At 39.3% G+C, this 127750-nt stretch overlaps 1 protein-coding gene and 1 pseudogene across 2 annotated transcripts; one reads left to right on the plus strand and one right to left on the minus strand.

Moving 5' to 3' along the window:
* Positions 1–3602: 3602 nt before the first annotated feature.
* Positions 3603–5302, minus strand: LOC116540525 (annotated as a pseudogene). Its single transcript, XR_004264480.1, has one exon. The product of XR_004264480.1 is annotated as a serine/threonine-protein kinase 24 pseudogene (transcript).
* Positions 5303–9597: 4295 nt separating this feature from the next.
* Positions 9598–121065, plus strand: ADGRG4 (adhesion G protein-coupled receptor G4). The gene is made up of 24 exons (XM_032264020.1): positions 9598–9859; positions 12445–12523; positions 26504–27118; positions 47809–53799; positions 55056–55150; positions 56931–56995; positions 59719–59758; positions 61297–61349; positions 62864–63027; positions 65011–65143; positions 67360–67478; positions 75233–75449; positions 76793–76955; positions 91654–91788; positions 96118–96237; positions 97533–97578; positions 99440–99543; positions 102097–102218; positions 104063–104331; positions 107780–107858; positions 110205–110485; positions 116965–117066; positions 118231–118398; positions 120512–121065. The coding sequence occupies exons 2-24, from the start codon at positions 12454–12456 to the stop codon at positions 120547–120549; spliced, it is 9189 nt and encodes a 3062-aa protein (XP_032119911.1). The 5' UTR covers positions 9598–9859; positions 12445–12453; the 3' UTR covers positions 120550–121065.
* Positions 121066–127750: the final 6685 nt, after the last annotated feature.

Consider the following 127750-nt stretch of genomic DNA (forward strand, 5'->3'; position numbering starts at 1 on the left):
AGGCCTCTGTCCTCCAGGAAGCCCTGCTAATCCTGTTTTGGCTCAAGGACTCCAGTCCTCCAGCCTTGGGGCTTCACCTGTGTTATGGGGCCAGGCTGTCGTGAATCAGAACTTTCTTGGGCTTCATGCCAACAGAACCAATCATCCTTGATGTATCAAGACAAAAAGAACCAACATTTTGGGAGGCCAAGTTTTTCTCTCCTAGGATTCCAGAACGGTGACTGAAGGAGAGGCAGTATGTTTCTATGATGGAATGTGTGATAACACAATGGCCTGAATAATAATTTCTACCTGGGGTGGGATGCAAATGGAGGGAATTGCTCAGGGAAGGCTTTACAAAGGAAGAAGAGGGTTGTGTTGAGTCATGAAGGATGAGATGGTCAAGGGGTCAGGGGCAGGCAAAAGGAGCATCATTTGCAAAGGCATAGAAGAATGAAACAGAATGGTACATTTTGGGAATTCTAAAATTGTTCACTACAGGCAAAATATAGGTTGTGAGGAAGAGGAGCAGCGGGGGAAGAAGGTGGAGCAGTCCGGGCTGGGTTTGGTGGCTCATACCTGTAATCCCAGCATTTGGGAGGCCAAGGTGGATGGATCACCTGAGGTCAGGAGTTAGAGACCAGCCTGGTCAACATGGCAAAACCCTCTCTCTACTTTGTGGTGAGTGCCTGTAATCCCAGCTATGCAGGAGGCTGAGGCAGGAGAATCTCTTGAACCTGAGAGGCGGAGGTTGCAGTGAGCTGAGATGGCACCACTGCATTCCAGCCTGGGTGACAGAGCAAGACTCCATCTCGGGGAAAAAAAAAAAAAAAAGAAGGTGGAGAAGTCCAAAAGGGACCAGCTCATAGAAGACCTTTTCTTGCAATGCCACAGGGTTTTAACTTTATAAGTGGTATCATCTGTCAAATAATTTTGACAGAAAAGGCACATGGTCAGATTTGCATTACAGAGAAAGAAATCTACTCTGTTAACACAGATATATCTTCCTGCTTTTTCCTTTGTCCTCTTACAGTCAATTTTTAGCATAGCAGCCTAAGTGATCTTTTTAAAACATGTCAGATCATGTTATTCTTCTGCTCAAAACTCTGGCTTTACTCAGATCTTGGTTTCTAGACATGATTTTCTTCTAAAAGGAACCAGATTCCTTAGAGAAATGGTGGATTCTAGGTATGAATCAAGGAAAAATGCAAGATTCTACATAGAACATCTTGTGAAAGAGTGTAAGAAAGTGCTCAGAAAATCACAGGTCTATATATGTCAAAAGGACACAGAAGCCAGGTTGAAAGGGCTCCCATTGGACAAACCTGGGACAAATTCAACATCAACATAATAGTAGTAATAGATTGTAACTCACTAATTAAAAGAGAAATACATAAGTCCATACTGGTAAAAATGAATGAATAAATATGAGAGAAGGAAAAACTCTCCCTTTCAGTAGAAAGCATACTCATACATGTAGAAAAATGAGAGAAATAGAAAACCACGATTTGGCAGGCAACCATCAGGCAAAAGTTAACAATGAATACTAAAACCATTGCTTAAGTTTTTTTTTTTTCCTTACAGAGTCTCACTGTCACTTAGGCAGAAGTGCAGTGGTGCAATCTTGGCTCACTGCAACTTCGACCTCCCAGCTCAAGCAATCCTCCCATCTCGCCTCCCAAGTAGCTGGGCCACAGGCTACTTGTGCCACCACACCTGGCTAATATTTTCTAAAGATGGAGTTTTGCAATGTTGCTTAGGCTGGTTTCAAACTCCTGAGCTCAAGCGATCCACCCATGTTAGTCTCCCAAAGTGCTGGGATTATAGGTTTGAGGCACTGTGCCCAGCAGGTTAAAGTTTTGAGGAGGAACAGGATACTTACAGAGGCTCAAAGCATTTCTGCACAAATCACTTATAAATCACTTGTAAGTTGCAAATGGGAAAATGATAACTCTGCAGCGGAGAAATGTGGTGAACATTACCTTAACCAAGTAATCAAAGTTAATATCCTCAATGATGGGGCAAAGTGACATCATGCATGTGCTGATGTGATGCACTGAGAAGGATGCACCATCACCTCTGTGCTGCAAAAAAAGTATAACCTGAATGATGAAGAAAGCTTAGAGAAACCCAAATTGAGGGATATTCTATATAATAGCCAGCCTGTGTGCTTCAAAAATGTCAGTGTTATTTAAGTCAAAGAAAGGCTAAGGAACATTTCCAGGTTAAAGGAGACTGGAAAACCGTGACAACTAAAAGCAGGATCTACATTAGATACTGGATCAGAGGGGATCATGCAATAAAGGACATTAATGAGACAGTTGCCTAAATATGAATGTGGGCTGTATATGAAGTAGCATTGCATTAATGTAAATTTCCTTATTTTGATAGTTATGTAAGAAACTACTCTTGTTCTCAGGAAAATGCCTGCTAAAGTATATGGAATGAGGGACAGGATGTCTCCAATTTACACTCAAATGCTTCAAAAATATATGTAAGGAAAGATAAGGCAAATGTGGCAAAATGTTAACAATTCGGAGAATCTGGACAAATGATAGATGAGAGTTCTTTGTACTATTCTTACACCACGTCTGTAAGTTTAATGCTATTTCAAAATACGTTTCTTAAAACCCTGCAGTGGCTCCCCATTCTCCAGAGTAAAACCAAAGGTCTTAAAACAGCCTGCAAGCCCCTGTGTGATTTGGCTTTTTATCACCTCTCTCACCTCTTCGCTCACCGTTTTCCCCTTAGCTTGCTCTGCTTCTGGCACATTGACCTCAATACTGCCCCTAGAAAGGCTCCAAGCAGCCTGCAGTGCTCAGGGTATATCCTCCTGCCCAGAACGCTCTTTCTTCCAGTATCCCCATGGCTTATTCCCTCACTTCCTTCAGGTCTCTGTTCAAACATCACTTTTCAGTGAGGACATCACAGATCCTCTATTTAAAATTGCATTCCCAGCTGGGCGCAGTGGCTCATGTCTGTAATCTCAGCACCTTGGGAGGCTGAGGTGGGAGATCACCTGACGTCAGGAGTTCGAGACCAGCCTGGCCAACATGGTGAAACCCCATCTCTACTAAAAATACAAAAATTAGCCAGGTATAGTGATGCATGCCTGTAATCCCAGTTACTCAGGAGGCTGAGGCAGGAAAATCACTTGAACCCAGGAGGCAGAGGTTTCAGTGAGCCGAGATCACTCCACTGCACTCCAGCTTGGGCTGTGGAGCAAAAATAAAAATAAAATCGCATTCCCCACCCTCCTTCCAAAAATCCTTATATCCCTTTTCCACTTCGCTTCCCTCTATGACTTTTTTCACCTTCTAATATGTTATATGCTTTACCTATTTTTCTTTTGTTTACTGTCTACTTCCATTAGAACATAACTTAAAAGAATTGTTAATTAATTTTAATTTTATGAACCAAAACTAAATAGAAACACAAAACAAAAACCCCAAAACTGTTAGAGCCTTTTCTTTTATTTTTTCTTTCTTTTTGGCCTGTCGAATGCTTACTCCACTGACATTATCTACAGGAGCACTTGGCCAGTTTGTACACAGTGATTCCTTATTCACCCCTAAAGGGTTTCCATGAAAATGATGCTATATACACATCTGTACACCCATCCATCCACCAGAGTGATTCTCCAGCTCCCAGAGGGAGTTATCAACTTAAAGCAGGACACCTGAGTTTTCATGTCTTTAGTTGCCTTATCATCATCCCAAATATACATTTCAGGGTTTGTTTTTGTTTTTAAATATACTTTCCTTGAATATGTGCACTGTGGTTAAAATTAAAAACAAAAGTAATATAATAAAATCATTGCTGAAAACAGCTGACCCTCCCATTCATCTGAGAGACTTCATCTGGCTGCAGCACAGTGAGGACTGTATGTGTCCCTGGACAGGCGCCCACGTTGGGGTGGTCTCCAGTGGCACATCTCTTCAGTGGAGTCAGTGAAGGCTCTCGTTGACTTTAAAAAAGGAGGAGGATGAAGAAGAAAAAGGCAAAACAAAACTCCAAATGCCAAAGGAATTTCAGTGGGATGAATTTCCTCCACCACTTAGTGAATATTTCTGGAGCCGCTGCACTAGCTGGGTCACTATGGTGTCTGTGATGCCGGGGCACACTTCCTCCACCAGGTAGATGGCCCCTCGCAGCTTTTCAATGGATCCCAAGTTCCCTCTGCACGCCTGGATCTTTTCCTTCAACTCTGCAAACAGAGGAGAAATAATTGTAGATAAACACTGAGAGAAAGGCCTCTTTGGGATGTCTTCTATCTTATTTCTGTCTAAGTCCGACTGCTGAAGAGCTCCATTCTCGAGATTCTTGGGATCTTTTTCTTGGATTGTGAAGATCCAGTTCCCAGAATCGCTGCTGCCTAAGGCTTGGCCATCTGTTTCTGCGTCGGAATCCTCAGAGCTCGAGTTTTCGTGGCTCTGCTCGGCCTTCCATCTCTTGTACCTGTCGATGAGCTCGGTCAAGTAGGAAGCTTTCTTTGCATTTCGTAGTATAAACTTGTGCATCAATAACTCCTTAGCAGTGGGTTTAAAGCTCATTTTCTTATTCAAATAGGCCTCCACAAACTCCTTGAGGGGTTTGTGTAATTTCCTCCCAACGCTGGTGGGCTGTTCTTTGGAATGAGGAATAAAACTTTCATGGGGTGCAGCTTGGAATGAGGTGGTTCCCCTTTTGCAAGTTCATTAGCTGTATGCCTAGAGACCAGATGTCTGCCTTCGAGTCGTAGGCCGACTGTTTGATGACCTTGGGTGCCATCCAGAACGGGGTGCCCACGGAGGTGTTCCTTTTGATCTGGATGTCCGTCTGCTGGCTGGCCACACCAAAGTCCACCAGCTTCACCTTGCCGTGCTCAGACAGCAGGACGTTGGCCACTTTAATCTGTGGATTTTCTTCTCCGAATGGAGATAATCAAGTCCTTTCAATATTTCTCTTAATATAGTACTGATCTGGGTTTCATCTAATGGGCCAGGTTCTAATAGATCTCGTGCCAAGCCTCCATCAAGATATTCCATTATTATCTATAATTTTGCATCCTTTAGATAGGATCCATAAGATTTGGTTACATATGGACTGTCACACTGACTCAGCACTGTGATTTCTTGTTGAATGTCCTCTATCTCATCTTCAGCTTCTTCCAGATCAATGATTTTTATGGCAACCACTTTCTGAGTCCAATTGTCAATGCCTTTGAACACCTCGCCTAAGGAGCCCTTCCCAATTTTCTCTACTTTTGTAAAAAGCTCTTCTGGATCTGCCTTTAGGTTCTGCATTCCGGGAGGTGAGACTGCACCGGGGAGTGAGTCTTGGTGCTCAGGAAGGCCAATTCCTGGAACGCGATGGCCTGGCTGTGTGCAGCCCTCGGGCGGCAGGGCCAGCCAGAGCCCGAGGCCATCCCAGCCCCAGCCGACCCGGCTCAGCAGCCGGTGCTGGCTACATCTCCATGCACCGCGTGGGGAAGGGGCTGCGGGGACCACGGGGGCTCGCGTGAACTGCCGCCGCCGCAGCCACTGCAGCTCAGCTGGAGCTGGGTGGACTGGGACCGCCTAGAGCCTTTTCTTTTTTATTTATTTTCTTACATTAAAAACATTATTTATTTTACCTTAGGTGCATATTATATCTGGCATTTCTCCCCATGTTATCCCTCCCCACCTCCCCGCTGTCTCTCCCCTACCCCCTCAACTGCCCCAGTGTGTGATGTTCCTCTCCCTGAGTCCATGTGTTCTCGCTGTTCAACACCCACCTATGAGTGATAACATGCGGTGTTTGATTTTCTGTTCTTGTGTCAGTTTGCTGAGAATGATGGTTTCCAGATTCATCCAAGTCCCTACAAAGAACACGAACTCATCGTTTTTGATGGCTGTGTAGTATTCCATTGTGTATCTGTGCCACATTTTCTTTGTCCAGCCTATCATTGATGGACATTTGGGTTGGTTCCAGGTCTTTGCTATTGTACACAGGGCTGCAATGAACATACTTGCACATGTGTCTTTATAGTAGAATGATTTATAGTTCTTTGGGTATATACCCAGTAATGGGATTGCTGGGTCAAATGGAATTTCTATTTCTAGGTCCTTGAGAAATCGCCACACTGTCTTCCACAATGGTCGAACTAATTTACACTCCCACCAACTGTGTAGAAGTGTTCCTATTTCCTTTTCTAACTCCCCCAGCTGCAACATTAAATGCAAATCTTTGCTTACTGGGCTCCTACCCATTAATTTGACCTGTTCCAACTTTAAAACAGAAACTTTTTGAGGGCAGGTAGAGTTACCTGTTTTGTTCACTGTGGAATCCCCAGCATCTCAGAATGCTGTCTGTACACAGGGGGCACTCAAATGATTGCGGACTAAATGAATACTGTTATGCTTGAAACATAAGTTGCAGAAGAATAGGTAATAATAGCTAATAATAAAGCATTTGTTATGGACCAGGCAGTGTTCTAAGTGTTTTACATATATTATCTCATGGATATTGTACAAATAATAGAGGTGGATACCATCATCATCATTAACTCATCATCATCATCATTTCCATGTTGCAGATGAGGAAGCTGAGGCAGTGAGACATTAGAAAAACCATAGTCTGGCTTCAGAGTCTGTTTTGTTAGCTACTACGATGTACTGCCTCTCTTGTGGTATGACACCTTTTATAGTATGTTTAAAAGCATGAGGCCGGTGCAGTGGCTCACACTTGTTATTTTATTTTATTTATTTATTTTTGTGCGTGTGTTCTTACAGTACTTGAAAATATTTAAGGAAAAGATGAAGCTCTGCAGTTTTTTCTATGTGGGATGATTACCTTTTAATTTTTTTATTATGCTTTAAGTTCTGGCACGTGTATACCTATATAACACACCTGTTCTTCTGGCACTTTGGGAGGCCAAGGTGAGAGGAATGCTTGAGACCAGGAATTTGAGACCATATGGACAATATAGCAAGAGTCTATCTCTACAAAAAATACAAAAATTAGCCAGCTAGTGTATGCCTGTGGTCCCAGCTACTCCGGAGGCTGAGGTGGGAAGCTGCCACTTATTCCAGCATGGGTGACAGGCAGACCAATGCTGGAATAGAAAGAAAAAGAAAGAAAAGAAAAGAAAAGAAAGAAGAAAGAAAGAAAGAGAGAGAGAGAGAGAGAAAGAAAGAGGAAGGAAGGAAGAAAAGAAGGAAGGAAGGAAGAAAGGCAGGCAGGCAGGCAAATCTATGTGATGTTAAAAACATGTAATACCACTATGCAAAATAATACTGCACACTGTTAAGGAATGCCCACATATGTGGTGAAAGTGTGAAGATATGCATGGGAATGACAATGAGCAGGTAGTGAGTTGGGTAGTAGTTTTTAAGTTGGAAATCAAATATAATTAAAATTATCCTTCAAAACCTCTTAAGAAGTTGTCAGCACAGATGACTTTTCCTCCAGCATTGGACCCTTTTGCTGTTTCTATGGCTGAGCCCCAAATTCAATAGTTGGCTTTCTATTTCATGTTGTATGGAAATCACCACCCTACCAATTGGCCTGCTGGGATGCTCACACTAGGAAAGGGGGAGGGAATGAAGACAGCTTGGACCTTCAACAGATTAAGGGTCTTTTCTAATGTTAGGAACAGGGACAGAGTTGCAGCAAGTTGCTCAGTTCAGCCCTCTCTGTGAAAGGACATGTAAATCAGCAGAGCCATATGGCTATCTAGGTCTTTCAGTTTTCAGGCATGGATGGCTCATATCCTGTGATAGCCTTTTCTGCTGCTTATCAATTCCTGTTGTCAACAATGACTTATTTATGTCTGACTCACATCTCCCACTGCAATTTCAGTCAATTTGCTACTTCTCTGTAGATACGGAGAGCAGATGGTCAACATTCTCCTTACAACCTTCCAGGGAATGGAAGATACCCACTGAAGCCCTCCCAGGTGGCAAATGTTTTCCTGACAAAAGAGTTCAAACCTCTTCTATTTTTTTTTTGGTACAAATTTAATTTTCTAGTTAATTCTTTCATTTGTGCTGTGTTGGATTTTTAACAAAATATACAGTGTTTTTCTTTGAAAAAAAAAACATGCGGAAGATTACAATTCTTACAGTACAAAAGCATGTTCAGTGAACACTGAGGTTCCCTTCCCCCCCAAACCCCCCAGTTTCCCTCTCTAGAAGCAACTCTTCTTACCAGGGTTCTTTTCCAGAGAAATTTGATGACATATTCAAGTATATATGAATAATTCTCCTCTAAATTATTGTCTTCATTTCAGCAAACATTAATTAAGCACCTACTATGTATCAGACACTGTGCTAACTCCTCGGGAAGGGCACAGAAAGAACAGAGATATGTTTCTCTGTCCTCAGGAAGCTTACACTCTAGTCGGGGAGAAAAGCATAGTTTATGAAGTATTGATTGAGCGTCTTCTATGTGCCAGGAAGCATGTGAACCACTGAAGAACATGGAGTTCCTGCCCTACCAGACTTAGTGTTGTGAGGGAGACAGATTAATGAGCAGGCATGGTATGAAATATAAACACATGCCAGGGAAGTGTCAAGATGTTTCTCGGTAATGGCTCCACATTATCTTGTAGGCTGTGTGGCCCCACGTGGGTGGGGGACAGGTCACAAAACCTAAGCCTTGTGCCTACTGGAAAGGAGAAGCGGTGGAGTCCTAGACAGGAGCAGTGGTACTGGAACCTGGTGCTGGGCTCTGGGCCAAACACTTTACATAGGTTGTGTTGTTTAATTTCACAGTATTATGAGGTGAGTTCCATGATCAGTGTTTTACAAATGAGGACACTAAGGGCTCCAGAAATGTTAAGGGACTGGTCATAAGTCACACAGGTGGGACTCAAACTCAAGCCTGTCTTTCTGCAAAGTCTAGGTTCTTATTCACTACTCTGATCACAGTTAGTGGGTTTTGTGGTGAATCATGGATGATTCCAATACACCTCCTCCTTCTCTGTTCCCCTGTGGAGAATCCTGGCCTTAAGCTGGGTTGATTCAGCCTCCTATGAGACTGAATTTTCTATTGAAGGTATGAGATGAAGAGGAAAATGCACTGGTCTGGTAGTCAGGACACCTTGGTTCTAGCTCCTGCTTTACCTTTCACAAGCTCTATGACTTTGGACGAGTCATTCTACCCTTGGGATCTCAGGGGCTTCACCTGTGAAGTGTAGAGGCTGACAGGGATCATCGCTGAATCCTCCATGGATTTGGCGATACTTCCGTCACCCCTAGGGGGCTGTAATGACACCTTCTGGGACAAAAACAACATCCCCTTCTTGAGATGAACACAAAGCCACTTCAGTAAATTTATTTACTTTTGAGGTGACTTGAAAAAGAAATATCCAGTGCAGGTAAATAGCTGGCTTCACCTTACTGATGGAGTGGATGTGAACATGTTCATGCCTCTTTGGCCTGTGATTTCTGCTCATAGTTCTGAACACCACCCCTCCTCCTCCCCACTTTCTCAATGAAGTGAAATGAGCCTTAGTCAAGTAAGCAAGTATCCATTTAATATATCCAATTTAATTAAAGCAATAATCAACTAGGAGCTGAAGATAATCCTTAGTGAAAACTGGGAGAGAGCCTTTCAAATTAATGGGTTATCGCAGGGTTGTAATAATCTGAGAACTTTGCCCATGCTGATTTTATGCTCAGGAGAGCAGCTCCATGACGTGCTGTAAGCCGCAAAAAGAGGATCTACCGGGATCAATAAACCCCATAAAGCTAAGAGCAGAGAGGTTGGTTTGATGCAGAAAAGGAGGTGACTGAGGCATGGCCAGCAGAAAATGAGTCTCCTGTTTTGTGCTCCTTTCATTTCACATCAAACATAGGAATTTAGAGACCAGATCTGGTCATTTGAGTGTGGGAAGTTAAAAGAGTCCAGTTTTCAGGTAAGTGTCTCTCTTCCTCCCTCTTTCCTTCCCTCACTCTTTCCTTTCCTTTCTTCTTTCCCTCCTTCCATCTCTCTCTCCCCTTCCTTCCTTTAATTTTTTTCTGAATCACAAAAGTAACAAATACTCATCATAAAATAACCAAATTGCTTGTAATTGTGTCGGGTATAAAACTCAAGTCTTTAATCCTCACCCTTTTTTTTCTCTTTTCCTCTTTCTTTACTTTTCCTTCTTCCTTCCTTTTATGTTTTTTCAAAATTGTGAAAGTAATGTATGCTTATTGTAAAGGCAAATAGTTCAGAATCATAGGAAGTAAAAAGGAAACATTTAATTCCCGTTCTTCCTTCCTCTTTCCTCCCCTTCCTTCCTGTCTTTCTTGCCTTCCTCTCTTTCTCCCTTTCTCCTTTCCTTTAATTTTTAAAATTACGTTACTAATTTATGATCTTCGTAAAAGAATCAAACAGTACAGAATGGTATGAAAAAGTCCTCAGCCCCACCCCCTTTCCTCAACCCACCTTTTCATGCCTTACATGTAGCCTTAACTTATCCCCTTTTTTTTTTTTTTTGGAGACAGAGTCTCACTCTGTCACCCAGGCTGGAGTGCAGTGGCATGAACACAGCTCACTGCAACGATTGCCTCCCAGGTTCAAGTGATTCTTGTACCTCAGCCTCTCGAGTAGCTGTGCCACCATGCCCAGCTAATTTTTGCATTTTTAGTAGAGATAGGTTTCACCATGTTGCCCAGGCTGTTCTCGAACTCCTAGCCTCAAGTGACCTGCCCGCCTCAGCCTCTGAAAGTGCTGTGAATACAGGTGTAAGCCACCATGCCGGCCCTTATTCCTTTTAATGGTTGCATAGTATTCTGTTGTGTAAATGTCCCATGATTTACTTTTTGGGCACTAGGTAAGTTCCTGAAACATACCTTGAAGTTGTTATAAAAGTTTAGAGGAAATGGAAGAAAAATATAAATTGGATTATTTGCTGCTGAAAATTCCATTTTATAGATAGCAATCATATCCATTTCTATAGCACTTTATGCTTTGAAAATTGCCTATGAAATATCATCTCATTTGATCCTCTTTGAGAGCAGCTCTGGGAAATAGGCAGATTATTATCTCCATTTTTACAGATAAGGAAACTGAGGCCCAGAGAAATTAAGGAACAGAAATATGTATGGCCTCACAGCCAGTTACTGATTCTCAGCCTACTTCTCTTATAGCACTATAAATTTAAGCTGCATTTCATTTTGCAAGTCATAAAAGATTTAGACACCCCCTTACTTCTAAGCTCATAGTTTAGAAAATCCATCCAACTCATACAAATTCCCTTATTATTCTAATGAGAATGGCAGTAGAATACTTGGTAAATATGAAGAGCCTGATTAATGGGTGGTGTTCATAGCAAGCCCAAGATTCATTTGACTTCCTAATTGGCTTCTGTTACATTAAATGTAAAGTGGGTCTATTCACTCCAAATCCCACTTGGAGATAGAAAGAAATACAATATGTTGCATTATCCTATAGGAAAGGAAATTTTTTAAATCAGCAGTAAATCATTCAGAAGTATTTTATTTAAAATCAGAAATGCTCATCAGCACCCTACTGCCAAGTTTCTGTAACATGTTTCAGTAGGATTTGCAGTTTTGTTTGGAGAAGAGGGTGTTTTCAGTGCATTTTCCACATAAGAAGCTTTAGTTACAATTAATTAAGGAGAGAAGCTGGGTGAACGTAATGAAATGGTGATTAGATTTCTCTAAACAGATCTGCTTTAAAAATACAAATGATTTGTCACCAAGGTCTTCTAAATACAAATGATATGTCATCAAGGTCTTCTTGGCTAACATTCCTTCAAGAAGTTTGGGATCATTACAACTACAAGTAATTGAACTGAAATTTGTGCATTAGGGTTGAATGTATCATATTTTTGTTTGTTTGTTTTTGAGACAGAATTTTGCGCTTGTTGCCCAGGCTGGAGTATTGTGGTGCAATCTCAACTCACTGCAACCTCCGCCTCCCAGGGCCAAGCAATTCTCCTGCCTCAGCCTCCAGAGTAGCTGGGATTACAGGTGCCCACCACTGCACCAGGGTATTTTTTTTTTTTTTGTATTTTTAGTAGAGATGGGGTTTCGCCATGTTAGCCAGGCTAGTCTTAAAGCCCTGACCTCAGGCAATCACCCTCTCCTTAGCCTCCCAAAGTACTGAGATTACAGGCATGAGCCACTGCTCCTGGCCTCACATTTTGTAATCATGCATTTAACTTCTGTCCTCCCAATAGAGCTAACCGTCCTATGATGGCAGATATCTGTGTCTTGTCTTCTCAGCGCTGTAGTCCCAGTGGGCAACACAGTGTCTGGCACATAGTAGCAATTCAATAAAATTTATTGAGCTAATGTACAGCTAAATCCATCAGTGAGGTTTCAGTCAGGCTGGATAACTCAGGTAAATGCCTATCATGTGGTTGGCTGACATGATTTTAAGCAATAGGAAAAAATGTTAGGTGGAATGCAAAGGAGAAGTGTGGTCACATACACTTAGAAATTGTCTTTTCTGAATCTGAGCTGGGCATATTTTTGACTTTTTAAACAGATTTAGACAATGAAAGAACGCATCATATATCAGAAGCTTTATGGATTGATTCTCATGTCAAGTTTTATCTTTCTCTCAGGTAAGAAAATATATTCTTTTTGTCTCTTTCAATGTCTCATGTATATAGAAGGCTATAGAAATAAACCGTTTGAAAAATACTACCAGTGGAGATTTGCTTGGCTGCCTGTCAATGGCCACCTTTTGGTCAATATGGCTACAGAAGAAGCTGAAGCTTCAATCAATGAATCAATTCATTCAGCATTCTGTACCACTGTTGGAGAACTGGCCTCAAGCAGGCAGTAGTTTGGACTGCTGCCTTTGACATTTCTTAAAGCAACTCTGAAATGCCATTGGTGGCTAATGCACACCTAATGTTTTGGGGCTATTTCCTCTCTTCCATAATGCTTTATTTAAAGCTCTCTGAAGCATTGTGATATCATCTTTCTGTTTCCATTATATGTACATGGCAAGAATCATAGAATAATGGGGAAACTGAGATGTGCAAACAGCTGGTAACAGATTCATAATGACAACGGTCATGTGCTCTGGAAGCACCCGGAGCGTCCCTAGACTCTATGACAGGAGTGAAGAGAATTTGTCTCTATTTTGCAGTGCATAGATAAATAAGATGGTTCATTGAAGTAGCTGATAATTTAGAGACTTCAGGAGAAGGTATTGGTAACTGCAATCTTTTCCATATTAAGTAAATTCTGTTGGTAACATTGCTCATTTAGCACATAAGTATTCACCTAAAAGGTAATGAATGCCAGTGAGTGACAAGGACTGATGAAATTGACCTGGTTTTTAATTTGAAGGGTCCTCAGGTATGAGAGCTAATCTGCAAAAATACCAAATCATCATCACCATTAACAGCAAACACTGGCTTCTTGCTGCATGCAGAGCCTGATGGGAAACCATATTTCTTATAATAGAGATTGAAATGGGACCTATGGGGTACAGTGGCAACTCTGTCACCTGGCTTGGCCTACCTGCTAAAGAAGTTGATTTATCTTCCCTCTGCCTGTTTTCTCAAGGGCAAGAAACTGTATTTTCCTCACTTCTTTATTCAATGCATTCAACACAGGCCTTGACACACAGTTTAGGCACTTGGTTCATATGCGCTGATTCAGTGAATTCATGCAATTTGAAATGATTAAAAACTTTCAACAGCTGTATGGTGTTGGGGTATATGACACAAACGCTATTGGGTTTTTGTGAAGCGCTATGGGGCATGGAATAGAGCAATCTAGAATGGAAGAATATGGGAATAGTCATGGAATAAAAAGTGAAGAGTATGTGGTACTGAAAAGTTTTCATGGGTTTGTGAGGAACATCACTGGTCAGTGAAAAACATTATTATTATTAGTAGTAGTATTAGTATTTTGAGACAGAGTCTCACTCTGTTGCCCAGGCTGGAGTGCAGTGGCATGATCTTGACTCACTGCAACCTCTGCCTCCCAGATTCAAGCAATTCTCCTGCCTGAGCCTCCTGAATAACTGGGATTATAGGTGCCTGCCACCACGCCTGGCTAAGTTTTTAATGGTCAGTGAAAATTATGTTAGATGTGTGCAGGTCTTCAACCTGCAGAGGTCACTTTAAAGCAATCACAAGGTTTTCCAGACTGTCTAAGTCTCAAATTCATGAGTCGAAATAAGTTTTATTTTCAGGTTATCAAACATTTAATTATAATTGTTGTTTGATTGCTGAGAAATTAATAACTTCCTTCTTGGGGAAAAAAAGACCCTGTCATTAGAAACAACAGCATAACTAAGGTTCAGTTCCCTTCAGGGTCCAGATGAATTACCAGCCTCCCAACTGTGATGGTCATTATGGGGGAGAGATTAAGGCCAGATTAAGCAGAGGTTGACTCAGAGATGCTCTCACTGGGAGGAGCCAGAGTGTGGAGGAAAACTGTCTCCATAGAAGAATATCAAGGGTTGAAAAGGAGAAACCAAATCTGTAGTAAAGTCTATGGGGTGAGAGCAGAACCAGAAAGAAGAGATGAAGACTGAGGTCAAGAGCTGAATAGTTGTAGAACAGAGCAGGAGGTGAAAAATAAGGCATACATGAGAGAAGAGGTCCTAGGACTTAGGCTGTAAGTGGGACTTGGTTTCCTAGTGCTCTGTCTTAGTCTGCTCAGGCTGCCATAACAAAATACCACAGATTGGATGGTTTAAACAACGGACATTTATTTCTCATGGTTCTAGACGCTGAGAGTTCAAGATCAAGGTGCCAGATGAGTCAATTCCTGGTGAGGGCCCTCTTCCTGGCTTGCAGACAGCTGCCTTCTCTCTGTGTCCGCATAAGGCTGAGAGAGAGAGCTCTGTTTTCTTCCTCTTCTATAAGGGGAAGAAATCCCATCATAAGAGCTCCACCTTCCTGCCCTCATGTAAACCTAATTACCTTTCAAAGGCCACACCTCCCAATACTAACTAACACATTAGAGGCTGGGGCTTCAGCATAGGATTTTAAGGGAGTGGGAAACAAACATTCAGTCCATAACATGATTTTCCTCTTACTGATGCTGGCTATTGGCTGTGTAATGGGTATGGGTAGGTTTGGGTTGAAGACATAGGGCTGGAGTAGTTGTCCCAAGGTCTTGCTCATAACATGTGCACACACACACACACACACACACACACACGCTGCAAATGGTGTATGACAGGCTTTGCTGTCTAAAAGAGTGTAATGTGTTCTGGAGCATTCTTGAGGTGGGAGGCTGGGGTTTTGTGACATTCTTGAGGTGTGAGGCTGGCTTTTTGAGGTAACTAGCTTCTACAGTCAGTACCTTTTGCTCCTATATTGGATAGTCAATTAGTCAATCTGGACTGGAATCAACTTTCTTGAGAAGTTCTCACATATTCAGAGACAACCTGACTAGGAATCCCTTTGACACAGGAGAACCCCAGAAAAGCCATGTTAGAAAGAGCCGTGTTAGAAAATCAGTCCTTATGCTATAGAGACAAACTAGGTCAGGGCAGTCAGGACACAGTAGGAGTGTAGAGGTAAAGAAGCTCTTCTACTAAAAGATATTTGCATAGCCATGGTTCAGGAAAAGCCCTATCTTTTATTTCTTTGAAAATTTTTATTTTTAAAATTTTACATAGAGACAGGATCTCGCTATGTTGCCTGGGCTGGTCTTGAACTCCTAGGCTCAAGTGATCCTCCCACCTCAGCCTCCCAAAGTGCTGGGATTATAGGCATGTGCAATCCTGCCTGGTCTATCTTTTCTTGAGAAACTAATTCCATGAGAAAGGAGAAGTGGAGGATAAACTTGAGTAGAAACTCTAAATTTCTGCATAAATTCAAGAGTTGAGCTGTCAAATATGATAATTACTTGCAACATGTGGCCAAGTTTTAATTAATTAAGATTAAATTAAATTAAAAATTCAGTTCTCAATAACGCAAGTGATGTTTTAAGTGCTCAATAGCTGCAGGTGGCTGGTTGCTACCATATTCGGCAGTGCAAGATACAGAACATTTCCATTATCACAGAAAGTTTTATTAGATAGCACTTTTAGAAGTTTGTAGAGACTGGCCCTTTGAGAAAAGACATTTGTTTTAAACCGCTTTATGGGGCTGGGTGTGGTGGCTCATGCCTGTAATCCCAGCACTTTGGGAGGTTGAGGCAGGTGGATCACTTGAGATCAGGAGTTTAAGACAGACTGGGCAGCGTGGCAAAACCCTGCCTCTACTAAAAATGCAAAAATGAGCCAGGCATGGTGGCATGCACCTGTAATCCCAGCTACTCAAGAGGCTGTGACATGAGAATCACTTGAACCCAGGAGGTGGAGGTTGCAGTGAGTCAAGATCTCATCATTGCACTCCAGCCTGGGCAATGGGAGTGAAACCCTTCTAAAAAAATAAAATAACAGCTTTATTGAAATATAATTTACAGACCATACAATGCACCCATTTAAAGTATACAATTCAATGATTTTCGGTATATTTACAGAGTTGCACAACCATCACTACTACCTAATTCCAGAACATTTTCATAAACCCCAAAAGAAATCCAATACTCTCCATTCCTCCCCAAGTACTCCAGGCCTTGGCAATCAGTGATCTGTTTTCTGGCTCTATGAATTTGCCTGTTCTGGATAGTTCAAATAAATGGAATCATACAATATGCAGCCTTTTGTGACTGGCTTCTTCCACTTTACACAATGTTTCCAAGGTTCATCCATGTGCAGCATGCATGAGCAGTTCATTTATTTTTATTGCTGAACAATATTCAATGGTATGGATATGCGTCATATTTTTTTCATTCACCATTTGATGGGCATTTGATTTGTTTTCTACGTTTCGGCTATATGAATAATGCTGTATGAACATTTGTGTACAAGTTTTTGTGTGGACATTCACTTTCATTTCTTTTGTGAATATACCTACGAGTGGAATTGCAGAGTCATATGTAACTTTATGATTAACATTTTGAGGAGCTGGCAGACCATTTTCCAAAGAGGCTGCATCATTTTATATCCCCACCAGCAGTGTATGAAGGTTCTGATTTCTCCACATCCTCACCAACACTTGTTATTGTCTGTCTTTTCGATCATAGCCATCCTATTGGAAATGAATTGATACTCCACTGTGGTTTTGATGTGCTTTTCCCTATGACTATTAACGTAAGCATCTTTTCATGTGTAAAAACAGACATTTTGTCTGACAATACTCAAAGCCTTTCAGCTGGGAAATTATGCCTTCTAGACTCTGAAGCATAAATTCTTTCTTTTTAATTTTTTCAGGTACATATTTCCTTGAGTTGGCACAGGTATATCACATTTGTCCAGCATAGGACAGATGAGAAAGGCTCATATAATAGCCTGTTTGAATTTGAACATGTCATTTAGGAGGGTGACTGACCATCATACTCTGTGTCAGGCTAGTAAGTTGTACAAATTTCCTTCATCAACAGAAAAATATTGATAGGGAATTGCACAGGCTGAAAAGTAGGTCTGAAATACTGTTTTCCCCATGTTCATCTCCCAAAGGTGGATGGGCTTCTAGGATCTTCGGCTTGGATTTTTGTTACCTAGGTACTTTTGAGTTGGTCTATGAAGATTGGGCTTATGGGAGCTATTAGCATCACAACATAGAGACCTTGGTAGGGAAGCAGAGGGGCTAGTAATTTCACTGCCAGATAATAATCAGCGGTCCTTCCTCTTCCGGAAATGGCTCCTCTGCACACCCCATTATGCAAATGTAGGGTCCATCTTTCATCTTTCCTTTCTGTCACCCTCCACATCTAATCCATTGAGTCTTGTTTGTGCCACCTCAAAAATACATCCCAAATCTGACCATTTTCTTTTCTCTTCTTTTTTTTTCTTCTTCTTCTCTCTGTCTCTTTTTTAACCATCTCAACTACCTCCGCCATGAGCTGAGCCACCATCGTTTTCTCTTAGATGACTTCAGTAGCCTCCTAATGGTCTCCCTGCTTTCACTCTTGCTCTGTAACAGTCTACTCCCCTCACAGCGGTCAGAGTGATCCTTTAATATATCAAGTCAGATCATACCACTCTTTTACTCAAAACTTGCCAGTAAGTTCCACTCAAAATTAAAATTTAATTCAAACTCTTTAATGAAACCTAAAAAGCACTACACGATCTGATCTCCCACTGCTTCTTGGGCTTCACTTATTACCATGCTTCCTCTTTCTCCCTCTGCTCCAGACACACTGGTTTCCTGCTATTGCATAAACATGCCCAGCACAGTCCCACCAAAAGGCCTTTGCACATACTGTTACCCATGTCTGGGTCACTCTTATTCCACATCTTTGTATCCTGGCTCTTTTTGCATCCCTTGGGACTAAGCTAAAATGACTCTTTCTCAGAGAGGCCTTTCTTAACTATCCTACATAATGTGGACATTTCTTTTCCCCTCATCTCTGCTTTTCCCATTACCTAACTCATCAACCTGTCAATTTCCTTCAGAGCACTATATGTAATTTGTGTTTTTTCCTTTACTTGTTTATTGACTGCATCTGTCTCTGGAATGTAAGCTGACGAGGTCAGGAAACTTGTGTGTTATGTCCACTCTATTACTGCACTCTAACACTGACACGTAGTCAATGCTCAGTGACTGTCACTGTTGACTAAATAAATTTTTCAGGGAGCTTCTGACTTTGCGAGTTAGGACATCTATTTTTTGGGGTGAGACACAGGCCTTGAATCCAAGATTTGAAGGAACAATCACATGACCTATGTGAGGATAATTCCTGTGCTTCCTATTCCAAGAAGAACTCTTGGCAGGCCACATATGGAGTCAGCAGCCTGGGTACTATAGGAAGGGATGTGTTGAACAACTCTGTGGCTGGTGATTGGTGACACAAATGAGGCTCAGGGTTGGATGCTTCTATAACTGGTAGGCTTTGTTTATCTAAGGATTAGCCTGGTTACAAGACCAGTGGAAAGTGTGGGCAGTGAGTGGCAGATAGTAACTCTGATTCTCTGTGGTGTTCACACTATGGCCATGGTGATGTGGGTAATAGAGATCCCCAGTATCAGGCGCCTATTGATTATATCTACTCAGACAGCCATGGGGCTGCTAGACCAGGGCCTGGCCTACAAAGTTTTTCAGTGCTCCAGAACATTGATTTGCAAGAATTGTGATTCTAAGACCTGGAAGACTCCCTGCTCAGGTGAATATCTTCTTGCCTGCCCTTTTATGAATGGATAGTGCCACTTCCCAGATGAGGCAGTCATGGTCACTCTCAGAGTGCCCAGATTCTTCAAAGTATAAATACAGTTGATGCCTCTGGTGGGCCCTTTTCCTCAAATCTGCTCTGCCTTTTCACCTTGCTCTGATAGGTATTACCAGGTGGTTAGCTGGGTTCTGAGTCTTACACAGTGTTGAGTCAAGTTGTATCTTCCCAGCATTCACATGCTGAAGTCCTAAAACTCAGTACCTTAGAATGTGATCTTCTTTGGAAATAGGGTCATTGAAAATGTAATTAGTTAAGATAAAGTCACACTGTAGTAGGGTAGACCCCTAATCCAATATGACTAGTATCTTTATAAGAATAAAAAGTGTGGACACAGACATGCACACAGGGAGATCACCATGTAAAGATGAAGGCAGATATTGGGGTCATGTGCTTACAGGCCAAAGAACACCAAATATTGCCAGCAAACCACCAGAAACTAGGAAAGAGGCATAGAATAGATTCTCTTTCACAGCTCTCAGAAGGAAACAACTCTGCTGACACCTTGACCTTGGACTTCTACTCTCCAAAACTGTGAGATGATACATGTCTGTTGTTTAAACCACCCAGTAAATGGTATGTTGTTATGGCAGCCCTAGCAAACTAATGATACAGACACTGATGCTCTGGCAGGCTCATTGGGTTAGAGTTAAAAAGAGGGAAGCAGTTTCTTCCCCTCATGGGGAAGAAACAGTGACCAGATCATACCCAGAGTGCCTGATAATGGAAGAACCTCATTTCTTCTCTTCCCTGAAGGTGATGCAGGACAGTGCACCTGGAATCACAGTCCCCCAAACTTTGAAACACTTGAACATTTTAAGGAGAAACTTTGCCTTCTAAGAAAGGGTAGAAAAACCTGTATAAGATATGTCTGATGTTACTTGATGCTGTAATCAGCAGAAATCAAAGGGATTTTGCTGGAAAAAACCATTCAGATTGTCTATCGCTTAGAGTTTCAATCCTTTTACTCACTGACTTTTTATTATATTTTATTTTATTTCTTTATTTTGAGACGAAGTTTTGTTCTTGTTGCCCAGGCTGGAGTGCAATTGTGCTGTATTGGCTTACTGCAATCTCCGCCTCCCAGTTCAAGCGATTCTCCTGCCTCAGCCTTCCAAGTAGCTGGGATTAAGACATCTACCACCATGCCCAGCTAATTTCTGCATTTTTAGTAGAGTTGGGGTTTCGCCATATTGCCCAGGCTGGTCTCAAACTCCTGACCTTAGGTGATCCATCCGCCTCGGCCTCCCAAAGTGCTGGGATTACAGGCGTGAGCCACCATGCCCAGCCTTACTCACTGACTTTTAAAATGAATGTATTTGTTACTTTTGGGGTCTGACAGGGGGAGAGAATTCTCCCTTGATCTTTTGCTAAATGTTCACTAAAACAGAGGGCAGAGCACAAGTTCAGTATACAGTTCAGAACTTCTTATTATGCCAGATGCTTTATCCCTGATACCTTTTCACGAGGGACAGCACTCCATCTGCCTACCCATTAGCCTCCAACTCTGTGCCCTAATACAGGACACAGCTATTTATTCATTAAACAGCTACAAAGGACCTACTCTGTGCCAATGAAGTTGGACCTCCCCATCTCACACTGTACATGAAAATTAACTCGAAATGGATGGAAGATTTAAATGTAAGAACTGAAACTATAACATTCATAGAGGAAAGCATAAGGGAGAATCTTCATGACCTTTGGTTTGGCAATAGATTCTTAGAAATGACACCAAAAGCATGAACAATAAGAAAAATTAGATAAAATAGATTTCATTAAAATCAAATACTTTTACACATCAAAAGACACTATCAAGAAAGTGAAAAGACAATACAGAATGGGAGAAAATATTTGCAGGTCATATGTCTGATAAAGTTCTAGTATCCAGAAAATACAAAGAATGCTTACAACTCAAGGACAAAAAGACAAGGCACCCAACAAAAAAAGGGCAAAAGACTTGAATGCATATTTCTCCAAAGGGTCTATGTAAATGGCAACAAACATATTTTTTTAAATGCTGTATGTCTTCAGTCATTAGGAAAATACAAATCGAAACCACAATGAAGTACTACTCCATATCTTTAGGATGGTAATAATAATAATAAGTGGAAAACAACAAGTGTTGGCTAAGATGTGGAGAAATTGGAGCCCTCATACATTGCTGGTAGGATTATAAAGTGGTACAGCTGCTGTGAAAAACTGTTTGGCTGTTACTCATAAGTAAAACATAGAGTTACTATATGGCCTAGAGATTCTTCTTTTACGTTTATACCCCAAAGAAATGAAAACATGAGTTCAAACAAAATGAATGACATGCATGTTCACAGCAGCACTATTCATAATAGCCAAAAGGTAGAAACAATCCAAATGTCCATTAACAGGTGAATCAATAAATAGAATGTAGGTGGGGCGTGGTGACTCATGCCTGTAATCCCAGCACTTTGAAAGGCCAAGGCGGGCGGATCACGAGGTCAGGAGTTTGAGACTAGCCTGGCCAATATGGTGAAACCCTATCTCTACTAAAAATACAAAAATGAGTCGTGGCGTGGTGGCACGCACCTGTAGTCCCAGCTACTTGGAAGACTAAGGCAGGAGAATCGATTGAACCCGGGAAGTGGAGGTTGCAGTGAGCTGAGATCTCACCACTGCACTCCAGCCTGGCGACAGAGCAAGACTCTGTCTCAAATAAATAAATTAACAGAATGGGATGTATCCATATAATGGAATCTTATTAAGCCATGGAAAAGGATGAAGTACTGATACATGGTACAACATAGATGAATATTATGCTAAATGAAAGAAGCCAGACGCAAAAGGACACATATTGTCTAACTCCCTTTATATAAAATGTCCAGAACAGACAAATCCAGAGACAAAAAGCAGATTAGTGGTTGCCAGGGCCTGGAGGGGAGGGGCAAATTGAGAGTGAGTGCTTAATGGGTACAGGGTTTCCTTTTTGGATGATGAAAATGATCTGGAATTAGATAATGGCGATAGTTGCACAACATTATGAATATGCTAAATACCACTGAACTGTAGACTTTAAAATGGTTAAAATGGTAAATTTTATGTTATATGAAATTTCCCAGTACAAATAAAATGGTGCTTGGCACTCCTAGGGCAGTAACAGTCATTTTAGTGAGATTTATGATGAGTTTTCCCTAACACGGAAAACACTTATGCTATGATGTTAAGTGAGAAAAGCAGGGGACCCCATTTTCCTTATAATATGATCTCAGCCTCACAAAAATAAGCAAAGCCTGTGCACAGAAGAAAAACTGAGGAAATATACCAAAATGTTAATGGTGATTATCTCTGGGTGGTGGGACTCTCTGGCTGGCTTTGTTTTCATCTTTTTACTTTCTAATACTTTTCAGTTTTTTCTTTAAGAAAACATGTACAGTATCACTTTTATAGTGGAAAAAAAACACCTCTTAAAAAAAAGTTAAGGAAGACAATAAATGCCATTTAAAGTAAAAGGAAACAGTGGATAGAGGCGAAGAGACACAGAGGAGCCAAATCAAGAGAGAACACGCTTCAGGGGAGCAATCATGCAATTTGGACTTGAAAATTGCCAGGGAACAGATGGCAGCATCTAAGCAGACATCTGCAGTGGATAGCGAAATCATATGCAAAGACACAAGTGGCCTTTGAAGCAGGCCCTTGAGAGGCCCGGCAGAGAATGCTGCTTGCCTGGCCAAAGAGAAGGGCAAAGCCCCTCTCTGCCTTGTCACAGTCTGGCCTCCTCAGAGCCCTGCTGGAGGCCCAGAGGCTGCAGTGGGGCTCAGCTCTGCTGGTCTTGCACGTGAGGGTGCAAAAGAGATCGTGGAGGAAGGAAGAGGCTTCTGATAGTGACCTTGGCAAACATCACAACTGACATTTACATGGGGTTTCATGGTTTATAAACATTCTCACACACATAACCTAAATGTTGGTTATGATTGCATCATCTTTAATCATGGCCCTGTAAAGTAGGCAGTTATTATTCCCATCTTACCATGGAAGAACAAGGCACAGAGAAGTGATATGAGCTATTTATTTAACTTTTATATAGTGCTCTCTGTGTGCCAGACACTGTGCTCAGCACATCTACTGCTTATGTTCACACAGCTAGTAAGGGCAGAACTGGACCCAAATTTGACTTTTTATACTGCACTGCACCACCCTTCTGCATATGTCTAAGCAGAATTTACCTGTATTTGCAGAATGTTAAGTAAGGCCACAGTGATTCTATCTATCTATCATCTATCTATCTGTCTGTCTGTCTGTCTGTCTATCTATCTATCTATCTATCTATCATCTATCTATCTATCTATCTACCTGCCTACCTATCCATTCATTCAACCATCTCTCCAGCCATTCATTCATTTATCCATCCATCCATTCATTTATCTTTATTTTTCTGATTATAAGTGTAATACATGATTGTGTAAAACACGCAAACACACTGAAATAAGTAACATAGAAAGTAACAAATCTCCCTAAATCTCACACCTAAAGCTAATAATTCTTAACTGTTTAATACATGTTCTTCCAGACTTTTTTCTATGGGCATACTACCTACATATTTTTCTTTTACTTTTTAATAGAATAATACTGCACCTGCACTTAATGTAAGTCCCATTTCACACAATAGTAAGCCTTGAAAATCTCTCCATGACTATAGAGGCCTATCTTGTTTGTTTTACTATTCCATTGTATAGAGGTAGCAATTTCCTAAATAGTCACTTATTGATAGATATCCAGGTTTTTCAATTGTTCTTGATTATAAACAATGCTGCAATAAATATCATTGTACTCTCATCTTTGTCTATTTGTATATTTGTTTAAAATGAATTGATAGAAGTGAAATTGCTGGGTCAAAAGTATGCACACAATTATATACAATTAAGAGTGTCATAGATAATGGCAAATTGCCCTTCAGAAAAATACTATTTAATTGGCACTCCCACTAGCAGTGTGTAAGAGTGACTCATTTCCCCAAAAGCTTGCCAACTCTGGATATTCTGTCTTCTAAAATTTTATCAACCAAGTAGGCAAAAATGGTGTCTCCTTGTTGTTTTAATTTGTGCTTAAAAATAGTAAGGTGGTATCTTTTTATATCATTGGCATTTATATTTCTGCTTTTGTAAATTGCTCGTTCTCATCTTTTGGCAACTGGTTTTAACTTAGTATACTGCAGGCTGGGCATGGTGTCTCACACTTGTAATCCCAGCACTTTGGGAGACCAAGGTGGGAGGATTGTTTGAGCCCAGGAGTTCGAGACCAGACCAACCTCGGCAACATAGTGAGTTCCCATCTCTAAAAGAATTTAAAACTTTTCCAGGCTTGGTGGCATGCACTTGTGGTTCTAGCTACTTGAAAGGCTGAGGTGGGAGGATTGCTTGAGCCTGGGAGGTCAAGGCTGCAGTGAACCATGTTCATGCCACTGCACTCCAGCCTGGGCAGCAGAGTGAGAACCCCCTCTGAAAACAAACAATCAAAAACTAAATTAGTATACTGCAGAGAGGAGAGGGCCTTGAAGACCATATGAGATTATGATACATTCTCTTTTAAGGTACAAGTAAGCCCTGGAGATTTATGCTCACCATAAAACCAGTTCTATTACTGGTTTTACTATTTTTTTTTTAAATGTATTTGACGTCATTTTGGAGGGCTGAACAGAAAACAGCTAATGAACAATAATTGAGACTTGAGTTTCATATTGCTTGTTGTCTTGTGGGATTAACTCTTGATTTATTAGCCACACAAAAGATGATAAAGTAATATAATCGCATAAGCCAGGGACAGAAATAAGCATTTGCTCATTCATCTATGGACAGTTCAGAAATAACTCCCTGGCAGGTGGATAGTATGAAATCCTGCACGTGGGAGTGTGTGATGCAGGTGGAATGTACGTGAGTGTGTGTGGGGGCAGGTATATGCATGTGTTTGTTTGCTTTTGGAGAATGTCCACTAGAGGAACAGAGGGAGAGAATACTACATGATCAGAGGATATCTGGAAGCTTTCATTTGGAGGCATCTCCCAGAAGCAGGGAAGTATTTACTTCCTGCTAGCCTCTGTAGTGTTCTGTTATGGCTGTCACTGTTTTAGAATGGTGGTCCCAACGTTACAACTCCAATTCAGGGAGTGGTTACAATTCCAATCTGCCACAAAGCTCTGTATCTCTGGCTTAGGCTGTACTGGCAATAAAATTAGGTTGATAATTAGATAATCCTCAGGTATTTACCTGGTAGCCTGGAGGTGTAAGGTTTGTAGTGGTGATAGGATCATCACTCATCTGTAGCTTCCTATGAGACAAAGGACATAGCCAATGTAAAGTTTCATAGATATTGCCAAATTACTTACCAAAAGACTGTACCTAATGGACATGTCCTTCAGCAGTGTTTGACAAGGTTTTGCATATATCATCTCACTTAATCTTCAGATAATCTTGTAAGGTCATTAGGGAGAGGCTATTGTCTGGCATAGACTATAATGTGAATGGTGGCCCTTAGAGTTAAGGGGGTATACAAAACTGTGGCCCCAAATCTCCATTTCACTGAAGCAGACCTTGAGTTATCAGGAGGTTAAGTTACTTGCTCAAAGTTCCACAGCTGATGAGTGTCAGGGCGTGGATTTCAACCCAGGTTGTCTGACTCCAAAGCCAATGGTAACTGGGGTCTATGGCCATCTAGAGCACTTTAAAACCACTGCAGCACCCTTGGTGAGGAGACAGAAGGAGGCATCAGGATGCACACAGGGCAGTGCCATGTCTTCCATTCCCAAGTACAAACAAGTCCCAGAGTTTCAGTATTGTCCAGCTGGTCATTCTTCAGGCCTTTGTCAGTGCTTTTCAGTGAGAAGCAGTCCCCAGAGACAGAATAAATCAGATCATTTGGCTCAGGGAAAGGCATTGGAGAAACAAATTGCTGTTGCACCATGAATATAATAAGGCAGTTAGGTGGGCGGAAATAGTTCTCTTTTGATTATATGAGTGAGGATTATGTGTAGCAAATTTGAATTCCAAGCTGCCTTTTCCTTGGCCTATTCCCCACCCCTTCACTAGCCACACACTTCTTACCGCCTCTCCAAGCTGTACAGCTGGTGTGTGCTCTGGGAACTCTAATCTAACTTTTCATATTAGTCCAGGCAAAATATAATTAGGAAGAAACTCTTCTGCCAAAACAAAAATCACATGCTAATGTCAAATAGAGATGATTTTTGTACATCTACTATTTTTGCTTATTTGCACCAGTATTGACTCATAATTATATTGTATAATTCGGATTTGACTATACTGCCAAATACAATAAAACAATTTTTAACAGAAATTTCATTTGTCTTCTCTTTCCCCTCCCCCAAATTTGGACAGATACACTTTCACTAAAAGGAAAAAAGCTGGATTTTTTGGGAAGAGGTGACACATATGTAAGCCTGATAGACACCATTCCTGAACTCAGCCGATTCACAGCATGTATTGATCTGGTATTCATGGATGACAACTCAAACTATTGGATGGCCTTCTCCTATATTACTAATAAAACCCTCCTGGGCAGAGAAGACATAGATCTTGGACTTGCAGGAGACCATCAGCGGCTAATACTATACAAACTGGGAAAGACCTTTTACATCCGTCACCACCTGGCTTCATTTCAATGGTATACAATATGCTTGATATGGGATGGTGTGAAAGGCAAATTAGAACTCTTCCTGAATAAAAAAAGGATACTTGTAGTGATGGATCAACCACATAACCTGACACCCCATGGGACTCTGTTTCTAGGGCACTTTCTCAGGAATGGGAGCAGCAAGGTTAAAAGCATGATGCCTAGCTTTCCAGGAAGCTTGTACTACTTTCAACTCTGGGACCACATCCTGGAAAATGAAGAGTTTATGAAGTGTTTAGATGGAAATGTAGTTAGCTGGGAAGAGGACGTTTGGCTTGTCAACAAGATCATCCCAACTGTTGACAGGACACTGCGCTGCTGTGAGTAACTTACGAACTTTTTTCCTTGCCAAGGGTAGTGATGTGGTACTCCTCTGCTCCCAGTGACCCAAAGTTGCTAGTTTTGTCATCATTTTTTAATGTGGAGCACATACTGTTTTCTTTTACCTTTATTTTGATATGATTTCAAACTTACAGAAAGATTGGAAGAATAGAAGAACTTATATACTCTTTACCCAGATTCACAAATGTTTAACACTTTACCATATGACCTATTCTCTCTATATAAATTTCTCTCCTTTCTCCCCCTCCTTACACACACACACACACACACACACACACACACACACACACACCACTTATTTGTTTCTAAGTCATTTGATAGTAAATTTAGGGCATAATTCTTTGTCACCCCTAAATATCTCAGTGTTTAGTTCCTGAGAATAAGGAATTTTCTTACTTAACCATGCTATAATGATCAAAATCAGAAAATTCAATGTTGATACAATGCTAATATCTAATTAACACTTCACATTCACATTTAACTTAAAATTGTAATAACTACAATTATCCCAGTAATTTCCTTTATAACTCTTTGTTGCTTGGCCCAGGATCCATCTCAGGATCACACATTACATTTCCTTGTCATGTCTCTTTAGACTAATCTGGAATAGATTCTCAATCTTTCCTTGTCTTTCATGACGTAGACATTTTCAGCATACAGTCCATTTATTTTGTCTCTCAATTTATATTTGTCTAATATTTCCTCATAGTTAGATTTAGGCTATGAATTTTTGGTAAGAATACCACAGAAATGATGTTAGATTCTTCTCAGTGCATCACATCAGTAGACAAACGGTGACAATTTGTCTCATTACTCATAATGATAACTTTGATCACTTGATTTTGGTGACATCTGTCATATTTCTCCACCATAGTTATTTTTTCCTTTGTAATTGTTGAGTAATTTCTGGGGAGATATTTGGAGGTTATGTAAATATCCTTTTTTACCATGCTTTCACCCACTAGGTTTTACATCTTTTCATGTTTCTTGCCCGATTCAGGAATCACTGTGATGTTTGCAAAATATTGATTTTTAAAATTCAATTTTTTTTACATTTATTAGTTGGCATTCTATTGTAAGAAAGAGCTTTTTCTTCTTCCATATTTATGTGTTTATTTATTTAAGACATGGGTTCTCACTCTGTTGCCAAGGCTAGATTGAAGTGGCATGATCATAGCTCACTGTAACCTCTAACTTCTGGGCTCAAGTGGTTTTCCTGCCTCAGTCTCCTAAAATTCTGGAATAACAGGTGTAAGCCACCATGCCCAACCTTATTTATGTGTTTATTTGTTTCAACATGAACTCCTGGATTCTCATTTTATTCAATGGGTTACAATCTGTTACTATCATTTATTTTGATGTTGGCCCAGGGTTGATCAGTGAGAGTACTTCAGTCTGGCTCCTGTGTCCTTTTGACACATTCTCCATCATTTTGGAGCATTTTCTTAATCTCTGGCACAACAAGATGTTCCAGGCTCTTCTTGTACTTTTTCTGCTCAGCCCAAGGAGCAGTCATTTTACTAAGGCGTCCCCATTCCTTTTAGTGGGGAATGGTATTTATAAACCAATTCATTTTTTCTTGTGAGGGCAATTATGACATTGGAGAACTGTTCGGAATGGAGTTCTTGTAAGGAAACTTGCTTCTTGGAACTGCACCTGTATTTCTCTTCTCTAGTTTTGAGAAGGAAGGATGACATTGATTTTCTCTGCATAATCCCACTTTGCTCTCAAATTCAATCCTCTCCGCTATCAGCAGCAGCAGTCTTCAGTATGGGTAGTCAGTGATAATAGCATCAAGACAAGATTTTTTCACATTTCCCGAAATACTTATTCTTGGAAGAGTATTATTGACTGTTCTTACGGGTTTTTTCTTTCCAGGAGGAAGCTGTTAGGAAAGGAGCAGGGGCTAGTTCCATGCCTAAAAGGACTCTCTCAGACTAAGGGGATATGTTTTCACCAACAGTCTGGATGCTGTTTGAGTTAACAGCAGAGGCATATTCCAGGGTATTTCTCTTTCTCTGAGATTACACCAACGCGAAGGAAAAGGAAAGCTATTCCTTTGTGCTACTACTCAAAGGTATTTGGGTTTTCTCCTTTCTGAGGCCTTAAAAATAAAAGAATATTCCTAGCTGGCTCTGATTACAAAACTGAGCTAGAGACTAGTAGATTAAGACTGAACAGCTCACCCAAAGCAGTTTATGGTAACTTTGTCTTTGATCTAAGGAACCGGAAGTATGGCCTTATTATATCCATGTGCTCAGCAGTGGTCTTTGAAAACCTAATCTTGCCAGCTAATGGCCATGCGTTTTCCTGCCTCTCTATGGGTAGATAGTTAAGTCTAACTGCTGTGTTAAAGTACTAGGCAATCTTATTTTATTCTGCTCTTTTATACGCTTTTTTTTTTTTCTTTTCTGAGACGGAGTCTCACTGCAACACCCAGGCTGGAGTGCAATGGCGCCATCTCGGCTCATTGTAACTTTTGCTTCCCGGGTTCAAGTGATTCTCCTACTTCAACCTCCCAAGTGGCTGGGACTACAGGCATGTGCCACCACACCCGGTTACGTTTTGTATTTTTAGTGGAGACGAGGTTTCACCATATTGGCCAGGCTGATCTTGAACTTCTAACCTCAAGTGATCTGCCTACCTCACCTTCCCAGAGTGTTGAGATTGCAGGCGGAGCCCCTGCACCTGGCCTCTTCTGTGCACTTTTTAATGGACAACAATCCTTTGGGTCTGATTGAATCCTGGTGGTCATGACGCACAATCTAACATAACAAACAAATTATCACCTCAAATGACAAACAAAAAAAGTTATAAATGTTCTCTCTACTATTCAGATCTCTTCAAGTGTTCTTTTCAAATCTTAGACCAGAAGTTCCTAATCTGAGGGCCAGAATGGACTTGAAGGAATGGACAAAGCCCCTGTAATTACAACACCCTAAAAATACAGGGCAGATATTTTTTTCTGAGGGTGCAGTCTATAGTTTCCATCACATGTTAAGGTATTATGGTAATTGGTGCCTTTCACTAAGTTTTTACCATGTGCCAGGCATTTTATAGAAAAGAAATAGGGGCTCACAGAGATTGGGTAAATGCCTAATGTCACCAATCAAATAAGTAGTGGAGCTGGGGTTTGAATAGATTGGTCTGGTTGTAAAGCCCGTGTTTTTCACCTTATACCATGCAGGACTATCTCAAATGAGTCTGTGACCCCCAAAATGTTATGTTATATGCCTATGTCTTAGAAGCTTCCTTTGAAGGTAATTACTGGTCTGATAATTCACCTGGGGAAATTAGGCTACCAGCTGCAGTCACTGCCTGCCTCACCGCTGAAGGATCTGTAAAATACCATAGAATTTCTGCTACTTTGATTTTGGCTGTATGACATCTGGGACAAAGGGGGCAATATATGAATAAATATGAGTGATTACAAATCTCTAGCTTCAGCTTTTGACTAATAAATTGATATTTATGGTCCATAGAAGGATTATGACCTTTAAAAAATAAATTTTAATAAGCACATTGCTAGGTTACAAATCTCAATAAATCTATTTGCACATAAATTGTATATATATATATATTCATATGAACAAGGCTTTTGGGGAAGATTGGCTGAAAAACATGAGCCCTACCTGGATTTAATAAAACAAGTATGCACTATAGTTGGAGATGTCTTGGAATGTTAAACAACATGGTGATAAATAATAACCTTAAAATTTCTAGTCATTAGAAATTTAGTTTTGAAGTAATTTTTAAGCATCTTTTCCTTATTTTTAAAAAGCACAAATGCAATACATGTGTTTGTGAATAAAATAGATTTAAACAATACAAAAGCGTATGAAATATGAAATAGCGCCTGCCCTTCACTATCCTCTTCACAGAGGTGTCTATTAAAAAATTTTTTTCCATGGGTTTATAATAAGTGTGCGCATATATATGCATGAGTGTGTACAGTTCAAAGAAACAAAAATAATATATACATACATGTTGTTCTGGAACTTGATTTATTTTAACTCAATACTATCATGGACAGACACATAAGTACATTTAGATCTGTTTTTAGGCTACATATATTCCAGGTAACATAATTTACATGTAACATAATTTGTTTAACTAACCCATCATTGATGGACATTTAAGCTGCTTTCAATATTTTGCAGTTACAAATAATGCTATAGTAAATTCCTCATACATACATCTTAGTACACTTAGGTTTGCAGTTTTATATGACACGTTCCTAAGTGTAGAATTTCTCAGTAAAAGTCTATAAGCTGTTACAGTTTAAATAGATTTATCATTTTTACTAGTTATTTTATTAATGTAACTATTCATTAAAAGTTGATCTCTTAAAATTACCAGATATATGCACTAAAAGATTTAAAAATACATAAAAGTATCAATCTAAAGTCTCAACCTTCTCACTTCAGTCTTTTACCCTAAGTGTCTCTTCCCAAAAGTAATGATTGTTAATGATTTCTTATATATCCTTGCAGAAAAAATGTAAAACTTGAATTTACATGTAACTTTTTTTCTTTTTTCACAGCTGGGTTCATCATTATATGCATTCTTTTCTGCATCTATTTAAAATTTAATAATATTTTTGGACATATTTTCATATCAGAAAATATAGAGCTATCTGGTTCTTTTTGGGGGAGGCTGCTGAATAGTGTGAAAGAAAAGGGATATGCTATAATTTATTCGACAAGTTCTGTTTGAAGGACTTTTAAGTTGTTTCTAGTTTCTAGCTATGACAAAAGTCTACAGGGTTTTTAAAAGTAATGGGTGGTGACAAAAATATCTTGAAGCAACCATAAAGATCTTATCACAAGCTAAAGTTCCTCTCAAGGTATGGTGAGCATAATTTCTTAATCTCAACTCAGACACAAGATCAAACAAAGGATTTTTTTTTTTGACCTGTGAATGTGTGAAGAGGAAGAGTCTTCCAAATACATGCAGATTAAATTCCTCTTAGTTCTACATTCGAGAAATCTCTTCTATTGAAAAGAATGAAATAACTTGAGTTGAGTTCATCCTGGGAAATCTACACTGTATCAAAGCATAGCATCCCTATATCTGTGGAGTCGTTGATTTGCTGAGGTTTATTAATTGGTCTAATGTTCCAGCTTCTTTGAATTAGTTTATGAATTGACTATTCTTAAAATATGCAGAGATGGATTATATGGTCTATGTCCTTTAAAAAGGCCTTTGTTTGGCTCACTATTAATTCCTCTATCCAATTATCAGCTCTGATAGGAAAGGTTCCATGGTAATGGGCTCTACTAGCTAAAAGGCAATTTGGTCTTGCCCTCCTACATCAATTCTCTGTGCTACCCTCGTTTCTCATCATGAAAGGTAAGCATGAGCTGTTTGTAGTTCACTCAAAGCCTTCTTATTTGTATTCTCCTTCACAGGATGACATTCTCCTATAGACTCAGAGACAGAAGCTCTAGCCTGTCTCTCTATCGCAGCATTCGTTTTTCATGCTTTTGCCTGGAAACTGAATGCAGACATCACTTTGAAAAAAAAAAGTTAGCTTTTCACCTTAAAGATACTCATTTCATATTTTTTATACCCCACAGGCAGATCTGTCTGTGGCAGTTTCTGGCCACCATTATCTCTCACAAATCTAATAAAATGCTGAACTATATTTATAGAAGTCCTGATTGAAAGAAAAACCAGATGCAATATGTGGGCTAGAACAACACATAGATTTAATATGAGGTGATATACCCAAATCACAACCAGAATTTGGTACCTTAGCAAATGTTCTACTTAACATTCTGTTGGCAGGTACATCTGCAACAAAAGGCCTCATAAATATTCAGCTACTCTATACCTCTGTTCTCGAGCTCCCAATGATTACAATAATACAATTTTGTGTAGAGTGAAAGAGCAAATGACAATTAAGCCCACAGACCCCTGTGAATTAACATGGATTATCTCCCCTTTAAAATACAGAGACAGCAAGGCTTATGCAAATTATTTGTGCAAGTGATCACTTGTTCACAAACAGGAACAAACTGAATATGGCAAATCATGTTTCTGAGTCCTCCAAAGATGGAGGCCTCACCTCACGGCTTCTGTCCAGTGTGAATGGATATTCAATCATTGCTCAAGCACAGTATGGGATTTTGCTATTTATTTATTTAAGTTCTTGCTCTGTCGCCCAGGATGTAGTGCAGTGGTGCGATCAGAGCTCACTGCAGCCTCGACCTCCTGGGCTCGAACCATCCTCTTGCTTCAGCCCCCTGAGTAGCTAGGACTACAGACATATACCACCATGCCTGGCTAATTTAAATTTTTTGTTTGAGACGGGGTCTTGCTGTGTTGCCTAGGCTAGGCATTTACTTTTTTTAACTGAATTTTTTTCAATGAGAAATAACTGTAGATTCACATGCAATTGGAAATTCTTCTACACTCTGTCTAGTTTCCTCCAATGGTAACATTTTGCAAAGCTACAGTGTAACAAACAACATTGACATTGACACAACCCACCAATCTTATTCAGATTTGTCTAGTTTTTCTTATACTTATTTCTGTGTATTAAGTTCTATACAATTTTACCACCTGGGTAAACTTGTGTATCTACCAGCATACTGATGCTGAGCAGTTCTAATACCACTAGGATCCCTCATGCTGACCTTTTATAACCACACCCACTTCCTTCCCACCCTTTCCCCCTACCCTGCTTCATACCTAACCCCTGACAACCACTAATCTATTCTCCATTTCTAAAATTGTATCCTTTCAACAATATTACATAAATGGAATCACACAGTATGTCAACATTTAGGATTGCCTTTTTTTTCTTAGCATAATTCTCTGAAGAGCCATCCAGGTTATTGAGTGTGTCAATAGTTTGCTCCTTTTCATTGCTGAGTAGTATTACATGGTATGGATATGTTGCAGTTTATTCAATCATTCACCTGTTGAAAGATATTTGAGCTGATTCCAATTTTCTGCTGTTACAAAAAAAAAAAAAAAAGGAACCCTGCTATGAACATCTGTGTACAGGTTTTTTTTGTGTGTGTGTGAACATAAGTTTTTATTTCTTTGGGAAAAATGCAACGGCTTGGCTATATGGTAGTTGCATGTTTTGTTTTTTCTTAATTCAAAAAAAATAAAATTTCTGTGGGTACATATTAGGTGTACAAATTTGTGTGGTATATGAGATGTTTTCATATACGCATGGAATGTGAAATAATCACATCATGGTACCCATCCCCTCAAGTATTTATCATTTGTGTTGTAAAAAACCCAATTATACTCTTTTAGTTATTTTTAAATGTACAATTAAGTTATTACTGACTATAGTCACCCTATTTTGCAATCAAATATTAAGTCTTATTCTTTCTAACTTGTTTTTGGTCCCATTAATCCACCCCCTTGCCCCCAGAGCCCCACTACCCTTCCCCCTTCTCAGCCTCTGGTAACCATCCTTCTACTCTCTATATCCATGAGTTCAATTGTTTTGATTTTTGTAGCCTAGAAATAAATGAGAACATGTGATGTTTGTTTTTCTGTGCCTGGCTTATTTCACTTAACATAATGACTCCCAGTTCCATTAATGTTGTTGCAAATGACTGGATGTCATTTTTTTGTGGCTGAATAGTACTCCGTTGTGTATATGTACCACATATTCTTTATCCATTCATCTGTTGATGGACACTTAGGTTGATTCCAAATCTTAGCTATTGTGAACAGTGCTGCAATAAATATGGGAGTGCAGATATCTCTTTGTTATTCTTATTTCCTTTCTTTTGGGTATAAACCCAGCAGTGGGATTGCTGGATCATATGGTAGCTCTATTTTTAGTTTTTTGAGGAACCTCCAAACTGTTTGCACATTTAGCTTTATAAGAAACTGTCAGACTATTTACAAATGTCAGACTGTTTTACCAAATTGTTTTATACTTTCACAAAGTGGCTGTATCACTTTATATTCCACCAGCAATGTATAAGGGATCCAGTTTCTCAGCATCCTTGCCAGCATTTGGTGTTGTCACTATTTTTCATTTTAGTCATTCTTATACATTTGTAGTGATATCTTATTGTGCTTTCAATTTGCATTTCCCTGATGCTTCATGATGTGGAACATCTTTTCCTGTGTTTATGTGCCATCTTCATGTCTTCATCAGTGAAATGTCCGTTCATGTCTTTTGCCCTTTTAAAAAAACTGATTGTTCATTTTACTGTTGAGTTTCGAAAGTTTAAAAATATATTCCTTCTAGGCCATACATTTTTAAAAATTTATTTTGTTTATATTTATTTATTTGAGACAGAGTCTTGCTCTGTCACCCAGGCTGGAGTGCAGTGGCATGATCTCAGCTCACTGCAACCTCCACCTCCCGGGTTCAAGGGATTCATGTGCCTCAGCCTCCTGAGTAGCTGGGACTACAGGCACGTGCCATCACGCCTGGCTAATTTTTGTATTTTTAGTAGAGATGAGATTCCTCTGTGTTGGCCAGGCCGGTCTCGATCTCCTGACCTCAAATGATCCACGCACCTTGGCCTCCCAAAGTGCTGGCATTGCAGCATGAACCACCACACTGGGCCTAAAAATCCTTTTTACATGGGCTTTCACAGAACAAAAGCTTTTAATTTTGTTAAAGTCTAGTTTATTAATTTTTTTTGAATCATGCTTTTGGTGTTCAAGTTTAAGAACTCTTTGCTTAGCCCTAGATCCCAAAGATTTTCTCCTATGTTTTTTCAAAATATTCCATAGTTTTGTACTTTACATGATCTGTGGTCCATTTTGAGTCAATTTTTATGTAAGTTGTGTGAGATGTAGGTTGAGGGTTTTATTTATTTATTTGGTCTATGGATGTCTGATTGCTTCAATATTATTTGTTGAAAAGCTTATCCTTGCTTTATTTAGTTGATTTTGTACCTTTGTCAAAAATCAGTTGAGTATATTTGTATGTGTCTATTTCTGAGTTTTCTATCTGTTCCAATCATCTATGTGTCTATCCCTCTGCCAGTACCACACTATCTTGATTGCTATAGCTTTACATCAAGCCTTAATAATGGGTAGAGTGATTCCTCTCACCTTATGCTTCTTTTCAAAAATTGGTTTAGTTATTCCAGGGCTTGTGCATTTCCATAAAAAATTTAGACTAAGCTTGTCTGTTTACATATAACCTTGATGGAATTTTGATAGGAATTGGATTATATCTGTATATCAATTTGAAGAGAACTGACATCTTTACTATGTTGAATCTTCCATTCCGTGACAGTGTGCCTCTCCATTTTTTAAGGTTTCCTTTGATTTCTTTCATTAGCAGTTTGTGATTATCAACATACACATGCTTTGTTAAATGTATACCTAAGTATTTCATTTTTCATTGGAGCAATTGTAAATAGCATTGTGCTTTTGATTTCAGTTTCTGCATGTTCATTTTTAGGACATAGACATGTGATTACTTTTTGTGTGTTGATTTTGTATTCTGAACTCATTTATAAGTTCTGGGAGATTTCTTTCTTGAAGTTTCCTTGAGATTTTCTATGTAGACTACTGCATAATCTGCAGTACCTTATTTTTTTTTTTTTTTTTTTTTGCCTTATTGGAGTGCCTCTAACTTCCAGTACCATGTTGAATCATAGTGGTAAGGGTGGATATCCTTGCTGCGTTCCTGATCTTAGCTGGAAAACATTCAATCTTTCACCATTACAGTTGATGTTAGGTGTAGGTTTCTTGATGATGCTTTTTATCATGTTGCTAAAAATCCTCTCTATTCTTAACTTGCTGAGAGATTGTGAAGGGATATGAGTTTTTGTCAAATGCCCTTTTTGAATGAGTTGATATGACCATATAATTTTTCTTCTTTATCTTGTTGATATTGTGGGTTATGTTGATAGATTTTCCAAAGGTTTCACCAGCTTTGCATATTTGGAATAGATAATATTTGGTCATGGTGTATAATTATTTTTATACATTGTTTCATTTAGTTTGCTCATATTTTGTTAAGGACTTTTGCATTTAAGTTCGGGAGAGATACTGGTCTGTAGTTTTCTATTCTTTTTTTTTTTTTTTACTGTCTCTGATGTCAATATCAGGATGACGCTGGCTTCATAAAATATGTTGGAAAGTGTTTGCTCCTCTTTTCCGGAAGAGATTCTATAAAATTGGTGCTAATTCTTCCTTGGAAGTAAACTCCAGCGAAATCATCTCGGCCTGGAGATTCTTTTGTGAAGGCTTTTAAATTACTAGTTCAATTTATTTAATAGCTGTAGGGCTATTCACATTGTCTATTTCCTCTTGATAGAGCTTTGGTAATTTATGGGTTTTGAGGGGTTGTCTATCTCTTCTAACTTATCAAATTTGTGAGCATAAACTTATCCATAACATTCTCTTATTATCTTTTAAATTGCTGCAGAATATGTAGTGATATTCTCTGTTTCATTCCTGTTATTGGTGACTTGTGTTTTTCTCTTTTTACTTTTATCAGTCTTGCTATAAGTTTGTCAATTTTATTGACTTTTAAAAATGAATCAGCTTTGCCCCATTGATTTTTCTCTATTGTTTTCTTATTTTTAATTTCATTGAGTTCCTTTGTGGTATGGATTATTTTTTCTACTGCCTGCTTTGGATTTATCTTGCTCTTTTTTTTAGGCTCTTGAGGTGGGAGCTGAGACTATTGTTTTGAGATCCTTCCTCTTTTTAAATGTATGCATTTAGTGCTATAATCTTCCCTCTCAGCATTGCTTTAGTTGCATCTCCCAAATTTTTAAAATTAAATTTAATTTTATTAAAAGAGTTAGTTTTACTTAATTCAATGTTTAAATTTTTTTTTCTCAAAATGTTTTCTTTTATTCATGGATTATGCAGAAGTGTGTTGTTTAGAACTTTTCCATGGTCTTCCTGTAATTGATTTCTAGTTTGATTCCATAATAATCAGAGGAAACAGTCTTATAAATTCAGTTCTTTTTAATGAGGTGTGTTTTATAGCCCAGTATATGGTCTATGTTGGTGAATATTCCATGTGTGCTTCAAAAAATACATATTTTGCCATTGTTGAGTGGAGTGCTCTGTGTCAACGAAAGTCTGTTGATTGTGTTGTTCAGAACTTCTATATACTTGCTGATTTTCTGTTTAGTAGTTTTACCACTTGTTGAGACAGGGGTGATAAAATTCCCAACTATAATTATGGATTTGCCTATTTTTCCTTTCAGCTCCATCAGTTTTGCTTCATGTATTTTGAGGCTCTATTGTTTGATGTGTATAAATTTAAGATCACTGTATCTCCCTGGTGGAGCAATGCTTTTATCATTATGTAGTGTCCTTTCTTGGGTCCAGTAATTTCCCGTGCTCTGTACTCTGCTTTAGTGAATATGATTATAGCCATTTTTACTTTCCTTATACTTACTGTTTACATGGTATAATTTTTCCATTTTCTACTTTCAACCTACCTATATGATGATATTTGAAGCACATTTTTAATAAACAGCAATCTATGGGTTACTTAAGCATACTTTAATATTCTATCTTGATTTATTTATGGGGTTTTGAGTTTCTCTTTATGCAGTTTTCTAGTGGTTGGTCTTTGTATTGCAATATGAAGATGTGACTTACCATAGCCTACTGTTGTCAATGTTTTACCAGTTTGAGTGAAATATGGAAACCTCACTTCCATTTTGGTCCTTTGACCTTCCTCACTTATTAGATACTTTTTTGAGAAGGGATCTCACTCTGTCATCCAGACTGGAGTGCAGTGGAGTGCAGTGGCATGATCATAGCTCACTGCAACCTTAAACTCCTGGGCTCGAGCAATCCTCCTGTCTCAGTCTCCCAAGTAGCTAGGACTATAGGCGTGTACCACCATGCCCAGCTATTTTTTAAAAAAATTTTGGTAGAGATAGGGTCTCACTTTGTTGCCCAGGCTGATCTTGAACTTCTGCCTTCAAGCAATTCTCCTGCTTTGACCTCCCAAAGTGCTGGGATTACAGGCATGAGCTGACATATCCAGCCACTTTTAAATTTTGTTGTCTTAAATATCAGATGATGTTACAATTTTTGTCTCAATCATCAAATATGATTTATAAAGCTCATGAGGAAAAGGATCATCTATTTTACGTACCTATATTTTTATTCTTTCCCTTGCTCCTTTTTTCTCTCTAATTCTCCAAGATTCTCTTTTCAAAAAATTAATTTCCTTTCTGTTTGAAGTAATTCCTTTAATCTTTTAAAGATAGGTCTGCTAGGGACAAGGTACTTTAGTTTTCCTTCATCTGAGAATATTTTCATTTCCATTTTATTCCTGTAAGATAGCTTTGCTGGATATAGAATTCATGGCTAACAATTCCTTTCTGTCAGCATTTGAAAAATATTATGACAGCGTCTTCTGGCCTCCTTGGTTCTGGATGAGAAATCTGTCATTTAAGTTGTTGCTTTTCTATAAGTAATGTTTTTTTTCTTTCTACTTTTAAAATTTTTTCTTTGTCTTTAATTTTCAAAATTTCAATTATGATGTGCCTTGCCACAGATTTCTTCAGCTTTTATCTTGCTTGGAATTTGTTTAATTTTTGAATCTTTAGGTTGGTGTTTTTTGTCAAATTTGGAACGCTGTTAGCCTTTATTTCTTTTTAACATACGGTCAGCCACATTGTCCTTCTCCTCTCTTTTAGGGCTATGGTAATATGAAGGTTGGATATTTTGTTATTGTCCCACAGGTCCTTGTGGCTATTTTTCTTTTCAGTCCATTTTTTCTGTATTGTTTAGATTAGGTGAATTATATTATTTTATCCTTAAGTTTACCTGTTCTAGCTGCTCTGGTAGAGCAGTCATCTCTGGTCTGCTATTAAGCCCATCCATCTGTTCTTAAAAATTTCCTTTTGTATTCTTTCATTCTATAATTCCCATTTGGTTCTTTTTTTTTTTTTTTTTTTTTCTCGATATGGTCTCATTCTGTCACACAAGCTGGAGTGTCACACAAGGACAAAGAGTCTTCCTGGATCAGGCTACTTGCTATTACTGGCTCCCTTTTTCATCTTATGCCTGTCTGCCTTGGTTTTTCTGAGTGGGCAAGGAGAAATTTGGGTTGGTAAAAGTGCAGTGATGCGATCTTGTCTCACTGACACCTCTGTTTCCGCAGTTCAAGGGATTCTCATGCCTAAGCCTCCTGAGTACCTGGCACCCACCACCACGTCTGGCTAATTTTTGTATTTTTAGTAAAGATGGGGTTTCATCATGTTGGCCAGGCTGCTCTCAAACTCCTGGCCTCAGATGATCTGCCCCTGTTTCCTCCCGAAGTACCAGGATTACAGGCATGAGTCACCATACCTGTTCCCATTTGGTTCTTTTTAAAAATAATTTTTAAAGTTTTAAGTTCAGGATGTGCAGATTTGTTACCCAGTAAATGTGTGCCATGGTGATTTGCTACACCTATGAACCCCATCATCTTGGTTCTTTCTTAATAATTTTAATATCTTTTCTGAGGTTCTATTTTTTTTCATTTCAAGAGAATTTGTAAGTTCTTGAAGAATTATTTATATGATGATTGCTTTAAAATCATTGTTAGATAATTCCAGTGTCTGATTCATCTTGGTTTTGGCATCAGTTGATTATCTTTTCTTATTCAAGTTGTGATTTTGTTGCTTCTAAGTATGACAGATAATTTAAAAAATTGTATCCTGGACATTTTGTCAATTATGTTAGGAAATTCTGGGCCTTATTCAAATCTTTTATTTTAGCAGTTAGTCACAGTCATCCTGTTTAGGCTTAGCACACAGGTCTTGGTCCATTTTTGTGGGGCGTGCTTCCAAATGCAACTTAATTTTTAGAGTCTTTGTGATGTTGTTTCATCTTGCTTGCTTTATCTGGTGCCTCTGAGGCTCCCATCTGTCTCTGCTGGTGCTGCTTGGGTTGGGGTCAGAAGACATCTCCTCAGGCCAGGCCTCCAGCTGTCTCTCAGTGGGGGATGGATGTGGGGGCATCTCCCTACCAATGCCTCTTGGCTTCCCCTAGTGTCTGGACAGGAAAGGAAAATCTCGGGCTAGTTTTCCTAGACTTGGCCACCTGCTGCTGGAGAGCCCCTTTTTCTTGTTTCTCCTGACTGCTTTGGTGTCTCTGGGTGAGGTAGAGGAATTCAGTACTACAAGGACAAAGAGACTTCCTGGATCAGGCCACTTGCTATTACTGGCTCCCTTTTTCCTCTTATGCCTGTCTGCCTTGGTTTTTCCAAGTGGGCAAGGAGAACTTTGGGTTGGTAAAAACAAATAGTCTTCCCAGATTGGATTCTGATCAGCCAGTGTTTTTTGGTGGACAGAGGAGACTCTGGCCTGGTAGGGAAGGAAAGTGCTTCTCCTGGTTGCTTATTGTTAGGAAGGTGCCCAGTCAATCCCCTTGCTGGAGTATTAGTCTTGCCTGAAGTTGTCACAGGGACTCCCATTTGATCCAGAAGGGGAATGAGCCTGCTCGGACTGACTTCTGTTGCTAGGTTGGAGACTGGGAAGCATAGGGCCTGGGCCACAATTTTATGTTTGGTTCGGTGAGAGGGAGAAGATGCTTGCCACTGTGTTGTCACTTTACTCTTGGGGTCCCAAACCAGTTTGTTCTATTCTTAGCACCTTTCGTAGTTCTCCTTTGGTTGTCTCTTGAACAATTTCAAGGAGTTATAGTTGTACCCTTTAGGGAGGGGCAGGGAAAAGTGGATTTATGCCATCTTGTTCAGTTGAGAAGTCGGCATTTGCTTTTAACATCAGTTTCTGGGCAGTAAAAGCTCTTCAGTGTGTGTGTATAGACAGATAGGGTGCAACAAAATGACAGAGATAATATCACTGGTATTGTAACTACCTTACTCACTTACAGCATTTTCTTTTCTGAGAAGGACAGGCATTAAATTCAATGGAGATAAGTGTGCCATTTAGGATAAAAATTCCCCACCACATATAGGGAAAAGAGAAAGATTGATGAGGCAGAAGTAAAGTGGAACTCACTCATTAGAAATGATAGGTGCACAGAAAGCCTGAATTACTGAATTTAAGAAAAACAAAAGTATGTACAGATTAAAACAATAAGGTCACCAATAAACAAGTGAAGTTATCAAAGAAATGTATATTCAATATTAGCCTACATTATACAAAATGATCTTGAATGTTCAAGAACATTTTCAATGCCAACCCATTGTAATTAATTTATAGACTTAAGGTTTATAGGAATCTTAATTCCAATGGATCCTGGTTCTCAAAAGCTACTAATCATTTGATTGAATTGTCTTTATCTAGAATATGAATGATTACTCAAGGCAGATATTATATCAGGAAATGTCCACAATTAGGGACCCCCAATTGAGTTTTGATTCCTGGGCCAGCAAATTCGCCTTGATGTTTTAGGTTAGCATTGCAATGCTGTCCTCTAAGGTTTGTCTTACTGTTTTGGTGGATTGCTGTTTCTTACACTGTTCAGCACTTGCAGAACTTGGCTTTTAGTATCTAACTTTGTTTCTCCTTGGTACCTTCTGATAGAGTCACTTTCTTTCTGTCTCCTGGGATAGGGGTGTTTCCTTGTAAATTGAGGGCATATATTTATGAGTGTTGGATAATTGAGGTATTGTTACATACTGTCTAATTTCTTCTCTAAACCTTTCATCTGTGAAAATCTCATCTCAACACTGCACTTCTCTGAGACTCATCTCTATATGAAAGGAATGAATATAATCTCCAAGTCCTGGCTCTAAAATTCTGAGATTTTAATGAATGAAGACTTTAGTCTTTATTAGCAAAGATATTAGGGGAAATTTTTGATACAGGAGTCCCTCTGGAAGAAACTTGCATCTGAAACGTTTAATGGAAGGTTTGCTGAAATATACAAATCCAGGTTTTAGGTTAAAATGGAGTAATGTAAGATGCATTATTCCTTGAGCTCTCTGGTACTTAAAGTGAACCTGCCTGGCAATTTAGCTCAACTCATTTGTTTTTATTTTTCTAAATTTTATGTTCTTTTTTGAGATGCTTACTGGAAGTGTTAATAACAAATGCTACATCTGTGGCTCAGCCTGCTGTGATAAAAATACCATGCCTAACTCCCATTCCTTGTCTTCTAAAAGAGTTTTCCATTACTTATGGATTACTCCAATAGTACTCTTTGAATGCTGCATCAGTGACAATAACTTAGACTTTTGTGGTATTTAGTGTTTTATTGTTTTTCCTAAAAAGGTGACCATCTGATCCTTGACAAACCTGACAAAAACAAGCAATGGGGAAAAGATTCCCTGTTTCATAAATGGTGTTGGGAAAACTGGCTAGCCCTGTGCAGAAAGCTGAAACTGGACCCCTTCCTTACACCTTACACTAAAATTAACTCCAGATGGATTGAAGATTTTTTTTCTTTTTTTCCACTATCAAATCAGTGGTATTGTAGGATTGAAGATTTAAACATAAGACCTAACACCGTAAAAACCCTAGAAGGAAACCTAAGCAATACCATTCAGGATGTAGGCATAGGCAAGGACTTCTTGATTAAAACACCAAAAGCAATGGCAACAAAAGCCAAAATAGACAAATGGGATCTAATTAAACTTAAGAGTTTCTTCACAGCAAAAGAAACAATCATTAGAGTGAATGGGAAACTAACATAATGGGAAAATTTTTTTGCAATCTACCTGTTTGACAAAGGGCTAATATCCAGAATCTACGAAGAACTAAAACAGATTTACAAGAAATAAACAAACAAATTCATTCAAAAGTGGGCTAAGGATATGAACAGACACTTTTCAAAAGAAGACATTTATGAGTCCAACAAACATGAAAAAATGCTCAATATCACTAGTCATTAGGGAAATGCAAATCAAAACCACATTGAGATACCACCTCATGCCAGTTAGAATGGCAATCATTAAAAAATCGGGAGATAACAGATGCTGGAGAGGATGTGGAGGAATAGGAACACTTTTACACTATTGGTGGAAGTGTAAATTAGTTCAACCATTGTGGAAGACAGTGTGGTGATTCCTCAAGGACCTAGAAATAGAAATTCCATTTGACCCAGCAATCCCATTCCTGGGTATATATCCAAATGATTATAAATCATTCTATTATAAAGACGCATGCACACGTATGTTCATTGTGGCACTGATTACAATAGCAAGGACCTGGAACCAACCCAAATGCCCATCAATGATAGACTGGATAAAGAAAATGTGGCACATATATACCATGGAATACTATGCAGCCATAAAAAGGATGAGTTCATGTCCTTTGTAGGGATGTGCATGAATCTGGAAACCATCATTCTTAGCAAACTGACACAGGAACAGAAAACCAAACACCACATGTTTTCACTCATAGGTGGGCGTTGAAAAATGAGAACACATAGACACGGGGAGGGGAACATCACACACTGGGGTCTGTCGGGGGGTAGGGGACTAGGGGATGGACAGTAGGAGGTGGAGAGGTTGGGGAGGAATGGCATTGGGAGAAACACCTGATGTAGGTGACTGGGTGATGGAGGCAGCAAACCACCATGGCATGTGTGTACCTATGCAACAATCCTGCAAGATCTGTACATGTACCCCAGAACTTGAAGTACGATAAAAAAATTTTTTAAAGGAAGAGAAAAAATAGTGAATGCAGTTCAATCATTAATCTTTTGTAAAGGAGAGGTAATTGTGAACTCTTCTCTCAACAATTAGTGCATTCATAGAGCGATTTCAGGCTCTGGGATTCCACACTCCTCAAATGTGCTAGAAGTGACACTTTCACAGATGTTTGCTAAGCCAATTGGCTGGTGTAAACCCATCCGCAAAATTGGAAACCAAGATCCCAACAATTCTCCTTTCATGTGAAGTTATGGACAAATTTGAAAGCATAAAGCTTGAAATATACATTTGGCTGCTGAAATATACCAGTTTTTGATAAGGCCTAAGATAATGTGGATCTTTAATAATTAGAAAAATGTCATAAAATTAAGTGAAAAAGTATTTTTTTATATAGCTTTGACTTTTCCCCCTATAAATGTGTGTACTTTTATCAATTCATCTGTATAGTCAATTGCAGGATTGTTACTCATTCTACTTGCTAATGGCCACAAAATCCTAAAGGACAGCCTACACACAGCTCAGAATTTCTGAATATGCAAATTATAAGTAATTTTAATGCTCAAGACAGTGAAACAAATCAGTATATTGTCTGCTACCACAGTTATTCCTACATCATACGTAATACGCTTCTCAGATGGACAAATACAAAATACTAATTTCCCCAAGGTAAATATGGATGATTTCATTTTGGGTGATTTGAATTGGAGAAAGATTATGACTCAGCTTTGAATTTTACTATGTACCATTTTCACTTGGATATTCACTATCATCTGAAATTCCACTTGTCCACGTCTGAACTGGGTGTTTTTCTTCTGAGTGAGGCTGCTTTCCTAATTTTCCTGTTCTTATGAATTTTACCACCATTTTCTATTTATCACTATTTTCTTCAAGAAAGAAGCAAACTTTGAATTGTCTGAGATTTCTATGTCTTCTTTATCTCTTAAACCTCTTTGTTACCATATCCTGCCAATTTTTCCTTTCTAGTAGATATAGGGTTAGGAATCTTCACACTGCACTCTCATCATTCCAAGCCATTCAGTTATTCAGTTAGCTTACAAATGGATACTACACATCTACCATGTGCCAGGCACTGGAATAGACACTAAAGATACAATGGTGGGCAACAAAAGATGAGGATTCTCAATGTGTTCTAGCAAGGAAGAGAGACATTAAAAATCACCTGCAAGCAAATGTAAAGCTCCAGCTATGACGCATTACATGAAGAAGGGGTATGAGGTGTCATAAGAGCCTAAGATAGATTGATGTGAGTTAGTCATGGAAGTCAGGGAAGGTAGGCTTCCCTGAAGAGGTGATGCATGAGCTGAAAACTGAAGAATTAGCAGAAGTTAATCAGATGAGGAAGGATGGGAAGAACCTTCTAAGTAGAGGCTATAGCACTTGCAATTGTCTTGTGGTAGGAAAGAGAATGCCAAGTATTAGAGAACTAAAAAGAGGAAAACTAAAAGAAAACAGAGGGGACTTAGCACAAATTGACACTGGAGAGACAGAGAGATAGAGAGGGACGAAATCATGCATAGCTTTATATGCTTTATTATGAAAAATTTTCTTTTTATCCTATGAGCAATAGAAAGCCACCAAAGAGAGCTGTGTGTGTGTGTGTGTGTGTGTGTGTGTGTGTGTGTGTGTGTGTGTTGGTGGGGGAGGGCAGAGAGGAGGGGATCAGATTGGCATTTAAAAAGATCATTTCTGTTGTATTATGGAACAGATTAGATGGGGCCCAAGAGTAGTGGCAAACAGTTCAGTTGAGAGGCTACCGCAGTATTCCAAGTGAAAGATCATGGTTACTGGTCAGAGTGGTAAGTGATGGAGACAGAGATAAACTGGGGGAGCCAAGAGATATTTAGGAGCTATGATCAATAGGACAAGATTATGGTTTGGCTATGGCAGGTGAGAGAGAATGAAGGAGACAGAGGGAGAGAGACAGGGTTTGCATAATTTAATGTATGATAGTGTAGGACCATTCACTGAAGGAATATCGGAAGAGGACCCAGTTTAGAGAGAAGTGAATGAGTTCAAGTTGGAGCATGTTGAGTTTGAGGTGTTAATGAGATATCCAAGAGATGATATCAAGTAAACAATTGGTTATAAAAATGTGGAGCTCAAAGTAGAGATCTGGTCATGAGATATAACTTTGAGATTTATCTGTGTCAAGAGATACAACTTTGAGATTTATCTGTGTATAGGTTGAAATCCTAGGTGTAGAGAAACTATATAGTGAAAAGAGAAGAGGTCCTGGGACAAAGCCTTGGTCAGGTAAAATAGGATGAGTCTAAAAATGAGTGGACAGAGCAGTAGGAGAGAATGCAGGACTGTGTTGTGTAGTGGAACGCAATGAAAAGAGTATTTTCAATTCACTACTACTAAATAAATGTTCATTTGGGGGTTCCTGATTAAAAAATTTCAACCTAGTGTTTAAATGAGTGATAGAAAGTTGGCCAAGTCAAAGTCAACTGTTTTTTGAGCACATACTCTGTATGAGAAGCTATGCTAAGTGTTTTACACACATTAACTCATATCTCCTAACAATTTTATAGGATAAGTGTTATTATGATCGTCATGTTATAGAGGAGGAAAATGAAGCACAGAGAGGTTAAGCAACTAGTCCATGGTTATGTAATGAGTGTGAAAGTGATGGAACCAGGATTTAAAACTAATCTATTTGAATCTAAGGTTGATTTTTCTTTTTTGGAATATTTTAAACTACACAGTTCCATTTCTTTAATAGATATAGGATTATTCAAGTTATCTACTTCTTCTTAACTGAGTTCTTATAGCTGTGTCTTTCAAGGAGTTGGATCATTTCCCAAAGCTAATCTTCTTAATCAATGCACTACTGTAGCATGCATCCCTTTTTTAGGAATGTTTATATATCTTATGAAGTTACTATGAAATGGATGTCCTCTTACCAGTTACTTAATCAGGGTGCTATGAGAGCCACATAGAGATTGTAGAAAGTAAAAAATTATCTTATGGAAAACCAAGTTATCACGTGATTTGATTATATCTGTGATAGTGTCTCACAAAAAAAAGAAATTATAGAGCCCTTTCTTAAAGAATTGTCTCTGGTTTCAAAAGCCGAATCTGAAATAACACATTCTTTCTGATTTTTTTTAGTTGTTCCTGAAAATACGACAATTCAAGAAAGAAGTACAACTCTTTCACAACAGATAGATATGACCACTCCACCTCAAATTACTGGACAAAAACCACAAAATACTGCACATTCCTCTACAGTGTTGTCTCAAAGCATACCTATATTTGCAACTGATTATACAACCATATCATATTCTAGTACAACATCTCCACCTCTGGAAACAATGACTGCACAAAAAATTTTAAAGACACTGGTAGCTGAGACAGCTACATTTGCAGTAGATGTTTTATCAACTTCAGCAGCCATCTCTATGCCTAACCAGAGTATATCTGTAGATACTACTACCGGTTCCATGAAAAATACAAAATCCCCATCTTCTGAAAACACAAACACAACAAAAATGGCTGAAGCCATGGCTACTGAAATCTTTCAACCACCTACATCTTCTAATTTCCTATCCACATCCAGATTTACCAAGAATTCGATTGTATCTACAACTTCAGCAATTAAATCTCAGTGGGCTGTTAGGAAGACAACATCTTTACTTCCAACTATTGAGTCAACATCTATGTCTACAACATCTTGTCTGAAACAAAAATCCACAAATATTGGGGCACTCTCTATCTCCACAGCTGGCCAGGAGTTTGCTGAATCTACAGCAGCCAAAACTGTACCTTGGTTGACAGTGGAAAAGACTTCACCTGCAGCTACTCACATTGGGACTGTATCAGCATTCCCACCTGAGTCTGTACTCATCTCCACAGCTGCTCCGGTAGATTCTGTATCTCCTAAAAACCAGACATCATCTCCATTGGCAACAACTGACAAGAAAATAGCATTTACAGCCCATTCATTAACTCTCCCAACTAGGCTTATTGAGACCACGCCTGCCCCGAAAATAGCTGAAACAGAATTGACATCTACAAATTTTCAGGATGTCTCTTTACCCAGAGTAGAAGATGGCATGTCTACATCCATGTCTAAAGAGACCTCCTCTAAGACTCTTTCTTTCTTCACATCCTTTTCATTTACTGGGACTGAGAATGTACAGACTGTTATTGATGCTGAAGCTACACGTACAGCCTTAACTCCTGAAATCACACTTGTACCTACAGTGGCTGAAACTATGCTTTCCTCCACAGTCACAGGACCAGTTTATACCCAGAATACACTTACAGCTGATGAACACATGCTTACTTTGATTTCCACTAGATCAGCCTCCGCATCCAAAGCACCTGGGTCAGTTCCCACATCCACAACTGATGAAGATGCCCATCTGTTCTTCACCAATGAGACCATTTGGACTTCCAGGCCAGAGCAGACCCTGCTGACATCTATGAACACAACCACCATACTCACATTTGTGCCTAATGAAAATTTCACATCAGCATTTCATGAGAGCACTACTCATGAAGAACATATATCCACAATTACTAATATTATCACCCCACTGAAAGCATCTCCAGAGAGTGAAGGTACCACTACCACTGATGCTACCACAGCCAGATATGCAACCGCTCTATCCAAATTGACATTCATGACCAGTCTGCCTGAGTTTAAACTTACCACCTTACTACTAAAAACAATCCCTATGTCTACAAAACATGCAAATGAACTTCCTTCAATATCAAGTGAGACTGTTGTTCCATCTGTAGATATAATATCTACTCTTGCTTACATTCAACCAAATTTTTCTACTGAGGAAAGTGCTTCTGAAACCACACAAACAGAAATAAGTGATGCAATTGTATTTGGAGATACAACAACTCCTGTACCAAGGTCAGCAACAACACAAAGCTTTAATGCCACTGTGACAAGAAAAGAAGCAACTTCCCATTATCTTATGGGAAAATCAACTATAGCAGCAGTAGCTGAGGTTTCTCCATTTTCAACAATGCTGGAAGTGACAGATGAATCAGCACAAATGGTGACAGCTTCTGTCACTGTTTCCTCTTCTCCTGATATAGAAAAGCTGACTACCCCATTGGATAATAAAACTGCACCAACTGAGGTGAGAGAAAGTTGGCTTTCAACAAAATTGGTGAAAACCACACCTAGGAGTTCATACAATGAAATGACAGAAATGTTTAATTCCAACCACACCTATGTAGCACACTGGACTTCAGAGACATCTGAGGCCATTTCAGCTGGATCCCCCACTTCTGGGAGCACACATATATTCAGTGAATTCCTGGGTGCTTCTACCACAAGGATATCAGGAACCAGTTTCCCCACTACCCCTACAGACAGGACAGTTACGTCTTTGTCTGATGATATCTTACCTCCACAGCCTACAGCTGCTCATTCCTCAGAAACCCATATGCCTGTTACTCATATGTTCTCACTGCCAGTTAATGGCAGTTCTGTGGTGTCTCAGGAAACTGAGGTTACCGTGTCTGAGCCGTCTACACTGGCCAGGGCTTTTTCTACATCTATGCTCTCAGATGTCTCAAATCTATCATCGGCTACAATGACCACAGCATTGGTACCACCATTGGATCAGACTGCTTCCACAACCAGTGATATTGTGCCTTCCCACAGAGACTCAATTCATACCACTTCAAAGGCCACAGTAATCTCTGTCAGGAAGACATCCATGGCAGTTCCTTCTCTAACAGAAACTCCATTTCCTTCACTGAGTCTCTCCACTCCTGTGATAGCTAAGGCTAAGACCACCCTTTCCTCCACCTCAGTTGATACAGTAACCCCATCTACGCACACTCTTCTCTGCTCAGAACCTCCCCCTGACAACATTCCTACTGCGTCCTCCACTCCTGTGATCTCAACTATGTCTACACTAGAAGTAACTCAACCCATATCTCAAGTAGAAGAGACTTCTACCTATGCTCTCAGCTTCCAGTATACTTTCAGTGGTGGTGGAGATGTTGCCAGCTTAACTACTGGCACTGCAGAGACCTCTGTTGTTGATGAGACCATGCTCTCACACACCTCTGCCAATAAGCTTACTACTTCAGTAGACAGTCACATTTCTCAGTCTGCCACATATCGTGTACACACACCAATGTCCCAATTGGTGACTAGCACCTCTACCTTATCTTCCAACAAAGACCAGATGACCATCTCCCTGGGAAAAAACCCTAGAACTGTGGAGATGACAGAAATGTCCTCATCAAATAAGTCTTTTATTTCATACTCCCAGGATACTCCATCTTTGGATACAGGATTTTCTGAGACCACAAAAATTTCCAGTTACCAAACACATTTGCCTTCAGAGATTCCACTTGGGGCTTCCTCTGATGGAAATTCGGCTTTATCTCCCACTTCTGTAAGCACACAGATTATACCTACCTTGACCTCAAGTAACACAGTAGATGTTCACATTCCAGAAATATCTACCAGTCTTGGGAAAACAGCTCTCCCATCACAAGCTCTGACAACCACCACTCTTTTGTCTCCTGAAAAAGAGAACACGAGTGCCCTTTCAGCATATACACCCAGGACAGTGGAAATGATGGCAAACTCCACCTATGTGACTCACTCTATCTCATATGGCCAGGATACTTCATTTGTAGATACCACAACTTTCAGCTCAGCCAGAATATCAGATGCTATGGATATCAATACAACTTTTTCACACCTGCCTTCACTTAGTACACAACCTGAGGTGACTTCAGTTGCCTCTTTCATTTCTGAAAGCACACAGACTTTCCCTGAGTCCTTGTCTCTTTCCACAACTGGATTATATAATGACAGTTTTACAGTTCTCTCCGACAGGATCACTACAGCCTTTTCTGTTCCAAATGTACCTATGACACTTCATAAAGAGGCCTCCATGGCAACGTCCACTCCTATTTACCAGATGTCCTCATTGCCAGTTAATGTAACTGCCTTCACCTCCACAAAAGTTTCTGACACTCCCACAATATTAATAACTAGGTCTTCTAAAACAATGCATCCAGGTTGTTTGAAAAGTCCCTGCACAGCCACTTCTGGGCCCATGTCTGAAATGTCCTTAATGCCGGTTAATAACTCTGCTTTCGCTCCTGCAACAGTCTCTTCTGACACTTCCACAACAGCTGGGTCATTCTCTACTTTATTGTCTTCAGTTACCCCCATGATTACTATGACCATGCAAACATTGGATGTCACACCTGTGACATATGCTTGGCCTTCTTCAAAAAACAAAAGGGCTTCTTCTGCTTTCACTACAGAAATAATAGGGGTACCTTCCAGGATCACACCTACAACCTTTTTCTCTCCAACAGAGCCAACATTGCCCTCTGTGAAAACCGTTCCAACCACTATTATGGCTGGGATAGTGACTCCATTTGTAGGCACCACTGCCTTCTCTCTACTCAGCTCTAAGAACACTGAAGCTATTTCCTCCATTCCAAAAACCACATTTTCACCATTTCTGTCAGCAAGTCAACAGTCATCACAAGCAGATGAGGCTACAACTTTCGAGATATTATCTGGGATTACTGACAGCTCCCTATCTATGGTAAACAGTGGTACAGGGGCAGCTCTCACAAATACTTATTCCAGAACCACTGTTCCTGAAAATATGATTTTACCTACTCATGCAGATAGTGTCCATACTTCCTTCAGTATTCAGGTTTCCCCATCTCTGACTAGCTTTAAGAGTACTTTTGGACCCACAAAAAGTGTTAAAACGACCGCCATTTACCTATCTTCTAATACTGGAAAGATGACTTCCTTGTCAGAAAAGACTTCCTTAACAAACCATGCCACATCTTTGAATACCCCTGTTTCATACCCTCCATGGACCCCATCCAGCACAATTCCACCCTCTTTGACATCATTTCTCTATTCACCTCATAGTACTGAAGCTGAGCTTTCTACTCCAAAGACCTCTCCTCCTCCCACATCCCACATGGTTGAATTTCCAGTTCTGGGAACAAGAATCACATCTAGTAATACCCAATCTCTGCTTATGACTTCCTGGAACATGCCCATAGCTGAAGGTTCTCAGTTTCCAATTTCCACCACTATTCATGTACCTACATCCAATCAGATGGAAACGGAGACTCTACACCTTGTTCCTGGGACTTTGTCAACATTCACTGCCTCTCAGACTGGTCTAGTATCTAAAGATGTCACGGCAATGTCATCTATTCCTACGTCAGGAATTCTTCCTACCTATGGGCTTTCTGAGAACCCTTCAATATCAACATCTTTAAGAGCTATCCCTACCACTTTGGCTGACATTAAGCACACAGTTGAGAAAATGACCACATCTGTAACTCCTGGGACCACACTCCCATCGAATCTTTCTGGTGCCACTTCAGGATCTGTAATTTCAAAGACTACTACTTTACCCGCTCTGACATGGCTCTTATCTACTCTCCCTTCTGGCTCCCCTTCATCAGCTGTATCTAATGTCCCTCATGTTATGACTTCCTCTACAGTAGAGGTGTCAAAATCAACATTTCTGACATCGGACATATCAGTGCATCCATTCACTAAATTGACAACACTACCCCCTGCTACTATAAGCACCATACTCACCCAGACCACTCCTGCATCTACACTGGGTGGTATCACTACTGGCTTCCAAACTTCTTTTCCTATGTCTATAAAAGTCACAGATGACATTGTGTACATTTACACACACCCTGAAGCATCCTCCAGAACCACAGTAACTGCCAACCCCAGGACTGTGCCTCATCCTTCATCCTTCAGTGGAAAGAGCATGTCACCTTCTACAACTGACCACACTGTATCTGCTGGTTCCATGCCTCTGCCTAGCTCTACAATAACATCTTCATGGAGCAGAATTCCAGCTGCATCATCACTCTCTACTTTAATTATTCCTAAGCCCACAGTGGACTCCCTCCTAAATATAATGACTACTACATCCACTGTTCCTGGAGCCTTATTTCCACTCATATCCACTGGGGTGACGCATCCTTCTATAGCAACTGTGTCTTCACCAATATTGTCCTTTTTTGAGACCACGAAGTTAGATGCCACACCTTCCTTTCTATCTACAGAAGCATCAACTTCGTCTATTGCCACCAAGTCCACAGGTACTGCTCCATAATGCATGCGGTGTAGCCCCAACAGAATTTATGTGCTATGGGTCATGTGTTCTCCAAAGTGGCCAGTTCTTGGAAGACAGAAAAGAGTGAAAGGTGCAGGTGTTTCTTATCTCCTTCAGACAGTGAGTGAATGCCTTGTCCAAATACAAAGTTCTCTAGCCATCTTTCTTGTCTTTGCTTTACTGAAATATAATGCAAATGTATCTTTTCACTCAGCATGGCAATTTTGAAGCCTGCTTTCCGCCTGTTTTGCTCTTGAAATTCTGACTCTGATTCTGCCAATGTGCACATGGACTAGGAACCTCACCACATGCTGACCACACACCAGAAAACACCAGAAAAAAAACATCAGAAGATACCCTATCCTGCCTTTTGGATTCCTTTTATGCAGGTCTCAGACTTCTCCAATCCCTACCTGCAGCTGGCTAAGAGAGCTTGTCCAAGGCCAGGGAATATTTGGCTTTCATATTGTTCACATTTTGAATGTTCCTGCACCTTTTTTTTTTTTTGAGATGGAGTCTCGCTCTGTCACCCAGGCTGGAGTGCGATCTCGGCTCACTGCAACCTCTGCCTCCTGGGTTCAAGTAATTCTCTGCTTCAGTCTCCCAAGTAGCTGGGACTATAGGTGCCTGCTACCATGCCCAGCTAATTTGTGTATTTTTAATAGAGACGGGATTTCACCATCTTGGCCAGGCTGGTCTTGAACTCCTGACCTCATGATCCACACACCTTGGCCTCCCAAAGAGCTGGGATTACAGGCACGAGCCACTGTGCCTGGCCTCCTGCAACTTTAACATTTTACAATAGAAATTTGAAAGGATACACAAGAGCAAGAGGGAAATAAGGAGAGGAAAACCTAAAGCAGAAAACAAAGTTCAGGAAGAAAAAAACAGTTATTTTCTCAGGGCAAATGATCTTCTGAGATAACGTTCAGCTTGGCCTTTGAGTGGACTGGAAATCTGTTGGCCAATGAGAGTAGAGAATTGGTGGGATTTGTGGAGTGTCTGGCAACTAGAAATCAAGGAAGTGCCCAAATAATGAGAGCAAAATTGGGATGGTAACATCCTTTTTGATATGAGTCAAAAATGTTGGTTTTTGACCTTGGAGTTAAATTAAGCTAAGTTTAGGCATGAGACGTTATTATTTGGTTTACTTTAAAACAGAGAACACTTTTCACCAAATTTACAGAAGTCAAATTTTTTGAACTAAATGAATAAAATTAACCTACTTATTTTTAATTACAGTTTCCTTCTACAATATTGAAATGAGCTTCTCTGTCTTTGTTGAAGAGCCAAGGATCCTTATTACCAGTGTTATAAATGAATTTACAGAAAATTGGGTAAAATAATCTTTTGCATATTTATGGTATATGTAAATATATATATATATATATATGACAGAGTATATTAAAACCAGGCTTTACTTTTTTCTACCAATAATCAATTTCACAGCTGAGTAGTTTTGATTTTGTTTTTTGCGCAAATCTGTCTATTCTGTAAGCAACACCATGAGAATGTATGCTATCTCTCTTTCATAGTGCCAGTGCTGAAAGCTTTTATGGAATGTTATTATTTTCATTTGTTGAGATCTGTACATTTCCCTCCACTGACACAAATTCTAAGTCTTGGTCAAATTTTCCTATTTGGGGAAAGTGGGAGAGCAGTAATAACAAAATATATGCCATTGTATTTAAGTATTATTGTTTTCTGTATTTTATTTTTTCTCTTTCCAACACGATGAATGTTTTACTTATTCTTATTTTTTTCTTGATATGACTAATACATACTCTCTATAAAAAAAATCAGACATTGACCTCTAAAGCCCAGAAAGTAAATGTCCTCTCTAATACTGCTGTATGCATTAATTCCTCTTAATAGTTTAAGATACATTCTTTTAGATTTTTTCTATGTGCATTATAACATTGATGCATGTGTGTTCTTTTAAAAAATAATTGTAATTGTACTAGTTGTGCTATTCTTCAACTTGTTCTATCTTCTCTGCACTTAACTATGTATCTTTGCATGTATTCATGCTGATAAATACATATCATACACTTTACCAGATGCACAGGATTTCATTGCATGGTTGTATTATAGTTTTTTTTTTAATCCATTGGTGGACATTTAAGTTGTTTCTATCTTTTTCTCTATTTAGAAACAATGCTGGGCTAGACAGTGTGGCTCATGCCTGTAATCCTAGTACTCTGAGAAGTTGAAGCAAAAGGATTGCTGGAGCCCAGGAGTTCTAGAGTAGCCTGGGCGACATGGCAAGATCTTGTCTTCTTTAAAAAATAAAATGTTTAAAAAAGAAACAATGCTGAAAACAATTCCCTAGAAATAAATTTTGGGACCCTTAAGCATTTTTATTGGATAAATTCCTAGAATTGGAATCAGTAGATGAAAGGATGTGAACCTTTCACATTTAAATAACTGTCACTAAATGGCCTCTCAGATAGGCGACACCAACTTGCACCATCTCCCAACAGCAAATAATCATATCTGTTTCCCCTCTTTTCCTGTCTGCACTTATTTTCAAGTGTCTATGACATGGTTATAAATATTTGAAAATGGATGGGTGTATTAGTCTACTCAGACTACCATAACAAGATATCATAGACTGGGTGGCTTAAACAACAGACATTCATTTTCTCAGTTCTGGAGGCTGGAAGTCTAAGATTAAGGTACTGGCAGAGTTAGTTTCTGGTGAGGCCTCTCTCCTTGGTTTGCAGATAGCCATCTTCTCACCTCTGTCATCACGTGATCTTTCTTTTGTGCACATGCATCCCTGGTCTCTCTTTTTCTTCTTATAAGGACACCAGTCTTATTGGATTAGGGCTCCACTTTCATGGTCTTATTTAACTTTAATTCTGTCCCGAAAGGCCTTATGTCTGAATATAACAACATTCAGGGTTAGGGCTTCAACATTTGAGTTTTGAAAAGACAGAATTCAGCCCATAACAGTAGGTAAAATGTAAATTGAAAAACTCTGTGGAGCAGATGGAAATGTTGAGCCAGCTGAAATAATGAGTGCAGCTTAATGATCACATCATCTCAGGTGACTTTGCTCGGTTAAACCAGAGGAGCAGAATACTAACATTGATTTCTCTTTGTCTTGTACAGTTGAATTCTATATTTCAGGACAGCGAATTTTCTCTTGCTAATCTGAAAACCCAAATTAAAAGCAGGTACGTGAATGACATTTACTGTGGGTCAAATGGCAATTTGAGGGCATTTTGGGTCTGTTCCTATCTGGAGGGGATTTCCTATGTTTATGTCTGAGATTTAGGGCTACCACATGTTTAGTTGCATCTTTTTTCCTGAGTAGCTTCCCTTTGGCATGAGGAAAAAATTATATTACTATTGTAGGGCATAAAATCAATGGGAGAATAAAACAAAAGAAAATCAATAGAAGTCGTGCAGTTAGAGTGAGTTACCTCTAATGCCACTTTCATCTCTAAGATTCTATGATTCTGTGACTTAGACAAAAATCATGCCTTGAAATGCTATGGATGGACAATGCATGAGGATTTATACAGCCTTTTAATTTAAAATGATTCACTTTCAGAAATGAGAAATTCCAAAGTCAACTTGAAATGTCTAAAGCAAGAATGTTGACTAGTCCAAGATTTGCTTGGGGCACAAATTTCGAAAAGTGATTGCCCTGAAATGGGCAGGCACTGAGTAGTATCATGGAAACTATGGCAAAGGCAATTGCTTACCTGGGAAATATTCCCTGTATTCTTTCCCTGCACATATACTAGTCATCTGTAAAGGGACACCTGGCAGAAGGTCTTTTAAAAATAGGCATGGCTCTGTTCAGCCATGGTAAACTGATTTTTAAAACATAAAATGCTACTGCCTGTCTCCTGTACACTGGGACTTTGGTTTCCCTTACATATTTGAGTATAAATTATTAATTATTAATCAAGTATTAATTCATACAAGTATTAATAGGTTCAAGAAGATTCATATAAATGAATGGAGGTAAATCTATGGTAGGTTATTGTCTTAATCAGTTTTGAGTTACTATAACAAAAATACTACAAACTAGATGGCTTAAACCACAGAAATTTATTGCTCACAGTTCCAGAGACTGGGAAGTCCAACATCAAGGATTGGAAGGTTCAGTGTCTGGTGATTGCCCTCTTCTTTTTGTGTCCTCAAGTGGCAGAGAGCAGAGAGAAAGAAAGCTCTCCTGTCTCTTCTTATAAGGGCACTGTTTCAGAAAAATTCAAAATTTTCTCTCCACCGTCATACCAACACAACAATCACCATAGGACACTTCTACGACCAAATGTGTGGGGATTTCCCCCCAACACACCAAGCAGCTGACACTAGTTGGTTGTCCTCTACTTCGATTCCATTCTGGTGCTATCCTCTTGAAGATGGCTTCAGATCTCACAGGTCCTCAAGACTGCCCCTCACCCCAGATGCCAATCAAAAGTCCAGGCCTCCGGAACTTCTGACTAACTGACTTCAACTGGGGTTCCCATGACACCCTCTTTGAATTTGATTAATTTGCTAGAGTGGCTCACAGAACTCAGGAAAACAGTTATGTTTATTGGTTTATTATAAAGAATACTGCAGAAGATACAAATGAAGAGATGTGTAAGGTCAGGTAAGGGACAAGGGGCACGGAGCTTCTGTGATCTCCCTGGGTGCACCACCCTCCAGGAACCTCCATGTGTTGAGCTATTGGGAAGTTCTCCAAACCCAGTCTTCTTGGGATTTTATGGAAACATCATTATGTTAGCATTCCTTTCCCGAGTCTCATATGAGGCAAGACTGTCTGGAGAGGGTCTTAAGACTCACCATCAGAAAGGTGAAGAAAGATTAGAGTTCTGCCTTGGGGCAGGTGAAAAGAGGGTGGGAGAAGATAAGAGAGATTCTGTTTGCTGAAGCCAGCTTCTGAGGCCTAGCACACCCAATATTATAACAAAAGACTGTAACAAAGGCTATGGGAGTTATGATCCAAGAACTGTGGATGAAAACATATGTGTACACACACACACACACACACACACACACACACACACCCCACCACCACCACCATCACCACCACAGGCACTGATCCCATTTATGAGAGCTCTACCTTCATGATCTAATTACACCTCCTAATATCATCACATTGGGGAATGGGCTTCAACGTCGAATTTTGGGCAGACACAAGCATTCAGTCCATAACTTACTAAAACAAAGCTAGAGATGTCTGCAGGTATACAACATTCTTTTTAAAAACTGTGTCTATTATTTTTCCTTATTATAAAAGTTATATGTGACCACTGTAAAATCTTAGAGCTTTACAGAAATATATATGTAACATGGATAGTAAAAATCTCTGAATACTTGCCTTCCCCCACCCCTCCAAGAACTCCCATTAATGGCTTATTTTATCCATTTCTCTAGATTTGTTTTCCTGTATTTACTAAGAGAATAAGATTTTCCTCCACATACTGTTGGACAACTTTCTTTTCATGCTTTATAATAAACATCATGTATGCCTTTTCAGGCCAATACATGCAGATATAGCTCATTTGTTTCAATGATAGTATAGAATTCTTTTATATATTATTTTATATGGTGTGCCATGATGTTCTCCTCCAATTATCTAATGATGGACAGTTGAGTAATTTCCACTTGTTTGTACATTTTATGCACTTTTGCTGTTACCATTATGGAGTAGATTCCTGGATGCAGGGTTACTAAGTCAAAGGTTTGCAACCATTTTGGTGTGCGTGTAATAAGCAAGCCCATTGGAAGTGTTCCTCTGGAGCCTCAGCATTATTTGAATTTCAAGCTGGGAGGAGTCTACTGTTCTGCCTCAGAGTTACCTTTCTCCTGATTTTGTGCTCTGTATACTTGGTACTATATTTCATTTTCCTATATTTTTGTAATGCTTTTGATACAGGGACATTTCAGAGGAAGAAATGGTCATGGATCAAGCTATTGTAAGTAATTTTTCAGAATGAATCTACTTGTGACCTATCCTATGCCTGATTAGATGTAAGTCAATAGCTCTTCCACCCAAGTGTATATTATCAGGCGAGGTTCTGTTGTGACAACCGGGGGTCAAATTACATTACTTCCTTTGGGACTTGCACAAAAAGCCATCAGGAAAACCATCTCCTGCTTTTCTGAACTATCCATTTGGCAGCTTTTTGAGGCACATTTTCTGGTCTACAGGAGTGTGGAATGACTCGGGGATTGTAAATGATAAATGAATTTCTTAGTTGTAGATGTCTTGTAAAAAAGCCTAGCTCTTCCAAGAGTGACACAATTGTTTGCAAGACTGGCATTCACACAACAAATCCACCCTCTATTTGTCCAGATTTGAAGCCAATGTGTGATAAAACTATCTCCCATCATCCTTGCCCCAATTCTCAGTTCTTGTTGCACTGCCTCAAAACTTTACAATAGCGCACTCTAAAATGAGTAGCAAGCACACAGCTTTCCAGATACTTAAGTATGACTTAAATATTTTGATGATACAGAATACAATCAAGCCCACAGTACAGGGGCCAGGTGCAATGACTCACACCTGTAATCCCAGAGATTTGGGAGGCCGAAGTGGGAGGATTTCTTGAGACCAGGAGTTCAAGATCAGTCTGAGCAACATAGAGAGACCCCCATCTCTACAAAAAGTAATTCTAAAATATTAGCTGGGCATGGTGATGCCTCCTGTAGTCCCAGCTACACAGGAGGCTGAGGTGTGAGGATCACATAAGCCCAGATTTCAAGGCTGCACTGAATTATGATTGCACCACTGCACTCCAGCCTTGGTGATAGAGCAAGACCCTGCCTCTTAAAAAACAAAAAGCCTGTAGTGCATTCCAAATTATCCATTGACATTAAAAATATTTTATGTAAATAGCTGAGTCAGAAATTTTGCTGTAACACATTATAAATAACATAACTAAAATTCCTATCAATAACAGGTGTAAAATCCTTTTGATGATAATGGGTCAAGCTGCCTGGGTTGGAACCCCTGCTTTCCCACTTCCTGCCTATGAGAACTTGGGCAACTTAATTAACTTCTCCATGCCAGAGTTTCCTCATCTGTAAGATGAGGGCTGTTGGAAGGATAAGATGAGATAATCTATGTTAAGTGTTTAGCACAGGGCTTAGAACATAGTAAATGTTTGATAGTGTTTACAATTGTCAACAGCATGTTAATATCTAGATACAGAAGGCTTAGATTCTGCTCCCAGTTCTGTGACTTGTCAGCTGTGTGGTACTGGGCAGACCATTTAACCTCTCTGTGACTCAGATTCCTCATGTAGAAAACAGGGTGACAGTCCCTGCATTGCCCACCCTGCAGGGTTGGTGTGAGGAGTAAATGCATTGATGTTTTTAAAGGTAGTTTGTAGATGGTCATGGGTTACATAAATGTAAAGCATAATTATATAATTGTTGTTAACAATAAGCCCTGTACTCTGTGACATTTGTTTAGAGATTTCAGTGACTATGAACTTTTCTTTTCCGTTAGCTGGAACAGAGAGAAGGACAAGGAATGGCTACTATTTCCTATGTACCATACAGGTAGGAACTGAGTTTATTAATAGCTGGTACATTTAGTTCTGATTTTCCTTCCATTTAATTCCGTATGTATGGCCAGATGGCCAAAGTTGTCAGAAGGAGATCAAAGTACCCAACGATTATTTCACAGATGCTGTAATTAGGCCCTTGCCTTCATGAAATCTGTTGTTTTCGTTGGTCACGGCACAGCCTAGCAGCCAGCCTGCTGTTGCTTTGCAATGAAGAGAAAATGGGGTGGTCATAATCTGGGTCGGGAGAGTGAAGTGTTTGCTGTGGTCAAAAAGGTCCACGAAATACTTGACAGAGAAGTTGGAAGCAACAACAACATGGAAAGTAGCTTCAGTTCTGTTCAGATTCGTGGTCCAGCTACTCCCAGAATGCTTCCTGATGTGTTTGATGCACATCAGGAAGAACATATAGCCAAAGAAGACCGATGAAGAGGTCTTTGAAATGGAGTAGAGGGTCTGTTGCAAGCAGGAGGGGACGTTTAAAATGAAGACTCCTCTGCGGACTGGAAAGATGAAAGCTGAGAAGAGATAGGCCCCAAAGGAAGGAGATAGGATGAGCAGGGACTTCACCAAATATGGGTCAGGGGAGGGGGAAACATCACTTAGAGTAGACGTAGAGAGAAGTTTTGAGCAAGTACAGACATGTCTAACTTGCAGCTGGCAGGACACTTAGTAAATATGTTCTTCAACAAGCTGTATCTACAAATGGAAATGGAAGAAAGATATAGGTAAGTTTTTAAAATCCAAAATGTGCATCTTAATGGAATATTAGAGGAATTCAGAATATTTGAGGATCTTGCTATAGAGGATAGAGGATGAAGTCAAGGACAGCCCTAACCTTTCATCAGTGATCTTTTAGTGGACATAAAAACTGAGTCTTTGTGACCATGGGAAACGTTATCTTCCTGAGGCTGAGTTCCATCGTCTGTATTATGGGAATGATAATAGCATTACCTCATACGGTTGTTGTGAGAATAAAGTGAATCAGAACATGCAGAGGAAGAGCTTCACAAATGTTAGCTACTATCACTATCATTATCATCATTATTACTTATTATAGAAGTGAGCCTTCTTCAGAACACTTCTTTATAGACTAATTGAGCATCATAGGCCTATTTGCCCTATTTTCTTAATGATGGGTAAATTGGAGACCAGGAGAATAAAAGGTTCTATCTGAAATAATAAATCCTGAGAACTCCATCTTCTCTTTTAATTATTACAAACTCAGAGAAATCTCAAGGCTAGCAATTTCAGCACAATGGATACATTAGTGACCATTCTTTTGAAAGTAGGTTTTGCATTGTCTGTTTAGGATAAGAGAAAATTTATCAGAACATTTCAGTATGCTGTCTTCCATCACTTCTTAGGATTGTCCACTTAATAGCTGTAAAATGTTTGACATTTATGAACTACCAATTAAATCAGCAGTACAGAATTTCAGCACTGCAGGCGAAGTTGCACTTCGTTGACATAACTCCAACAATCTTTCTTTTTTATTCTGCTTTGTAGCTGTGTTTGTCAGGTCATCATAAAAGCCAGCTCTTCCTTAGCATCCTCTGAATTGATTAGCAAAATCAAAAGTAAAATACATGGCAACTTCACGCATGGAAACTTCACACAGGATCAATTGACGTTATTAGTAAACTCTGAACACGTTGCAGTGAAAAAACTAGGTAATTTTTTTGGGGGGTGGCTATTGCAGTACGAATTTACTTCTTTTATTACAAAAGTCATAATGCATGCCTGGTTAAGGATTCTGAGTTCCGAAAGGAGAGAAGTCATCTTTATGTTCCTTTCTATATTCTTGGTACCCACTTGATCTGATGACCTTTCTACCTTTAAGAATTTATGGAAGAACAGAGTGCTGGAGGAGTTACTAAAGTCTCTGGTCATGGGTATTAGCAATGGTCAGTCCATCAATAGAATGGAAGAGTTTTCTCTCTTGCATAAATACCCAGAGACTTAAAGAGCTTCCTCATTAACACACAATAGATGCCCAATAGATACTTGCTAATTTATTGATTGATTCAGCCACATTATTCATCTTGGCAAGTGATCTGGATACTGTCCTAGATTTCTATCATGGGCATTCTCTGATTAGCAAAGCTTTACTGGTAAAAGTGAAAGGCTAAAAGGTCACTCCACCTCCTTCCCAGTGCAGCTTTGTTCCTTTTTCCCAATAGGCTGCTATAGAAATCATTAAACTCACATAGCTCTAATGCCAGATAACACACACAGGCATCAGAATGCACAGTCCTTGGCAATAGATTAAGTATCAGAGGGCAGCCTGTGATGGTGCAGGGGAGAGAGTGAAATGGAGGGCAGAAACGTGTGGAAGCCACAGGCAGAGCCCACCATGTACGTGACACTAACAAATGGATCCTAAGAGTGAGAGGAAGGCACCTTTCACCCTCACTCAGAATGGAGAGTGAGATGGCTGAGCAAAGCTGGCTGGGCCACTTCTCACACCACTCTCTTAACACTTAAGGGAAAGATTTCCAGAATCAGGGTCATGAAACCCAGCGAGTGCTCAGTAAAAACTGGGAACTTATCATATAGACTTAGCCCAGGTCACATTTCGCTTCATGTGACAGCCAAACCTTGCCTTAGCAGCTGTCTGTGGAAGCTTGCCCTGTCCCTCAGCACCAACATCAAAAACAGATCCCCAGGCTGCGTGCAGTGGCTTACGTCTATAATCTCAGCACTTAAGGAGGATCACTTAAGGTCAAGAGTTTGAGACCACCCCGGGCAACAAAGCAAGACTCTGTCTCTACAAAAATAAAAAATTAACTGGACTTGGTGATGCACACCTCTAGTGCCAGCTATTCAGGAGGCTGAGGCAGGAAGATCACTAGAGGCCAGGAGATTGAGGCTGCAGTGAGCCATGATCACACCACTGCACTCCAGCCTGAGTGGCACAGTGAAACCTCATATAACAAACAAACAAGCAAAACAGACCTACTCTGTCTATATTGATAATTTCAGATACACTGAGTTTACTAAAACAAAATCCATCCCAGAGTTGATTAAGAAGGGGGCCATTCCAGAGAGAGAAGTTGGCTTACAGTCTCATCTTCGGACATAAAACTGATAACAGTGTGTGTCTCAGAAGCAGGGAAATTGGTAGGTGGGGACTTTTGACTTTTGACTCTACACTCCAATATGTGGCTTGAATTTTTTCAATGCATATGTATTGTTTTAAAAACAAGACAAAACAATGTCAGGTGAGGTGGCTCACGCCTATAATCCCAGATCTTTGGGAGGCTGAGATGGGAGGGTTGCTTGAGGCCAGGAGGTTCAGACCAGCCTCTATAACATAGCAAGAAGCCGTCTCTACAAAAAATTTTAGAAAAACTTCTCTCATCAATTGGCTGTTTTAATAAAAAGGATTAAATATGTGGTTATATTGGGTGGTTTATTATTAAAAAAAAACACTCCATGTAATGATATTTTCAATAAGTCCTGATCCAAATGGCAAGGTAGAAAAAGTTTTCTTTTTAATTTGCTGCTCTTTACGTGCAGCATAATAATAACATTCATAATAATATATAATATATTACTATATTATATTGTTATATAGTAATATTAATAATGGATGTTCATAATACTTTTCAGTGACTCTTGCCCTTTAAAATGTGCATGCATTTTCTCTGTAGAGCCTGGAAAATGCAAAGCTGATGAAACAGTCTCTAAATACAAAGGGACATATAAGTGGCTATTAACCAACCCTACAGAGACAGCCCAAACTAGATGCATAAAAAATGAAGATGGAAACGCCACAAGAATCTGGTATGTACAGGCCAAGTTCTAATTGCTAATTTAGATACACAAAGATCTGCTTAATTGGGGACATGTTTCTATGTCATTTGTCTGAGCGTGCTCCCTTCCTCCATCTCTAGTGCCAATCTTTGTCTATTACCTTTTGGATCTGTTTAAACATACACGTGCAACATAATAAGAAAAATTTTCAAGGAGACAAAAGGTAAAAGTTACCCATCATCCCAGAAGATAATTCAAGAAAACAAAAGAGAAAAATTCACCCATACCCCCATTGCCTGAACAAAGCTGTTTTTAGGTTGGCATGTATTTTTTTCATCTAGCCTTTCTCTGTATGCCTTTAAATTTTATGTAGTGGTAATCACTGTCCTCATATCAATAATGCAATTTACCCTTCCATTCAGTGGTTTATTAAACATTTTCCATGTTTTACATTCATGATCTTAATGTTCGTTTCAAAAAAAAAAACGGCCTTGGAAACTATCTAGTTGATGGGCCGTAGTAATTTACTAAATCACTCTTCTATTGTTGACTTTATCATTTTCCTTTTTAAAATCATCAGCCCTCTTTTCTTACTCTCTGCTGTTCATGATTTATGCCATTAACTTAAGTGGGCAAGACTAGAGGGGCAGCAGATTTTGACAGAGTTAGCTAAAAAGCCCTCTTTTAGAAAGCAACTTCAAGGACTTTCCTTTTCCTCCTTGTGTCTAATCAGTTGGCAAGTCCTACAGCTTTGATGGTCCTAGTCAGAGCCCACATCTAGCCTTTCTTTTCCAACCCCACTGCCACTACTTTGGTGCAAGCCCTTATTGCCCACTCTTAGAGCAGTCTCCTTGCCATCTAACTGCACAGTACACCTTACCCGCTCCACCAACTGTATCCCACGCTGCTGCCAGCGTGATTTTCCTGAAGTATGGCTGCTATCATGCCACCGTCCTGCTCCAGTTTGACATTGCCTCAAGAATTAAATCCAAACCCCTCAATATAGTCCATCAGACCATGGGCTTCCTCTCCTGCTGTCTCACTCAGCATTCTCCCTCCCTTTACCATACACTCCAGTCAAAAAGGCCATTTGTTGTTCTGAGCTCAATGAGCGCTTCCTAGTGTCTCTTTGTCTGCTTGAGCTGTTTACTCTTCCTGGGGTTGGGGACAGAGGTTTTTCACTACCTCTATCGTTTCTACCTTGTCCTCCAAGCTCAAATGCTGAAAGTAACATCTCTTTCCATGGTGGTTTGGTAGATTCAGTTTTGTTTTTACAGCTTTTCATCTTATATTTGCCCTAAGTTCGAGTAGTTACATTTAGAGTTTTTTTTTTTTTGTTTGAGACGGAGTTTCACTCTTGTTACCCAGGCTGGAGTGCAATGGCGCGATCTCGGCTCACCGCAACCTCCGCCTCCTGGGTTCAGGCAATTCTCCTGCCTCAGCCTCCTGAGTAGCTGGGATTTCAGGCACGCGCCACCATGCCCAGCAGATTTTTTGTATTTTTAGTAGAGACGGGGTTTCACCATGTTGACCAGGATGGTCTCGATCTCTTGACCTCGTGATCCACCCGCCTCGGCCTCCCAAAGTGCTGGGATTACAGGCTTGAGCCACCGCGCCCGGCCACATTTAGAGTTTTAAACCCCCTAATTATAAGCGCCTTGAGGGACGGATGAAACCCTGCCCTGTTTGTCTGTGCTACCTATTAACATTTCTAGAACAGAGTGGGTGCTCAATAAATGTGTTAGCTGACTTGAAACGAACTGGTTTCAATTAGGTGAGGCATGGGGGAGGGTGGATGATGAAGGAAAATGGGCTGTAGAGGACTCTATACTAATTGTTTTGAGTGAGTTAATATGCTGAGATAGAGACCACATTCCAACAGGAATTTCCCCTTTAAAAAGGATAAGAAGGGATAGTGAGAGTAAAGAGTCATGTCTAGAGGGGCAGCATTTCTGCCTTGACTCTTGGTCAGCAGAACATTGCCATGCCCCATTCCCAGCTCCCTTGCCTGTTTATCCACCCCCCCTTCTCCCTTCCCACATGTTGATCCCAGATTCACTTGCTCCCTAATAGCAAAATTGCTTCATTTCACAAGATAATACTGGGCTCCCACCTTTGCTCTCTATGCCAGGAGGCTGGGTACAGGCGAGAAGGCATGCCAAGGATATACCTGTTCCGTTACCATTTGCTTTAAGACTATCCTTGCCTCATCCTCTGATGAGAAAGCTCTTTCCTCTCTTTTTCAGTTTAATCAGCATCAACACGGGCAAATCTCAGTGGGAAAAGCCAAAGTTTAAACAATGCAAATTGCTTCAAGAACTTCCTGACAAGATTGTGGATCTTGCTAATATTACCATAAGTGATGGTAAGATTGTTCTGTACATATAAGACAAATTATGGAACTTCGATTACTTTGCCTGCTTGACCTCAAACCAAAGACAGCATAGGCAAACCTCACTTAGGAAAATCTACCTTACGAAAATCCAGTTTCAGAACCAAGGTGATTAATGTTGGTGGAGGTGGTGATGGTGCATGAGATGTTAGGACTATCAGTGTTTTCAGTGATTTTTGTTTGTTTTTGTTTTATACATTTTTTTGAGACCGAGTTTCACTCTTGTTGCCCAGGCTGAAGTGCAATGGCATGATCTCGGCTCACTGCAACCTCTGCCTCCCAGGTCCAAGCAATTTTCCTGCCTCAGCCTCCCAAGTAACTGGGATTACAGGTGCCTGCCACCATGCCTGGCTAACTTTTTATATTTTTAGTAGAGGCGGGGTTTCACCATGTTGGTCAGGCTGGTCTCAAACTCCTGACCTTATGATCCGCCTGCCTTGGCCTCCCAAAGTGCTGGGATTACAGGCATGAGCCACCGCGCCTGGGCTTTTTTTACTTTTTTGGCTAATTATTGTTTTTATTTATTTTAATTAAAAAAATGTAATAGGTAATACTCCACCGAGTTCAATATTCAAAAAACAAAAAGAGTATATGTAAAACATCTCTCTCCCACTGCTGACCTCAGCCATTCAGTCACTATCCACAGAGACATTTTATGCATTCATAATGGCATGTATATGTATGTATACACATATACTCTCCCTCACTTTTTGTACACAAACTGGAGCATGCTATACACACTATTCTTCACCTTCCTTTTTTCTCTTAACAGTATATTGCAGAGATTATTACATATATATAAATTTATTGTATATAAATGTATATAATCTCAGTATATAAAGAGTTTCCTCATTCTTTTTTTCCCTCTCTGCATTCTATTATACCACAATAAATGTGCCGCAATTTAGTTATTTAACCTGTTTCATGTGGATGAGTATTTAGGTTGTTAGTAACATTTTTCTTTGAAAACATGACTGTACAACTATTTTTGTGTTTTTTTTTATTGTAGGGAAAATAGTATAACATACTTTAAAAAACTCACATTTTTGATGTTATATAAGAGCCTTAGAGACAGCATTGTCTAAGCAGCTAATATAGAAGGTTGCATTTCTTTCAAAAATACATTTGTAGACCATGTTAGCTTTTATTTTGGTTTGTGACACTGTTAGCATATTTCATATTAAGAGGTAAAGAGATTCAAAATAAAGAGTATCTCTTTAAAATAAAAGCCCCACTGCTTCAAAGAATATTACACATGTCACAATTTTGAGAAAGTAGGGTATACCTAAAGCATAAATCCTTGAACGTGGAATTGCTGGGTCAATCATACTTTTGATGGTGTCAAAATGCTCTCTGTAATAGTTACAACATTTTAGATTCCCATTTGCAAGGTATTAAAAGTGCCTTTTTTACAACTCCTTCATCAACACAGCATTTTGTTATCAGACTTCTGGATCTTTTTTCTGATTCGATAAGCAGAGATCGATATCTCAATATTGTTTAGATACTTTTTAATGGAGATGTTCACATATCATAAAATTCACTCATTTAATGTGTACAATTTAGTGGGTTTTTAAAAGCATATTCACTAGATTGTGCAACCACCATCACTAATTCCAGAATATTTCTCCACCCCAAAAAGAAACCCTGTACTCATTAGCAGTCTCTCCATTTCTCCCTGACCCCAGCTCTGGGCAACCACTAATCTACTTTTTGTCTCTATGAATTGTGCCTATTTGGGGCATTTCATGTTTCTAAGGTTCATCTAATGTTGTAGCATGTATCATTGCTTCATTCATTTTTATGGCTACATTATATTACATTATATAGATATACCACATTTTGCTTATTAACTCATCAGTTGATGGACATTTCTTTTGCACCTTTTGGCTATTATTAAAAATCTGGCTATGCACATTTATGTGCAGATTTTGTGTAGACATACATTTTCAATTTTCTTGGGTATACATTGAAGAGTAGAATTGCTAGGTCATATGGTAACCCTATGATTAGCTTTTTGAGGAACTTCAAAACTGTTTTCCACAGCAGTTTGCCATTCTACATCTTTGCCAACTCTGTATGAAGGTTCCAATTTCTTCACATCCTTGTAAACACTTATTATTATCTGTGTTTTAGATTATGGCTGGTAGTAATGCCCCCCCAGAACACCTTTATTCCTGAGTTTAGTAATTTGTGTGTTCACTTTTTTCATCTTGGTCAGTCTAGCTAAAAGTTTTTTAAAAATTTTGTTAATTTTTGTAGACTTTGTTTTTTAGAGCAGTTTTAGAATCACAGCAAAACTGAGCAGAAAGTACAGAGCTCCAGCATATACCCTCCCCCAACCACATGCACAGACTCCCCCACCATCAATATTCCCCACCAGAGTGGTACATTTGTTACAACTGAATCTACACTGACACATTGTTATCACCAATAGTTCATAGTTTTAGTGTTCAGTCTTGCTGTTGTACATTGTGTGGGTTTGGACAAATGTATAATTACATGAATCCACCATTACAGTGTCATATGGGATATTTTCACTGTTCTAAAAGTCCTCTATCGTCCACTTATTCATCCCTCCTTCATCCCAACCCCTGGAAATCACAGGTCTTTTTACCATCTCTGTGTTTTTGTTTTTTCCAGAAGGCCATATAATTGGAATCTTACAATATGCAGTCTTTTCAGATTGGCTTTTTTCACTTAGTTATGTGCATTTAAATTTCTTCCATGTCTTTTCATGGCTTGGCAGTGCATTTCTTTTTGGCACTGAATAATATTCCATTGTCTGGATGTACCACAGTTTATTTACTCATTCACCTACTGAAGGACGTCTTGGTTGCTTCCAAGTTCTGTTAACTATGAATACGGCTACTATAAACATCTGTGTGCAGGTTTTTGTATGGATGTTAAGTGTTCAACTCATTTGGGTAAAGAACAAAAGGTGTCGTTGTTGGATTGTATGATAAGAGTATGTTTAGTCTCATAAGAAGCTGCCAAATTGCCTTCCAAAGTGCTGTACCATTTTGCATTCTCATCAGCAATGGGAGTTCCTATTGTTTCACATCCTTTCCAGCATTTAGTGTTGTCAGTGTTTTAGATTTTGGCTATTCTAATAGGTATGCAGTGGTATCTGATTGTTGCTTAAATTTGCAATTCCTTAATGACATATGTTGTTGAATAGCTTTTCATATGCACATTTGCCATCTTTATATCTCCTTTGGTGAGGCATATACTATAGGCTGAATGTGTGTGTGCCTCAAAAATTCATACGTTGAGATTCTAACCCCAATGTGATGGCATTTGGAGATGAAGCCTTTAGGAGGTGATTAGGTCATGAGGGCGGAGCCTTCATGAGTGAGATTAGTGCCCTAATAAAAGAAGCCCCAGAGAGCTTCTTTGCCCCTTTCACCATGTGAGGTTACAGTGAAAAAAATGGAGGTCTATGAGCCAGGAAATGAGCTCTCACCAGACATTGAATCTGTTCCTCATAGACAACTTGCTAGACATGACTCTGTTACATAAAATGGGTCCCTCCCATAGTGAAATGTCAGAAATTGAGGAACAGGCACTCCAGTACCTCGCAGAAGGGCCAGGGAATTGGCCTTGAGGCAGTGAACTTCTCAGACCTGTTTTCCTTACAGAAGTTGCAAGTTTGAGATCCTTGCTGAGGACTATCTGGAAGAATTAGAAAAGCAAACACAGCTCTGATGATTTCTAGATCAGAAACCAAGAGTCAGGGCAATAGGAAATGTTTCAGCTTGAAGGGAGTGGGCGGAAAGACAGAGGGTTTGTGTTTCATGCTGACCTCCCTCCTTCTGAGTGACACATTTTCTTTAGACATGGTAATAGAATTTTTTCTTGTGGAAGAAAAAGTTAAGAAACAGTCATAACAACAACAGAATTGTTGTTGGGATTTTTAGAAAATTGACTGTGAGAAGTCATTTTATATATAGAAAACTATCGTGGAGTTAAAGAACAGTTGGATGATGATTGTAATGTATATAACTGAAAAGTAAATTATTGAGTTTATTATCTTTGGAAGAATCCTTCTATTCTACTTGTAAATTAGGGGCTTAATGAACAATGAATACAATATAAAAGAAAGAAAAATGTATTCACATTGAAACAATTTATTTTCTTTTGCTTTCAATCTTGCTGACAAGCATTAGATATCTTGGTTGAAGAAAAACTCTTCAGCTCTCTCACTTAAATGCTCATTTTTCTTAATTCTTTAACATCACAGAGTTAGAAAAGGTACTGCTATTTCAAAGTTTTTTGGGTTCTCTTCTGTGGCCAATGTTTGTTACCTCCATGATAGTAAAGATGCATCAGGCTCTAGCGACGTTAACTAGAACTTTTCACAAAACTCTCTCCTGAGGACTATCTAGAAGAATTAGAAAAGCAAACACATTCCACCATCAGGGCAGGATAGTGAGTACTTAAGAAAAAGCAGTGGAATTCCCAGGAGGTCAGGTAGGAAGACTGCAAAGCACAGCTGTTCCAACCCCCAACATGGTGGAGAAAAGGGCCAAAGGCAAAGGTGCTATAAAAAGTGATATTGAAGAGCTCAAGCTTTGGAGTCAGCACTAGGTTAGAATATTTCAATATTTTATAACTTCTTAATCTATATAAAAGGGATAATGTGAGTACTTTCATGACTAATATGAAGTTTACTGTGATAAATAGATGAGAAAATTTAAGTATAATGCCTTGCTGTTGTATCCTGTCTCCAAAATGCCCACCAACTCATTTCCTCCTTGTCAATTGGGAGTTGAATCAGAGCTGGCTTGTGACTGCTTAGCCCAGTAGAATTTGGAAGAAATGGCTTTGCCAATGATGGGACTAACTTTTAAGGGGGCTGGAAGTTTCTGCATCCTTTATCTTGATACACTCTCATTTGAGATGCTTCCTCAGAGCCAGCCACCATGCTGTAAGAAGTTCAAACAGTGGTGTGCTGAAAAATATTTAACAACAAGCTCTACTCAAGGAAGGTATTAATTTGTAGCTTTTGCCAGTTTTCATGATATAATACCGTCTCCTCCATGGCTGAATACAAACTACAATGTAATGTATAGTCACTGAACTATAAAGTTGGTAAGAGATGTATGCACAGATACAGTAGATATGTAAATAATCACAACAGCATAGATTAGTAAAATGTAGCAAAATAATTGGGAAATGAAGTGTTTTGAATATCATCATTTTAAAGTATAATTTATGCAATTGTAGGTTTATATAATTTAATTTTTAATAATGGCCATGTTTAACAACTAGCTCACAAAATTCCTGAAAATTTAACAATTGGTTCTCACCAGCTGGTACAAGCTGGCTCCAGTATATCACAAGCCAGACCCAGCACACTGCTGAGCCCACACCACTGGGGGAGGCCATGTGTAGGGAGTACAGCCAACAGGCCAACTGACCAGTCAGCATCAATTGCTAGACACGTGAGTTAGCCCTCTTGGACATCCAGCCCAGATTAGCCTTCTGATGTGTTCAGCCTCAGCTGCTATCTGACTTCAACTGTATGAGACACTCCAAGTGAGTATGCTCAACTGAGCCTAGTTAACACACAGAATCATGAAGGATAATAATAAATTGTTACTTTAAGCCATTAAGTTTTAGAGTGATTTGTTATGCCGCAATAGATAACCTGGAACACTGGCTCATAGAAATTGCTCAGTAAATAGCAGATATTATTATTTGAAATGTTGCAATTACTGGCAGATTAACTGTAACAGTATTTCAAGGAATGAGGATCAATTTATTCTGCAACAAATAAAGGAGGGGTCCCTTTATTGCTTTTGCTTGGGGACCAGGAATTTTTATACGATGAGTGTAATTTAGCTTGAATTTTCCTTAAAAACTGTATAACTCCAGAGAAAAAGTCTATAATCACTTTTCACAGTATAGTTAGTCTCCCATTGGCCTGCTGTTTACTTTCATTCTGCCACAGCAGGGACTATGTGAAAGTGAAATTGCACCACTGAAGCCCAAAATCATAACTAGGCAGCTCTTGCTATTTCATTTTCAACAGTCTGAGCAATTTAATAAGAGCAGTAGAAAGTTCTGTGAATGAGCTCACTATCTTTTTCTATCATCCCTAGTCTTAATATTTTCTCAGTTTCTTTAACTTACCAGAAGATAGATGTTAACTGGGACAAAATATTAATTCAGAAACAATTACAACCTTGTTCGATCACTTCTCTTCCTCCCATCTCCTCAGGGAGAACTCTGTCTTTGCTAGCTCAGTTCCTATGTGATCCTTTATTGGACAAATTGAGGTAATGGCTGGGGGGGAATTGAGAGGATCTCAGTTATTATTGCTTATTTTACATTGATGAGGACAGAAAGTTGTTTGCAGAAAAAAAGAAGAGAATAAAGAAAGAATGTAAGGAGGAAGAGGAGAAAGCAAAAGGTACTGTGTGTAGGCTTTTGAAGGTGTTAAGTTGTGGGGAGCTTGGGGTAGGAGAGAGATTTGAGGAGGCACAACTATGTAGGTCATTGAAAGAGAGGGAGGAAGAGAAATACAGAGAGAGAAGGGATGAATTTTATGCTGAATTATTTTGTTTTCTGAAACAGGTTGATTATTTGTAATATAACCTGGGTTAAGTGTGTTATGAGTGTTAGCTCTCTCTGGAATTTTTCTTAACAAATTGTATTTTTTTGAATATTTTCCTTTATATTTTGCTTATTGGACTTGAATGTGATTGCTTTAAGCTAGAAAGACACCACAAGAAAGCTCAGCTTTATATGTGTTCTATTGAACTAAAATCTAATTTGTGCTCTATTCGTTTAACAAAGCTCTTCACTTTAAAAGTGGGTCATGATTCAAACAAAACAACTATTTAGAAGAAGCATTTATGAGACAGGAACTTTTGGGCACTGACAGGATATTTGATGATTTTGAATATTATTGCTAATATTTAAATTTAATTTTTATTGTTATTGTGGTTGTGACATGTAAAAATCCTTTATTTTGGAGATACATACTGAAATATTTATGGATAAAATTATATCATGTCCAGGACTCAGTCTGAAATAATCTGGGGTTGGGGAAAAGGCGAGTGGGAGTGTAGATAAAATGAGATTAGCCATTTGTTGACACTTGTTGAAGTTGGGTGATTCATGAGGAACGTGGAAATTCATTATGCTATTATTCCTACTTTTGTGTATGCTGGCAAATTTCCATAATAAAACTTGAATTAAAAAGCGAGTGAGTTAATATCTATCGTTCTTACTCTCTGGAAAATCTAAATTAACTGCTTTTTATTACGATGCAGTCCATATTTGCTTTTCTTCTGTGGTTTGATGGTTCTTGACAGGAAAATGTAACCACCACCCTTAATTATGAAAACATAGACTGAGTGTTTGCTGATATTTGAGTATAAGATGGAATCTACTTAACACAATCAAATACCCAAAAGTCTCAATTGAATTAGAATGAAATTTCAAGATAATTCTTCAGGGACAAAAAGATTTCCCTGTACATTTGAAAAAGGATTTAATGAATGAAAATTTTTTAATCAATAAAAACTTGACTTACGTTCTACTTTCTGGGACTACACCTATTGTAGAAACAAAGGGCCAACATTTTCCTTCTGTAAACGTGTTACCTTCGTAAGTATTCTCATCTCATCCTCTTTACTCTTTAAAGGGAAGGAAGCACACCAGAATGGCAGAAGACTAAGTCATGCAGCTTTTATGTCTCAACTTTCTTTCCCCAGAGAATGCTGAGGATGTTGCAGAGCACATTTTAAATTTGATAAATGAATCCCCATCCCTGGATAAAGAAGAGACAAAGATCATTGTTTCTAAAGTATCAGATATTTCACAATGTGATGAGATAAGTATGAACCTAACCCACATTATATTACAAATAATCAACGTTGTTTTGGAAAAGCAAAACGATTCAGCCTCTGATCTGCATGAAGTTAGCAATGAGTAAGTATTAATACTTCTTAAGATTTAAAATGCAGTCGGCCCTCTGTATCTGTGCATTCTGCATTTGTGAATTCAAACAACCACAGATTGAAAATATCCTTTAAAAAAATCTCACGTTGATACTGAACAAGTACAGACTTTTTTCTCATCATTATTCCCTAAAAAATACAGTATGACAACTATTTACATAGCATTTGCATTGTATTAGGCATTCTAAGTAATCTAGAGATTAAAATATACAATAATGTACATAGGCTGTATGAAAATACTACCCCATTTTATATCAGGGACTCAAGCATCCATGGATTTTTGTATCCATGGGAGTCCTGGAACAGATCCCCCCAAAATATGAATGGATGACTGTATATATTATCAAGTTCTTGGCATACAGTCATCATCGATTTTAAAAGTCAGGTAATTACACATTGAAAGCTCAGTTAGTACAATGCAATGGGGTCACTTTACTCAAATATTCATTGTGAAAGGATGTATTTGAATTATAATTGAATCTTAGTGACAGCAAGTTTTCAAGTAAACAGTTACCCCAAACCAAACCCCCAGTCTATTTCCCCAACCTTTGTGCTCCCTCAGTGTTCTTAATGTGTATAAAATGTATCCAACCAGTGTTAAAGTGAAAAACTCGAGAATAGTACCAGTTACCTCCCTCTAACTCACAGCCAATCAATAACCAACGCTTGTATGTGACACTGTACACCCACTTATAAAATCCCTTAAATATTCCAGTGGAATTCATTTACTTCTCTTCATCTCCACCACCACCACCACCCTATTCCTAGTCCTAGTTCTCTCACCAAACTTGTCTATGATAACCTCCTAAATGGTCTCTCTGCCTCCATTCTTCACCCTCTATGGGTCATCTTCTACACAGCACCTGGAGTAATCTTTTAATGCATATATCACATCATGTCCTTATCTTGCTTTTAAAACCACTCAGTGGCTTTCCATTACACATAGAATAAAATCCAAACTTCTTATAAAGTCCTACGAGGCCCTGCAGGGTCTCGCTTACATGTAACAATTTCATTAATTTTCACAACAATATTTTGAGATGAGTGTAATATTACTTCTGACTTTGCAGGTGAGGAAACTGAAGCTAAGTGAGATTACTGTATTTGCCCGCACAGTTAGATATGAGAGGAGCTAAGGTTTAGACATCAACTTGTCTGATTCCAAAGCCGGTGCTCTTATTTAATAATTCCTAAGTGATACAAAGATAGTGATTAAAACGCAAAGAAAAGTCTTGCAATGAGGAAATCTTGTAAGGAGGGTGGGTTTTACTTTTAAGGGGTAGGATGCTCTTCTCCATCTGTGGTTTCTTGCAGAATTCTGAGGATAATTGAGCATGCTGGTCACAAGATGGAGTTTTCTGGACAGAGAGCAAATCTGACGGTGGCTGGGCTGGCTTTGGCTGTGCTGCGGATGGGCCATACATTTGATGGCATGGCCTTCAGCATTCACTCCTATGAAGAAGGCACAGACCCTGAGGTGAGTGCAGCTCAGGGAACTGAAAGTCAATCAGCCAAGCACTGTTTTGAGTCTTCATTCATTTACTCCTTGGGAGACAGAGAGGGCACACTGTTAAGGTTTTAATCTTCAGGGGACCTTATGGAAATGCAAACATCCCAGGGAAGATTCATACATAATATTTAGTAGGCTAACACCTTGGTTGGAATGGTGTCTGTGAATTGTACAATGATTGGCTCTGTGACCCCAAATTATCTCAAATGTCAGTTTATGCTTGGCCACCATTTATGGAACACATTATATGTTGGACATTGTGCTACTGCCTCCTTTGTATATATAAGCAAACAGAGAATTTGCCCAAGAACACAGTCTAATGGCTAAGCCAGAATTCAAACCTATGTTTGTCTGACTTTAAAGCCTGGGCCCTTTCCACCATATCATACTGCCTTAGCTTTTGACAGGTTATAGACTGCCAATCCTGCTCAAGACAATTTCGGAGATCAGATTTTTTTTTACAATTATGAATTGTAAAAGTATACACCCTCTGCATTTTGACAAATGTATACATCTATGTAATCCAAGCCTCTATTAAGATATGGAATGTTGGCCAGGTGCAGTGCCACACCCGTAATTCCAGCACTTTGTGAGGTCAAGGCGGGAGGAACACTTGAGCCCAGGAGTTTGAGACCAGCCTGGGCAATATAGTGAAACCCTATCTCTACAAAAAATAAAAAATAAAAAAGGCCAGGCACGGTGGTACATGCCTGTGGTCCAGCTACATGAGAGGCTTAGGCAGGAGGATCACTTGAGACCAGGAGATCAAAGCTGCAGTGAGCCATGACTGCACCACTGCATTCCAGCCTATGCAACAGAGCAAGATTCTGTATTTTAAAAAAGATCTAAAATATTACTATCACCTCTGAAAGCCCCTTGTGCCCTTTGCAAGTCAATCTCTGAAACTACTGCCTGCAGTGCCGATCATTGTTCTTATATTTTCCCATCATAGTTTTTCCTGTTCTAGAACATTATATAAATGAAATCTTATAATATGTACTCTCTTTTATAAGGCTTCTTTCATGTAGCATAATGGGTTTTCTTTGAGTCATCCTTTTGTTTCAGTAGTTTGTTCCTTTTTCTTGCTGAATGCTATTCCATAGAATGGGTATACCACAGATTCCTTGTATATTCTCCTCTTGATGGACATTTGGAATGTTTCCAGTTTGGCTATTATGGATAATCCTGCTATGAACCTTTGTGTATAAGTCTTCATGTGAGCATATGTGTTTGTATGTTTTCGATAAATACCTAGGAATGGAATTGTTGGCACATAGGTATATGTTTATTATTTCTTATTTTTTTTATTTTTTAAGATAGGATCTCGCTCTGGCATCCAGGCTGGAGTGTGGTGGCACAATCTCTGTTCACTGCAAGCTCTGCCTCCTAGATTCAAGTGATTCTCCTGCCTCAGCCTCCCAAATAGCTGGAACTACAGGCACTCGCTGCCACGCCCAGCTAATTTTTATATATTTAGTAGAGACTGGGTTTCACCATGTTGACCAGGCCAGCCTTGAACTCCTGGCCTCAAGTAATCCACCTGCCTCAGCCTCCCAAAATGCTGTGATTACAGGCATAAGCCAACTCACTCACCCTGTAGGTATATGTTTAAATGTATTAGAAACTGTCATAGTGTTTTCGAGAGTCGTAAATGATGTGGAGTAATTTTTTATGTTCATATTAGTTATTTGTATATCTTTGGTGAAGTATCTGTTAAAATCTTTTGCCCATTTTTAAATTGGGTAGTTTTCTTTTTTTATTGCAATAGTTTTTGGGATACAGGTGGTTTTGGGTTACATAGGTAAGTTGTTTAGTGGTGATTTCTGAGATTTTATTGTGCTTGTCGCCTGAGTAGCATACTCTGTACCCAGTATGTAGTCTTTTATTCTTTACCCCCTACCACCCTTTCCCTTGAGTCCCCAAAATGCATTATATCATTCTTATACCTTTGTGTCCTCATAGCTTCGCTTCTACTTATAAGTGAGAACGTATGATATTTGGTTTTCCATTCCTGAGTTATTTTACTTAGAATAATGGCATCTATCTCCATCCAAGTTGCTGCAAAAGACATGATTTCATTCCTTTTTATGGCTGAGTAGTATTCCATGGTGTATATATACCACATTTTCTTTATCCACTTGTTTGTTTGATGGAAACTTAGGTTGGTTCCATATCTTTGCAACTGTTAATTGTGCTGCTTTAAACATGTGTGTGCATGTGCCTTTTTCATATAATGACTTATTTTCCTTTGGGTAGATACCCAGTAGTGGGATTGTTAGATGGAATGGTAGTTCTAAGTTTAGTTCTTTAAGGAATCTCCATACTGTTTTCCATAGTGGTTGTATTAATTTATATTCCCACCAACTGTATAAAAATGTTCCCTTTTCACCACATCTATGCCAACATCTATTGTTTTTTGACTTTCTAATTATGGCCATTGTTGCAGGAGTAAGGTGGTATCTCATGGTGGTTTTAATTTGCATTTCCCTGGTGATTAAGGATGTTGAGCATTTTTTCACGTTTGTTGGCTATTTGTCTATCTTCTTTTGAGATTTGTTTATGCATGTCCTTTGCCCACTTTTTGATAGGATCATTTGTTTTTTTCTTGCTGATTTGTTTGAGTGCCTTGTAGAGTCTGGATACTAGTCCTTTGTTGGATGCATTGTTTGCAAATGTTTTCTCCCACTCTGTGGATTACCTGTTGACTCTGCTGATTATTTCTTTTGTTGCAGAGAAGCTTTTTAGTTTAATTTGATCCCATTCATTTGTTTATGTTTGTGCATTTGCTTTTGGGGTCTTAGTCATGAATTCTTTGCCTAGACCAATGTCCAGAAGAGTTTTTTCCAATGTTATCTTCTAGAATTTTTATGGTTTCAGATCTTACATTTAAGTCTTTGATCCATCTTGAGTTGATTTTTGTGTAATTCAAGGGATGGTGATCCAGTTTCATTTTTCTCCATGTGGCTTACCAGTTATCCCAGTACCATTTGTGGAACAGGGTGTCCTTTCTCCACTTTATGTTTTCATTTGCTTTGTCAAAGATCAGTTGGCTGTAAATATTTGGCTTTATTCTGGGTTTTCTATTCTGTTCCATTAGTCTACATATCTACTTTTATACCAATACCATCCTGTTTTGGTAACTATAGCCTTGCAGTATAATTTGAAGTTGGGTAACATGATGCCTCCAGATTTGTTCTTTTTGCTTAGAATTGCTTTGGTTATGTGGGCCTTTTCTGATTCTGTAAGAATTTTAGAATTTTTTTCTAGTTCCATAAGAATGATGATGGTATTTTGGTGGGAATTGCATTATGTGTAGATTGTTTTTGACAATATGGTCATTTTCACAATATTGATTCTTTCCATCCATGAGCATGGGATGTGTTTCCATTTGTGTCATTTATGATTTCTTTAAACAGTGCTTTCTAGTTTTTGTTTTAGAGATCTTTCACCTCCTTGGTTAAGTATATTCCTAGGTGTTTTAGTTTATTTTATTTTGCAGCTGTTGTAAAAAAGATTGAGTTCTTGATTTGATTCTCAGCTTGGTCAATGTTGGTGTATAGCAGTGCTGCTGATTGGTGTACATTGATTTTGTAACCTGAGAATTTATTGAATTCATTTATCAGATGTAGGAGCTTTTTGGATGAGCCTTTATGGTTTTCTAGATATACATTCATATCACTGGTGAACAGCAACAGCTTGACTTCCTGTTTTCCAATTTGAATGCCCTTTCTTTCTCTTGTCTGATTGCTGTGACTAGGACCTCCAGTACCAAGTTGAATAGAAATGGTAAAAGTGAGCATCCCTCTTATTACTGAGTTGAAAAGTGTTCTTTACATGGTGCTCAACTTACGACCACAGTCAGGACCGTGGATCAGTCGTAACACGATTTGGTCGTAAGTTGAGTAGGCTATATGTACAGTTGAAATGGTACACGCGGAGATGGTAGTGCTGCCGGAAGCTGGTCCGCACTGTCGTACTCCCAGCTGGGCAACGTTTGCGCTGCCAGACGCGGAGCAGTCGTGGCTAGCGATTGTGGTCGTAAAGTCGAATGGTCGTAAGTTGCATAGGTAGTAAGTCGATCAATACCTGATCAAGCAATTTATCAGATAAATTGTTTTGAAAATGTTTTCCTTATGGCTTACCTATCTATTTTCTCAATAATATCTTTTGATGAACAGTTTTTCACTTTCTTATTTTTTATTTTTTGGAGCATGGGTCTGGCCCTTTCACCCAGACTGGAATGCAGTGTCTTGAACACAGCTCACTGCAGCCTCGACCTCCTGAGCTCAAGCTATCCTCCTGCCTCAGCCTCATGTGTAGCTGGGACCACAGGCACGCACCATCATGCCTAATTTTTTAATTTTTTGTAGAGATGGGGCTCTCACTTTTTTGCCCAGGCTGGTCTTGAACTCGTGGGCTCAGGCAATCCCCCTGCCTTGGCCTACTAAAGTGCTGGGATTACAGGCATGTGTCACCATGCTCACCAAAACTTTTTAATATTCATGAAGTCTAATTTATAGTAGTGTTTTATGAATAACCATATATGACTTGTCTAGGATATCTTTGTCTATCAGGAAATCATGAAGACATTCTCTTATGCTTTTCTTTAGAAGCTTTATGATTTTAGCTTTTATGTTTAGAACTTGATCAATTGATTTATGTACTGCATGAGGTAGGAGCTGGGGATTATTTTGTTTTATGTAGATATCTAGTATTTCCAGCACCATTTATGGAAAAGACCTTTCCTTCCCCATTGGCTTGCTTTGATACCTTTGACAAAAAGTCAAATAGTTGCATAAATAGTTGTATAAATGTAAGGCTATTTCTGGGCTTTCGTATTATGTTGTTTTGTTGTTGTTGTTGTTGTTGTTGTTGTTTTGTAAGCTCTATGTTATTACCAGGTCGTCTTGGTTCCTGAAGTGTTGAAGTCAGGTAGTGTGAGTACTTCAACATTGTTGCTTTTCAAGATTGCTTTGGTTATTCTAAGCCTTTTACATGTCCATATAAATTTTCAAATCTGCTGATCAATTTGTATAAAAAACCTGCTGAGATTATGGTTGAGATTGAGTTGAAGCTATTGGTCAATTTTGGGAGAATTTATTTCTTAGTAATATTGAGTCTTCTAATCTAGGAACATTTGTTTAGTTCTATTTAAATTACTCTCAGCAATCTTTTGTAGTTTAAGTGGGGAGATATTGCATGTATTTTGATAAATTTATTCCTAAGTATTCTGAAAATGGAATAGTTTAAAACTAGATATTCCAATTATTTGCTGCCATTATATAAAAATGCAACTGATTATATGTGAAATATATACTATTATTTATATTATATGCTATATATATATACACACACACACACACACACACACATTTTGTTTCTTATTCACTTGCTAAATTCACTTATTGCTTCTAGAAATTGTTTTAGAGATTCCTTAGAACTTTCTATGTAAGCCAACATTATCTGACAATAGAAAGCTTTATTTATTCTTTCCTGATTTTTATTCCTTTTATTTCTTTTTGGGGGCCTATTCTGATGTTTAATACTTCCAATAAAATGTTGAATGGAAGTGGTTAAAGTGGGTATCCTTGTCTTATTTTTAATATTAGGAAAAAAGTATTCACTATTTTACCATTACAGTGATATTACCAGTGTTTTCGTTTTGGTTTTTAAAGTTGTCCTTTATTTGATTGAGGTAGTTACCTTCTATTCTTAGTTTCCTGAAAAAAATTGTTGTTGAATTTTGTCAAAAGCTCTTTCAGTTCCTCTTGAAGTAATCATCTGGCTTTCATCTTTATTATCTTAATTTGATGAATTATATTGATTTTAAAATATTAAGCCAGTCTTGCATTCCCGGAAGAAACCCTACTGGTCAGGTCATGATGTATCATCATGTTTTTATTTTGCTATTTTCTACGTGCTAATGTTTTGTGAAGTATTTTTGCCCTTACATTCATGAAGAGTGTTGGTCTGATATTTTCTTTTTTTGTGTGATTTGTTTGTCAGACTTTAGAAAGCTTTTGGCAATATCATGAAAGTGAGTTGGGAAATGGTCCCTCTTCTACTTTCAGAAAGAGTTTGTGTAACATTGCTGTTATTCATTAAACGCTTTATAGGGTTCACTAGGAAACTTCCTGGGTCTGAAATTTCCTTTTTTTTTTTTTTATTATTATTATACTTTAAGTTCTGTGATACATGTACAGATCGTGCAGGATTGTTACATAGGTATACGTATGCCATGGATTTCTTTGTGGAAAGTTTTCTGATAGCAAACTAGATTTATTTAGTAGATATAGAGTCATTCAGATTTTCTGATTCATCTTGTGTCAGTTTTTGGATAGTTGTATTTTTCTAAGGGTTTATTTCATCTAACTTGTCAAGCTTATTGGCAATAGTTTATAATATTTTCCTATTTTTTTTAACATCTGTAGAATTTATAGCAGGAGTCAGCAAACTTTCTGTAAAGGACAGATAGATAATAAATATTTTAGGCTTTGAAAGCCACAGGTGGTCTCTGTCTGCTGAATGTTCTTATGTTTTTGTTTTTGTTCTGCTTTCCTTTTGTCTTGCCCCCTGCCCTATCCTCTCCTTCTTTCTCTTCTCAGCGCCTCTCCTTCCCTCTCTTCTCCTCTCCTTCCCTCTTTTTCTCCTATCCCTCCCTCCCTCTCTTCACCTCTCTTCTCCTTCCCTTGCTTTCCTCTCTTTTCCTTTCCTCCCTTCTCCTCTCCTCTCCCTCTGCTTCTTTCTTTGTACAAGCTTTTAAAAATAAAATGTACGTTGTGCAACTGTCACCACCATATGTCTGCAGAATGTTGTTTATGTTCCCAAAGCTATTGGGGAAGTCAGCCTCCCCAGTAGCTGACCCATTGAATAACAAGTCCCCGTTCTGCTCTCTCCTAGCTCCTGACAACCACAATTATTCTGGTCCCTGTGATTTTGACTACTCTAGGTACCTCATATAAATGGAATCATACAATAGGTGTCCTTGTGTGACCGGCTTTTTTCACTTTGCAAAATGTCTTCAAGGCTCATCTATGTTGTAGCATGTTAGAATTTGCTAATTTTTAAAGGCTGAATAATGTTCCATTGTATGTATTTACCACACTTTGTTCATCCATTCATACAGGGGTTCTTTTTCAAGTGATGGCAATATTCTAAAATTGGTTGTAGTCATAGTTGCACAACTCTGAATGTGCTGAAAGCCAATGAATTGTATAGTTTAAATGGGTGAATTATATGGTATGTGAGTAAAGTCTCAATAAAGTTTTTACCAAAAGAAAGAAAGAAACCTAAAAATAACATGTAAAATCTATTCTTAGCTCAGAGCAATATTAAAAAAAAGCCTTAGGAAGGATGTGGCTTGCTGATTCATTTGTCAACCTCCGATTCATAGTAATAAACCCTCTTTCATTTCTGATATTGGTAAATTTTTTTTGCTCTTTTATTTATTTTTGATAGTATAGGGATTTTTCCATTTTGTTGATCCTTTTTAACAACCAACTTTTGGCCTTGTTAATTTTCCCTATTACTTGTTTTCTACTTTTTGATACCTGATCTTATATTTATTACTTTTTTTCTTGTACTTACTTTGGTTCTATTTTTACCGTCTTTACCTAGCTACTTCTTCTTCTTCTTTTTAATGAGGTCTGTCTGTCACCCAGGCTGGAGTAGTGGTGTTACCATAGCTCGCAGCAGCTTCGAACTCCTGGGCTCAAGTGATCCTCCAACTTCAGCCTCCCCAGTAGCTGGGACTACAGTCATGTGCCACCACACCAGGCTAATTTTTAGACTTTTTATTTTTGTAGAGACAGGGTCTTTCTTTGTTGTCCATGGTAGTCTCGAACTCCTAGCCTCAAGCCATCCTCCTGCCTCAGTCTCCCAAAGTGCTGGGAATACAGGTGTGAGCTACGACTCCTGGACTATCTAGCTTCTTAATGTGGATCTATAGATCATTGATTTTAGACTTTTCTTCCCTTTCTAACATAATTCTAAAAAGCTTTAAATATCTTTCTAAGCACTGCTTTAGCTGTAGCCCACAAATTTTTATATGTTGTATTTTTATTATGTCAGCTCAAAATATGTTCTATTTTTGCCTTTAACCTGTGGATTATTTAAGAGTGTATTGTTTAAATTCCAGGTATTTGGGTCTATCTAAGGTATTTTATTAGTATCATTTTTTGAGACAGGGTCTCACTCTGTCATCCAGGCTGGAGTGCAGTGGCACAATCACAACTCACTGTAGCCTCAGCCTCCTGGGCTCAGGTGATCCTCCCACCTCAGACTCCCGAGTAGCTGGGACCACATGTGCACATCACCATATCTGGCTAGTTTTAAAAAAATTATTTATAGAGATGAGATCTTGCCATGTTGCCCAGGCTGGTCTCAAACTCGGCCTCTCAAAGTGTTGGGATTGCAGGCATAAGCCACCCACCCAACCTAAGGTGTCTTATTGTTACTGATTTATTGTTTATTTCATTTTGGTCACAGAATATACTTATTATAATTTCAATCCATTTAAATGTATTCAAATTTATTGTATTAGTCAGTGTTCTCTAAAGAGACAGAACTAGTATATGTAGGAGTTTATTAAGTATTAACTTACATGATCACAAGGTCTCACAATAGGCTGTCTGCAAGTTTGAGGAGCAAGGAAAGCCAGCCTGAGTCTCATAACTGAAGAACTTGGCGTCTGATGTTCAAGGGCAGGAAGCATCCAGCACGGGAGAAAGCTGTAGCCTGGGAGGCTAGGCCAGTCTTTCCTTTTCACATTTTTCTGGCTGCTATATATTCGCTGGCAGCTGATTAGAAGGCGCTCACCCAATTAAGGGTGGGTCTGCCATCCCCAGGCCACTGAGTCAAAAGTTAATCTCCTTTGGCAACACCCCCTACTGACACACCCAGGACCAATACTTTGTATCCTTCAATCCAATCAAGTTGACACTCAGTATTAGCCATCACAAGTCCACTCCTTTTCAAATTTGAACCTGTACACATACATAATCTTCAAATAGAGACAATAATAAGGTCATAATTACCCCTAACATAATACGACTATCCTTTGTACAACCGGAAATGCACCAATCCCCAACACAAATACTATTATATAAAATTAACAATACTTAAATGTTGATATGAAGTCAATAAATCTTATGTCACATGATAAAGGAAAAGGAAAATAAAATGAAGATATCTTCTTAGTACAAGTGTACACATGCACAAACATGTTTTTAACAAAAGAAGGAGGAAATATTTATAACAATTACAGTCCCTGTTTCTGCAGCTGGTCTCATGATCGTAGCTGGTATTGAAGACTATCTTCTTCTACCCATTCTGTGTTCCCTTTGCTTTCAGCAAGCACCTCAGCAGGTCATGGTTTTTTCCTGGTGGAGTGACTCAAGGCTTCATTTTCAAAGGGTCTAGGCCATGTGTAGTCTTGCCTGGATTGGGCTGTTGTAGCTTCCCGTTGACCTTAGTCAAGGGGATGGTAATACTAAGAGACGCCCTAATGGATCTCCTGTATTTCCTATATACCTTACCTCCATTGTGGAGTAGTAGACTGATTTCTTCTTGGTAGTCTGGGTCAGTCGAACCCAGCCAACACTGTAACTCCCTCCTTACCCTGTTGACTTAGGAGGAGCCCAAAGTGTCTAGGTGGCAATCTTCCAGTTTAAGGGGACCAATGTTGTGTCTCCTGGTGGCAGCGTTCCTCCCTCTGGAACTAAGACCTCTAGGCAAGCAGAACGTAATGTCATGGGAACAGGAAGCAAAAATTTTGCTAGTGGATCACTAGAGATGATGGTGAGTGGTGCCAATTCCACTTCTACCCCTTGAGTCCCAGAACCATAAATCCTGGTTATGGGAGAAACGGTACCATATATTGGACGCTGATTCAGAGAACTTACTTTGTATCTCAGTGTGTGATCTATTTTGGTGAATGTTTCACATGGACTTCAAAAAAATGTGCATTCTACAGTTGTTGGCTAGAAATAGCAATTAGGTCAAGGTGCCGGCAGTGTTGTTCTAATCATCTTTGTTTTTACTGATTTTTTTCTAGTTGTTCTCTGGTTGAGACAGGTGTTAAAATCTCTAACTTTGTACAACTGTCTATTTCTCCATTTAGTGCTTCCAAATTTTGCTTTGTTTGTTTTGGGGCTCTTTGATTAAGCACATACACATTTGTGTTGGTTTGCCTTTCTAACACTAATCCTATCCCTAACCCTATCTAACATTATTAAATATCCCTCTTTATCTCTGATAATACTGTCTTGAAGTTTATTTTGTCTGGTTTTAATATAAAAAACAAGTCATCCAAGCCTTCTTATGGTTACTCTAAAAGGCATATTATATATATATGTTTTATATCCATTTGCTTTCTAGCTATCTTTATATTTAAAGTGTACCTCTTGTGGATAGCATATAGTTTGTGTTTCATTTTTTATCCATCCTGAAAATATCTGACTTTTAATTGGAGTGTGTAGTTTTTTAACATTTAATGTAATTATTGTTGGGGTTAGATTTGAACTATCATTTTATTTTATTCTCTGTCTATCCCTCTGGCTTTCGTTCCTCTGTACCTTCTTTCCTGTTGTCTCTTGCTTTAATATTTATTATAGTTGCATTTTAATTGTTTACTGACTCTTTAATTATATGTATTTGCTCTTCTTTCTTTTCTCTCTCTCTCTCTCTCTCTCTCTCTCTCTCTCTTTCTTCTTTTTTCTTTTGATGAAGTCTCCCTCTGTCACCCAGGCTGGAGTGCAGTAGCATGATCTAGGCTCACTGCAACCTCTGCCTCCCAGGTTCAAGAGATTCTCGTGCCTCAGCCTCCAGAGTAGCAGGGACTACAGGTGTGTGCCACCACGCATGGCTAATTTTTGTTGTTGTTGTTGTATTTTTAGTAGAGACAGGGTTTCACCATGTTGGTCAGGCTGGTTTCAAACTCCTGACCTGAAGTGATTCACCTGCCCTCGCCTCCCAAAGTGCTGGGATTACAGGCATGAGCCACCATGCCCAGCCTGCATTGTCGTCTTAATGGTGGCTCTAAAGATTATAATATACACTTGTATATTTTTTTACTGTCTACTTAGAGTTAATATTGTACTGCTTCATGTAAAATGTAGAAACTTTAAACCAGACAAGTCAATTTTTACCCCCTATTTTTAATGCAATAATTGTCACACATATATTTTACACAAGATCGTTCATAAGACAATGTTATAGTCATTGCTTTAAAAAGTCCTATGTTGCTTTAAAAAAGAGAAAATATGGTTTTTTACATTTACTTAGATATGTATTATTTTTGATGCTCTCCCCCTTCCTTTCTGAAGATCAGAGTTCTATTTGGTACCATTTCTCTACAGCTCAAAAAATTTCACTTAGCATTTATTGTAGGGCAGGTCTGATCATGATGAATTTTCTTAGTTTGTAATTATCTGAAAATGTCTTTATTGTATCTTTATGCCTGAAGGATATTTTTGTCTGCTATAGGATTCAGGATTGGCAAGTCCTTCCCCTAGCCCCCAGCATTTTAAAGATGTCACTTCACTCTCTTCTGGCCTCTATGTTTTCTGAAGAGAAATCAGTCATCATTTGAGTTCTTGTTTCTCTGTATATAATGTGTAATTTTTCTTGGGCTGTTTTTAACATTTTTTTTTATATTCTACTGTTTGACTATTATATGCTTGGACATCTTTTTCTTTGTACTTACCCTGCTAAGAGTTTTAGTGAGCTTCTTGAATATGTAAATTTATGCCTTTTACTGAATTTGGGGAAATTTTCACCAAATACTGTTTCCTCACCATTTTCTCTTTCCTCTCTTTTTGAGACTCCAATTACTTGTATTTAAGACCTTTTGACACTTCCCCACTTGTCCCTGAGGCTGTCATTTCACTATCTATTCTTCTGAAAGGATCATTTCTATTGATCTGCTTTTAAATCTGCAGACATCTGTTGTATTCATGTTACTATTGAACCCATCCTGGGCAATTTTTAAAATTGTACTGTTTTTGGAATTCATGCTAAGTAAGTAGATTTTAGCTGCTCTTGCCACAAAAACAAAAAAAGAGGTAACTATGTGAGATGATGGATAAGTTAATTTGCTTTACTATAGTGACTATTTTCCTTTCCATATGTATCCTATAATATATAACTTAAGTACACACAATAAAAATTATTTTTTTTAATTCTAATATTATATTCAAAGTTTAGAATTTCTATTTTGTTTCTGTTTTTTTTTTCTATTGTTTCCTCTCAGCATTAATTGCAAACATATTCTCTTTTAAATACCTCAGCATAGTTATACTAGCTGCTTTAAAAATCCTCGTCTGCTAATTCTAATATTGGGATCTTCTCAAGGTTTAACTCCTTTAAAAATCCTTGTCTGCTAATTCTAATATCGGGATCATCTCGAGGTTTAACTCCTTTAAAAATCCTTGTCTGCTAATTCTAATATCTGGATCATCTCAAGGTTTAACTCCTTGAGATGATCCAGATATTAGAATTAGCAGACAAGGATTTTAAAAAATAGGTTACATTTTTCTTCACCTATTGAGTAATTTTGGATTATGTCCTGGGTATTACAAATGTTACATTGTGAACACTCTAGATTTTACTCTATTCCTTTGTAGATTATAGATTTTTGTTTTAACAGGCAATTAACTTGGTTGGAATATACTGTAGATGTTATCTCTTGATTGGCAGTTCAAATCTCAGTTTACTTCCTTTATTTTTAGTGGAAGTCTGTCCCGTACCTATGTGGTCCAGAGGTCAGGCAGATATTTGGGCAGAGTTTGTACTCAGAATTTTGGATCCCGCTTTTCGTTCTAGATGTCCCCCCTCCAACCTCCATCACCTCCCAGTGGCTGTCGTTACCCTGACTTTTGTTTTCTGGTTTTTCGTTCCACAAAGACTGCAATTAAAAAGAAATTCAGACTTTTAGATGTCCTTCACAGCATTAGTTTCAGCCTGGCATCAGCCTACAAACTGTAAAAACGGGTACCCCACCTTGTGATGTTACCTTTTTCCAAGTGTTTACTTTTCTCCAGAAACTGTCTGCTTTTGGTAATTTTCCAGTGCCTTCAAGTCATTGTTATTTTGTATTGTTATATGACAGAGGGTTGAGTTTATTAAGAGTTACTTAGCCATATTGAAACATATGTTGACTTCCCAGTGTATTTTGTTTACATATGGGATGTTCTATCACAAATCTTGGTGAAGAGACAAACCAGACAACACCAATTGTATTCTTGGTACCAAATTGCTTACATATTGAAGCTAAATCATGACCTCTCCATGGTACTTGATTGTCCTAGCAGAGTTCATTCCTGCTTAGTGAAGAGCCAGAGGGCTTTTGATTCTACAAGTCATTTTAAAAAATATTATAAACTTTTAGCCCCTCATTATATACCCAGATAGATAATAGCAACTTGAGAGGCAGCATAGATAATTTTAAAAAGTGAGCCCAAAATCACATATATCTTTGTTCAGCAGCATCCCAGTTGTGTGACCCTAAGCAAGTCATTTAACCTTTCTATCCCATTCCCTGTTGCCATAATACAACATACCTCTCAGAGGTGATAGATTAAATGGGAGAATGCAGTTAAGTGTGTACACATATCCTTTTTTGTCTGTGAGAGTCCAGATTTATGGCTGTGGACTTAGTGTAATTATTAACAAAGTGTTTTGACTCTCAAAAATGTTCCAGTACTTGTCAAATACTATTACCAGTCAACTCAGGAAATACTTCTAATAGTGGATATCTTGGTCCATTTTGTGCTGCTATAACAGAATACCACAGAATGGGTAATTTCTGATCAACAGAATTTTATTGGCTCATAGTTCTGGAGGCTGGGAAGTCCAAGATTAAGGGGCCACCTTGGTGAGAGCCTTCTTGCTGTGTCATCCAATGGAAGATGTGCAAAGAGAGGGCAAGAGAGAACAAAAGATTGAACTCACAGCCTTAAGCCCTTTTACAATTGGCATTATTCCATTCAACACGGTGGAGCCCTCATGACCTGAGCATATCCCAATGTGCCCCTGCCCCCGTTACTGTCACATTGGGAATTAAGTTTACATTACATGCTTTTTGGGGACACATTGAAACCATAGCTGTGGGTATGTGGCAGAATTGCTAAGAGCTAATGCCTCACTTCCATGCTTCACTTTTTAACTAAAGCATTGCTCCGTAAACAATGAGGCAAATCCCTAATACCATTGTATTGTTTTTTGTTGTTGTTTTGTTTTTTCCTTTTACTATATGGTGGAAGGTAGCCTGATTTCCAAGACTGGTTTATTTCTAATAATCAGGGCAAATGACCTAATTTGTCGTTTCCCTCTCATTTCTATTATTACCCAGGTGAAAGAAGATCAAAGGGAGATAACCTCAGGAATAGGCTTAGAAAGGAAAAGAGATGATGTATGTTTGTCTCTGTCTATGTGTACCAGGATCATGTCTTGGCCTGTGATTGTGTGTGTGTGTGTGTGCGCGCGCGTGTGCACACACACACATGTGGACATACGCATGTGTGCAAAAAGTATATTGTAGCTTATGGAGTTAGTTCCCACCTTTCAGCCCTTTGAGTGATATTCTGAGGCTGAGGTGGGGTGAAAGGTGAGCAGGACTTCACTATGACGAAAGATTTCAATTTTCATTTCTGGCTTTTTTTGGCAGATTTTCCTAGGCAATGTCCCTGTGGGAAGGATTTTGGCTTCCATATATTTGCCTAAATCACTGATGGAGAGAATTCCTCTTAGCAACTTACAAACGATCTTGTTTAATTTCTTTGGCCAAACTTCACTCTTTAAGGTAAATTCTTGCCTGTGGTAACTGTGATGAACTGGCATATGGTGACTCATTGTAATTATGAACTCTTGCTATTTTCATGATGTTCTGTTTATAATATGTTGTCTGACTGATTCCACAAGTCTTCCAGCACAACGCCTGTCCTTTAATGTGAATCAACGTCCACTTTAATGATGTTCTACAGTTTTTAATTTTCACAGCATCTCAGCTTTGGAAGGGACCTTCTGGATTATCTGGTGGCTAAACAGAGGTCTCCATATGTTTCAAAGCCAGAAAAGAACAGCGAGTTTTCCTGATGAAATGATGTTTTGACTTGTCAGTGCTTGCCTCCCAAATCTCCCTTGTCTCTTCCAAGCCAACATGTCCACTATTTTGGGCCAATTCCTTTGAAGCTGGGTGGTATCCAGAAGGACATTTGCCTGCAGACATTTGCTGCTACTTCCCACAGCCCCCACAGAATTTTCTCTAAAGGCTGCAGTCCTCACCCACTAGAAAACAGAGGCAGCATGATGTGACGCTGAAGAGTGTGCACTCTGGCTGAGTTTAAAGCTGGTGATGCCATATTCTCCCTGTGCGTCCTCAAGCAAGTTACTCAACCTCTGTAGCATAGGGTAATAAGAACACCTTAAAAAGCAACTGAAGGATTAAAGGAGTTAGTGCATTTAAAGTGTTTACAATACTGCTTGGCACATAAGTACCATGTTAAGTGTTTGCTCTACTATTATTATTATCCTGTCTTAGGTCTCTACCTAACAAAAGGCTATTCTTTTAGACCACTCTGTCTCATCTAGCTATTGGGAAGACAGTAATCAGAGTTTGCATGAAGTTGAAGATACTAAACATCATTAATAGCTAATATTTACATTTGTTATTTCATCTACTTCTAATGAGAAACTGAGATTCAAAAAGGTTAAGTAATTTTTCCCAAGACCACGTAGCTATAAAATGGCATAACTAGGAATCAAACCCAGGGTATGTGACTTCAAAGTTCATGTATTTAAGAAGTCAATACATTAATTTTCCCAGATGTGTTTGCATTTCTAAAGAGGCTATCCAAAGGAACGAATTTCTGATGGTCAAATATTCACAGTTCTTTTGTGGAAGGCTGCACTGGGCCAACTCAAAATATAGCACATACCCATACCACATGCCACCTCAAACATACCATGTCACCTCCAGCTGTGTCTATAAGACTTTCTGTTTCCCTGAAGTTCTCCAGCCTCAACTTTCTCTATCTAAATTCTATTTGGTCCTGTGGGCTTAGCTCAAATCCTACCCAGGATGGCTGCCTGGAGTAAGTGAGCCTCTGCTCTCCTTCCTGCCTCCTGGACAAAATATTTAGTGGGCAAAACATTTTAATAAAATTAAAAATGTGGTCCATAACACTCTGAACCTTTTGGTAGGCTTACAATTTCTCTGTGTCACCTGAAATGGCATTATTTTGGTCTTAATTTCTCTCCTTTCTTCAGAGGGCCGTGCTTGTCTCATAGAATAAGACATAAACTTGTTTTGCATAGATTTCACACTTAATAAGTCATTTTTATTCACTAACACTTTCCACTGAAAGAGATTAAAGATGCTTTGCCAAAATTAGCCTGCCGACGTCATAGTACCAGATGAAGAAGGATTAGAACTAGCCTGCCATCAAATTCAGAGCTGAAAGGGCCCTCCTAACTCATATCATCCCATCACTTCATTTTACCATTGGTAAAGGTAAAATGAATATTGAGGACACTGAGACCCGGAGAGGGGAAGAAATCTGTTGAAGGTGCCACAATTTGTTCATTTATTCACTCAATCATTTATTCATTCACCAAATATTTACTTGATTCCTTCCATGTGTCTTATATGGTGCTGAATGCTGAGGATACAATGCTGAGCAAGAGACATAGTGCCTGCCTTCATGGAACTTCCAGTTCGATGGAAGAGAACAGAGACCTAAACATTGAAGGGGGTGACCTGAGGCTGGAATCTGTGTCACTGGTTATTGGGGAATGAGTACTTATAAATGGTGCTGCTCTTTAATTGTTTCTCTTGAATCCCAAAGTATCACTGCCTTGCTCTAACATTGCTTCCTCTAACGTATTTTGATCAAAATCTTAAGTCATTATGACATATAACCTTAGAAATTTGTTTGTTTGTTTGTATCTTTTAAAGACAGGATCTTGCTCTGCCACCCAGGCTGAAGTGTAGTGGTGCAATCACAGCTCACTGCAACCTTGAACTCCTGGGTTTAAGTGATCCTCCTGGCTCAGCCTCCCAAGTAGCTGGGACTATAGGTGCTCGCCACTATGCCTGGATGATTTTTTTATTTTTTGTAGAGACAAGGTCTCACTTTGTTGCCCAGGCTGGTCTCAAATTTCTGCCCTCAAGCCATCCTCCTGTCTCTGCCTTCCAAAGCGTTAGGATTACAGGTGTGAGCCACCATGCCTGGTCCACAGAAACTGTTGATAAGGCACCACTCTAGGATAATAAGTGTCTCCTCCTTCAAGCCTCCACTATCTGTGATTCTCAGGGAGAGAGGTGGTTACAATATGGCACAGGGGTTCTGGATGCATAGAAGAGAGGCTCTGCCACTTGTCTGGGAGATCAGGAAAGCACACTGAGAGAAAGGTCTCAGCCAAGCCCTGAAGTTGAGTAGGAGCTTAAAGATGAAACAGGGCAAAGAGAAGGAGGGAAGAGAGTTTCAGATAGAGGGAATAGCTTGTCTAAAAGTTCAGAGGTGTAACAGGTAAAACTTGAACCTATAGTGTTAAGGGTTGAAGGATAAGGAAGGTTCCGTTCCTTTCCTGGCATGACTACCATTTTATAGTGAGGGAAATGAGACCAGAGAAAAGGCTAATTAAGTTCTGGCTCATAGTGTGTGTCTCCTCCTTTGGCCTTTTCACTACAGAAAACTGTGTCTCTTAGATTAAGTTGGGAGGATGGTTAAATAACATCTACTCTGCCATCTTTCCTAGTGTCACCAATAGACTGGAAAGGAGTAATGGGGCTTAGGAGGAACAAGTGAGCTAGGGTTAGCACTTGGCCTTTTGAGTGTCAGCAGGGCCCTTCTTATTATATCTTGCTACTGGCCCATCTCTAAATCAGGTTTCCCCAGGCTAATTCTGCTGGGAAGGAAGCACTGACCCATCAGGCTAGCTTTGAATGAACAGAACAGGTCAGAAACAGGAAGTGAGTAGACTCCTAGTGGAGCCCCAGGCTAAATTCGCAACTACTGCAGGCTGCAGGGCTTAGATGTGGAGGGTAGGTAGTAGGGACTGCACACTGTTTCTTCAGAAATATGAAGCCTTAGCATCTTCTAAAAGTGGCCCAGCAGGATCTCAAAGGAACATCCTCTGGGCTCACCTCCTCTAGGCTTTTTTGGGGACGTCCTCAGAGATTTTTCTTCCTCTTGTCTGGTGTCACCAGCCCTATCTCTGGCCTCTTCACATGTGCCTGTGCCCCAGAAAAGGAAACCTCTCAGCTGACCTGCATCCGGGACCTTTGGCCTGGGTTACTTTAGCTCTGTTAATTAGCAAGCTCCACTTCTCAACAGGTACATTCTGGTTTGTTGCCTTTAAAGCAACATTTATTAAGCATCCCTTCCCTGTCATTTACTAGCTATGTGACCTTTATCCATATTGGCACTGAGCCACTCAAGCCTCAGTTTATCTGAAAAATGCTTATGTGGTTTCAGTGAGGACTGCACATGTTATGTGCCTGAAAAGCACATAATAAGTCGCTCACCGTGGGCACAAGACACCTGCTGTATGTTAGGATATGTGAGGAATACCAGGCTATACAATACCTGGCTCTGGCCTCAGAGCTCACAGTCACCTAAGAAGGCAATGACTATCCTCTGAGATTTGTTTCAAACTGGGTGTTGATAAACTTGCTTCTATCTCTGTCAGAATAGAACAAGAAGTGGTATATAACTTACACTTGACGGATTTAGGTTTCTTACAGAGGAGCTCCCTAAAAGTAAGCAAAAATGGTTGAGAGTTAGAACTGGGTTAAGTTGTGAAATGTCAATGTCCAGAAAGTTATCAAAATAGAGAATAGTTTCATTTTGTTCCTAGTGCAGTACTGAGTAGCAGGTGCAAAACCGATGAGCGCTAGATAGATATTTGGATGGATGGACGCATTAATGAACTGTTCTAGCTTGGTATAATAGAGACCTTATGTGAAGACAGGAGCTGAGCTGAATGACATCTGACTTTAGCTTGCAATTTTATTTTCCACATTTCTGTACCTAATGTTGTGTGTAGCACTTCAAAATTCCAGATTGATTATTAATATGTAAGTAATTAAAAATTTAGGACCTGAACTCCTCTTATGTTTCATCTGCAGATCAAAAACGTCACTAAAGCATTAACTACATATGTTGTGAGTGCCAGCATTTCAGATATGTTCGTTGAAAACTTAGCTGACCCAGTGGTTATCACTCTGCAGCATGTTGAAGGAAACCAGGTAATATATCCATTTTCAGCTCAAAATCAAATGACCTCAGGAATTCGTCACGATTTTTCTGTTAAAAGTAATTTGTTAATTAACAAATGTGATTCTAACGCTTAATGAAGAATGTCCCATTCCAGGTAGCCAAGATGTGTTATAATTGGAACCTTCTGGAAATAATGCCTCATCCTAAAGTAACAGGGAATGGTGGGCATTCTAGCATTGTTACATGTGTGGGGCGGTGACTGGAACTTTTGGTTGTCCCATCAAACTTAATGACATGTGATTCCATTTATTTTTGAGTGAGGCAAGCAACTTCACTCAAAATAATCGATACTTTGGCACTGTTAATTAGCAAGCCAGGTATATTCTAGTTTGTTGCCTTTAAACCAACATTTATTAAGCATCCCTTCCCTGTCATTCACTAGCTGTGTATCCTTTATCCATATAGGCATAGGTTTATTACAGGTTTCCTCTATAAGAAACCTAAACATTTATATTATTTGAATTTCCATAAAGAACATTAAAACGTGTATGAATTATCACCAAAGGACTAAAAGTATAGTCATATGGCATAACATAAGGTATATATTACTAAATAATCAAATTTAGCCTAAGTACAAGAATGAATGACTATTCCATTATTTGACGTTAATGAAGGCTCAATAGATTTTTCAGTTCCCATTCTAAAAGATCATATGATTCAGCATACTTTTCACTGCTCTTGAGTCTAGAAGGAAAGAAGAGGAGAAAGAGGGGGACAGGAAATTTAAAGAAACAAATACCAAATGAAACGTGTTAGATAAGTAAGATCTCTTAATTTGGTCTGGGCTACAGCACTTCAATTATCCCCAATAACTAATTGCTTCTTGCCTGCAGTTTCCTGGAGATTATATGAACTAGTGAGGTCTTAGGAATGTTCTGTAGGGCTAATGGGGGCAGGGAGATCAAATTTGTGTCCATAAAGCTTGATCTCAGAGGTGAGCCCCGAATTCCAAAGCTCCGTAAGGAACACATCAGTCCTGCATTGACTATCCACAGCCTTGTACCAGAAGAGGGCATGGCAATTTTTAATACTATCAAATATTTTAAAGGACATACTGGATCACCAGGCAGTGACATGCTGTTTCCTCACTTCTCAATCCAGAGTTAGGTGGACTTAGTCTAAAAACCAATTTACAAACGGCCCAAATGTGTGTGTGTGTGCATATCTATCATGTGAAAAAATATTGAGAAGAAAACACATGTGTGTGTGACTATATGGTAACTATCACAAGGCAAGATGTTTACCTCTGATTTTTTTCCCCCAGAATTATGGTCAAGTTCACTGTGCCTTTTGGGATTTTGAGAATAATAGTAAGTATTTTTGTTGGCAACTTTGACTTTGCCCCAGACCGTTTTCCCACTTGGCAGTTAAATGGAAGGGAGTTGTGCTGAAATTAGTGTCTTGTCAGATCCTACAGAGCATTCTGAATGATCAAGATATAGGATATGATTTTTATACCAAATTGGGGCATGGGAATTAAGACAACTTTCCTTTTTAATGGGTAAGATCTCTCAATTTGTTCTGGGACTGCAGCACTCCAATCATGCCCAATAACTAATTGCTCCTTACCTACAGTTTCCTGAACATTATAGGAGCTTATGATAAGTATCTTAAGCCACAAGGACAATTATTTGGGAAATCAGAAAAATCACACAACTCGAGGGTAAGCAAAGTTGGAAGAAAAAATTTGGAAGGTCCACTGCAGAGTAGTGAGCTGTTTGAAGAAAGTTGAGGAATGAATACCTGGTTTTTATCTGTGCTTTCCCACAGGGCTTTCGCAAGATCCGTGATCTCCTTCCCTTTTTTTCCCCTCAACTCTTTTAGACTGACTATGTGACCTTGTGTAGGCCATTTACCCCCTCTGGGCCCCAGTCTTTTTATCTTTTCATTGAGGAGATTAAACTTCTTGGTTGGTCTCTAGGGACCCTACTTGATGAATAAGCGTGAGTCTTTGGAGACAGACAGTAGAAGAGACTGGGAATGGTCATTGCTGACTGGGGTGCTCTGAGGCCTGCCATCTTCACTGGAAATATCCAGGGTTATCACCGAATCTCAGAGAATTTCCACACCGAATCAATTTCCTCAAGAACACTAGGAGTGGCTAAGTGAGGAGTCCTTCTGCCTGTGGAAACTCTGCCTAGGACCTTTCCCTTTTTCACTATCCTCAAAATTCTGGGACAAAAGAGAAATTCTCCTCCCATTCGGCTCCCTGGGGGTATAAGAATACTACTTCTTTCTGAAAAACAAAAATAACACTGCCCTGTCCTGATCCCCTCCAAGTCTCTCAGGATAAAACTTCTATAAAGTGATGAACTTTGTCCCCTGCAACCTCAATAAGTTGACCTCTATGCTCATTAAGGCAAATTTCTGGGATACTCCCAAGTCACCCTTTGCCCCTGGCCCTCTGCCCCATAGATCCAGAACCTCTGGAACATATGGCATTATCCCAGATGGACAAATGTTGACCATACTCAGCTGCCTACCCTCGGATAACCCCTCTGGTCTAGTGCCACTCAGGAAGTTCTACGCTAAATCTGGTCTAGTACCTGAGATCTACAGGTTATGGAGGTTTGGTGTTAGTTCTAAACCCTGAGTGTGCTCAGAAGAAACTAGCCAGGTGTCAAGTAGAGCAGAGTCTCTTATTAGCCCTGTGGAGCTCCAGACCATGATCAGACTTTGGTTCAAATCACTTGAGACCCTTTGAATTGTGGGTTCAGCTGGGTTTTCAGATGTCTATTCCAGTCCCTCTGAGTAAGCTCAAGTGTTAGCTTATATTCCACATGTCAATGTCCTTAAAATGATTCTAGATCTATCTGCTTCCTACTTATTGGCTACTTGAAAAAATAAATAAATAAAAACAGTCTTTACTCTGTCACTGTAGTATGGTGGCAGGACTCTTGTTCATGGTTAGAGTCTGTCCTCTTTTATAGAGGTATGGTACAAGAACAGGAAAAGTGAGAGCCGGAAAAGTTATGCCATTTATGAAATCCCCCAAAAGTCAATTTAGTCTATTAGACTTAATTTAATTTCAGTGTTCAATTATACCCCTAATCTTGCTGTCTTAGCAAATAATGCTGATTATAACACACATTTGGATGGTGCATATAATGAAAAGTTAAACATTTCTGAGAAAAACAAAATTGCTTTGAAATTTCCTTCTGTCTCCTACAGATGGACTGGGCGGATGGAATTCGTCAGGCTGTAAAGTAAAGGAAACAAACGTAAATTACACAATCTGTCAGTGCGACCACCTCACCCATTTTGGAGTCTTAATGGTGAGTTGTCTCTTAGTCATTCCTGGATAGAGGTTTGACAATTTTTATTAGACCAGTAATATATGTGTGAACTAAGTTATAAAAAAATGGTATGCATTTGGAAAAAAAGCCCCCCTCCAATTTGTTCATCCAAAGTACAGCAGATTGAGACAAATATTTATTAATTTTTCTCCTTATAAAATTAATCCTTGCTTTTCAAATTTCCAGCAGTACAGAAAAGGTCCCTGTAACCTCCCTCCCAAGTGATCACCACCTTTAACAGCCTAACGTGTATATTCATTTAGGTTCTTTTTCTGTGTATATATTAATATGTGTTTTTGTTTTATACACATGATATCAAATTGTTCATACTGTTTTTACCAATTGCTTTTTTCATCTAACAGTATATATTGCACAACTTTCAGGAAAATATGTATCTATCTACACTTCAATTTTTAAAATGCCTTTATAGTATACCATTGCTTGGGTTTAACACAATAAATTTAACCCCTGACTGGTAGACATTTTAGCTGTTGCTGTTTTTCTCATTATAAACACTGCTGTAATACACATTCTTACTCATGTATCTTCAAACATTGCTGTAAGTATTTTTCAGGATAAGTTGACAGAATTGCTGGATTAAAGGGACTGATCATTAAAATATTTAAATTTAAGAACCATAGGTATTTGCTGAGTTTTTTTTTTTTTTTTCCAAATGACTCTCAAATGTATTCTTTCTTCTCTACCCACATCAGAATACTTTCCTAGATCTCTTAGGTAACTTTATTACATACTGTTATCTGAATATGTCATATGTGACTTGTTTCTACAAAGAATGGTTAACTTTTTGAGGGCTGTGGGTTTGTTTTATATTTATTTTTAAACCATATCTATTCAACAAATAAATGGTACTCAATTGATACTTGTTAAATTGTAATAATTTTATTCAGCTCCCCTCCTAATTGGCTGGAACATTACAGTGGAAATCAAAAGACTGGGGTTGGCTGAGCACCATGGCTCATGCCTATAATGCCAGCACTTCAGGGTCTGAGGTGGACGGATGGCTTGGGCCCAGGAGCTGGAGACCAGCCAGGGCAACATGGCAAAACCCTGTCTCTACAAAAAAAAAATTAGCAGGCCATAATGGCACACACCTATAGTCCAAACTACTCGGGAGGCTGAGGTGGGAAGGATCACCTGAGCCCAGGGAGGTCAAGGCTGCAGTGGGCCATGATCAGGTCACTGCACTACTCCAGCCTGGGCAACAGAGTGAGGCCCTGTCTCAAAAAAAAAAAAAAAAGCGTTCTTGTTCCAGCTCTGTCTGTAACTAGCTATGTGATCTTGGTAGGTTGTTTCCCTCTTTGGATCTTAAATTTTTTTTTTCTGAAATGTGAATGACTGGAGTATACCAGGGTTTCTCAATCTTAGCACTGTTGATATTCTGGCCAAATAATTCTGTCTTTCTTTCTTTCTTTTTTTTTTTAAGATGGAGTCTCGCTCTGTCGCCAGGCTGGAGTGCAGTGGCACAATCTTGGCTTACTGCAACTTCCGACTCCTGGGTTCAAACGATTCTTCTGCCTCAACCTCCCCAGTAGCTGGGATCACAGGTGCCCTCCACCATGCCCAGTTAATTTTTGTATTTTTTTTTTTTTTAGTAGAGACGGGGTTTCTCCATGTTGGCCAGGATGGTCTTGACCTTCTGACCTTGTGATCTGCCCACCTTGGCCTCCCAAAGTGCTGGGATTACAGGCATGAGTCACCATGCCCGACCTCAAATAATTCTTTGTTGTGGGGAGTTGCTCTGTGCATTGTGAGAGGTTTAGCAGCATCCCTGGTCATTCCCCACTTGATGCCAGTAGCACCCCCACCCCCAAGTTGTGACAACCAAAAATGTCTCCAGATACTGCCAAATGTTCCTGGGAGAGGGGTAAAATCACTCCTGGTTGAGAACTACCAAAGTAAACACTGCTTCCTAACCTTCTATGAGTCATGAATCTCTAATCATCTGATGAAAGCTATGAACCTTCTTCTCAAGCCAGTACACACACATATTCAATTAATTTTCCATGTCATTCCAGATCTTTAATGGTACTTAATTAAGAAATGATTGAACTATGTGATCTCTAAGGTCAATTTTGTTTGTTAATTTTGTAAAAGCTATTTAAGATCTAAGAAAAGGACCTTTTTTTTTTTTTTTTTTTTTTTTTTTTTTTTTTGCTGTTCTGTGTAGTGTTTTGAGATGCTCAGTTCAGATAATGATTCACTTTGTATCCAAAATTTACATCTATTAGTTTGGTTGTATTTTAAATGTAGAACATGTTAGTGACAATGAAGCCAAGAACTAAATGTTCTTTGAATGCTATTGATGGGTCCTCATGCCCTGTATGCAGTCAGTTGGACTAGACATATTCAACAAACAATATATGGTCTTATCCATTCACATAATCTGGTTTTACAAGAGCTATGGCAGAAATGTTATACATCCTGGGAACCTCCTGTTAGTGAGCACTGGAAGCATTTTGCCATAAACTTGCTCTGGTGAATGTGTAAAACACAACACATTGTGTTCCTTAGGATTTATCCAGGTCTACAGTGGATACAGTCAATGAACAGATATTAGCGCTTATAACATACACCGGATGTGGAATCTCCTCCATTTTCCTGGGAGTTGCATTGGTGACATACATAGCTTTTCAGTAAGTTGATACAGTCTTGCTCTGAGTAAGCTTAATTTGGTTTGATGGATGCTATTACCATTGTAACTTTGTTAATTTCATGAACACATCACAATAGGAAGAAGTCAGATCCATTAGATTATGAAGTGGACAGGTTAAAAACAAAACATCAAGGCTCCTCTAAAAATATTTTAATTGGATTTTTGTAAAACAAGAGAGTTGGGATAAGAAAAGATTTCTCTATTGGGATATAAGAACACCAATCCTAAAATAAAATCTCATAAAGCAGACTTTATTAAGAACTTTTTAAATCAAAGGACACAATTCAGCTAGTGAAAGGTAAACCATACATAGAAGTTATTCACAATGCATATATCAGATAAAACACTTGTATGCAGAATATATAAATAACTCTCACAAATCAAAAAGCAAAAGACAAAATTTATAAACGGACCAGAGACTTGAACAGGCACCTCACAAAAGAGAATATCCATGCCTAAGGCTTACCTTTACCCAAATGGCCAATAAGCATATGACGAAGTTCTTAACATCATTACTCATCAGAGAAATGTTAATTACAACCACAGTTATGTACTTCTCTGCACCCACCAAAATGGCTAAAATTAAAAATACTGACAATAGCAAGTGTCAGCAAAGATGTGGAACAACAGGAACTCATACATTTGCTGATGGAAATGTAAAATAGTTCAGACACTTTGGAAAATTCTTTGGCAATACCTGCTAAATATAAATATGTATCTTGCTGTTGACCCAGAAATTTCACTCTTAGATATATACTCAAGACAAATGAGTACGTATGTCCACTGAAAGATATGTACAAGAATATTTATAGCAGCTTCAGTCACAGTAACTTCAAATTAGAAACAACCCCAATTTACATTAACAGTTATTTGGTTGAATAAATTGTGATATATTTGTAAATGGAATGCTACATAGCAGAAAAAATGAATTACTGCTATACAATACAACCTAATATCTAAATCTCATAGACATAGAATTGAGCAAAAGAAGCCAGAAAAATAAGACAGCATACTGTGTGGTTTCATTTACATAAAGTTCCAAACACAGTCGAAATTTATGGGGATAAATGTGAGAGCATTGGTTATCTCTGGTGGTTGATATTGAATGGTAGAAGCAAGAAGGAACCTTCCGGGGTGTTAAAAATATTCTACCTCTTGATCTGGGTGGAAGTTCCACAGGTACATACATATGTAAAGATCCATCAAGTTATAATGTTAAGACTTGTGCACTTTACTATTTGCCTCAGGGGAAAAAAACACATTCATACAAAATGAAAACAGCAGAATTAAAATCAGTAAATATTTAATAACAGTGTAAATGAATCAAAGGGGGTAATACTTTTTTTTTTAATTTTGAAAAATACTGGGTGAGTTTCTGCAAAGTAAAGTTGCAATCACTTAATAAAACTTAAGGTCATATTTCCATGAGGCCAAATATTGTGATCTTTGGAACTCTCCTAGTAACTCTACTTGGAATGGTTTCTGTAGTCATCCTGGTATTTGGTAATATCTAGCTCAAACCTGCTGAAGCAGTGGTGATAGAATCATAATACCTGGGAAACTTCTTCCTTTTTTTCTAAAAGATAAAAAGAAAAAAAGGGGACTGCCTAGTTGAGAGAGGCTATTATTATTTCTGTTAGTGAAGGTCACTACATTTATTATACTTCGATTCTACCTGGAAAGAGGATGGGGGACTTTGAAATTTAGGACGTATAAGCTAAGATGGGTAATTCTTTTATTCTTTCACTTATTATGTAGGCAAGATGTGGTGACGTTTAATTTAAAAAAAGAAGACTTTACCTAATATTGTACTTTCTCTTTTAGCAAACTTCGAAAAGATTATCCTGCCAAAATCCTGATCAACCTGTGCACAGCACTACTGATGCTAAACCTGGTATTTCTGGTCAATTCTTGGTTGTCATCATTTCAGAAAGCGGGAGTTTGTATCACAGCCGCAGTGGCACTTCATTACTTCCTGCTTGTTTCGTTGACTTGGATGGGCCTGGAGGCGGTTCACATGTATTTTGCTCTAGTCAAAGTCTTCAACATATATATTCCAAATTATATCTTTAAATTTTGTCTAGTTGGTTGGGGTAAGTATATCTGTCATTGTTTTTGATATTTATGTCTTAAGCCTGTGTGTCTTTCTAATTCTAGCTCTGCTAGACAGATTCTGTTAATATCGTAGGTAAAAAATTAAGGATCGCCTTGTTGGTGTTTGGTCATGTATCTTTTTTTTTCTGCATGTATTGCTCTATAAATTCAATGCTTAACCTTCATGACGAGGAGTTAATGCACAAATATTTATTTGGTACTTATTGTGTGCTGTGCTAAGTGCTGGCTCTACAGTAGTGAACAGATTTTATCTCTTCCTTTATGGAAGTTACAGTCACAACAAATACTAATAAAACAGATAACACTTAGGTAGCACTTACATGTGCCAAATGCTATTGTAAGTGCTTTACATGTGCATTTAATCCTCACAATATCTCTACAGGTTAGATTCCATCATTATTCTCATTTAATAGATGAGAACACTGAGGCACCGAAAGATGAGGTAATTTGCCAAACTCACACAGCTAGTAGGCAAGAGAGCTGGGATTTGAGCCAGGGAGTTTGTCTCCATAGTTTGGACTTTTAAGCTCTATGGTCTTGCCATATTGTGTAAAGAACAGGGAAAGGACTTGAAATGGGTAAAAGAGTGCTGGGTCACGCAGAACCTGATTATCATCACACCTTATGACTGTGGTGATCACTGCTGCCCTTGGAAGAAGCCAGGAATGGTCCTCAGCGTAGATCTTTTCAAACACAAATGTCATTTCATTGGCTTGCTTTCCTGTATTTCTAACTGACATGGTCAGCTTGGTACCTTTCCTCTCTCTCCCTTGTGTATTCAAGCCAGATTTGGGGTTCACAAAATGTGTTAGATGCATAGGAGATGTATATTAAGTAGCGTACCTAGGGTACAAATAGGAACATAGATTTTATCTTCCACTGCTTTTGTGAAGACAATAGCTTCCTAATTAGCTACTCATCCCTTTAATGAGTTCATTAACATAGTACATGCTTTCACTGGATACACAGTCAGTGCTATTATCTATGCTAATGTGGGGAGCAGAGACAGGCAAATACTGAACAGATCACAATCTAAAAGCTTGTTTTAGTACACTTTGAAATCCATCAGAAACACAGAGCCAAAAGCAGTCGATACACTCCCCTTGGTGCCTTGTGTCCCTCATCGTGATTCAATCAGAGGATTGAAATATGTGGAAGAGCCTTCATGAATAATCCAAAAAGCAGATAACCCACATATGGCCAATTGTGAAAGGACTGTAAATATCACTCCATCCTGGCTTTCCTTCTCCCTCATCATCACCCATTCCCAGTTTCTTTTTCAAACCCTTCCTTCAGGGCTCACTTCTTATCTCTTTGATCTTCTAATTTCACACACATTTCCTGGGTTACAAGGAGAGGCAGGAAAGGCTAAAGCTTGGTACTTGGAAGCAGGAAAACCTTGAGTTACACAAGCTGAGAAGCCTGATTGGCTCAATCAGTAAAGAAAGATACAATAAGGCTGGGGGTGGTGGCTGACGCCTGTAATCCTAGCACTTTGGGAGGCCAAGGCGGGTGGATCACAAGGTCAGGAGTTTGAGACCAGCCTGACCAACATAGTGAAACCTCGTCTCTACTAAAAATATAAAAATTAGCTGGGCGTGGTGGCACACGCCTGTAATCCCAGCTACTCAGGAGGCTGAGGCAGGAGAATTGCCTGAATCTGGGAGGCGGAGGTTGCAGTGAGCCAAGATGGTGCCACTGCACTCCAGCCTGGGCCACAAAGTGAGACTTCGTCTCAAAAAAAAAAGATACAATGAGCCACCCTTAGGTTCAGTTTATTACTTACATAAACTGTGAAAGGAAGGGTACCTAAAAGTGCCAGCTCTCAGGTTCTTGTCCCTCACACTAAAAAAAGCACCATCAAAACAAAAGGGAATGGATGACTGCCACGTGAGTTTTAGGATTCCCTGTGGCTGCGGAGCTAGTTTTAAATGGAAGTGATGCTGTTTTCTATTCCGCAGCCCTATTCTGAGGGGGCAGGGTACAAAGGCCCATACCTCCCCAGAACCCTGGGAGATGATGGATGAGAAGCTGTCTCCTGACAGCCTCCTGTAGGAGATAGGGAGGCAAATAGGAGGTGGCCCGGAGCACCTCCTCAGAGGCCTCCCATCTTCTCAAATTTGTAGAGGACCACAGGGCTCACGGTCCAAATTCAGATAAGGCTTTACCTGCGTGGTCTGTGTGGATACATGCAAGGTCACCAGGGAGCCACAGCTGAGCTGTCCCACTACAGGGAGTTTCAGAGCATTTCAACATTTTAGACAAAGGCAATCAACTGTAAGGAAAATAGATATTAGCATCTGTTTATGTTTGAAGCTCTGCCTTACGAATGCCAAAGCAACCTGTTGGAAAGGTTTATTACTTTTAATGACAAAAAACGAATTACTTTTGCACCACCCTAATGAGTCCCTGTCCAAGACAGTAGATTTTTTCCATATTTAAAAAATAACAAACAGTAGGGATCATTTAAAAACAATTTCAATATGTAAACACAGCTTAAAGACTCCCACACAAATTCTAAATATGAGACCTTCTCTGTCCCTCCCTTCCAGATTTCAGGGGGTATTTAAAAAATATCTGCAGCAGCATTCTAGGTGCTGTGCTGCGGGGGTGGGGGGGGCATACAGAATTTGAAGGGACTATCCTGTTTATCACAGAAGGGGACAGTGGAGGATTTTTCAACATGCTTGGCATTCTGGGCTTTGGAACAGCTTTGGAAATGTAACAAAACCCCTAAAATGTATGTAGGTGTATGCTCTTAGTCTAGGAGAAATACAATTGAGAGATAAAGAAATCATTTAAGTTTTGCAAATGTACATGAAATTGGATTTTTAAACCCTGTGTCTATACTCTCCTCACGTTTGACCATTTTGACTGAACTGATTGCTTTATTATAGTCTGACCGAATTGAGTGGTCGTTAACTGGTCGATCTAGTCAAAATGTCAAACTAGTAACGAGTGTGGAAACAGCTTCCCTGTCAAAAAAGCATTGAAGGCTGGAGCTGATTGCCCTGTGCCCTTCCCCTAAGGTGACCTAGACAAAAAGCTACTGGGAACAAAGGGGCGATGTGGAAAGGGAGTGAAAATTAGGGGCTCATCATCTGAGAAGAAATGCCTGATGCAAACGTGCATTCCAATTAACTAGATACTTCTTTTGCCAAGTTGATTTTTTGTCACTTGAGCTATTTTTAATAGCTAGTGGGCGTTGTATTGGAACCATTGGCATGCTGTCTAGTTTAGCAGACTGGAGAACTCCTAGAAATGTTTAAGAAGAATTGATAAACATTTTGCAAACAATGGTATTTTGATGCCTGCACATCTGTGGCTCATTTAAACAGTGTCTTAATGGATCATCACCCACAGTCATTGATTAGGATCCCTCCTTGCTACCTGATAAAATACCTTTGACTTGCTCTCCCACTGTAGGAATCCCAGCGATCATGGTGGCAATCATAGTCATTGTGAATAAAGATCTGTATGGAACTCTGAGCTCAACAACTGCACTGTAAGTACCAGCATCTCTGCTTCTCTGGTGGTGGGGCTCTGACCCAGCAGCATATGGTAAAGTGTTGTCAGCCTGGAATTGGTCTTGACCCTGACTTCAGGAAGAAATTAGCCTAAGCCCTTTTGCCCTAAACAGTCAAGGCCACATTCATGTAACGGTTAGTTGCCCAGGCCTTCTATGATCTTGAGCAAGTTATCTTACCTTTTAGTTCAATTACATCTTCTGGAAAATGGGGAAAATAATGTTTCCTCTTAATGTCCTGTGCAAATTAAAATAATATCATGTATGTAAGGTGCTCAGCATGTTGCCTGTTCTATGGTAAATGCTGTATAACTGGCAGCTATTATGATTACAAAACTCACACATCAGGTCATTGAAAAGAGTTAGTGTCCACTACAAGGAAATTCTGAGATGATTTGGAAAACATTTTTTACCTTTCAACAACAAAGATCTTCCCTGAAGAACACTGAACAGCTTTCCTTTGTAAACAGCCTCTGCTTTGTTGTTCTCTTGTTTCTTTTCATTTTTTTCCTTTTCTTCTCATTTGATGTATAAGCTCATCTCTTTAGTTCTCCCAATCACAACCACAAGAGAGTAGCAATTCACTTCACCCCATGTCTCCAGAACCTTCTTTTACAGGTGTGTAGATAGTTGCCCTGTGGTACTTTAGGTTGCACAATCTCATTTTACACTTCGGATTGTTCCATTCTTCTTATCATTGCCTGTCAAGTTCCCTTCCACTATAGATTTCCTCTCCCACTGGACTGGAATCAAATGTAGGAGGTCCTGCTCCAAGACTCACCCGTCTTTCATATTGAGATGACAGTTTCCAGGGGTCAAAATTACTTTGCCCTTTGCAGCAGATCCTTTCTAATTAAAATTCCTTGTTATCTTTTCTTTCTCTTCCCTTCCTTCTCATTTCCCCCTCCATCCTCTCCCCCTTGCCTGTTTTGTGACTTAAAAGGTCCCCGGTGTCTACCTAATGGTGATTCTTCTTGAGCCGTCAAAAGCAAGAGCAAAAGCAAAACCAGAACAAAATCAACTCCACTTTTTCCCAAAAGAGACTTTTCAGATGTGACTTGGGTTAGTAAGAGGCAGACAGCGCCAAAGTTGTTTTTTTTTTAAATTATATTTTGAAGTAATTCATGCATATGGAACAAAATCCAAATGTACAACAGGGTAGAGGATAAAAAGTAAACCCCATTTCCAACCCCTGGCTACCCAGTTTCCCTCCTTCAGGTAATTCGTATTACCAATTTATTACCAACAATCAAATTTGTATGAATATTCTCTTGCACACTTTGTTACCCAAATGGTAGATATACACCATTTGGCACCTTGGTCTTTTCACTTAACAATATGTCTTGGAGGTGATTCTTTACCCAAACATATAACACTATGTCGTTTTAACAGTTTTCTACGGCGTACTTTAAGAATGCCGATGATATTCAGGGAACCCTAGATATCAGACTCTATTAGGAAAATTAAATGTTTTTTAACACGTTTACAACACACACACAAAAACTCACACATATGTGAAAGTATCCACACCAATATAAACAACATGACCAAAGGAGATTTTTCTGGTTTTAGAAAAGAGAGCTCAGCTAAGTTGACACACAGTTAAATTAGTCAAGCTTGTCTGTGTTCAAAAATCAGGGACAATGCCTCCAGTAATTGCAAATGTTATTAAATGGAGTATCTGTTCATATGAGGCACTGCATATTTTTTCTTTAATAAAATCTATAGAGTCATTAATCAATCCCCTGGCCAGTGTTACATTTGTCATCCAAATACATCATATTTTAAAACAGTACACCTAGAGCCGTTCTCTTTTTGTTGTATTTTCGTTAACTTTCATAATCTCACCATTGTTTGATACAGCATTCAGAAAAGCCACTCACTGCTCACGTCCTCTCACTGTGATATTTACCATGTAAAGCAGAATTCATCCTGCAAATAAGAGCTCAGGTGTAAGGTGATTGGGTGGGTGTGCAGAGGTGGTGGTGGGAGCACGGTGTCAGAGAGCCTTTTTGGGAGAAAATATATCATTTTCCTGCTGTTAACGAAGAGAATAGTTTCCTAGGGAATTAGCCTGAGAGGTTTCTGCATACGTAGGGCAGAAACATCCTCTAGGATTTCTGAGTCAGAGTTGGAAACAACCCTGAACTGGGGCTCAGGTTCTTGTCCCAGCTCTGCCTCCAGTTGGTGTGAGTGAACTCTGTCCAGTTCATCTAAGGCTAGACGTCCTTAGGGTGAAATAAAACTGACTAGATGATCTTCAGTCTCTGAGAAATAGGACTTTATGTTTCCCTTTCTCATGAAAGTCTTCTTTGTTTCTTACAGTTGTTGGATTAAAGATGATTCTATCTTTTACATCTCAGTGGTGGCTTATTTTTGCCTCATATTTCTCCTGAATCTCTCCATGTTCTGCACTGTTCTTGCTCAACTGAATTCTGTGAAATCCCAAAGCCAGAAGACACGGCGGAAGATGATCCTGCATGACCTCAAAGGCACAACAAGCCTGACATTCTTACTTGGTCTCACCTGGGGGTTTGCCTTTTTTGCCTGGGGACCCGTGAGGACCTTTTTCTTGTATCTATTTGCCATTTTTAACACTTTGCAAGGTAACTGCTGCTTTTTTGCCTTTTCCATGGCCAGCTACACATCCAGCAAAGCTTTTGTTGCTTTGAAAATAATCTCACCTGTTGAAAAGTGAAAGGAGAAGAAAATGCTCAAGAGACCCCTGCTCTCATTGAGTTAATAGGCATCCACTGGAAACATTAACTAGATGTTAGCCTTTGTTAAATGCACACACAGCTCACTCTCTCTTACTCAAGGGTATAGGGAGAAGCCTAGATAGCTAACCCAACTTTAGCTATTTGAAAATGTCTATCTCAAACACTGATTGGCAATACTTCTTACACTATTCACTGTAGCAACACATTGTGCTAGAAAATGTACAGATTCACACTAATGTTGACATTTTGAGGTACACAATCCAGCTAAACATTGTAATTAACTGGAAAGCAGAAACATTAAAGTTTTGACCCCATAGGCTGTATCTGCATCTGATATCCTAATATTTTGGGAAAGAGCCAGGCTATACTATCATAGAATTATACAGGAATGAAGATTAAAAGCAAAGGCTGTGGGAAAGGCCAAGATTCTAGCCTTGATTTTGCTATAAAACAATCTTCAAAAAGTTACCGTAATTGGTCGAATTAGATGATCCTAAACTAAAGCCCTAGAGATCTTTTAATTATTTTCCTTTATTCTGATGAAATGAACAAATGATCAATGAAGTGACGAAATGGTAGACAAAAGATGGCATGAGTAGTAAAAGCTAGGGGCCGGGAGCAATGGCTCATGCCTGTAATGATGACACTTTGAGAGGTTGAGGCAGCAGGATCACTTGAGGTCAGGAGTTAGAGACCAGCCTGGTCAACATGGTGAAACCCTGTCTCTACTAAAAAACATAAAAAATAGCCGGGCATGGTGGTGTGTGCCTGTAGTCTCAGCTACTTGGGAGGCTGAGGCAGGAGAATCACTCAAACCCCAGGAGGCAGAGGCTGCAGTGAGCTATAATCGTGCCACTGCACTCCAGCCTGGGAAACAGAGTGAGACTCCGTCTGAAAAAAAGAAAAAAGAAAAAGGTAGGGATCTGGTTCATATAACTCTGAGTAATTGCTGGTGTTCATTTTAACCTGATTTTGACTATTAAAAATATTGGGGGGAAGAGGCATGCAAAATGATTTTGTGGGAGTCTTCAGTTCTACCCCAAGCTTTTTTATCCTCAAAGTTTGGTCCATTTTGGCTACCAGGACAGGCTGAGTGTCAACTTGGCATTTCATTGAGTTAGAGTCTCCCTTCGCTCTCTCCACTATTTTTTTCATTTAATAAACCCTTCTTTTCAATACTGAAGCCCACTAATGGTCCCATGGGATGCTCCCACAAGGAAAAGGTTCTATGGCCAAATAACTTTGAGAAATGTGGCAAATACATCCCCCCATTCTTAGAATAGCGCAATATACATTAGCATGGTAAAAGCTCTATTATGAAAAAAATGCCTTTAAAAATTTGTTTTAATGCAGTGTCTTACAAACCTCTGAACCCTTTATTGTGGTCATTGTTAATCCCTGAGGGACCTTGGGAAAAATTAATTGGCATGCAGTTATTATATGCCAGGCACTTGCAAAGTGCTGCAGGGAGATGGGAAAGCAGTGTAGCAGAAGGCATGGCTTTTGCATTTATGTTTTATGACTCAAGAAACCATCTCATTTTAGAGCAATGAGGTGTATTAATGGAAACTTTCTGTCCCACCAGATCCTGCCAACTTTATACAGCCATGTTCTAATTGGAATGTAAGAAGTCGCAAAGTGTGTTGTTCTTCCTTCACATGCCATTTTTCTTGCCTCTGGTAGTAGGAATGGAATTTTCAGAATCTTTCCATACCACCCTCGCTTGGTTCCCTTGGAGGTTACTGGCACTTGCTTGAATCCTAGTGTAGAACTGAAGGTTGTATTCTAGTGTAGGACTGAGGCCCTGGTGATGGTTCTACACTTTTTCTGTGGACAGAACTGCCTGGCCCACACTACGGTACTCTAACTTGTTGCTCTAACCTCAAGAGCTTAACCAGTCTTGGTGTAGAATGTCCACGAAATGGATTAGAACCCAGGTGCCTGTGAAGACTTCCTCCACTGTGGTAACTCCAGGCTTCTTTTTCACTCACTGATTCTGAGAGGAAATGTACTCATTTTGTGGAAAGACAGGTTAAAGAAAGCTGGCGAAAAATCAAGAAAGCAGGGCAATTTTAAGCTTAAAAATGATGGGCAGAAGTGTTTTCAAAACTACTCTTACGGTGGAAAGTAGCATCTAAGGAGGGAGCCTGCATGGATAGAAGCAGAATTTAATAGGGTGTTTCTCTTTTCCAATTTTAATTTCAGATTTAGGGGGTACATGTGCAGGTCTGTTACCTGGGTATATCATGTGATGCTGAGGCTTGGGGTATGAATGATCCCATCATCTAGGTAGTGAACATAGTACCCTATAGCTTTTCAACCCTTAGTTTCTCCCTCCTTTTCCCTATAGTCGTCCCCAGTTGTCTATTGTTGCCATCGTTATGTCCATGTGTGCCCCAATATTTAGCTTTCACTTAAAAATGAGAACATGCAGTACTTGCTTTTCTGTTCCTGCATTAATGCGCTTAGTATAATAGCCCCTAACTGCATCCATGCTGCTGCAAATGACATGATCTCATTCTTTTTTATAGCTGTGTGGTATTCCATGGTGGCTATGTAGACACTTTCTTTATCCAGTCCACCATTAATGGGCACCTAGTTTGATTCCATGTCTTAGCTGTTGTGAATATCTTTGCAATGAACATAAGGGTGCATGTGTGTTTTTGGTAGAGTGATCTATTTTCTTTTGGATGTATACCCAATAATGGGATTGCTGGGTCAAATAGTAGCTCTGTTTTAATTCCTTTGAGAAATCTTCAAACTGCTTTCCACAGTGGCAGAACTAATTTGCATTCCCACCAACAGTATATACGTGTTCTAATTGGGTATTTCTTGAAAACTAAAATCAAAGTCCCATAGATCCAGCATCAACAGAGCCAAGCTCTCTCTGTCAGATATGCCTTATGTCCATCAAGCACCAAGTCTTGTCAATCTTGCATAAAATGCCTACGAGATAGAATGTGCCATCTTGTAGCAAAGGTGTTTTCAAAGCCCAGAGTTTCTCTCTCTCTCTCTCTCTCTCTCTCTCTCTCTCACACACACACACACACACACACGCGCGCGCGCGCATGCAAAGCGCGACCCAAATAACCTCCAAAACGAGCAGTGGAACAGTGAGCAAAGTAGCCATTAAAAAGACAAATGGCAAGCTTGCAATGCTGGTTGAAGGGGATGGGGGTGGCCTGTGGTCAAGTGGGAAAAATTATGCTCATGATGAGCTATTTGTGAAGGAGGAATGCACAAATAAAAATGCAGGTGACAAAAACCTGACATCGTCCCTCATGCCTGTGTTTTTCTGGTGAGTAAGCAGATCAATCTGTTATTGGAAAGGAAAAGGAAGGCTGTCAGGCAGAGGGGGAGAGCTGGCAGGCAGCTCATTGGAATTCACAGAATAACCTTTAAGTCTGAAAACTAACTAAACACCATGCAAGAAATCAGAGCAGTAATAGGTGCTTGATGTCACTGTCACCCCTTGTACATGCTGAAACTGGAGGAGTTTTGCCTGCTCTGAGACTGTGGTTTGCTCTCCTTGGGGTGCTGCACCGCCTTCCAGGTGGCTGCTGCTCAGAAGAACAGTGAACGCTGCTGAATTTGTCACCGCAGTTGTTTGGTTACACACGGAGATAAAGCCCTTGGGAGAGTTAGCGAGACATGCCATTCCGTTTAGCCTCCAGATTGCTGCCTCCTACCTGGAATCAGAGTCTCAGGGCTGGGGCTAGGGAGCCAAGATCTTTCCAATCAAACTTCATATCGAGAAACAGGAAGTCACTTGCCTCTGTCTGAAACTTTCCAGGGACTGAGAACTCACCATTCCATAAAGCAAAGCGTTTAACTTCTTATTAGCTCTGATGTGGTACCAGCTTTCCTTAGCTGAGGCTAGTGTAAAGTACAGCAGTTTATCCCTTGGGCTCTATAGTCAGACTGCCTGCATTCAGGCCTGGTTCTGGCAGCTCAATGTTAGCTCTGTGACCTGGGTCAAGTTTACTAGGCTTCTTGGACTCCAAGTTCTCTCAACTATAAAAATGGGACTAATAGTACAATGCCTATCATATACTCATTGCTAAATAAACACTAGCTGTGATTTGTTAGTACGTGGTTGCCCTGGAACTTTCTGCCATTGCTCCTGGTTCTAACCTGACAAACATACAGATACAAGCCTAATTTGTCCTTTTCATGACAGACCTTTCAGATCTGTGGCTACGTTACCATCTCTTCCCATCCTATGTTTTCCACTCCAAGGTTTTTGTTTGTTTGTTTTTAAATCTAGATACAACATCCCAGCTATTTCAGCTTTTCTTCAAGTTCATCACCATCTTTCTTCACTGTATTCTTGAATACTTCTGTTTGCCATCTTCCTCTTAAAACAAAGCCTCCCAAACTTAACATGGTGCTGGTGGGAGATGTGGTCAAACCAGGACAGAATGGCAGGAGACTGTCACTTGCCTCAACTGAGATCCTTTACTTCCAGTAGTGCTCTAGCTGAAATTTGCTTTGGGGACATTTACAATTGACTGGTGCTCAGTTTGCAATGGGTTAAGACGTCTCTGACACTAATCGTTTACCTTCAGGACTGCCGACCAATGTAGAGGCAATCTAAACCTGTATAGAGAATAAAGGTTTCCAAACTGCACTTGGGTCAAAATAAGTATTTTGAGGCTCAAGAAGTTATCACTATGTTGTAGATGGATGTGAGAGTTTCTGTATGAAGTGCCTTGAAGTTCTAATCAACAAATATTTATTGAGCTGCAGCACTTAGTGTACTAAAGACCAAGGCCAAAATGACATAAATATGAAAAGAAAACATATCTCGGCCCTCAAAGACTCAACAGCTAGGTGGAGAAATGGGAAATAGATAAATAATTACATGGCTAAGTATAGCAAATAATACAAGAAACAAAATGTTATAAGAGTTCAGAAGTGGGAAAAATGGGTTTCAGTTTGAAGCATCTGGAAAGGCTTTGTGGATAAAGACTTTTTATAATGGACCGTAAATAAAAGTCAGGCTGTTGACAGGAGTTATTTCTGCCAATTCTACCCCCAACTGCAGGAAATTTAATTGGTCCTCCAGGGAATTTGCAATCAAGATCATTTTTTTTTTAGACTGTCTTGCTCTATTGCTCAGGCTGGAGTGTAGCGGCTCGATTCTGGCTCACTGCAACCACCGCGCCCCGGGTTCAAGTGATTCTCGTACCTCAGCCTCCCAAGTAGATGGGATTACAGGCATGTGCCACCACACCCAGCTAATTTTTGTATTTTTAATAGAGATGGGGTTTCTCCATGTTGACCAAGTTGGTCTTGAACTTCTGGCTTCAAGTGATCCACCTGCCTTGGTCTCCCAAAGTGCTGGGATTACAGACTTGAGCCAATACACCCAGCCAAGATAATATTAAATCATACCTTCATCTTCCAAGGAGAGATTTTACAGGGTGGCAATGAGAAATGGCCAGCATGTTGGCAAATACTTTCAGCCCCCTCCCTCCCACTTGCAGGACAAAATCAGGGCTGGCATTAGAAGTTGGGGGCCAAATCTGTGGTTTCCACATGGTGTCATCATGCCAAAAAGCATGTGTAATAGTTATTTATTGCTATGTAACATATTACTCCCAAATTTTACCAGCCCAAAACAACAAATATTTATTATCTCACACAGTGTCTGGGGATCAGGAATTCAGGAGCAGCTTAGCTGGGTGTTTCTGACTCAGAGACTGTCGTGAATTTGTAGTCAAGCTGTCATCTGGAGCTGTAGTCATCTGAAAACTTGACCGAGGCTAGGGAATGTGCTTCCAGGAAGGCTCACTCACATGGTTGTGGACTGGAAGCCTCAGTTCCTTATCATGTGTGTCTCTCCATAGGGATGCCAGGATGTTCTCAGGACAAAATACTTGGCTTCCTTCAGAGTGACCAGAGCGAGAGCAAGCAAGTGAGAGACAGAGAGAGAGATGAGAGAGAGAGAGAGAGAGAGGGGAGAGAGAGAGAGAGAAATATGTCTTTTATAATCTAATCTTGGAAGTGACATGCCATCCCTTCTGCTATATTCTGGTGGTACAATCTGGAAGGAAACTACACAAGGATGTCAATGCTAGGATGTTGGGATCATTGACAGCAATCTCAGAGATGGGCTACCTTACATCTCATGCTCTTGGATGAACGGCAGCCCAGGGGCAAAGCAGGGGTTGACATGAAGTCTTGATACAGACCTTTTTGCCTGTGGGAGGGATGCTACAAAGACAAGATCAGAAAGTCAGTAATGGCCCTGAGGTTCCTGGAAAGCAGCATTTCTTGTGATAGGAGCGGGCCTGAGTCAGGGCATTGGTGACAGCACGTGAAAGAAACTGAAAAAGACTGACCTTCTTCTCCTGGCTTAGGATTCCTCATTTTTGTGTTTCACTGTGTGATGAAGGAGAGTGTGCGGGAGCAGTGGCAGATACACCTCTGTTGTGGGTGGTTGCGATTGGATAACTCTTCTGGTAAGATGTCAGTTTGGATGAAGTTTTGAATTTTACATGTTTTACAAAACTGATCAGATTAATTTGTCTCCTAACTTGAGTTCATACAGCATCAGCATCAAAACACAGGCTGTTTCCATGTCATGAAAATGATTTGTGCTTTTTTTTTTTCACTATTACTTTTTTTTTTATTGCATTTTAGGTTTTGGGGTACATGTGAAGAACATGCAAGATTGTTGCATAGGTACACGCATGGCAGTGTGATTTGCTGCCTTCCTCCCCTTCACCTATATCTGGCATTTCTCCTCATGCTATCTCTCCCCAACTCTCCACCCCCCATCCCACCCCCATGTGCTTTTAAACTGAGATGAATGAAGTTAAGTGGAGGATGTGACTTGGGCCATATTTTAAACTAGGGATGCTTTTGTTTTGGCCCAGATTCCTTGGATTGCTTACCCTCACTGTCACATCAGTCTCAATTCAATTAAAAGAACATTGACTGAGTGCCTACTGTGTTCCAGTCACTGGGTCTCAAGGGCTTCTGGCTGGTAGCCAACAGTGGGTTGACTGGATGTAGGAAGCAAGGGGTGGTGGTGGAGATGGAGGGAACTTATAAGCATTCCTGAGATGCATGACCAGTGGGCTGCACAGGTGTACTGATGGCTCACAAACTGGGGGATGTATTGAACTCAGATGTTGCCTCTTAACACTGGTGCTTCCCTTGAGAATGTTTCCAGTGCAGGCAAACTGATGTTCTACGTATCAAAAGGATCTTCCATCCAATTCAGGCAGCTTCTCTCAGTCTCAATACAAAGCTGAATCCATTTTCTTTAGGGAAGGCAGCACTTGAACTCTAAGATTCTGTAAGTAGCACTGAGATTCCCCCATTACCCACTTTATGCTGGCCATATCAGTAATCTTTTGGTCCTTGTGCTCTGGGAAAAGCAGGCATCCTTGGTACGTGAATTGTCTCTTCCTGTACCACACATTAAAGTATAAACCTACTTCTTACAACTTCATAGAAAAGCTGACTCCTTGAGGTACCCAGAATGAACATTGTGCATAGAGCTTTGTATTTTTTTAAACCACATTATTGATGTGTAAATCATACATCATAAAATTCACTACTTTAAGTATAGAATTTGATGAGTTTTATATTTTTAACTTTTCTTGCTATCATTTCAGATGGGAGCAGCCGATGTCAGATAAACATTGGCTATAAACAGGAGGGACTAAAGAAAACCTTTGAGCACAAACTGTTGATACCATCCCTCAAGTCAACTGCAACTAGCTCCACTTTCAAATCTTTAGGCTCTGTGCAAGGCACACCTTCAGAAATAAGCTTTCCAAATGGTAAGAAAAATGCTGTGTTGTCTACATTCATATTCCAGAGATATTGAACTAACGTGAGACCACATACTGGGTCTTGGATGATACTTCCTCTTCAAAACTAGATGCATATGTGCACATATATGCCTCGACTCATTCTTGACTGAGAAAGTGTATGTAGAAACATAGAAATGTGTACAGAAGCGTGTATAGGTGTTTTTGTGCCCAGTAAATTTACTAAGTATAAATATGTTGTTAGACCAATAGAGGAAAGAAGAGATGGGAGGTTAGAAAATTCATGAGTAATTAAAAACAATTGTCACAGACTGTTGAAACCAGAAGGAACCTTAGACGTTGTCTAGGCCAATCCCTTCATTTTACAGTTGAGGAACCTCAGTTGGGGAAAAGGAAAATCCTTATTGACAGTCACTGAGCCCATCCTAACCAGCCAGTAGAACTGGGGCCAGCCACTCAGCCTTCAGCCATCCAGTACAACTGGAGCCAGAACTCAGGTCTTCTGGCTCTCAGGGCTAGTACACCTACCAAGGAAACTCTCAGAGATACACATCATTCTTAGGTGCTGAGCTTCTTCCATAGGAAGCCATATTTCTAAGCAGAGACAGATGTTCAGTTGGGGATGGGGTGTTGTGCCTAATTATGTAAGAAGAGAAAGTGTAGGAAAAGGATTGGCCTACAGGTTTAAAGTAAAGAGAAAGGCAAAGTGAGCAAGAACTGAAGAACTTCAGGTTGATATTGTGATGATTCTTTCTGCATGTGCGCTTCTAGTTAGATGATGATGCAGTGGTCTTTTGTTGCCTTTCTTTAAGACCAAAGTGTACTCCAGTCCACACACACTTTGGTGGCCTGGCTGTAGTCATTCTCCCACCTTTTCAGTGCTGGAGGTAGGACTGCCTCATCCACTAGTAGTTTTCTTTATGTTGGCTCCAAAAACCAATTCTACATCCAAGGGCTGAAGGCAATGTGGAAGCAGCATGGTAGATTTTAAAAAAAACCCATTAAACTTGAAGTTGAAAGGCTTTGGTTCAGGCTCCAGCTCTGCCAGTCACTCTGTGACCTTGAGCACATCACTTCCCTGCTTGGAGCTACATTTTTTCTACCTTTAATATGAGGGAACTGGAATGGATAATTTGTAAAGTGCCTGCCAGCTTCAGGACTGTGTAAGAGGCAACATTATTTTCCAGTTTAGGCTGGGGTTGACTAGTGTATAGAGTCTCAGTCTCCCATCTTTGTATGGGACAGTTAGTGGTATGCATGAAAAAAACCTTTCATTTATCAGACTCTGGCCAACTAACCTGTGGATATGTCTTCATGCTCATATAAAGGCACTGGGATGACATGGCATAGACAAGGTATGGGTTGTGGAAACGCCTGAGTACATAATAGTTGGGGCTGGTTGGGAAATAACATTTTTCAAGAGAGTTAGTTAATATTGGATTTCTTGATGTTCCTGGGGACTAATGTTTAAGTAGCAAATATACAACCCAATATGTACATATTTTGCTTCAGAGGATCACTAGCAAATACCATGTCCAGGATATTGATGTTGTCTTAACAATCAATAGACCTAGAAAACCAGCATTAAAGTGATCATCAGTTGAGACTAACTGAGCCAGTGGGGCAGGTAGACCTACCACAGGCTCTAAAACTGAAATCTGAGTGCTACCATTGTATTGGTGGCAGCCAGAAGCTTGATTCTATTAGCAGAGTGAAAAATCATGCCCTCTGTACCACCAGGCATTCTCAAACTTGGGAAATAGCCAAACTTTCAGTGCAAGAATATCAAATCCATAAGGGATATAGGTGTGTGTGTTTGCATTTTACGTCATCTCCTCCTGAAGGCCTCCAAGGTTTGTGCATAAATATCCTCTTCTAGGTTAAGGTTAAGGTCAATAATGCTGCCTGCTATTCACAGTTTAGGAAGAAGATAGGCACTTCTGTCAGGATGAATTAATTCACCCCAGTTTTATATAAAATGGTCCAAAGTAGGCACTGCATCCTTTTCTTCTCTTCTAATTTCTTTATTTTTTCCTTCATTTAATAAAATTTTCTTCTGCCTCTACTACGTGCAAAATCCCTGATGCCACAGCTGAAAATGTTCTTTTTTTCTTTACTGCAGATGACTTTGACAGAGATACCTACTGTTCCTCTCCTTGAGTTGTGGAGTTGTGAAGTTGTGCCTAATTATATAAAAAGAATATAACACCTGTGGAAATAAAAATGAATTTTGCAACTGTATACTTGCTCGGGTGATGGGTGCACCAAAATCTCACAAATCACCACTAACGAGTGTACTCATGTAACCAAGTACTACCTGTTCCCCCAAAAACCTATGGAAATTAAAAAATTTAAAAATAAAGAGCAAAACAAAAATCCCATAATGAATTCCATTCACAAACAGAATTTTTCAGTAAATCCCAGTAGATATAGTTGCCTCCTCCCAACCCCTGACTGGGGAAAATGTTGAATTTGTGAAACAATCTGCTCCAACCTTGTATTTTAAATATTATTTTAAAAGGGGAAGAATAAGATAACATTTGGTAAATATTAAAGTCAGAATAATTCTCCTATTTGTCATTACAGTTGTTTCTTTTTTGGATAAGATTTCAGGCTATAGTTAGAGGAGAAATGTCTACAGCATTGAAAATTTTGTTTTAAAAACTTTAAGTGTACACATCCTTTAAAAAAAAGTCAAGACCAGGATCCTTACTGCCCTGCCATGGGAGCCAAACAATTTCAGGTGGTCAAAGTTTCAGGATACCCAGTTGGCCTGATACCCACAGAGGAAGTAAATGGGAAGAGCCACAAGGTCATACATTTTGGAAAAAATATTCTGCCCTGTTGGCCTGTTACAACAAAGCACCTGAGATCCCCATTATTCAAGTCATATTTTTGATTGAAGCTCTTATTAAAATGTTAACATGTTTTGTGAAAAGGATGGGCCACCAATCCACAGACACCCATAAATTCCTTAGTAAGGGTGAATTTCTCAGCCAAGACAGCCCCTCAGGGCTCTGAGCAAGCAGGGTCCTGAGGAATAAAACTGTTCAAAGCTGGTGGTTCTCTCTAGGAAGGAAAGGCTAGATCGGGGTGAGCAGAACAGTGGGGAGATGGAGACAAGAAGGGCCATCCAAAGGCAACAGAGTGAACAATGAAGACGAATTTCACCAGCTTTCCCTTCTGTGGCTTCCCAGTCAGGTGTGCTGCTCACATTTGTCCTTGGGTAGAAATAACTAAAGAGAGAACATTCTGGAAGGATACACAAGCAACTGGTATCAGTGGTTGCCTTCAAGAAGGGTAACTGGGTGTCTAGGAGCAAAAGAGGAAGAGACATTTACTTTTCACCCTATACCTCTTTGTATCTTTCGAATCTTGTATTGAGAGGATATATTACTGCTTGGAGCAATAAATAAATGAATACATAAATAAATAAAGATAACCAGCCCCTTCCAGTGAGAAAGATAAATGCCTGCATTTCAATACCAAAAATCAAGTTCCCCAGAACACTTGTCAGTATGTATGATGCAGTGGGCTATAGAGATAGCAGAGTTGGGTTCAAATCCCAGCTCCGTCACTTTCTAGATGTACGACCTCATGATGTAATAATAATCATACATGCATCCTAAAATTGAAGCGAAATTGAAGTAAGATGAGGTCAGAAAATGTTCTAGCATAGTGTAACACAATACATTTTCATTTCTTTCTCTTTCAAATCCCCATCAGCTTACCACTCATCCCCTCATGGCCCCAACCTACCATGTCTACCCCATTAAAGGTATCACATTGATCTTCTAAGGAAAATTTAATGCTGACTACCACACAGACTGCAGAACTGGTGCCAGTCACTGGTATAAAGCTCCTAGGCCTCCATTGTCCCCCCATCATCTCACATAATATAGAAAAGTAGGTTGGCCCTTAGGTTCCTAAATATCTGCCATCAGAGTCAAATCCACTTTTCCCCATGTGGCTTCATGTGTACATTTTGGTAGGGGAAGGTGAGGGAGTGAATGTGTGTGTGTGCATGTATGTGTGTGTGTGTGTGTCTGTCTGTCTGTCTGTGTGTGTGAAGGGACTAAGCTGAATAATGATCCAAGTGTCCTGAATGTTATATGTCTTTGAACTGACAATATTAAGTCGCCTTCACTCAAAAATAGATTTAAGAGCAAGACTTGGTTGCAATTAGCACATTAACAAAGTAATGCATTCTGCAAGTGGTTTGATTTGGGGGATCATTTTGGCTGTGAAAATGCCCATGATTGTATTTATTTTCAACAAGTAATAAAACTTTGATTGTTCTGTTGCTGCTGGAGTGATAAATGTACAGCCTATCTCTAATGACCTGACAGACTGTCGAGAACACAAACATTATTTTATGGAAAAGTTCATGATTCCTGTCATGACACCCCTTGCTAATTAGGAAAACTTGGGTTTTCTGCAATTTCAAAGGCAGTTTGAATATTGCAGGGAAAACATTGATTAAATATTTTACTGACATCCTCTGGCTTATTTTTCCTGGGCACACAAAATGGCTGACACTTGTGTCAAGATGGACCCAAGTAATTACGGGGGGAAAAAAAAACCCTAGAAACTTTGGACTGCTTTCAATCAACAATCAACTGTCAACTATTCACTGAGTCCTGACATGGAGGGAAAGATACTGACACATCATACTTAGGCCACTACCTCCAGCAGCTTACTGTTTACTTGGAGAGGCCAGATGCACACACTGGAATAGCGTGTGATTAGAGCAAGGATATGATAAAAGAAAAGTGCTTTATAGGCAGGAAGTCATGGAGGATTTAGTCAGGCTGAGAGTGGGGTATTCCAGGTGGAGCCAATGGTATGGGGGGGTGGGCAGTTTGAATAAGACATAACTCTATTTCTTAATACCACAAACTGTCTTTATTAAGCATTGATCAGCAAATTTACACAGCCCTTTGGAGCTTCAGGGCATGGACTTTTCATTCTCTGCTGCACACTGGGTACTCTCTGGGCAAGTGGCAAACACTGAATGGTACTAGATTCTCTCTGAGGCAAGTCTGAGGAAGCTCCTGCCCAGAATCCTAATCCTTATCATTTTGTCCAAAGTCACAAGGATGACAGTGACCATCTGTGATGGCCCACTTCCCCTGCACCCAGGAATATGGGAAGGTTGGGAAGGGGAAGAAGACTGAGAGAAGGTAAGGTTTGTATCTCTAATAGCTCAAGCCTATGGTGTGTTTCTGGTCCTGACCTTCAAGCATTTAGGGGAAACAAGGAGCTTGGAAAAATAAAGGAAAGACCTAATTATACCTCTGTTGATTAGGCAAAACAAGTGGAATGGATTAAATTTATACTTATAATGTCTGGTAACTCACAGACACTCCATAAATAGTTGCCACATGCATGAGTGAATGGATGGTCTAAAATATATGAGCTTAGGAAAGCAATGGCTGACTTTTCTTAATCTATGGTTTGCTATCTTAGTGCTGAGTAAACCTATGCTTTCCATTAGTACATAAACTCCATAAGGGCAAGAACCTTGTTTGTCATGCTTACGACTGTACTCTCAGTACTTAGCACGGTGTTTCACTCTAGGTTCTTTAGTTGCCAGCCACAGAAACCAAATGTCTTTGAGCTGGCGTTATTGTCAATTCTAGTTAACCAAGGGAACTTGTTGAAAAGTGTTTTGGGAATTTAAAACATTTACGGGAAAGTAAAAGAACAGGGCTTGACTTTGTGGAAGATAGTGTGATGTTCATCAAAGACGTAAAGACAGACCTACCATTTGACCCAGCAAGCCCATTACTGGGTATATACTAAAAGAAATATAAATCATTCTATTATAAAGACCCATGCATGTATATGTTCATTGCAGCACTATTCACAATAACAAAGACAGGAATCAACATAAATGCCCATCAATGATAGACTGGATAAAGAAAGTGCGGTACATATACACCATGGAGTACTATGTAGCCACAAAAAAAGAAGATCATGTCCTCTGCAGGGACATGGGTAAAGCTGGAGGACATCATCTTTAGCAAACTAATGCAGGAACAGAAAACCAAATATTGCATGTCCTCACTTATAAGTGGGAGCTAAATGATGAGAACACATGGACACCTGGAGGGGAACAAAATACACTGGGACCTTGCAGAGAGTGGAGGGTCAGGGGAGGGAGAGGATGAGAAAAAACAACTAATGGGTACCAGGCTTAATACCTGGGTGACAAAATAATCTGTACAACAAACCCTCATGACACAAGTTTACCTGTATAACAAGCCTGCACTTATACCTCGGAACTTAAAAGTTGTTAGAAAAAAGAAAGAAGAAAAAAAGATCAGGGCTTGAAAAAGGACAGGGGTCTACAAAGCAGTAACCATAGTGATTGTCTCCTAGCAGTAGAGGAGACTCATACGAGCACCATTACTGGAAAGAATGAACAGTAATTTCTTCTATGCTTGTGCTACTAGCTTAAACTCAAAGTCCTGTGAGCCTGCATCTAATCAGCTGAGCTTAAATTTTGTGCTCTACTGAGCAGTGAGAGGAGGGATGTGGCAGAGAACTCTTCAGGAGCACTTTGTTTTTGATAGTTGTAGGATAGAAGTATGAATTTACCATCCTACCAAGAATATCCACAATGGGGGAGAATTCATTCTACAAAAAGAAAGTAGGCTATTAGGAATGAATGAGTAGGTGGGAAAAAAAAAACTCACATATGTTCACCTCACACAATATAGGACTGGATATACTTTGGTTGAATGAATGGCTAATTCAGTAGCATCCTTCTTCTGTGAGGGTGCCATAGTACTAAGAAGAGTAGATCTCTCCCCTACGCTGAGGCCTCATTCCGGTGTTCACTAATTGTGTTTTAAGGCTAAGGTGAATCAGGATGTGCTGAGAGAGCTGAAGAGTTCAAGATAAGCATCCCAGAATAATAGATAAGAGTGCTGTTAGAAAAGATGATCTTTAGAGATCTTGAGTGCACAAGTTGGCCTCACTCTAAGAGAAACCAATATGTGAAAACGAGCTTCATTGTTTGTTTACGTTGTCACCTTGCCATGTCTCTCCAGACAAGCACATTTTCAGCCCCAGTACTAGGAATATTCCCCCAGTCTCCATTCTGCAATTTAATTGCTTAGGTCTAATAAAGACCCAGATCATGCAGGCTGGGAAAGTGTGATTCATTATAAAGTATACCTTTATGTCTCTACACTTGAAAGGGCGTTTTTTTTATTAAACTTTTTAAAGGTGCTTTTCATAAAGCTTTTTATGAGTTCTCTTAAATATTTGAAAATATATTTTGATCCCAATTTCCAGGCTCCTTCAGCTCTGATTAAGGAGTGATCTGTTGTCTGAGAAGGAAAGCTAGGAGGAGTGTTACTTCCATTCTCCATCTTACCAGGCTAATGGCATGATATTCACAAAGTGAGATTCCTGAAAAGGGAGAGGCAGAAGAAATCCATAGTAAGTAGTAACTTCAAATATTGAAAAAACTTCATCTCATCTAAATGCATAAGAAAAGTACAGATGTTTCCTTAATATATGCAATCCTATGTAAATGATTATGTGAATTAAACAAAAAGCTGGGACTGGCAAATTCCCAAGTTTCCAAGACTTGCTTATGTTAACCTAGTATTCATCATAGAAACAAGGGTAAGGATTTTTGTTTACATCTCCTTCACTTAGATGTGAGGGGAGGCAAGATTGAAGGATATGCTACTTTAATAAAGTGAAGACACTGAAATCTGGGGACATGCTAACCATCGTTAGATGAATAGATAGATAGTTCTCACCTTCAAATTTTTAGCCAACTCATTCATCATGCTCAGTTAGTTGTGGGCAGCAATGGGACTAGAAATGGAAATGACTCTGAGTTGCAGTGAATTTTGATGAAGGCCTAGCCTAGTTCATGCAAGAAAGATTTTTTTTTCTTTTTTACATCCTCAGCTCACAAATTCCCAGAGGAATGGAGAATTTTAGAGACAGTTACAAGGGAAGAATAAAGACCTAGTGTAACAGGCTATATCAAATCTTCATGCACTGGCCCTTTCAGAAGGAGAGACATAAAGATACACTTTATCATGGATCACACTTTCCTACCCTGCATGATCTGGGTCTTTAGTGGACCCGAGAAGTCAGATTTCTAACTATAGATGGATAGTAACTAACTATAGACAGTTAGCTTTCTAATTATCTATAGATAGATAGATGAATGAGCTGGCTAACATTTTGAAGGTGAAAGATATCTATCTATAGGTAGAAACCTATGAAACTGGGGCTGGTGACAGTGCAGCTAGTGAGGGATAGAAGAGAATTCTTCTCTTCTCTCTGCCTCCTTTAGACCCGAGTCTAGAAATGTGAGCAGGTAAAGGTTTCAGAGAGGCTTGGCAGTCTTTGAATCTGGTAGCTCACCAAGTCCAGCATGCTAGTCATTACAGGCACTTCTGTGCCCATTTCTATGCTAAGCTCCATAGAGGATACAATGAAGTAAAGGCCACAGTCCTACCCACAAGAAAATGGGGTGTCCTTGGCGTAATGAGACATCTGTATCTACAACAGTTTGTCCACAGTAACATATGTTAATTCTTCAAATTGTGTGGTAGAGACCTTGAAGCATAACAAACAGTAACTACTTAATTACTAGTCTAATTCCACAAATATTTATTGAGAATCCACTATGTTTGAGGTACTGAACAAGACAGACAGTTCCTAAAATTGTTTGGGGAGACAATTAAGTGTGCAGTAATATTACAGTATTTGATACTTTCATATGCTAGGAGGTTTCAATTTATACAACTGGCGGCAGGGCAAACAGGTGTAGCCTATTTAGAAGACTGTTCTGTAGTTTCTAAGAAAGTTAAACAAACCCTATGACCCAGCAATTTGACTCCCAGACATGTACACCCTAGTGAAATGCAAACGTGTCCACCAAAATATTTGCAGACAAATGTTCATAGCCACTTTATTCACAACAGCCAACATGGTGGAAACAATCAAAATGTCCATCAACTGGTGAATGGATAAGCAAACTGTGGGACATTCATCCAATGGAATACTATATAACAGTAAAAAAGGAACTACGGACACACACGACAACATGGATAAATATAAACATGTTCAATCAAAGAAGCCACACACAAATTATAGAAATTGGAATAGTGGTGATCTCTCAGGGAGAGGTCTGTACTGGAAATGTTTAAAAGGGAGCCTCCTGGGAGGTTGGAAGTGGTGCTTTCACAGCTAAATGCACATATAAAGATTCATTCAGTTGCACACTTAAAATAATGTACTTTATGCATCTTATTATAGTGTGCTGTCTCTCAGTCGAAAAGTAGAGGGAAGGGCCGGGCGCAGTGGCTCAAGCCTGTAATCC

The sequence above is a fragment of the Sapajus apella genome, unplaced genomic scaffold, assembly GCF_009761245.1.
Source record: "Sapajus apella isolate SASKATOON/1434 unplaced genomic scaffold, GSC_monkey_1.0 scaffold141, whole genome shotgun sequence".
Lineage (NCBI taxonomy): Eukaryota > Metazoa > Chordata > Mammalia > Primates > Cebidae > Sapajus > Sapajus apella.

Coding starts and splice junctions, on each gene's coding strand:
- ADGRG4 (XM_032264020.1), top strand. CDS start 12,454: ATGAAAGAACGCATCATATATCAGAAGCTTTATGGATTGATTCTCATG. Junction 61,350..62,863: donor ATTTCCTATGTACCATACAG/GTAGGAACTGAG, acceptor TCTGCTTTGTAG/CTGTGTTTGTCAGGTCATCA. Junction 67,479..75,232: donor TAATATTACCATAAGTGATG/GTAAGATTGTTC, acceptor TTCTTTCCCCAG/AGAATGCTGAGGATGTTGCA.